Raw genomic sequence first — 144,179 nt, forward strand, 5'->3', positions numbered from 1 at the left:
AGTAACACTAACCTGGACTATGGGAATGAACCAGTCCAGACTCTCAGAGACAGTAACACTAACCTGGACTATGGGAATGAACCAGTCCAGTCTCTCAGAGACAGTAACACTAACCTGGACTATGGGAATGAACCAGTCCAGACTCTCAGAGACAGTAACACTAACCTGGACTATGGGAATGAACCAGTCCAGACTCTCAGAGACAGTAACACTAACCTGGACTATGGGAATGAACCAGTCCAGTCTCTCAGAGACAGTAACACTAACCTGGACTATGGGAATGAACCAATCCAGTCTCTCAGAGACAGTAACACTAACCTGGGCTATGGGAACGAACCAGTCCAGACTCTCACAGTAACACTAACCTGGATTATGAGAATGAACCAATCCAGACTCTCAGAGACAGTAACACTAACCTGGACAACAGGAATGAACCAGTCCAGACTCTCTGAGACAGTAACACTAACCTGGACTATGGGAATGAACCAGTCCAGTCTCTCAGAGACAGTAACACTAACCTGGACAACAGGAATGAACCAGTCCTGTCTCTCAGAGACAGTAACACTAACCTGGACTATGGCAATGAACCAGTCCAGTCTCTCAGAGACAGTAACACTGACCTGGACTATGGGAATGAACCAGTCCAGACTCTCACAGACAGTAACACTGACCTGGACTATGGGAATGAACCAGTCCAGACTCTCACAGACAGTAACACTGACCTGGGCTATGGCAATGAACCAGTCCAGTCTCTCACAGACAGTAACACTGACCTGGACTATGGGAATGAACCAGTCCAGACTCTCAGGGACAGTAACACTAACCTGGGCTATGGGAATGAACCAGTCCTGTCTCTCAGAGACAGTAACACTAACCTGGACTATGGCAATGAACCAGTCCAGTCTCTCACAGACAGTAACACTAACCTGGACTATGGGAATGAACCAGTCCAGACTCTCAGAGACAGTAACACTAACCTGGACTATGGGAATGAACCAGTCCAGTCTCTCAGAGACAGTAACACTAACCTAGTCTATGGCAATGAACCAGTCCAGACTCTCAGAGACAGTAACACGAACCTGGACTATGGGAATGAACCAGTCCAGTCTCTCAGAGAATGTAACACTAACCTGGACTATGGTAATGAACCAGTCCAGTCTCTCAGAGACAGTAACACTAACCTAGTCTATGGCAATGAACCAGTCCAGTCTCTCAGAGACAGTAACACTAACCTGGACTATGGGAATGAACCAGTCCAGTCTCTCAGAGACTGTAACACTAACCTGGACTATGGGAATGAACCAGTCCAGTCTCTGAGAGACAGTAACACTGACCTGGACTATGGGAATGAACCGGTCCAGTCTCTCAGAGACAGTAACACTAACCTGGACTATGGGAATGAACCTGTCCAGACTCTCAGAGACAGTAACACTAACCTGGGCTATGGGAACGAATTAGTCCAGACTCTCACAGTAACACTAACCTGGATTATGAGAATGAACCAATCCAGACTCTCTGAGACAGTAACACTAACCTGGACTACAGGAATGAACCAGTCCTGTCTCTCAGAGACTGTAACACTAACCTGGACTATGGGAATGAACCAGTCCAGACTCTCAGAGACAGTAACACTAACCTGGACTATGGGAATAAACCAGTCGAGACTCTCAGGGATAGTAACACTAACCTGGATTATGGCAATGAACCAGTCCAGTCTCTCAGAGACAGTAACACTAACCTGGACTACAGGAATGAACCAGTCCAGACTCTCAGGGACAGTAACACTGACCTTGACTATGGGAATGAACCAGTCCAGTCTCTCAGAGACAGTAACACTAACCTGGACTATGGGAATGAACCAGTCCAGTCTCTCAGAGACAGTAACACTAACCTGGACTATGGGAATGAACCAGTCCAGACTCTCAGAGACAGTAACACTAACCTGGACTATGGGAATGAACCAGTCCAATCTCTCAGAGACAGTACCACTAACCTGGGCTATGGGAACGAACCAGTCCAGTCTCTCAGAGACAGTAACACGAACCTGGACTATGGGAATGAACCAGTCCAATCTCTCAGAGACAGTACCACTAACCTGGGCTATGGGAACGAACCAGTCCAGTCTCTCAGAGACAGTAACACTAACCTGGACTTTGGCAATGAACCAGTCCAGTCTCTCAGAGACAGTAACACTAACCTGGATTATGGCAATGAACCAGTCCAGTCTCTCAGAGACAGTAACACTAACCTGGACTACAGGAATGAACCAGTCCAGACTCTCAGGGACAGTAACACTGACCTGGACTATGGGAATGAACCAGTCCAGTCTCTCAGAGACAGTAACACTAACCTGGACTATGGGAATGAACCAGTCCAGTCTCTCAGAGACAGTAACACTAACCTGGACTATGGGAATGAACCAGTCCAATCTCTCAGAGACAGTACCACTAACCTGGGCTATGGGAACGAACCAGTCCAGACTCTCACAGTAACACTAACCTGGATTATGAGAATGAACCAATCCAGACTCTCTGAGACAGTAACACTAACCTGGACTACAGGAATGAACCAGTCCAGTCTCTCTGAGACAGTAACACTAACCTGGACTACAGGAATGAACCAGTCCTGTCTCTCAGAGACTGTAACACTAACCTGGACTATGGGAATGAACCAGTCCAGTCTCTCAGAGACAGTAACACTAACCTGGACTATGGGAATAAACCAGTCCAGACTCTCAGAGACAGTTACACTAACCTGGACTATGGGAATAAACCAGTCCAGACTCTCAGGGACAGTAACACTAACCTGGATTATGGCAATGAACCAGTCCAGTCTCTCAGAGACAGTAACACTGACCTGGACTACAGGAATGAACCAGTCCAGACTCTCAGGGACAGTAACACGAACCTGGGCTATGGGAATGAACCAGTCCAGTCTCTCAGAGACTGTAACACTAACCTGGATTATGGCAATGAACCAGTCCAGACTCTCAGGGACAGTAACACTAACCTGGACTATGGGAATGAACCAGTCCAGTCTCTCAGAGACAGTAACACTAACCTGGACTATGGCAATTAAACCAGTCCAGTCTCTCAGAGACAGTAACACTAACCTGGACTACAGGAATGAACCAGTCCAGTCTCTCACAGACAGTAACACTAACCTGGATTATGGCAGTGAACCTGTCCAGATTCTCAGAGACAGTAACACTAACCTGGACTATGGGAATGAACCAGTCCAGTCTCTCAGAGACAGTAACACTAACCTGGACTATGGGAATGAAACAGTCCAGATTCTCAGAGACAGTTAAACTAACCTGGACGATGGGAATGAACAAGTCCAGACTCTCAGAGACAGTAACACTAACCTGGATTATGGCAATGAACCAGTCCAGTCTCTCAGAGACAGTAACACTAACCTGGACTTTGGCAATGAACCAGCCCAGTCTCTCAGAGACTGTAACACTAACCTGGACTATGGGAATGAACCAGTCCAGTCTCTCAGAGACAGTAACACTAACCTGGATTATGGCAATGAACCAGTCCAACCTCTCAGAGACAGTAACACTAACCTGGACTATAGGAACGAACCAGTCCAGACTCTCAGAGACAGTAACACTGACCTGGACTATGGCAATGAACCAGTCCAGACTCTCAGAGACAGTAACACTAACCTGGACTATGGGAATGAACCAGTCCAGATTCTCAGAGACAGTTACACTAACCTGGACTATGGGAATGAACAAGTCCAGACTCTCAGAGACAGTAACACTAACCTGGACTATGGGGTTGAACCAGTCCAGTCTCTCAGAGACAGTAACACTAACCTGGACTATGGGAATGAACCAGTCCAGTCTCTCAGAGACAGTAACACTAACCTGGACTTTGGCAATGAACCAGCCCAGTCTCTCAGAGACAGTAACACTAACCTGGACTATGGGAATGAACCAGTCCAGTCTCTCAGAGACAGTAACACTAACCTGGACTATGGGAATGAACCAGTCCAGTCTCTCAGAGACAGTAACACTAACCTGGACTTTGGCAATGAACCAGCCCAGTCTCTCAGAGACAGTAACACTAACCTGGACTATGGGAATGAACCAGTCCAGTCTCTCAGAGACAGTAACACTAACCTGGACTATGGGAACGAACCAGTCCAGTCTCTCAGAGACAGTAACACTAACCTGGACTACAGGAATGAACCAGTCCAGTCTCTCAGAGACAGTAACACTAACCTGGATTATGGCAATGAACCAGTCCAGTCTCTCAGAGACAGTAACACTAACCTGGATTATGGCAATGAATCAGTCCAGTCTCTCAGAGACAGTAACACTGACCTGGACTATGGGAATGAACCAGTGCAGACTCTCAGAGACACCGGGTGCCTGTTGGCCAGGTGCATGGGGCTGAACTGTAAACAACACTGTGACAAAAGGTTTTTCAAATAACTGAAAAATTAGTGCAGGCTAAAGCAAACTTTTTAAGCATGGGCCATGGACTCCACAAGGCCGTAAAAATGGCAGCCATCTTGGGAGTCCGTGAACCGATGCAGCCTATGGTTATATGGGACTGTGGCATGCAACACCCTCCATCTCAGGTCTCCGTTGTTAAGGGGGAAGATTCCTCCATAGAGGGACCTCGACTGGGAAACTCTGCCAAGGAGTTGAGGCGACGGGCGAGTCCAAGGAAATAAGCCAGTTCAGTACTCTCAAGAGGCAGTGGCACTAACTTGGACGATGGGGATAAACCAGACCAAACATTCAGGGGCAATAACACTAACCTGGACTGTGGGGATCAGCCAGACCAAACTCTGTGGGGCAATAACACTAATCTGGGCAATGGGGATCAACAAAACCAAACTCTCAGGGGTAATAACACTAACCTGACCTAACCTCGTCCTCGGTGGGGGTATATCCGGGAGCACAGTTGTCTGAGCCTTTGCACGTGTTGGAGCAGGGCGGGTATCTGGGGTGACTAGGGTGATTGGTGCCAGCGCCGGCTGGGGGGAAGGGGGTGCTATGGGGGGTGGGCGCTGTCGGAGTCGGCAGTCGGTGTGGGGAGGGGAGCGTCGGTAGAAGGGGGGGCGTCAGTGGGAGAACCAGCGGGTGCCAGGTCTCGCAGGGAAACGGTGTCTTGCCTGCAGTCGGGGTGGTTGACGTAGGCGTATTGAGGGTTTGCGTGCAGCAGTTGGACCCTCGACTAGTGGGTCTGTCTTATGGCTCCTCACGTGCCTCCGGAGCAGAACTGGTCCCGGAGTCGTCAACCAACGTGGAAGTGAGACCCCTGAGGTGGACTTCCTGGAGAAGACAAACAAACGGTTGTGAAGAGTCTCGTTCATGGCCGTACAGAGGAGCGACCTAATGGAGTGTAGGGCATTGGGTAGGACCTCAAAGACCTATTGACCGTAGGGCTAGAAGGACAGCCTTCCAAACTGTCGTGTTCTCCCTCTCCACCTGCCCATTTCCCCGCTGGTTATAGCTGGTCGTTCTGCTCGAGGCGATGCCCTTGTTGAGCAGATATCGACGCAGCTCATCGCTCATGAACGCTGTATCCCGGTCTCTGTGGATATAAGCGGGGAAACCAAACAGGGTGAAGATGCTGTGCAGTGCCTTGATTATGGAGGCCGAGGTCATATCGGGGCAGGGGACAGCGAATGGGAAGCGGGAGAATTCATCAATGACAGTGAGGAAATAAACGTTGCGGTTGGTGGACGGGAGGGGCCCTTTGAAGTCCACGCTTAGTCGCTCAAATGGCCAGAGGCCTTTACCAGGCGAGCCTTGTCTGGTCAGTAGACGTGCGGTTTGCACTCCGCACAGATCTGGCAAGCCTTGGTCATGGCCTTGACCTCCTCAGTGGAGTAAGGTAGGTTTTGGGACTTGATGAAGTGAGCAAGCCGGGTGACCCCCGGGTGACAGAGGTCATCGTGGATGGCCCTCAGGCGGTCTTTCTGCGCTTTGGCGCACGTGCCGCGGGACAGGGCATCTGGGGACTCGTTGAGCTTCCCCGGATGATATGTAATATCGTACGTATAGGTGGAGAGTTCTATCCTCCACCTCAGAATTTTATCATTCTTTATTTTGCCCCGTTGTGAGTCATCGAACATAAAGGCGACCGACCGTTGGTCGGTGACGAGGACGAACCTCCTACCAGCTAGATAGTGCCTCCAATGCTGCACGGCCTCCACTATGGCTTGTGCCTCCTTCTCGACTGCAGAGTGCCGGATTTCCGAGGCGGTGAGGGTTCGGGAGAAAATCGCTACAGGTCTGCCCGCCTGGTTGAGGGTAGCAGCCAGGGCGACGTCTGATGCATCGCTTTCTACTTGGAAGGGGATGGTTTCGTCCACCGCGTGCATGGTGGCCTTGATGATATCGGCCTTGATACGACTGAAGGCCGACTGAGCCTCAACCGTCAGGGGAAAAACCGTGGTTTAATGAGTGGTCGGGCTTTGTCCGCATATCTGGGGACCCACTGGGCGTAATAGGAAAAGAGCCCCAAGCTCCGTTTGACTGCCTTGAGGCTACGGGGACGGGGAAGTTACTTAAGGGGGCCCATGCAGTCGGGGTCTAGGCCTAGGACCCCATTTTCCACGACGTAGCCGAGGATGGCTAGTCGGGTTGTGTGGAACACGCATTTCTCTTTATTGTAGGTCAGATTAAGGGCCCGGGCGGCCTGGAGGAACTTCCTCAGATTTGCGTCATGGTCCTGCTGGTCATGGCCGCAGATGGGTACGTAGCCCGTAAGCCATACTGGTCCACCATTTGATCCATCGCCCTTTGAAAAATGGAGACTCCGTTTGTGACGCCAAAAGGGACCCTGAGAAAGTGAAAAGACTGACCGGCTGCTTCGAAGGCCGTGTAGGGGCGGTCCTCCGGGCGGATAGGGAGCTGATGATAGGCGGATTTTAGATCGACCGTGGAGAATACCCGACACTGGGCGATTTGGTTCACCATTTCTGCTATGCGGGGAAGTGGGTACGCATCGAGTTGCGTAAAACGGTTTATGGTCTGACTATAGTCCACCACCATTCGTTGCTTTTCCCCAGACCGGACTACCAATACTTGTGCTCTCCAAGGGCTGTTGCTAGCCTCTATGACCCCTTCTTTTAGTAGTCGCTGAACCTCTAACTTGATGAAAGTCATGTCTTGGGTACTGTACCGCCGACTCCGGGTGGCGACGGGCTTACAGTCGGGAGTGAGGTTCGCGAAGAAGGGGGGTGGTGCAACTTTAAGTGTTGCCAGGCTACATACCGTGAGTGGGGGCAGGAGTCCGCCGAACTTCAGTGTCAGGCTTCGGTGGCTGCACTGAAAGTCCAGACCGAGCAGCAGGGGGGCACAGAGGTGAGGGAGGATATAAAGTTTCAAACGTATTCGTATTCGGCGCCTTGAATAGTGACGTTCGCGCACAATACCCCGTGATTTGGATCGAATGAGACCCAGATGCAAGGGCGATAGTTTGGGAGGCGGGATAGGTGCGCAAGGAGCAGCGTCTTACCATGTCATGGTGAACAAAGCTCTCCGTACTCCCAGAGTCAAATAGGCAGGGGGTGTCACGACTGTTGATTTGGACCTGCATCATTGAGTCCGCAGGTGCTCCGGCCGTGATTGATCGAGAGTGACCGCTCCCAGTTGCGGGTAGTCAGAGTCCTCGGTTGAGTCGGACTCACAAAATGGCTGCCGGGAGTCACAAAATGGCCGCCACCGTCGGTCACACGTGTCTGATTTTGAAGATGGCCACCGCCAAGATGGCCGCCCCATGACTCGTACGAGACCGATGACGCGTCAGAAGTGGGCGTGTCCGGCCGGCGCGCAGCCGCGTTGCGGGGCCTGTGGGCCCGGGAGTTTGATTTTTGGGCCCGGTGAGACTTTTGTTTCTGGCCTTTGGGCCCAGCCAGGCAGACCTTTGCGAAGTGCCCCTTCTGTCCGCAGTCGTTGCAGATAGCGGAGCGGGCTGGGCAACGCAAGCGTGGGTGTTGGCCTTGCCCACAGAAATAGCACGGTGTGCCTCGGTGTGAGCGGGTCGCCGCGCGGCGCAGGCCTGTAGCGTGGCCGAGTTTGGAGGGGATCGAGAGGGATTCGCAAGGTCCGCGGAGTACATGCGGAGATTATGGTGGGCCACTTCCAGAGATCCTTGGAGATCCTTTGCCCCATCTTCTAGGAGCCGCTGCCTGATGTACGTCGATCGGATATCGGACACGAACGCATCACGAATATGTAAGTTCATATGGACTTCTGCCGTCACCTCTTTATGATCGCAGCTCCTGGCGAGCGCGGTGAGTCTCTCCAAGTATTCGTCCAACATTTCCCCGGAACGCTGGCGGCAGGTCGAGAGCAAATGTCGGGCGTGTACCTCGTTTATCGGCTTAACAAAGTGCTTCTGTAGGTTTTGACCGCTGTTCCGTATGTCGTAGCCTTCTTGATCACGGAGGAGAGTCTGTGGCTCACCTGAGCATATAGTAAGCTCAGCTTGTGAGGTCCGTCGACTGCAGTCTCTGAGGAGTTCAGATAGGCCTCAAAACACCGGAGCCAGTATTTAAAAATTTCAGTGGCCTCCAGCGACCGAGGGTCCAGATTGAGCTTCTCCAGCTTTAGTCCGCTGTCCATCTCAAAGTATTCTGCTAATTAAATTGAGATACCCTCAATTACGACTCGAGAGAGAGGATTGATAATTCAAAGGCTTTAATTAGCAGAGAACCAGACAGCTGCCAAGAAGTGTGCTCACTGCACGCTGCCCACTGAACATTACCTTATATACAGTTCCCTGGGGGGGCGGAGCCGGAGCCGGAGTCCCCCAGGGTTCCAAACCCGGTCTTAAAGGGATCATCACATTAAAGGTACAGTTATACAGTTATCATTCATCACACTAACCTAGAATATGGGAATCGCTTAGGGAGAAGGGATGGAATATGGTATTGTCACTGGACTAGTAATACACAGACCCATGGTAATGCTCTGGGGACCCGGGTTTGAATCCCACCATGACAGATGGTGAAATTTGAATTCAATAAAAATCTGGAATTAAAAGTCTAATGTTGATCATGAATCGATTGTTGTTAAAACCCATCTGGTTCACTAATGTCTTTTAGGGAAGGAAATCTGTCATCCTCACCTGGTCTAGCTTCTATGTGACTCCATATCCACAGCAATATTGTTGACTTTTAAATGTTTTCGGGTTTGGACAATAAATGCTGGCTCAGCCAGAGAAGTCCACATCCCACGAGTGATTAAAAAATAATAACAGTCCAGGCCCTCAGAGGCAGTGACACTAACCTGGACTATGAATATCAACCAGCACAGGGTCTCAAGGTCAATAATACTGACTTGGGATATGTGGATGAACATTTCAATAAATTTCAAATGGTCAAGATGAAGATAAGAATAAGTCTGTCAACCATGTAACCTCTTTATGTTGAATGAATCCCTATTTGTACAGCAGTTTCATGGACCATTGTGTGAGGACCATTGCCAAAATAAAGAGGAATACCGAACAGCAGATCAGCAACATTTCTGTATGAACACATTCTCTACTCAGATTGCACTTTAACTGTACTCTATTTTTTCTTCAAAGGATGGCCTACTACAAGCTGGCAAGCATTGTTGGGCACTTGCAATCCATTTTGTTTGGGTTGAGCTGGATCAGGATCGAGTTGGGTCCCGAAGGTTGGCCGGTTGGTAAAAATGGATCCCCGGAAAAAAAGTTTGAAAAACACTGCTCCAGACCACTAACTCTCCACGATACCGGTGCTCCTCTGATTCTGGTGTCTTGCAAAGCCTCAATTTTAATTGTTCCATTATAGGTGGTCGTGCCTTCAGCTTACGTGTAGGCCCTAAGCTCTCGAATAACCTCCTGAAACATCTCCACCTTTCTATCAATCTCCTCCTTCCAGACACTGGTTAAAGCTCACCTCTCCTAGGCCCATGAAGTCAAATTCTCATAACACTCCTGTGAAGGGTTTTGGGATCTTTTGTTATTGGCACAAGAGAAATTGAAGTGCTTGTAAACTAAAATGCGAGAAGTGCAGCTGACTATTAGTGTCCTCTACTGATGAGTGATCAGCATTGCAAATTTAAAACCAGGAAATAGATGGGATACGATTATACTGCACAGGAAAAAAATAACTCAAAATAAAAGGAATAGGATCAAGCTTTTATTTTGCAGGCAAGAAAATAATAAGCATGAATAATATTACAGATTCCATGGTTACTCTCGGTGTCTCTCTCAGCATTCTTTACTGGGCCTACTGTGGGGGCCATCAATGTTTCTTGACGAGCAGTAACCAAACTGCCAAATACTCTACTTCTAGTTCTCCTCACAAACTCTGCTCTCTGATTCCATTCCAATTCTCATACTTCTATTGCCTGTCCTCATCGACAAATCTTTTCCTACATCTTTCAAAACTCCTCCAACCCACTATTTTCTCCTGAATGCACCGTTCCTCTGATTCAGCCGTCTGAGCATCCCTCCTTCTTCTGTCCCACTGTAGGTGGCAGATCTTTCAGTTGCTTCTATTCTTTGCAACTTCATTCCTAAACCCAGTGCAACTGGATCTTGATGTGTTGGGTGTTCTGGATCACAAACAGGTCACCAACACTGGAAGTGGTGCAACTCTATTTTATTATAAGGTTAACTATATTAACATACTTGAACTGTGGGTAAATGCAATACCAGCTTTAACTGTTGACCCTTGCCTAGTCCTAACCAGGTGATGCACTCAGCACATGGTGAATGTCTGTGTTGCAGGCTGTGAGCTCTGTGCTCCTAGATGGCTGCTAATAGAATGAGCGGGAACTCTCCTGTCCCCTGTCTTTATAGTGCGTGTCCTCTCGCTGGTGATTGGCTGCGGTGTTGTGTATGCTGATTGGTCCCACTGCATGTCCATCAGTGTGTGTCTGCACCATAATATACTGGTGTATATTATGACAGATCTTTGCTGTTTTCTGGGTGATTATTCCAGCCCTGCCAGAGTTACAGTGGGAAAACAGCAGAAATACCAAGAACTCTTGGACCCCATTTGGAATGAGGCTCTGGCTGAATTCTCTTCCACAGTTCTTCCTTAAATTGGGCTCGCCGTCCACATCTGTTACATGTAAATTATGATGGGCCGGCATGGCCAGTTCCCTGGCTGATTGCCCTTCAGCCAATCTGTATTACCCGCTTCGCAAAGTATCCCTGGGGAAATTGGCAGCAGGCTCCTGGAAGTGGCATCCAATGGTAAGTGGGTTGACCACCCGGTGGAAGTGACCTCCTCTCTCTGTGCACCCAAGACCTTAAAATTATCTCATTCATTCCCAAGATCCATCCTGAAAACAGTAACCAAGATTCATTGGAGGACCTAGGCCATTATAATGATACACCCTAAAGTCAGAAAGAAAGAGAAAAAGAGTGTACATTTCTATATATATATATGCATATGAGTCTTTCACTATCTCTTGATATTTCCATTACAGTCAAAGAAGCACTATTGAAGAGTAGCTACTTCTGTAATATAAGAATGTTATTGATCAAAATAGGAGGACAATTTGGAGAAATTGAGTGCACCATTCATTATGCCGCACCATATTTTCCTGGATATTTTGCACTGGTTTATAGTTACCCTCAGTGAAACAGCAGATATTCTCATAGCTCCATCTTTGATTAAAATCAAAGGATATCATTATTTTACTGAATTTAAGCCAGTTTTCACACTGTTAGCATTGAGACTGAAAACTAACGCTAACATAGCATTAACATATCACGGCATTTTCTGGCTATATTTAGATAATGTATTGGCTGATGAGAATTATGGAAGGCATGTTATGAAGCCATCGTATTGTGTAAGTGAAGCTATTCTTTTCTTCATAGTGTTTTTAATTTTTTTAAGAAGTAGGAATTAATGTTGAAAACCTGCTGCTTCAGATATATCTTTTTAGCTAGAATATACTGCAAGAGTAAGGATGGCACTGGAGCACAGTAGTTAACACTGTTGCTTCATAGCGCCAGGATCCCAGGTTCGATTCCCGGCTTGGGTCACTGTCTGTGTGGAGTCTGCACGTTCTCCCTGTGTCGGCGTGGGTTTCCTCCTGATGCTCAAGTTTCTTCCCACAAGTCCCGAAAGACGTGCTGGTAGGTAAATTGAACATTCTGAATTCTCCCTCTGTGTACCCAAACAGGCGCCTGAGTGTGGTGACTAGGGGCTTTTCACAGTAACTTAATTGCAGTGTTACTGTAAGCCTACTTGTGACACGAATAAATATTATTATTATTAGATGCATTAGAAAAAATCCAGCGGTTGGTTATTTTTTAATTATTGATGGGATGTGGCCTTTGAGAAGGTAATGTTGAGTCGCCTTCTTGAATTGCTGCAGTTCATATGTTGTAGGCACTGTGGTGTTCTTTGTGTTGCTTAATTCAGGATGGCTGGCGTAGTGTTCACAAAGACCAAAAAATAGCTTGAACTTAAACAAAGCTATATGTTTATTAACATTACTAATTTGGATTCGACATGTGCTTCTAAATAATACACAGTTGGTTGTTAACATTTAAACTACACTCATCTCCAACTAATGTTAATACTGGTATAAACTATGATCTGCTCTAACTCACACTAATAATACTTCTGACTGTCTCTAGCTAACTCTTGGACTACTCTCATCCGATAAGGCTCAGCATCAACGCCTTATATACTTGTATCTGTAGCTCCCTTTAATGGCTACTCCAGACATTTCATTAACCCTTGCAATGCTTACAGTTATGCAGCACGGTAGCATTGTGGATAACACAAATGCTTCACAGCTCCAGGGTCCCAGGTTCGATTCCGGCTTGGGTCACTGTCTGTGCAGAGGCTGCACATCCTCCCCGTGTGTGCGTGGGTTTCCTCCGGGTGCTCCGGTTTCCTCCCACAGTCCAAAGATGTGCGGGTTAGGTGGATTGGCCATGCTAAATTGCCCATAGTGTCCAAAAATTGCCCTTAGTGTTGGGTGGGGTTACTGGGTTATGGAGATAGGGTGGAGGTGTGGACCTTGGGTAGGGTGCTCTTTCCAAGAGCCGGTGCAGACTCGATGGGCCGAATGGCCTCCTTCTGCACTGTAAATTATATGATTCTATGATAATACCACAGGTACGTCCACAGCATTGTGAAGGAGGAGTTCCATGACTTGTCCATGCAACAATGAAGGAATGAGGAGGTATTTCTAAGTCAGCATGGTGTGAAACTGGGGGAAGAATCTTGTGGAATCTTGTCCGTCAGCTGAGGCTGCGAGAGCCCCGAGTCGCCTCTCTTTGTGATGACCCACTGCGTCTTGCACCACTCAGGCACTTGACAGGCCAGCTGCGAGCCTTTCCCCAGAATCAATGACCCTGTGAGCAGGACTCTCAGCAGCCAATAGTTGCCACTCAATTTGAGGCTCTTCCATGCTCAGCAGCATCCTCAGGAAGCAGTGGCTGCTGCCGGTCGGCACGTAACCAAGGCCTATAATTGAGGAGGGACCCAGGCATAGGTAAGTGGGCCTCCCCATTCCTGGTGTCAGGTCCCTCAATCAAGCACTGAGTGCCTTTGAACAAGGGAGTTCGCAAGCAAAAATGCCAGAGCGAGCTATCCATAGGGAGCCAGAGAAGGCTGAGGGGGAGTCGTGAGGGGTCCTGATTGAAGCATACAAAATTCTGAGGCACATAGATAGGGTAGATATGAAGAAGCCTTTTTCCTTTAGTCGAGGGGTCAATAACGAGGGGACATAGATTGAAGGTAAGGGGAGGGGTTTTGAGGAAAAAGATTTTTAGCCAGAGGGTGATGGAAATCTGGAACTCACTGCTTCAAAGGTTGGTACAGGTGGGAACTCTTACAACATTCATTTAGATGAGCACTTTGATGCGACCATCAATTCACACAAAACAGAGAGTTGAAGTGAACAGTGGCTTTAATCGACTAGAACAGTGCCTGCCTGTGACTGCTCTGCACTGAGAGCCGCCTACAGGGCAGCTGCTCTTTATACCTCCCCTCAAGGGGGCGGAGCCAGGTGCAGAGCCCACAAGGGCACTAATATGATACATTCTGTTTAATATCGTACAATGGTCCACAGGTGGAGCCCACATGGGCAATAGCATGATACAGTGTAATACAGTGGTGAATGGTTAGTACAATACGTTCACCACATTCACTCCCTGTTAAAAAAATGAAGTCAGGCGGGGTTGAAGGGTTCACAGGTTCAGTCTGTCCGGCACCCTGATCGTGCGCTGCGATCGTCGGAGCTCTGGTATCGCAGCTGGCCCGGGTGTCGAACTCATCGATGCGGGCATGGGTGGTGAACACGCCGGTGCAGGCACAGACGTGGACTTCGGGAGCGTGTCTTCTGGAGCTTCATTCCTGTGGGTCGGTGAAGGGGGAAGGGAGTAGAGGAGGGTGTGTGGAGGCCATGTATGTGCGGGGGCGCTGGTCGGCGTAGGTTGGGGGGGTAGGTGGTGGTGGAACCTGCGGGTGCCAGGTCCCGGAGGGAAACCGTATCCTGTCGGCCGTCAGGGTGTTCTACGTATGCGTACTGGGGGTTGGTGTGAAGGAGCTGGACCCTCTCAACCAGGGGGTCGGACTTATGGCTCCTCACGTGTTTGCGGAGGAGGACGGGCTCCGGTGTCTTCAGCTCGGACGGAAGCGAGACCACGGAGGTGGATTTCCTAGGGAAAACAAACAGGCGGTCATGAGGGATCTCGTTCGTGGCCGTGCAAAGGAGGGACCTAATGGAGTGGAACGCGTTGGGGAGAATCTCCTGCCAGTGGGAAACTGGGAGATTCCTAGACAATAGGGTCAGGAGGACGTCCTTCCAGACCGTTGTGTTCTCCCTCTCCACCTGTCTGTTTCCCCGGGGGTTGTAACTGGTAGTCCTGCTCGATGCCCTTACCGAGCAGGTACTGACGCAGTTCGTCGCTCATAAACGAGGAGCCCCGGTCACTGTGGATGTAAGTGGAGAAACCAAACAAGGTGAAAACACTATGTAGGGCCTTAATGACAGTGGCCACGGTCATGTCGGGACATGGGATTGCAAAGGGGAAGCGGGAGAACTCGTCAACGACGTTTAGGAAATACGTGTTGCGGTTGGTACAGGGGAGGGGCTCTTTGAAGTCGATACTGAGACTTTCAAAGGGCCTGGATGCCTTCACCAGGTGGGCCTTATCCGGTCGATAGAAGTGCGGCTTAAACTCTGCGCAGATTTGGCAGTCCCTGGTCACGGCCCTGACCTCCTTGGTGGAGTAGGGCAGGTTGCGGGCCTTGATGTAGTGGAGAAGCCGGGTGACCCCCAGGTGGCTGAGGTCATCGTGGATGGCCCGGAGTCGGTCATCTTGCGCGCTGGAGCACGTGCCATGGGACAGGGCATCTGGGGGCTCGTTGAGCTTCCCAGGACGATACACAATATCGTAATTATAGGTGGAGAGTGTGGTAGTCACCACTGTTGTATAATACTTGTATTAGAGGTAATACGGTAAGGCTCCTGTACTACAGGTAAGGGGGTAGATCCCTGCCTGCTGGCTCCGCCCAGTAGGCGGAGTATGAATGTGTGTGCACACCGAGCTGCAGCCATTTCGGCAGCAGCTGCAGGAGGCAACACATCTCTGCTTAATAAAGCCCCGATAACTCTCTACTCTTGTCTCGTTGTAATTGATAGTTCATCAATTTATTAAGCAGAGATATTACAGCGATGGAACTACGCATCAAGCCTGCACCCGCAAGCAGCCAACGCGACGTCGGCCTTCGACCACTGGCTCACTTGTTTCGAGAGCTTCCTCCGATCCGCAACGGACAAACCCTCAGAAGAACAGAAACTCCAGGTCCTTTACTCACGGGTGAGCTCCGATATGTTTCCCCTTATCCGGGACGCGCCTACTTACAAGGAAGCAACGGAGCTCCTGAAGGGATATTATAATCGCCCAATCAACAAACTGTACATCAGGCACCTCCTGGTGAGTCTTTAGACGATTTCTGGCGTGCCCTGCACATCCTGGCGAGGAACTGTGATTGCCAGACCGTTTCGGCAGTCGAACATAATGAACCTTTAATCAGGGACGCTTTTGTTACGGGCATGGGGTCAGCGTACATCCGCCAGCGCCTATTAGAAGGGGGTACCCTCAACCTTGCGGCAACCAGGCAGCTCGCAAACTCACTGACTGTTGCCTCCCGTAATGTACAGTCGTACACCCCCGACCGCACGGCGCCCTCATGGACGTCGTGGGCCGCCTTTACCATTTCCTTAGGGTTCCCTTCAGCGTCACTAATGGGGTCACGGGCTTCCAACGTGAGATGGACCGAATGGTTGACCGGTACGGGCTGCGGGCCACCTTCCCGTACCTCGATAATGTCACAATCTGCAGCCACGACCAGCAGGACCACGACGCTAACCTTTTCAAATTTCTCCACACCGCCAAACTCCTGAACCTCACCTACAATAAGGAGAAATGCGTGTTCCGCACCAACCGCTTAGCCATCCTTGGCTATGTTGTGGAAAAAGGAGTTCTAGGGCCCGACCCCAAATGCATACGCCCCCTCATGGAACTCCCACTCCCCCACTGCCCCAAGGCCCTCAGACGATGCCTGGGGTTTTTCTCCTATTATGCCCAGTGGGTCCCTAACTATGCGGACAAGGCCCGCCCACTCATCCACTCCACAGTTTTCCCCCTGACAGCTGAGGCCAGCAAGGACTTTAACCGCATCAAGGCAGACGTCGCCAAGGCCGCGACGCACGCGGTCGACGAGACCCTCCCCTTTCAGGTCGAGTGCGATGCATCGGACGTCGCTCTGGCCGCCACCCTCAACCAGGCAGGCAGACCCGTGGCATTCTTTTCCCGCACCCTCCATGCCTCCGAAATTCGGCACTCCTCTGTCGAAAAGGCCATCGTAGAAGCTGTGCGGCATTGGAGGCATTACCTGGCCGGCAGGAGATTCACTCTCCTCACTGACCAACGGTCGGTTGCCTTCATGTTTAATAATACACAGCGGGGCAAGATCAAAAATGATAAAATCTTAAGGTGGAGGATCGAGCTCTCCACCTACAATTACGAGATTTTGTATCGCCCCGGTAAGCTCAACGAGCCCCCCAATGCCCTATCCTGAGGTACATGTGCCAGCGCATGTGGTAGTATGTATTGGGGGTCATGTGGGACTGGAAGCCCTAATGTCATTGGCTGACAGATCCCGGGTCCTGGTTGGCCGTTGACCTCAAGCTCCGCCCTGAAGGCGGAGTATAAGAAGCCGGAGTCTTCCCCCGCAGGCCAGTTTACTATCGAGCTGCGGGGGAACAGACACGCTTAATAAAGCCTCATCGACTTCACTCTATTCGTCTCACGGAGTCTTTGTGCGCTACAATTTATTAAGTGTGCCTAAAAAAAAGGACTATGGAGCTCAGGATCATTCCGGAATGCCTGAGGATCAGCCCCCACGCAGTGAACGCGGCAGCAGCCTTCAAGCACTGGCAGACTTGCTTCGAGGCCTACCTCAGAACGACCACCGGCCGAGTCTCAGAAGACCAAAAACTGCAGGTCCTGCACTCGAGGGTGAGCACGGAGATTTTCTCCCTCATCGAAGACTCGGACGATTTCCAGACGGCATTCGCAGCACTGAAAAGTCTCTACGTTCGCCCAGTTAACCAAATCTACGCTCGCTACCAGCTCGCGACGAGACGGCAAGCTCCCGGAGAATCGATGGACGAGTTCTACGCCGCGCTGCTGATTTTGGGACGAGCCTGCAGCTGCCCGTCGGTGAACGCAAACGAACACACGGACATGTTAATGCGCGATGCTTTTGTGGCAGGAATGCAATCCTCCCAAATCCGCCAAAGACTTCTAGAAAAAGAGTCGCTAGGACTCTCAGAGGCCCGGGCCCTAGCAGCCTCCCTAGACGTGCATGGGGTCAGCATACATCCGCCAGCGCCTATTAGAAGGGGGTACCCTCAACCTTACGGCAACCAGGCAGCTCGCAAACTCACTGACTGTTGCCTCCCGTAACGTACAGTCGTACACCCCCGACCGCACAGCCCCCTCATGGACGTCGTGGGCCCCACCAGCAGCTGCCCCCAGCCAACCACATGCCTGCGCCGCGCGGCAACCAGCCAACCCCGGGGAGCCCAAATGCTATTTCTGCGGGCAGACAAAGCACCCCCGGCAGCGCTGCCCGGCGCGGAGTGCAATCAGCAAGGCCTGCGGAAAGAAGGGACATCTTCCTCCCATCAGACCACGTGTGGCCCATGGGCGCTGCCTTCTTTAACGCCGCCCGCCACGTGCACCCCGTGGGTGCCGCCACCTTCGGCACCATTTTGGACGGCGCTTCAGGGCCCCGGCTTGTCGGGCACCTCATCTGGCCACTCATCGTCTGCCACCCCCGCCGACCAGCCTGGGGCCTACCAACACCAGCCGTAGCTCGCCTCCATCACGCTCGACCAGTCCCTGCCGCACAACCTCGCAACCGCGGCGACGACGGTTAATGTCGATGGACACAAGACATCCTGCCTTCTTGACTCCAGGTGCACGGAAAGCTTCATCCACCCCTCTACGGCAAGGCGCTGCTCCCTCGTGGTACACCCCGTTACCCAAAGAATCTCCCTGGCCTCCGGATCCCACTCCCTGGAAATCCAGGGGTACTGTATCGCCACCCTCACCATCCAAGGCGTAGTGTTCAGCGGCTTCCGGCTCTATGTCCTCCCCCACCTCTGCGCTGCCCTGTTACTCGGCCTGGACTTCCAGTGCAACCTCCAAAACCTAACTCTAAAATTCGGCGGACCCCTACCACCCATCACCGTATGCAGCCTCACGACCCTTAAGGCCGACCCACCTTCCCTGTTTGCAAACCTCACCCCAGATTGCAAACCCGTCGCCTCCAGGAGCAGACGGTACAGCGTCCAGGACAGGACCTTCATTAGGTCTGAGGTCCAGCGGCTGCTGCGGGAAGATATCATTGAGGCCAGCAACAGCCCCTGGAGAGCCCAAGTGGTAGTAGTAAAGATTGGGGAGAAACACAGGATGGTCATTGACTACAGTCAGGCCATCAATCGGTACACGCAGCTCGACACGTACCCCCTCCCACGCATATCTGATATGGTCAATCAGATTGCACAGTACCGGGTCTTTTCTACAGTGGACCTGAAATCTGCCTACCACCAGCTCCCCATCCGCAAGGCGAACCGCCCATACACTGCATTCGAAGCAGACGGCCGCCTTTACCATTTCCTTAGGGTTCCCTTCAGCGTCACTAACGGGGTCTCGGGCTTCCAGCGAGAGATGGACCGAATGGTTGACCGGTACGGGCTGCGGGCCACCTTCCCGTACCTCGATAATGTCACCATCTGCAGCCACGACCAGCAGGACCACGACGCTAACCTTTTCAAATTTCTCCACACCGCCAAACTCCTGAACCTCACCTACAATAAGGAGAAATGCGTGTTCCGCACCAACCGCTTAGCCATCCTTGGCTATGTTGTGGAAAAAGGAGTTCTAGGGCCCGACCCCAAATGCAGACGCCCCCTCATGGAACTCCCACTCCCCCACTGCCTGGGGTTTTTCTCCTATTATGCCCAGTGGGTCCCTAACTATGCAGACAAGGCCCGCCCACTCATCCACTCCACAGTTTTCCCCCTGACAGCTGAGGCCAGCAAGGACTTTAACCGCATCAAGGCAGACGTCGCCAAGGCCGCGACGCACGCGGTCGACGAGACCCTCCCCTTTCAGGTCGAGTGCGATGCATCGGACGTCGCTCTGGCCGCCACCCTCAACCAGGCAGGCAGACCCGTGGCATTCTTTTCCCGCACCCTCCATGCCTCTGCAATTCGGCACTCCTCTGTCGAAAAGGCCATCGTAGAAGCTGTGCGGCATTGGAGGCATTACCTGGCCGGCAAGAGATTCACTCTCCTCACTGACCAACGGTCGGTTGCCTTCATGTTTAATAATACACAGCGGGGCAAGATCAAAAATGATAAAATCTTAAGGTGGAGGATCGAGCTCTCCACCTATAATTACGAGATTTTGTATCGCCCCGGTAAGCTCAACGAGCCCCCCAATGCCCTATCCTGAGGTACATGTGCCAGCACATGTGGTAGTATGTATTGGGGGTCATGTGGGACTGGAAGCCCTAATGTCATTGGCTGACAGATCCTGGGTCCTGGTTGGCCGTTGACCTCAAGCTCCACCCTGAAGGCGGAGTATAAGAAGCCGGAGTCTTCCCCCGCAGGCCAGTTTACTATCGAGCTGCGGGGGAACAGACACGCTTAATAAAGCCTCATCGACTTCACTCTATTCGTCTCACGGAGTCTATGCGCTACAATTTATTAAGCGTGCCTAAAAAAAAGGACTATGGAGCTCAGGATCATTCCGGAATGCCTGAGGATCAGCCCCCACGCAGTGAACGCGGCAGCAGCCTTCAAGCACTGGCAGACTTGCTTCGAGGCCTACCTCAGAACGACCACCGGCCGAGTCTCAGAAGACCAAAAACTGCAGGTCCTGCACTCGAGGGTGAGCACGGAGATTTTTTCCCTCATCGAAGACTCGGACGATTTCCAGACGGCGTTCGCAGCACTGAAAAGTCTCTACGTTCGCCCAGTTAACCAAATCTACGCTCGCTACCAGCTCGCGACGAGACGGCAAGCACCCGGAGAATCGATGGACGAGTTCTACGCCGCGCTGCTGATTTTGGACGAGCCTGCAGCTGCCAGTCGGTGAACGCAAACGAACACACGGACATGTTAATGCGCGATGCTTTTGTGGCAGGTATGCAATCCTCCCAAATCCGCCAAAGACTTCTAGAAAAAGAGTCGCTAGGACTCTCAGAGGCCCGGGCCCTAGCAGCCTCCCTAGACGTGGCCGCGCGTAATACCCGCGCCTACGGCCCCGACCGCGCGGCAACCCATTGGGCCCCGTACGTACCCGTCGCGGCAAACCCCCTACCCCCCCCCCCACAGGCTTGCGCGGTCCAAACGCCGAGTCGCACCGGGGGCGCCCGCTGTTATTTCTGCGGCCAGGCGAAACACCCCCGGCTGCGCTGCCCGGCCCGCGCAGCTATCTGCAAAAGCTGCGGGAAAAAGGGCCATTATGCGGTTGTGTGCCGGTCCCGCGAGGTCGCCACTGTCCTGGGAGAACAGGGAGCCCTGCAAGCTGTTTACGCGCCCCAACCCCCCCAGCACGCCATGTACGACCCGCAGGCGCAGCCGCTCTGGGTCCCGACCATCGCGGTCCCGGGAGAACTGGGAGCCCTGCACGCCACCTACGCTCCCCAACCCCCCTCCCCGCAGCCCATGTATGACCCGCCGCCGGCGCTACCGCTTTGGGTCCCGGCCAACACTCTCCACGGAGAGGAGGGAGTTTTCCGCGTCCCTATCGCAACCCTAACCCCCACCCCGCGCCCCACGCCTGACCCGCCGGCGCCACCTAGTTGGGCCCCGACCACCGCTGTCCCCGGTGAGGGAGCTCCGCGCGGTCCTAGCGCTCGCGGTCCTAGCGCTCGCGGTGAGGGAGCTCCGCGTGGTCCTAGCGCTCGCGGTCCTAGCGCTCGCGGTCCTAGCGCTCCCCAGCCCCCCCAGCACACCATGTGCGACCCGCAGACGCCGCCATTTTGGGTCCCGGCCACCACGAGGGGAGGAGGGGCGCCGATGTGCGACCCGCAGACGCCGCCATTTTGGGTTCCGGCCACCACGAGGGGAGGAGGGGCGCCGCCATCTTGGACCGCCCCAGACCTGTACGACGCGTGGGGGTGGCCATTTTGTCCACCCCCGCCGCCATCTTGTGACCCCCCAGCCACGTGCGATGTATGGGGGCGGCCATTTTTTTCATCCCCAACGCCATTTTGGACGGCAACAACGGACCCCACTCCACTACTACAACCACGGCTCGCTTCGATTACGCTCGATCAAGCTCGGCCCCGGACACTCCAGACGACGACGACAACGGTACTAATAAACGGCCACGAGACGCCATGCCTAGTCGACTCCGGGAGCACGGAAAGCTTTATACACCCCGACACGGTAAGACGCAGTTCCTTAACCACCTATCCCAGCGCACAAAAGATTTGCCTAGTTGCAGGATCCCACTCCGTACAGATCCAGGGATTCTGCATAGTTACCCTAACGGTGCAGGGGAGGGAGTTCAAAAACTACAAACTAAACGTACTTCCCCAACTCTGTGCCCCCACCTTGCTGGGATTAGATTTCCAATGCAATTTACAGAGCCTTACGTTCAAATTCGGCGGCCCCATACCCCCACTCTCTATCTGCGGCCTCGCAACCCTCAAGGTGCAACCCCCGTCCTTGTTTGCGAACCTCACCCCGGATTGCAAACCCGTCGCCACTAGGAGCAGACGGTACAGCGCCCAGGACCGGACCTTCATTCGGTCCGAAGTCCAGCGGCTACTAAAGGAGGGCATAATCCAGGCCAGCAATTGTCCCTGGAGAGCGCAGGTGGTAGTAGTGAAGACAGGGGAGAAACAAAGGATTGTCATTGACTATAGCCAGACCATCAACAGGTACACACAACTCGACGCGTACCCTCTCCCCCGCATATCCGACATGGTCAATCGGATTGCCCAATATAAAGTCTTCTCCACCGTGGACCACAAGTCCGCCTACCATCAGCTCCCCATCCGCCCAAGTGACCGCAAGTACACAGCCTTCGAGGCAGACGGGCGATTATACCATTTCCTACGGGTCCTTTTTGGCGTCACAAACGGGGTCTCGGTCTTCCAACTGGAGATGGACCGAATGGTTGATCAACATGGGTTGCGGGCCACGTTCCCGTATCTCGACAATGTAACCATCTGCGGCCACGATCAGCAGGACCACGACGCCAACCTCCAAAAATTCCTCCAGACCGCCAAATCCTTGAACCTCACGTACAACGAGGACAAGTGCGTTTTTAGCACCGACCGGCTAGCCATTCTGTGCTACGTAGTGCGCAATGGGATAATAGGCCCCGACCCCGAACGTATGCGCACACTCATGGAATTTCCCCTCCCGCACTGCCCAAAAGCCCTGAAACGCTGCTTGGGGTTCTTTTCATATTATGCCCAGTGGGGCCCCCAGTACGCAGACAAGGCCCGCCCCCTAATGGTGGAGGTGGAGGAGCAGTCTCTGTCAGCGAGAGAACCTGAGAACATCTCAGACACTCAGAAGGTAAGAAGGTAAGTAAGTGATTTTTACTTTTATACCTTTTTTCAAATTGTGTGTGTCGGGGGGAAACTGAAGTGACATCACAGAAAAGCTGTGGCCAAAGTGGCTGGTTGGGATTCTAACCTAAATTTTTAAAAAATTTGAGTATTTGGGAACTAATTAAACATAATAACTTAATTATAATTTAGAGGATATCTAAGCCAGAGATCGGAGAGTATTATAGTTAGCTATCGCATTTCTATTAGAAATCTAGTGCTAGGAAACAGATAGTTGACAGTAACTTTGCAATTTAAAAAAAAAGTATTTAAAAAAAAACAGACAAATTTTAATTTTAATTAATTGACGCAATGTCAGTTAGAGGGGTGCTGTGCTCTGATTGTGAGATGTGGCAGGTCCGGGAGGCTTCCAGCGTCCCGGATGGCTTCATCTGCAGAAAGTGCACCCAACTGCAGCTCCTCACAGACCGCATGGTTCGGTTGGAGCAGCAATTGGATGCACTTAGGAGCATGCAGGTGGCGGAAAGCGTCATAGATCGCAGTTATGTAAATGTGGTCACACCCAAGGTGCAGGCAGAGAAATGGGTGACCACCAGAAAGGGCAGGCAGTCAGTGCAGGAATCCCCTGTGGCTGTCCCCCTCTCGAACAGATATACCCCTTTGGATACTGTCGGGGGGGATAGCCTATCAGGGGAAAACAGCAGCAGCCAGAGCAGTGGCACCACGGCTGGCTCTGATGTTCAGAAGGGAGGGTCAAAGCGCAGAAGAGTAATAGTAATAGGGGACTCTATAGTCAGGGGCACAGATAGGCGCTTCTGTGGACGTGAAAGAGACTCCAGGATGGTATGTTGCCTCCCTGGTGCCAGGGTCCAGGATGTCTCCGAACGGGTAGAGGGAATCCTGAAGGGGGAGGGCAAACAGGCAGAGGTCGTTGTACATATTGGTACTAACGACATAGGCAGGAAGGGGCATGAGGTCCTGCAGCAGGAGTTCAGGGAGCTAGGCAGAAAGTTAAAAGACAGGACCTCGAGGGTTGTAATCTCGGGATTACTCCCTGTGCCACGTGCCAGTGAGGCTAGAAATAGGAAGATAGAGCAGACAAACACGTGGCTAAACAGCTGGTGTAGGAGGGAGGGTTTCCGTTATCTGGACCACTGGGAGCTCTTCTGGGGCAGGTGTGACCTGTATAAGATGGACGGGTTGCATCTAAACCGGAGAGGCATAAATATCCTGGCCGCGAGGTTTGCTAGTGTCACACGGGAGGGTTTAAACTAGTATGGCAGGGGGGTGGGCACGGGAGCAATAGGTCAGAAGGTGAGAGCATTGAGGGAGAACTAGGGAATAGGGACAGTGTGGCTCTGAGGCAGAGCAGACGGGGAGAAGTTGCTGAACACAGCGGGTCTGGTGGCCTGAAGTGCATATGTTTTAATGCAAGGAGCATTACGGGTAAGGCAGATGAACTTAGAGCTTGGATTACTACTTGGAACTATGATGTTGTTGCCATTACAGAGACCTGGTTGAGGGAAGGGCAGGATTGGCAGCTAAACGTTCCAGGATTTAGATGTTTCAGGCGGGATAGAGGGGGATGTAAAAGGGGAGGCGGAGTTGCGCTACTTGTTCGGGAGAATATCACAGCTATACTGCGAGAGGACACCTCAGAGGGCAGTGAGGCTATATGGGTAGAGATCAGAAATAAGAAGGGTGCAGTCACAATGTTGGGGGTATACTACAGGCCTCCCAACAGCCAGCGGGAGATAGAGGAGCAGATAGGTAGACAGATTTTGGAAAAGAGTAAAAACAACAGGGTTGTGGTGATGGGAGACTTCAACTTCCCCAATATTGACTGGGACTCACTTAGTGCCAGGGGCTTAGACGGGGCGGAGTTTGTAAGGAGCATCCAGGAGGGCTTCTTAAAACAATATGCAAACAGTCCAACTAGGGAAGGGGTGGTACTGGACCTGGTATTGGGGAATGAGCCCGGCCAGGTGGTAGATGTTTCAGTAGGGGAGCATTTCGGTAACAGTGACCACAATTCAGTAAGTTTTAAAGTACTGGTGGACAAGGATAAGAGTGGTCCAAGGATGAATGTGCTAAATTTGGGGAAGGCTAATTATAACAATATTAGGCGGGAACTGAAGAACATAGATTGGGGGCGGATGTTTGAGGGCAAATCAACATCTGACATGTGGGAGGCTTTCAAGTGTCAGTTGAAAGGAATACAGGACAGGCATGTTCCTGTGAGGAAGAAAGATAAATACGGCAATTTTCGGGAACCTTGGATGACGAGTGATATTGTAGGCCTCGTCAAAAAGAAAAAGGAGGCATTTGTCAGGGCTAAAAGGTTGGGTACAGACGAAGCCTGTGTGGCATATAAGGAAAGTAGGAAGGAACTTAAGCAAGGAGTCAGGAGGGCTAGAAGGGGTCATGAAAAGTCATTGACAAATAGGGTTAAGGAAAATCCCAAGGCTTTTTACACGTACATAAAAAGCAAGAGGGTAGCCAGGGAAAGGGTTGGCCCACTGAAGGATAGGCAAGGGAATCTATGTGTGGAGCCAGAGGAAATGGGCGAGGTACTAAATGAATACTTTGCATCAGTATTCACCAAAGAGAAGGAATTGGTAGATGTTGAGTCTGGAGAAGGGGGTGTAGATAGCCTGGGTCACATTGTGATCCAAAAAGACGAGGTGTTGGGTGTCTTAAAAAATATTAAGGTAGATAAGTCCCCAGGGCCTGATGGGATCTACCCCAGAATACTGAAGGAGGCTGGAGAGGAAATTGCTGAGGCCTTGACAGAAATCTTTGGATCCTCGCTGTCTTCAGGGGATGTCCCGGAGGACTGGAGAATAGCCAATGTTGTTCCTCTGTTTAAGAAGGGTAGCAAGGATAATCCCGGGAACTACAGGCCGGTGAGCCTTACTTCAGTGGTAGGGAAATTACTGGAGAGAATTCTTCGAGACAGGATCTACTCCCATTTGGAAGCAAATGGACGTATTAGTGAGAGGCAGCACGGTTTTGTGAAGGGGAGGTCGTGTCTCACTAACTTGATCGAGTTTTTCGAGGAGGTCACTAAGATGATTGATGCAGGTAGGGCAGTAGATGTTGTCTATATGGACTTCAGTAAGGCCTTTGACAAGGTCCCTCATGGTAGACTAGTACAAAAGGTGAAGTCACACGGGATCAGGGGTGAACTGGCAAGGTGGATACAGAACTGGCTAGGCCATAGAAGGCAGAGGGTAGCAACGGAGGGATGCTTTTCTAATTGGAGGGCTGTGACCAGTGGTGTTCCACAGGGATCAGTGCTGGGACCTTTGCTCTTTGTAGTATATATAAATGATTTGGAGGAAAATGTAACTGGTCTGATTAGTAAGTTTGCAGACGACACAAAGGTTGGTGGAATTGCGGATAGCGATGAGGACTGTCTGACTGTCTAAATCAGCAGGATTTAGATTGTCTGGAGACTTGGGCGGAGAGATGGCAGATGGAGTTTAATCCGGACAAATGTGAGGTAATGCATTTTGGAAGGGCTAATGCAGGTAGGGAATATACAGTGAATGGTAGAACCCTCAAGAGTATTGAAAGTCAAAGAGATCTAGGAGTACAGGTCCACAGGTCATTGAAAGGGGCAACACAGGTGGAGAAGGTAGTCAAGAAGGCATACGGCATGCTTGCCTTCATTGGCCGGGGCATTGAGTATAAGAATTGGCAAGTCATGTTGCAGCTGTATAGAACCTTAGTTAGGCCACACTTGGAGTATAGTGTTCAATTCTGGTCGCCACACTACCAGAAGGATGTGGAGGCTTTAGAGAGGGTGCAGAAGAGATTTACCAGAATGTTGCCTGGCATAAGCTATGAGGAGCGATTGAATAAACTCGGTTTGTTCTCACTGGAACGAAGGAGGTTGAGGGGCGACCTGATAGAGGTATACAAAATTATGAGGGGCATAGACAGAGTGGATAGTCAGAGGCTTTTCCCCAGGGTAGAGGGGTCAATTACTAGGGGGCATAGGTTTAAGGTGAGAGGGGCAAGGTTTAGAGTAGATGTACGAGGCAAGTTTTTTACGCAGAGGGTAGTGGGTGCCTGGAACTCACTACCGGAGGAGGTAGTGGAAGCAGGGACGATAGGGACATTCAAGGGGCATCTTGACAAATATATGAATAGGATGGGAATAGAAGGATACGGACCCAGGAAGTGTAGATGATTGTAGTTTAGTCGGGCAGTATGGTCGGCACGGGCTTGGAGGGCCGAAGGGCCTGTTCCTGTGCTGTACATTTCTTTGTTCTTTGTTCTTTGTTCTAATACAGACCACGACATTCCCTCTGTCGACAGAGGCTTGCCAGGCCTTCAGCCGCATCAAAGCGGATATCGCAAAGGCCACGATGCGCGCCATCGACGAGTCCCTCCCCTTCCAGGTCGAGAGCGACGCCTCCGACGTAGCTCTAGCGGCCACCCTTAACCAAGCGGGCAGACCCGTGGTCTTTTTCTCCCGGACCCTCCACGCCTCAGAAATCCGCCACTCTTCAGTAGAAAAGGAAGCCCAAGCCATAGTGGAAGCTGTGCGACATTGGAGGCATTACCTGGCCGGCAGGAGATTCACTCTCCTCACGGACCAATGGTCGGTAGCCTTCATGTTCGATAATGCACAGCGGGGCAAAATCAAAAACGACAAAATCTTAAGGTGGAGGATCGAGCTCTCCACCTTCAACTATGAGATTTTGTATCGTCCCGGAAAGCTGAACGAGCCGTCCGATGCCCTATCCCGCGGCACATGTGCCAACGCACAAATTAACCGCCTCCAAACCCTCCACGAGGACCTCTGCCACCCGGGGGTCACTCGGTTTTACCACTTCATCAAGACCCGCAATCTCCCATACTCTTTAGAGGAGGTCCGTACAGTCACAAGTGACTGCCACATCTGCGCGGAATGCAAGCATTTTTTCAGGCCAGATGGAGCGCACCTGATTAAGGCTTCCCGCCCCTTTGAACGCCTCAGTCTCGATTTCAAAGGGCCCCTCCCCTCCACCGACCGCAACGCATATTTTCTTAATGTAGTGGACGAATACTCCCGCTTCCCTTTTGCCATTCCCTGTTCTGACATGACCGCGGCCACAGTCATTAAAGCCCTGAACAGCATCTTCACACTGTTCGGTTACCCCGCATACGTCCACAGCGACAGGGGGTCCTCTTTCATGAGTGACGAGCTGCGCCAGTTCCTGCTCAGCAAGGGCATAGCCTCAAGCAGGACGACCAGCTACAACCCCCGGGGGAACGGGCAAGTAGAAAGGGAGAACGGCACGGTCTGGAAGGCCGTCCTACTGGCCCTACGGTCCAGGGACCTCCCAGTTTCACGGTGGCAGGAGGTCCTCCCGGACGCTCTCCATTCCATCCGGTCGTTATTATGTACGAGCACTAATCAAACGCCACATGAGCGTCTCCTTGTCTTCCCTAGGAGGTCCTCCTCTGGAACGTCGCTGCCGACCTGGCTGGCGGCCCCAGGACCCATCCTGCTCCGAAAGCATGTGCGGGCACATAAGGCGGACCCGTTGGTCGAAAGGGTTCACCTCCTCCACGCGAACCCCCAGTACGCCTACGTGGAGTACCCCGACGGCCGACAGGACACGGTCTCCCTGCGGGATCTGGCGCCCGCCGGCAACACGCACACCCCCCCGACACCATCAACCCAACCCCCCCCCCTTCCTGCCACCGCCGCACCCCGCGACCGCCCCCTTCCCAGGAGGATCGGTTCCCCTCCCCTCAGCTCCGACCAAGAATCAAGCCCAAGCTGAAACCGTACGGCTCCTGGAGGCGACAACACTGGTACAAGCACCACCACCACCGCCGGGGCCGAGGCGATCGACACGGACGACCAGACCGCCCGACCGACTCGTGGCGTCAATGTAAAACAAATATGGACTGTTCACAAGAACATTTTGCTTTTCTTCCTATACCCTCTGTAAATAGTTGCAACAGGACAAAATTGTCCAATACTGTATTGCCATGTGAATGTTTTATCCTCCCAGGACCAGCCCTGTAAACCCTTACCACCATACGAAGCATCACCCCGCCGGGTTCATTTTTGACAAGGGGTGAATGTGGTAGTATGTATTGCGGGTCATGTGGGACTGGAAGCCCTAATGTCATTGGCTGACAGATCCCGGGTCCTGGTTGGCCGTTGACCTCAAGCTCCGCCCTGAAGGTGGAGTATAAGAAGCCGGAGTCTTCCCCCGCAGGCCAGTTTACTATCGAGCTGCGGGGGAACAGACAAGCTTAATAAAGCCTCATCGACTTCACTCTATTCGTCTCACGGAGTCTTTGTGCGCTACAATTTATTAAGCGTGCCTAAAAAAAAGGACTATGGAGCTCAGGATCATTCCGGAATGCCTGAGGATCAGCCCCCATGCAGTGAACGCGGCAGCAGCCTTCAAGCACTGGCAGACTTGCTTCGAGGCCTACCTCAGAACGACCACCGGCCGAGTCTCAGAAGACCAAAAACTGCAGGTCCTGCACTCGAGGGTGAGCACGGAGATTTTCTCCCTCATCGAAGACTCGGACGATTTCCAGACGGCGTTCGCAGCACTGAAAAGTCTCTACGTTCGCCCAGTTAACCAAATCTACGCTCGCTACCAGCTCGCGATGAGACGGCAAGCTCCCGGAGAATCGATGGACGAGTTCTACGCCGCGCTGCTGATTTTGGGACGAGCCTGCAGCTGCCCGTCGGTGAACGCAAACGAACACACGGACATGTTAATGCGCGATGCTTTTGTGGCAGGTATGCAATCCTCCCAAATCCGCCAAAGACTTCTAGAAAAAGAGTCGCTAGGACTCTCAGAGGCCCGGGCCCTAGCAGCTTCCCTAGACGTGGCCGCGCGTAATACCCGCGCCTACGGCCCCGACCGCGCGGCAACCCATTGGGCCCCGTACGTACCCGTCGCGGCAAACCCCCTACCCCCCCCACAGGCTTGCGCGGTCCAAACGCCGAGTCGCACCGGGGGCGCCCGCTGTTATTTCTGCGGCCAGGCGAAACACCCCGGGCCCTACACGATGGCCTCTGTCACCCAGGGGTCACCCGGTTCCTTCACTTCATAAAGGCCCGCAACCTGCCCTACTCCATTGCGGAGGTCAGGGCTGTCGCCAGAGACTGCCAGGTCTGCGCGGAGTGTAAACCGCACTTCTACCGGCCAGATCGAGCGCACCTGGTGAAGGCCTCCCGCCCTTTTGAACTCCTCAGCATGGACTTCAAAGGTCCCCTCCCCTCCACCGACTGAAACACGTACTTCCTGAACGTGGTCGATGAATATTCCAGTTTCCCCTTCGCCATCCCATGCCCCGATATGACGTCTACCATGGTCATTAAAGCACTCAACAGCATCTTCGCCCTGTCCGGTTTCCCTGCTTATGTCCACAGCGACCTGGGATCCTCCTTTATGAGCGATGAGCTGCGTCAGTTCCTGCTCAGCAAGGGCATTGCCTCAAGCAGGACGACCAGCTACAACCCCCAGGGAAACGGGCAGGTGGAAAGGGAGAATGGGACGGTCTGGAAGGCCGTCCTGCTTTCCCTGCGGTCTAAAAATCTCCCGGTCTCCTGCTGGCAGGAGGTCCTCCCCGACACGCTCCACACCATTCGATTATTACTCTGTACTGCAACTAACGAAACCCCCCATGAACGTATCGTTGCCTTCCCCAGGAAGACCACCTCCGGGGTTTCGCTCCCAACGTGGCTGACAGCTCTAGGACCCGTCCTCCTCCGCAAACACGTGCGGCTCCACAAGGCGGACCCGTTGGTCGAAAGGGTACATCTGCTGCATGCGAACCAGCAGTACTGCTACATGGCGTACCCCGACGGCCGCCAAGACACAGTCTCCCTCAGGGGCTTGGCACCAGCTGGAACCCCATCCACGGCTCCACACCACCTGACACCCGCCCCCCTCTGATTGCCCCGGCGCCACCCACCCTCCCCCCATCGCACCTCACTACAGCCCCCGCCCCAGGACGATCCATCCTCCCACTGGTTCCACCGGGGATAAAGATGAGGACGACACGCTCCCGCAGTCACAGGTGACCAAGCCGGCGCCTGCATCACTACTGGGACCAAGGCGCTCACAGCGGACGATCAAGGCACCCGACCGGCTAAATTTGTAAATTTTCACCAGACTGTAAACTTTAAATGCTCACATACCTGTAAATAGTTTTCCACCACCCCTGCTGGACTCTTTTTTAACAGGGGGTGAATGTGGTAGTCACCACTTTTTGTTTAATACTTGTATTAGAGGTAATATGGTAAGGCTCCTGTACTACAGGTACGGGGGTAGATCCCTGCCTGCTGGTTCCGCCCAGTGGGCGGAGTATAAATGTGTGTGCACATCGAGCTGCAGCCATTTCGGCAGCAGCTGCAGGAGGCCACACATCTCTGCTTAATAAAGCCTCGATTACTCTCTACTCTCGTCTCGTCGTAATTGATAGTGCATCAGAGTTCGATCCTCCACCTGAAGATCTTATCGTTCTTGATCTTGCCCCGCTGTGTATTATCAAACATGAAGGCTACCGACCATTGGTCGGTGACGAGGGTAAACCTCCTACCAGCGAGGTAGTGCCTCCAGTGCCGCACAGCTTCCACAATGGCTTGAGCTTCTTTTTCGACTGAGGAGTGCCGAATTTCGGAGGCGTTGAGGGTACGGGAAGAAAATGCTACTGGCCTGCCCGCCTGGTTAAGGGTGGTGGCGAGGGCGACCTCTGACACGTCGCTCTCCATCTGGAAGGGGACGGACTCGTCCACCGCGCGCATCGTGGCTGTGGCAATATCTGCCTTGATGCGGCTGAAGGCATGGCGGGCCTCAGCCGCCAGTGGGAAGATGGTAGCTTTGATCAGTGGGCGGGCTTTGTCCGCATTGTTGGGGACCCACTGGGCGTAATAGGAAAAGAACCCGAGGCACCTTTCCAGGACCTTGGGGCAGTGGGGGAGGGAGAGTTGCAGGAGGGGGCGCATACGGTCGGGGTCGGGCCCTAGATCTCCGTTTTCCACGACGTAGCCAAGGATGGCTCGTCTGGTTGTGCGGAAAACGCATTTCTCCTTGTTATAAGTGAGGTTGAGGGCTTGGGCAGTTTGGAGAAATTTCTGGAGTTTGACGTCGTGGTCCTGCTGGTCGTGGCCGCAGATGGTGATGGTCCAAGTACAGAAATGTGGCCTGCAGCCCATACTGGTCCACCATTCGGTCCATCGTTCTTCGGGAGACTGAGACCCCGTTTGTGACGCCGAAGGGAACCTGGAGGACGTGGAAAAGGCGGCCGACTGCCTCAAAGGCTGTGTAGTGGCGGTCCTCCGGGCAGATAGGGAGCTGGTGGTACGCAGACTTCAAATCCACCGTGGAGAACACCCAGGAGTGTGCGATCTGATTGACCATGTCTGCTATCCGGGGAAGGGGGTACGCATCGAGGTGCGTGTACCCATTTATGGTTTGGCTGTAGTTTACAACCATCCGGTTCTTTTCCCCGCTCCTGACGACCACCACCTAAGCTCTCCAGGGGCTATTGCTGGCCTCGATGAGCCCTTCCCGCAAGAGTCGCTGGATCTCGGACCTGATAAAAGTCCTGTCCTGGATGCTGTACCGCCTGCTTCTGGTGGCGACTGGCTTACAGTCGGCGGTGAGATTTGCGAAGACCGGGGGAGGGTCGACCTGCAGGGTCGCGAGGCTACATACGGTGAGAGGGGTAGGGGCCCGCTGAACTTCAGGGTCATGCTCCTGAGGTTGCACTGGAAATCCAGTCCCAACCAACATGATACATTCTGTGTAATATCGTACAATGGTCCATAGGTGGAGCCCGCATGGGCAACAGCATGATACAGTGTAATACAGTGGTGAATGGTTAGTACAATACGTTCACCACACATTTGAAACGCCAGCGCACACAAGTGCATGGACCAAATGCTGGAAATGCAATTAGAATAGATAGGTGCTTGATGACTGGTGCAGCCACAATGGGCTGAGGGGCCTCTTTCTATGCTGTTCCCCGCAGTGTGTTTCCTGGCAGCGGGAGGCATCCCACCATTGGCTGGCGGCAAGATACTCTGGTCCTGCCACTGTCAATGGGATTTCCCATTGACTCTACCTCGTGTCGCCGGAAAACCCATGGAGGAAGTGCACTGTTGGCAGGACCGGGAGATTCCACTGACATGACTAGCCGGAAGAATTCGCCCAATGATGCTTTGACACCCACCTCTGGATTAATACAAGCAGTGTTGGCTGATACCCTAAAGTGGGTCTTCTCAGCAGTGACTGAATCAAGTTGAAGGTGGGAAGGTGACAGGGACCCCTCCCACCTCTCTATTAATTACCCTGGGACCAAACTCGTCACAGGGGAGGGCACAAGATTCTGCCCTTGGAGGGGACTTGTACCATGTTCCCATGTACCTTCAGTGGTTGTATTTTGTGTGGTAGGAGTTGTAGGTTTGGAAGGTGCTGTCGAAGGCACCTTGCACAATGGCAAGTTGCTACATCTTGTAGATAGTACATACAGCTGCCGCAGTAGTGGTGGGTGTGAATATTTAAGTTGACGGATGAGATACTGGTCAAGTGATCTGCTTTGTCTTGGAGGATGTCCAGCCTGAGTGTTGTTGAAGCTACACTCATCCAGGCAAGTGGAGAGGATTCCATCACACTACTCACTTCCACCAGTCTTGTTGCATATGGACACAAACTGTTTCATTATTTCAGGAGTTGCTAATGAAGCTGAACAGTGTGCAATCTTCAGCAAACATCCGTTCTTCTATCCTTACGATGGAGGGTAGGAGGCAGATGAAGAAGATGTTTGGACCTCGGAGACTACCCTGAGGTAGTGATGTCCTGGAGCTGAGATGAATGATCTTCAACAACTGCAATCATCTTACTTTGTGCCAGGTATTATTCCAATCAGTGGAGAGTTTTCGCCTGATTCCCGGTGACTCCAGTTTTGCTGGGGCTCCTTGATGCTATACTCTGTCAAATGCTGTTGTGATGTCAAGGGCAGTCACTCACCTCACCTCTGGAGTTGTCTATATTCAGATCAAGGCTGTAATGAGGTCAGGAGCTGAGAGGCCCTGATGGAAACTAAACATCAATGAGCAGGCGATTGGTGGATAAGACACTTTCCATCACTTTGCTGATGTTTGAGAGTAGATGATAGGGCAATAATTAGCCAGATTAGATTTGTCCTTCTTTTTGTGGACTTGACGGTCCAGACATACGTGGGCAATTTTCCACATTGTCGGTTAGATGCCAGTTTGGTAGCTTTAATGCAGCAACTTGTCTAGCGGCATGGCTAGTTTGGGAGCCCAAGTCTACAGCAGTACATCTATGATGTTGCTCGGGCCCACAGCCTTTGCAGTATCCAATGCTTTTGACTGTTCTTTGATCTCACATGTAGTGATATATAGAGTGAGTTGAATTTACTGAAGGCTGGCATTTATGATGATGCGGACTTCAGGAGGAGGCCACGATCGATTACCTACTTCCGCCTCAGCATTGCCTTTTGCATTGACATGCTGGCTTCTCCCATCATTGAGGATGTGCCTTTGTGAAGTTCCTCCCCCTTTTAGGTTATTTAATTTCACATCACCATTTATAACTGGATGTGGCAGGATTACAGAGCCTTGATCTGATCTACTGATTACATCGATTGGTATGGAATTATTCCTATGGCTTTATGACTCCACCACAGTGTTTCTCCTACCAGCAGAAGCGACAGGCCATTTTAAATTGCCGTTTACTTCGACAGGACCATAATAACATGGTAGCACAGTGGTTGGCACTGTTGCTTTACACGCCAGGATATCAGGTTCGATTCCCGGCTTGGGTCACTGTCTGTGCGGAGTCAGCACGTTCTCCCTGTGTCTGCGTGGGTTTCCTCCGGGTGCTCCAGTTTCCTCCCACAAGTCCCGAAAGACGTGCTGTCAGATAATTTGGACATTCTGAATCCTCCCCCCACCATCATTTACCACTTCCACCCCGGGACCCTCGAGTCCCCCAAGCCTCCCCCACCTTTACATTCCCAGGCTTCTCTCAGGGTGCCATGTGATGTGTCATGATAGGGAGATATTAGGAACTTGGGTCCAAAAATGAGCAGGCAATTTAGGGGTTAAATAGACTGGGGAAAAATGGCCGCTAGCAGCAGAGTGAGAGGAATACACCCCCAACTGGAGTTACCTTGTCCCATTCATACTTAACCAAGCATTTGGTCACCTGCCCTAACAATTCAGTCTGTGACTGGGTAGCAACGTTTGATAATGTTGCTGTGAATCACCTTGGGACATTTTAATTTTTGTTGAATATATCGCCTAATGTTATATTATTGTTGCCAGTCATTCATTTTCATTTTCTTCAGTTTGAAACAAAATGCTTGGATCTGCCCCGTGGGATAGAGATTTAGCAGGTGGTCCATACACAGTTTTCTGGCACAGGGCTCATCACTGATTCCTGGCATCAGAACAGAGGTGAGGATGCAACTGCAGTGTCGGAAGAAGCAACAGGGGTCCTCATTGGGACGAAAGCGACCTAACACTGAAAAGCTGGCAGCCTCCTGGCTGCGAGCTCATCTTCAACAAGGCTAATCTTTGACGGACTAGGCCCTGACGCTCATTCGGGGAAAGCTGGGCATGGATTGCTGCTTCCCAGGATTTATATCCACCATCTACAGAGCGACCCTGGAATGAGCAGCAAACGGGTCAAGAATCAAGAAAATCAACCAGGAGTCCGACATTCACACCCCACTATCATTGGCTCGCATTGGGCAGGGAAGGAGCAGGCTATACTCCACCATTGTTGGCTCTCGCATTGGGCAGGGAAGGAGCAGGCTACACCCCACCATCATTGGCTCGCATTGGGCAGGGAAGGAGCAAGCCACACCCCACCATCATTGGCTCGCATTGGCCAGGGAAGGAGCAAGCTATACCCCACTATCATTGGCTCTCGCATTGGGCAGGGAAGGAGCAGGCTACACCCCACCATCATTGGCTCGCATTGGGCAGGGAAGGAGCAAGCCACACCCCACCATCATTGGCTCGCATTGGCCAGGGAAGGAGCAAGCTATACCCCACTATCATTGGCTCTCGCATTGGGCAGGGAAGGAGCAGGCTATACCCCACCATCATTGGCTCTCGGATTGGGCAGGGAAGGAGCAGGCTACACCCCACCATCATTGGCTCGCATTGGCCAGGGAAGGAGCAAGCCACACCTCACTATCACTGGCTCGCATTGGGCAGGGAAGGAGCAGGCTACACCCCACCATCATTGGCTCACATTGGGCAGGGAAGGAGCAAGCTACACCCCACCATCATTGGCTCGCATTGGGCAGGGAAGGAGCAGGCTACACCCCACCATCAATGGCTCACATTGGGCAGGGAAGGAGCAGGCTATACCCCACCATCAATGGCTCACATTGGGCAGGGAAGGAGCAGGCTATACCCCACTATCATTGGCTCTCGGTTTGGGCAGGGAAGGAGCAGGCTATACCCCACTATCATTGGCTCACATTGGACAGGGAAGGAGCAGGCTACACCCCACTATCATTGGCTCGCATTGGGCAGGGAAGGAGCAGGCTACACCCCACCATCATTGGCTCGCATTGGGCAGGGAAGGAGCAGGCTACACCCCACCATCATTGGCTCACATTGGACAGGGAAGGAGCAGGCTACACCCCACTATCATTGGCTCGCATTGGGCAGGGAAGGAGCAGGCTACACCCCACCATCATTGGCTCGCATTGGGCAGGGAAGGAGCAGGCTATACCCCACTATCATTGGCTCTCGCATTGGACAGGGAAGGAGCAGGCTACACCCCACCATCATTGGCTCACATTGGGCAGGGAAGGAGCAGGCTATACCCCACTATCATTGGCTCGCATTGGACAGGGAAGGAGCAGGCTATACCCCACCATCATTGGCTCACATTGGGCAGGGAAGGAGCAGGCTACACCCCACCATCATTGGATCGCATTGGGCAGGGAAGGAGCAGGCTATACCCCACTATCATTGGCTCTCGCATTGGGCAGGGAAGGAGCAGGCTACACCCCACCATCATTGGCTCTCGCATTGGGCAGGGAAGGAGCAGGCTATACCCCACCATCATTGGCTCTCGCATTGGGCAGGGAAGGAGCAAGCTATACCCCACCATCAATGGCTCACATTGGGCCGGGAAGGAGCAGGCTACACCCCATCATCATTGGCTCACATTGGGCAGGGGAGGAGCAGGCTATACCCCACTATCATTGGCTCTCGGTTTGGGCAGGGAAGGAGCAGGCTACACCCCACCATCATTGGCTCACATTGGGCAGGGAAGGAGCAGGCTACACCCCACCATCATTGGCTCGCATTGGGCAGGGAAGGAGCAGGCTAAAACCCACTATCATTGGCTCACATTGGGCAGGGAAGGAGCAGGCTACACCCCACTATCATTGGCTCTCGCATTGGGCAGGGAAGGAGCAAGCCACACCCCACCATCATTGGCTCGCATTGAGCAGGGAAGGAGCAGGCTAAAACCCACTATCATTGGCTCACATTGGGCAGGGAAGGAGCAGGCTATACCCCACCATCATTGGCTCGCATTGGGCAGGGAAGGAGCAGGCTATACCCCACCATCATTGGCTCACATTGGGCAGGGAAGGAGCAAGCCACACCCCACCATCATTGGCTCGCATTGGGCAGGGAAGGAGCAAGCTACACCCCACCATCATTGGCTCGCATTGGGCAGGGAAGGAGCAGGCTAAAACCCACTATCATTGGCTCACATTGGGCAGGGAAGGAGCAGGCTATACCCCACCATCATTGGCTCACATTGGGCAGGGAAGGAGCAAGCCACACCCCAACATCATTGGCTCGCATTGGGCAGGGAAGGAGCAGGCTAAAACCCACTATCATTGGCTCACATTGGGCAGGGAAGGAGCAGGCTATACCCCACTATCATTGGCTCTCGCATTGGGCAGGGGAGGAGCAGGCTACACCCCACCATCATTGGCTCACATTGGGCAGGGAAGGAGCAGGCTAAACCCCACCATCATTGGCTCGCATTGGGCAGGGAAGGAGCAGGCTATACCCCACTATCATTGGCTCTCGGATTGGACAGATAAGGAGCAGGCTATACCCCACTATCATTGGCTCTCGGATTGGGCAGGGAAGGAGCAAGCTACACCCCACCATCATTGGCTCACATTGGGCAGGGAAGGAGCAGGCTATACCCCACCATCATTGGCTCACATTGGGCAGGGAAGGAGCAGGCTACACCCAACCATCATTGGCTCGAATTGGGCAGGGAAGGAGCAGGCTAAACCCCACCATCATTGGCTCGCATTGGGCAGGGAAGGAGCAGGCTAAAACCCACTATCATTGGCTCACATTGGGCAGGGAAGGAGCAGGCTACACCCAACCATCATTGGCTCACATTGGGCAGGGAAGGAGCAGGCTACACCCAACCATCATTGGCTCACATTGGGCAGGGAAGGAGCAGGCTACACCCAACCATCATTGGCTCGAATTGGGCAGGGAAGGAGCAGGCTATACCCCACCATCATTGGCTCACATTGGGCAGGGAAGGAGCAGGCTACACCCAACCATCATTGGCTCGCATTGGGCAGGGAAGGAGCAGGCTATACCCCACCATCATTGGCTCACATTGGGCAGGGAAGGAGCAGGCTACACCCAACCATCATTGGCTCGAATTGGGCAGGGAAGGAGCAGGCTACACCCCACCATCATTGGCTCGCATTGGGCAGGGAAGGAGCAGGCTAAACCCCACCATCATTGGCTCGCATTGGGCAGGGAAGGAGCAGGCTATACCCCACCATCATTGGCTCACATTGGGCAGGGAAGGAGCAGGCTACACCCAACCATCATTGGCTCGAATTGGGCAGGGAAGGAGCAGGCTACACCCCACCATCATTGGCTCACATTGGGCAGGGAAGGAGCAGGCCACACCCCACCATCAGTGGCTCACATTGGGCAGGGAAGGAGCAGGCCACACCCCACCATCATTGGCTCTCGGATTGGGCAGGGAAGGAGCAGGCTACACCCCACTATCATTGGCTCGCATTGGGCAGGGAAGGAGCAGGCTACACCCCACCATCATTGGCTCGCATTGGCCAGGGAAGGAGCAAGCCACACCCCACCATCATTGGCTCGAATTGGCCAGGGAAGGAGCAGGCTACACCCCACTATCATTGGCTCACATTGGGCAGTGAAGGAGCAGGCCACACCCCACTATCATTGGCTCGCATTGGGCAGGGAAGGAGCAGGCTACACCCCACCATCATTGGCTCGCATTGGGCAGGGAAGGAGCAGGCTACACCCCACCATCATTGGCTCGCATTGGGCAGGGAAGGAGCAGGCTATACCCCACCATCATTGGCTCGCATTGGGCAGGGAAGGAGCAGGCTACACCCCACTATCATTGGCTCGCATTGGGCAGGGAAGGAGCAAGCTATACCCCACTATCATTGGCTCGCATTGGGCAGGGAAGGAGCAGGCTACACCCCACTATCATTGGCTCGCATTGGGCAGGGAAGGAGCAAGCTACACCCCACCATCATTGGCTCTCGGATTGGGCAGGGAAGGAGCAGGCTACACCCCACTATCATTGGCTCGCATTGGGCAGGGAAGGAGCAGGCTATACCCCACCATCATTGGCTCGCATTGGGCAGGGAAGGAGCAGGCTATACCCCACTATCATTGACTCACATTGGGCAGGGAAGGAGCAAGCTATACCCCACTATCATTGGCTCGCATTGGGCAGGGAAGGAGCAAGCTATACCCCACTATCATTGGCTCGCATTGGGCAGGGAAGGAGCAGGCTATACCCCACTATCATTGGCTCTCGGATTGGGCAGGGCAGGAGCAAGCTACACCCCACCATCATTGGCTCGCATTGGGCAGGGAAGGAGCAGGCTACACCCCACTATCATTGGCTCACATTGGGCAGCGACGGAGTAGGCTACACCCCACCATCATTGGCTCTCGGATTGGGCAGGGAAGGAGCAGGCTACACCCCACCATCATTGGCTCGCATTGGACAGGGAAGGAGCAGGCTACACCCCACCATCATTGGCTCGCATTGGACAGGGAAGGAGCAGGCTACACCCCACCATCATTGGCTCGCATTGGACAGGGAAGGAGCAGGCTACACCCCACCATCATTGGCTCGCATTGGACAGGGAAGGAGCAGGCTACACCCCACCATCATTGGCTCGCATTGGACAGGGAAGGAGCAGGCTACACCCCACCATCATTGGCTCGCATTGGGCAGGGAAGGAGCAGGCTAAACCCCACCATCATTGGCTCGCATTGGCCAGGGAAGGAGCAGGCTACACCCCTCTATCATTGGCTCTCGGATTGGGCAGGGAAGGAGCAGGCTATACTCCACCATCATTGGCTCTCGGATTGGACCGGGAAGGAGCAGGCTACACCCCACCATCATTGGCTCGCATTGGGCAGGGAAGGAGCAGGCTACACCCCACCATCATTGGCTCACATTGGGCAGGGAAGGAGCAGGCTACACCCCACCATCATTGGCTCGCATTGGGCAGGGAAGGAGCAGGCTACACCCCACTATCATTGTCTCGCATTGGCCAGGGAAGGAGCAGGCTATACTCATCGCAGAAGGCAGGGGGCGGCGAGGGTAATGCAGTTGTAGTGGTGAATTTTCCATCAGAACCATCAGAAACCACTTTGGGCGGTTTCATGAAGGAGAATATTTCTCTGAAAAGTTGTTTTTGTTTTGCTATGTTCCTGCATTGCTATGAATTGCCAACAGATGGAGATGTTGCACTAATGATTCAGAGAACTCCTTTGTACACAGCAAAAACATTAAAGGTGTTGGAAATTTGAAAAGCAAAATACTGGAAACAACCAGCAGGCAGGTCATTCAGCTTCGACAGTTCTAATTCATGTCTACAAGTTTCCAGTTTTCAGGCCCTAATTGTCTTTCCTTCAACATGCACCACCACACCCTCTATACCTTCATTCCCCACCAACACAATGTAAGGGCTTGAATGGAGGTCCAACCAATCCCGATCCACCACCACCCTCCTCCTCCTATCTAAACATCTTCTGTCATTGAACAACTTCTCCTTCAACTCCACAGACATCCTGCAAATAAAAGATGTTCCTGTGACTACACACTTGGGCCCTGCTTTTTGTGGGGTATGTGGAACATTCCTCATTTCCAGGGGCCCACATCCTCATCTCCTTTTCTGGTATATTGATGACGGTACTGGTGCCGCCACCTGGTTGCTCAATGAAATGGAAAATGTGCATGACTTTGATTCCAGATTCCATCCTCCCTCGCTTTCACTGGGCCCACCATCTCTCACTCTCCCCTTCCTTGACCCTCTGTCTGTAGGGGTAGTATCAATGAATGTTCACTTTATGCCCTTGGACTTCCACAGTTATCTTGACTGCACTTCCTCACATCCCATTTCTTGTTTGTATTCTATCCCATTCTCCCAGTGTCTCTACCTCTGTCACATCTGTTCAGACAATGCAACCCCCCAACCAGCACTTCCAGTATATTTTCCTCTTCCCTCAATCAAAGATCCTCCCCACGGTGATTGACAGGGCTCTCCACCATGTCCAATCTATTTCCCATACTTTCGCTCCTTCACCCAATCATGGCAGGGTTCCCCTTTTCTTCACCTTCCACCCCTATATCCAGCCTCTATATTCAACAGTCCATCCTGTCTTTTCCACCAGCTCCAGCATTATACCACCACCAAGCACATCATCCCCTGCCCTCCCCCTCAGCATCCTGAAGGGTCTAATCGCCTCTGCGGACACCCTGGTCCATTCCTCAGTCATCCCCCAACACCCATTCCCTTTCCTACAGCACCTTTCCAGGCAAACTTCAGTTACAAAGCCAGATTGGAGAGGCTAAGAGGAGATTTGATAGAGATGTTCAAAATCATGGTGGGGCTGGACAAAGTAGATAGGGAGAAATGACCCCCATCTGCCCCCCCCCCCCCCCCCCCCCCCCACACACACACACGTAAAAGGGTCAAGACAAAGAGGGCATGGATTTAAAGTGCTTTGCAAAACAAGCTAATGAGAGGTGAGAAATACACTTTTACCACACGAGTGGTTTGGATCTGGAATACACTGCCTGGAAGTGTGGTGGACGAACGTTCAATTAATTGAACAGAAACAATGTGTGACCAGTTTGCAGAGTATCTCCTATCAACCTGCAAGCATGACCCCAAGCTTTCTGTTACTTGTAATTTTCAATTTCCACCTTGCTTCCACTCTGACCTTTCTGCCCTGGGAGCCACAGTATTAATATGGCTCGTCCAGTTCAGTTTCTGATCAATGGTAATCCTCAGGATGTTGATTGTGGGGGATTCAGCGATGGTAATGCCATTGAATGTCAAGGGGCAGTGGTTAGATCTTCTCTTGTATGAAATGGTCATTGCCTGGCACTTGTGTGGCGCAAATGTAATTTGCCACTTGTCAGCCCAAGCCTGGATATTGTCCAGGTCTTGCTGCATTTGGACACAGACATCATCTGTTTTGTTATGTTCTTGTCGTAGCATAAGCTGCTTCCTTGATGTGCACTCTGACAAAGGAAGTTCCAGACTTGGAGATAGCTTTAACACGTTTATTAAACTATTAACAATTCTCCTACTTGGATTCGACGCTACTGTTAATCCTGCTATAGCTACTCAGACTGACGAACCAGTCTGCTACAATCCACGTGGTGGGAGTGATGTTTAATCAACCCTGTGTCTGTACTCACTGAGTGTCTCCACTGGAAAGAGACTGAGCATGTGTGATGTGTCCTTTTATGTGGGTTGGTGTAATGCCCTCCTGTGGTAGTGTCACCTCTGTGTGTATCGTGACTGCCCATTGGTCGTGTCCTATCTTACTGACCTATTGATTGACTGCCTGTGTGTCATGTCTCTGGTGTTCCCTCTAGTGTCTAGCTAGGTGTAGTGTATGCACATTAACCCTTTGTGTACTTACAGTGATGTATATCACCACATCATCAACCTAAAATGTTAGCTCTCTCGATCTCCACAGACATTGTAAGAGATGCTGGCTATTTCCAGCATTTTCTGTCTTTATTTCAGATTTCCAACATCAAGTAACGTTTTGCTTCTGTATTGCCAGAACAGCTGAGCTCGCTTTGAAATGTTGTGTTGGATTTTACGGGGTGCCACAGTCCACTCCCCTCCTCCTGGCTAAAATGTTAAAGAGGGAGGGGTCAGCCCACGATCCTGATGGATGCCCTGCATGGAGCAGCATTCATTGCTCTAAAGCAAGACTTCTGTCCCTTTCTCAGCAGGAGATCCCGCCTCAGAGAGATATGCTAGCCAATCGGATGGCCAGCAGCTCTATAGTCCGAACAGCGCCAATCATTGGAGTGGTGGTCTTTCCTGGGATTACAAGCACTGTCACCACATCGAGGAGCCCATGGATGTCTAGGACACTGGTTCCCAATCTTTTATACATCATGGCACAGCTGTATACAATAAAACATTTTGAAGCCTATTTTCTCCAACTGACCTCTCGCAAAACACTTATCTCTCGAAACTCCTAAAAACATGTCAAGCCACCATTTAATACAATTTTCATTAGTTTAAGTTCGCAATGAAAACTTTGGGCGGGATTCTCTGAAAATGGGGCTATGTCCCCATGCCAGCGGGAAAACCGGCGCCAACCACTCGGTGGTTGTGAAAGTGAGGAATTCTCCACTTTCCTCCACTTTCTCGGGGGTTAGGTTGACACTGGAGTCTTTGGCACTGCTCCAGCCGACGCAAGTCCACGCATGCGCAGAACGGCCGGCGTGATCTCGCGCATGCGCGGACTGGCCGGCGTATTTCCGCGCATGCGTGGGGTTCCCTTCTTTGCGCCGGCCCCCGGGCAATATGGCGGAGCCCTACAGGGGCCCGGCATGGAGGAAAGAAGGCTCCCCATGGAACAAGCCTGCCCGCCAATCGGTAGGCCCTAATCGCAGACCATGCCACCGTGGGGACCCCCCGCCCCGGGGTCGGACCCCCCCCCCCCCACAGGACGGCCCCCGAACACTTACCTGCCAGGTCCTGCCGGTGTGTGAGGTGAGTAATTCACGCCAGCGGGACTGGCCAAAAGTTGATGACCACTCGGCCAATCGGGGCCCGGAGAATTGCCGGGGGGGCCGCTGTCAACGGCCCCCGACCGGCGTGGTGGGAATCTCGCCAACCCACGGCAAACTGTGCCAGAGAATAGGGAAGCCGGCGGCGGGGCGGCGGGACGTGATTCGCGCCGACCCTGGGGGATTCTCCAACCCAGCGGGATGTCGGAGAATCCCGGCTCTTATCACCATTTGCATGTCAAATATAATATTGGAGCCTTTTTCTCCTTTTCTTAACTTTATTGGTTCTTGTTTCTTATCTCTGTCTTCTTCCCTTACTGGGAACTTTGCTTTTTCATTACTTTTCCCTGTCTTCTCCTGTTTTTCGTTCAATGTCTCCCTGTTTCCTCACTTTGGCACGGGGCCTCTGTCTTCAACTCATTGGTCGACATCTCCAATTCCCAAAGAACCCTGGATCTCCTGTGCATGCGTCAGCCAGGAAAGGGCTGCACATGTGCAGTTCAGAGTGTTTTATGTTGGTAATCCGAACCGTGCATGCAGTGGCCGGGAAAGGTCCACTTATGTGCATTGGTTAGGCCCTTGCACACGTGCCTGACCAATGTTAAAAAATTTGAACTACTCTGTGCAGCCAACGCATGCGGTGAAGGCTGAGGTTCAGGAGACTTGAAGATGTCGACCATGGAGCGAAAAATGAAGATCTGATTGAGTTTATTTACATTCATGTTAAATCATTTTTAAGTTTATTCTGCAGCACACTTGTAGGGCCATTATGGCATGTACCATTAGGAACCTCTGGTATGGGGCTTTCTGTGAGTATGTGGCAGACTTGCATCAAGAGGCTGGGAGGAAGGTTAAGGGGGAAGGAATGACCTTTGGGTGGTCAGAATTCACAGAATTCCTACAGTGGAGAAGGAGGCCATTTGGCCCATCGAGTCACCACCTCTGAAAGAGCACTCTGCCCATGTCCATTCCCCCGCTCACCCCACGCTATCCCTGTAACCTAACCTGCACATCCCTGGACATGAAGGGGCAATTTAACAGGACCCATCCACCTAACCTGCACATCTTTGAACTGTGGGAGGAAACCAGAGCACCCGGAGGAACCCACGCAGACACTGGGAGAGCGTGCAAACTCCGCAAATGCAGTGACCCAAGGCTGGAATCGAACTCAGGTCCCTGGCGCCGTAAGGCAGTAGTGCTAACCACTGTGCCACTATGCCAGGGAAGGAGGTTCCTTGCCCTTTGCCTGACACCAGCCCACAAAGCTAAAGTTCCTAGTCTACCTGTTTGGCCACACCCTGCTGTGGGTAAAATATCAGGGAGGAAATGATGAGTCCTTTAAGTGATCATTAATCGGCTATATTGAAGGGCCTCGGTAGGCCCAAGGGCGGACAGATCACCTTTGACACCTGCCCCATCTTCCTGCAAGTTTTCAGATAGTTCGGGGATGGGCAGGTAGGCGGTAGAAATTTATGTTCCTCCCCCTGCCTTCAAGGCCACCAGCAGGGGAATCACAAATCCAGCCTGTAAACTTTCATCAATTCTGACGAAGGAATTCATCTGTCCTTCAGTGCTGCCTGACCTGTTTATTAGTTCAGCACTTTTGCCAGAGAGTTATCTCTAAAGAAGAGAATTTGTTTTGACTTATCAACTCAGTGAAAATGATGGTTGTTTTGAATAACAAAGCATCTGACAGTGTGTTTATCTCACCCCTTACTCCAGGTATCACATTACCAAAGTTAAACAGTTTACTGAATAGTTTGCTCTACCCTGCTGGCAACCTTCCATCTATGAATGGTGATGGGCATGCAGCAAGCAATCCATTTAGATGGCGTGTCCTCCTTTGGCGCAGCTCTGCTGATGGCCGTGAAGGTCAATCCTTGAGAGGCAGGTTTTGCCACAAGTGCCACACACTAAGCTGCCAAGTGATGTTGCAAGTTGTTGTTTTTGACTTGGGTGCCTGTGCCAAGCTGTTGTAGCCACTGGTCGTCCTGGTACTACACAGGAGGTGTCGCCATTTCCCTCTTTCACCACCCAGAGACTCCCAGTTTAAGCCACAGTGGAAAATTTGTGTGCATCTGAGTTAGGGAGAAAGCATATCCAGGAACGGTCAACCTCCCTTTGTGTTGGGCCAACAGAGAAAAATGCCAGCAGTCCTCCCACCTCAACAGAAAATCTGTCGCTAAATCTGGGTACAGCAAGGCCTTTTCTGGATCTGGTACTTAATTGTTTTCATGCTTTCCCTTGAATGAATGAATGAACTTCCATTTGCTTAGCACTTTTCATGACATCAGTATGTCCCAAATGGTTTACAACCCAAAGTACTTTTTGAAGTGTCGTCTCTGTTGTAATCTAGGAAACAGAGCAAACAATTAGGGCACAGCAAGTTCTCAAAAACAGGAACGTGATTATGACCATGCAATCAGTTTTTCTTTTAATACTGCTGATTAAAGAAATAAGTATTGGGCTATTTGATCCAGATTTGGGTGGTTATAAGAAAGTGGTACATAACCCATGAGAAAGTGAATGTGTAATGTTCAGTTGGAGTATGAGGATAATATGCAACAGTTAAAAGCACTGGGCAAGCAAGAAAAAAAGTTAAGGAGGGGGAGAGAAGAGATGGCGTGAAACAGCAACACACAGATAATTATATTCCCTGCCTAATTGTTTGCAATGTCATGGAAGGTTGACTAACACTGAGAAAATAGAAAAAGTGAGCCTTTGGAACCGCATTCTCACTGTGGAGGGATGGAGATCGCCTGCTTGAGCCACAGTCTCGGCTGAAAGATGTATACTGTCGCCAACTTGGTAACACAAACCACTAATTCAGAAAGGTATCTCAACCCTTCATTAAAGACACCAGTTGCTCTGTGTACCACCTTTAAGTGGACTGCAGCAGCGCACCTGTAGAGTAAATACACAAAAGAACCAAATTCATTATTTGTATGGTTTTATTTTATTTTTGCATTTTATATTCCGTGAGGCAGCAGCTTGCTAAGGTACAGCTGTCAGCTTGCCAAGCCTCAACGCTGATCAACAGAATTGTTCTGACAGGCTGGATATGCGAGTTAAAAAATTAATTTCATATCAGTCTGTCAAAATCCAAACCTCGGTCGTCTATGGGTCTCTGAGTTTATCAAAGGTGAAAAATGAAAATGATTAGTTGCTTGATCAATGCTGAAGGCTGGACAGCTGACAGCTGCACTATGAGACAGTGCCTAATCACACAAGGCCGTGGTCGTGTGATGTTCTCGTCTGTTTAGATCAGTTGTTTCATTCTTTTACAAATACTTTGTACAACATGCTCTGGGATGAACATTGTTAATATTTAAATATTTGCGTTTGTTTATAAATGCGGAAACATAGAAATCAGACTATCTCTGAGCTGTCGGCTGTAATTTCATTTCTCCACATTTCCCCGCATTTTGTATTCCTCCTTACATCAACACAGAGGAAGAAAAGTACGGCGATCATTCAACTCATCTGTCTGGTGCTATAGTTCCACAGCATTCAACTGCATTTTGTCGGAATGCCATGCTTATACTTTGAGATCCAGTTGGGGGCATAACGTTGCTCTTTAAGTGACTGTTGATGACGCTGATGACCTTATCTGAAAGATAGGGTGTGATAGCACAATCTGGCACTCCCAGCATGGAGTAGCACTCACAGGAGCACATCTCAGGAAATTGCAGCCACACATACTACAAATTCTGTCAGGGCAGAAAATCACAGGCTGCAAACTCACCATTTCCTGACATGTACCCCCTGTGAGCACTGGATCACTGAATCACCTCCAAAGTTTCAATACATTTCTCACTTTGCATTACATTTCCTCCAAAGCTATCTCTTCTGTGTTCCTTTTAACTGATCCGGTTCGTATCGAAAGGCCAATATTTGAAAGTTGATGCATTTTCAAGTATTTCTGCAGATTCTATCTATTGTCTATATATCTGTGCACCACATCGAAGGCAATGCACTCCAGGCACTACTTTTCAAAAATGTCAGAACCATAAAAACAGAAAGCCATTCATTCCCTGCTAGCTTTTCCGAGGTTGATATCCTGGTCCCCCCCCCCCCCCCCGAGGTTGATATCCTGGTCTCCCCGCGCCCCCCCCCCCCCCCCCCCCCCCAGGGCATGAGCAGGATATTTATGAGCAGCTGTCATTCTGTAGCTGTTCAGTGCCTGGACATGGCCGCAGCTGGATGTTATTTCCAATCTGTTGCTGCAAATTAAGGGGACCATCCAGGCACTGGAGCCATTGCTAGAAAAGTAACAAGACCAACCCTGGAGGGAAGAGATATAAGGCATGACTTGATAAGCCTGGAAAGAAACAGCGCAGAGTGGCATTTTACATGGTGAAATATCCACTTCCTCTAGCACCAGCACATTGTGGCTGGAGTACGTATGAAACATGTTGGACTGCAGTGACTCAGTATTGCTACTCCAAATGGGCTTCCTGTCCTTGCAACCTGTACTGGGAGCAGCAATGTTGTGGAAACACCACCACCTTCAATTCCCCCTCCAAGCCTCACAACACCATGACTTGGATGTGTATTGCCTTCCTCATTGCTGGCACAGTATCCTGAAATTCCCCAACTAAAACAATTGTGGGAGTACCAGTATCATAGCAGTTCAAGAAGACCCATCACACTTTCTCAGAGGAACTAGGGATCAGCAATAAACATACCCATGCACACGCTGCCCACAAAAATAAGTGGGGCAGGAGATCTGCAGGTTCAACATTGTAAGGAACAAATGTGTCTGGATATATCTCTCTACCGAAGGAGAGATTAAGGTGGCAGTTACTTGCCAGGAAAGTTTGTGGTTAACTTCAAAGTGCTGGACATATTTTTTTTTGTTTTCTTTTTTAAAATTTAGAGTGCCCAGTTCATTTTTTCCAAATAAGGGGCAATTGAGCGTGGCCAATCCACCTACCCGGCACATCTTTGGGTTGTGGGGGCGAAACCCACGCAAACTCGGGGAGAATGTGCAAACTCCACACGGACAGTGTCCCAAAGCCGGGATCGAACCTGGGACCTCGGCGCCGTGAGGCAGCAGTGCTGACCACAGCGCCACCGTGCTGCCCAGTGCTGGTCATATTTAAGAAATAGCTAAATACGATAATGGTAAATTGAGACTCTGAGGGGGTAAGAACTAGTGGGCTGCAGAACCCTTTTCACTGGATAGGGGGAGCATATTTTGTGAACTGAACTCAGGAAAAAACACATCCACAACATCCAAGGCCACAGAGTACACGGCGATCCAGTTCGCAGGACATCCACATGGTCCAGCTCCCCCCACCATCCATTACTTACTAGTGGCACTCAATACTCAGACAAAGAACAAAAGAACAAGAACAAAGAAAATGATGGGACAGGAACAGGCCCTTCGGCCCTCCAAGCCTGCATCGACCATGCTGCCCGTCTGAACTAAAAACCCCTACCTTCCGGGGACCATATCCTTCTATTCCCATCCTATTCATGTATTTGTCAAGAAGCCCCTTAAAGGTCACTATCGTATCTGCCTACACTACCTCCCCCGGCAGCGGGTTCCAGGCTCCCACCACCCTCTGTGCAAAATACTTGCCTCGTACATCTCTTTTAAACCTTGCCCCTCACACCATAAACCTATGCCCTCTAGTAATTGACTCTTGTAGGCTGGGATTTCATTCCCAGGTCCCAATCCTGCTGTCGGGAAGATATATGGATCAGGAACACAACAATTGTACTGCGACCAAGAGGATGATTTTCAGGGAGACAATCAATTTAGTTGCAGCCACAGAGAACCCCATCTTTGTTGTTTTCTTCATTCACTGGAGGTGGGCTTCGTTAGCCAGGTCAGCATTTATTGCCCATCCCTAATTGCCCCAGAGAAGGTAGTGATCTGCCTTCTTGAACTGTTGCAGTCCAAATGGTGTACACCCATAGTGCTTTGGGAAGGGAGTTCCAGGATGATGACCCAAAGACAGTGAAGGAACGGGTGTTATATTTCCAAGTCAGGATGATGAGTGAGATGGGAGGGACCCTCAAGCTCCCCTGCATCTGCTGCCCTTTTCGTTCTATGTGACAGAGGTCATGGGATTTGAAGGTGCTGTCAAAGAAGCCTTGGTGAGTGAGTTGCCTCTTTTAGATGGAGTACACACGGTGCATCGGAGGTGAATGTTTAAGGTGGTGGCTGGGGTTCCAATCAAATGGGCTGCTTTATCATGGATGGTGTCAAGTTTCTTGTGTGTTGTTAGAGCTGCACTCATCCAGGCAAGTAGAGAGTATTCCATTATACTCTTGACTTGTGCCTCGTAGATGGTGCACAGGACTTGGGGAGACAGGAGGTGCATTGTTTTCCACAGAATTCCCAGCCTCTGACCTGCTCTGGAAGTCACAGTATTTATATGGTTAGAACAGTTCAGTTTCTGGTCAATCGTAGCACCCAGGATACTGATAGTGGGAACTCAGTGCTGCTAATGCCATTGAAAGTCATGGGGTGATGGGTAGATTCTCTTTTGTTGGAGATGGTCATTGCCTGACACGTGTGTGGCATGAAGGTTGCTCATCACTTGGCAGCCCAAGGTGAATGTTGTCCAGGTCTTGCTGCATATGGATAGGGACTGCTTCAGTATCTGAGGAGTTGTGAATGGTATTGAACATTGTGCATCCCCACTTCTAATCTTATGATGGAAGGAAGGTCATTGATGAAGCAGCTGAAGATGGTTGGGCCTAGGACACTACCCTGAGGAACTCCTGCAGTGATGTCCTGGAGCTGAGATGACTGACCTCCAACAAGCTTAACCATCTTCCTTGGTGCTTGGTATGACTCCAACCAGTGGAGATTTTTCCCCCTGATTTCCACTGACACCAGTTTAGCTAGGGCTCCTTGATGCCATACTCGGTCAAATGCTACCTTGATGTCAATGGCAGTCACTCTCATCTCATCTCTGGAGTTCAGCTCTTTTGATCAAGCTGGCACCAAGGCTATAATGAGGTCAGGAGCTGGTAGAACCTAAACGTCATTGGGCAGGTTATTGCTGTGTAAGTGCTTGATATCATTGTCAACAACCCCTTCCATATTTTTGCAGATAATCGAGAGTAGATGGATGCAGAGGTAATTGGCCAGGTTGGATTTATCCTGCTTTTTGTGTACATACCAATATCAGGGAGGAAAGGTGGGCTAAGGCTAGAGGCCCGCAAATAGTAATATTTCAAAATTAAATGTAAAAATACCCTCCAGCTGCCAGATGTATCAGTATGGAAGGAGCTCCCTTCCACAGGATAACCTGTGCCACCAGCTATGACTCTCTGGAAGCACTAGCTGTTAGGGGAGTGGGGGGTGGCTTTAATTCAATGAAACATCCATGGTTTCTCAATCTGGATCAGGAAGCCACCTCAATTCATCTGCCTCGCTTCAACCTCATTGTTGTGAGGAAGGGGTGTCGTGCCTCTGAGCCATCTGGAATGTTCCAAATGGCTTCTGACAAGTGCCCTCACTGGAGAAATGTACTTGGCTTATGGGCTATCCACTGCTTGGGGGTGGGTAGGTTGTTGCCAAACCCAGTGCAGCCACAATGCAAATTTCCCAGAGGTGGGACCAGGGCAGCAGACTGGCATAGTGGTCAGCAGATGTGGGACCATGGCAGCAGGCTGGCATAGTGGTCAGCAGATGTGGGACCATGGCAGCAGGCTGGCACAGCGGTCAGCAGAGAGAAATTGCAGGATGCCTTAAATCGCTGTGTTTACAAACCATGGAAAATCCAATGTTTTCTCTCTGGGCACAATTCCCCTTTGACAAAATTCCCTGGGAAAACGGTGCAAAAATCAGGAAATTGTCCACAGAGCATCAGGGTGGGATTTATGTATTGGTAGGGGAGAGGGTAGAAACATAATATCAATAATCTTTATTGTCACAAGTAGGCTTACATTAACACTGAAATGAAGTTACTGTGAAAAGCCCCCAGTCGCCACATTACGGCGCCTGTTCGGGTACACAGAGGGAGAATTCAGAATGTCCAAATTACCCAACAGCACGTCGTTCGGGGCTTGTGGGCAGAAACCGGAGCACCTGGAGGAATCCCACACAGACACAGGGAGAACGTGCAGACTCCGCACAGACAGTGACCCAAGCCGGGAATCGAACCTGGAGGTACTGTACATCATCCTGGGATTCACCCTGGAAAATCGGGATATACTGACAATGTTGGAATCCATCTTGTGATTTGTTGAGTGTTGAAAATGACCCAAAATCAGGTGTATGAGTCAAACTGTCCAGCAGGGGTCTCTGTAAAATTAGAAATGCTGCAGCACTGAGCCCAGTTGTCAGGAATATCCCAGGTTCCATCTAGGCCGTGAGTTTTTTCTTTCCTTACGATGAATATCCACTTGGGAGAGCTACCACAGGCCTGTCAGCATACCTTTGCACTATTTAAAAAAGATATTTTCTTTTGTGGGATGTGGACGTCGCTGCCAAAGCCAGCATTTGTTGCCCATCCCTAATTTCCCTTGAGAATGTTTCTTGAGCTGCCTTCTTGAACCGTTGCAATATTACTTGCCACTTGTCAGATCAAACCTGGATAATATCCAGGTCTTGCTGCATTTGGACATGGACCGTTGCAATATCTGAGGAGTTGTGAATGGTGCTGAACATTGAGCTGTCCAATCATTAGTGAACATCCCCACTTCTGACCTTATGACAAAAGAAATGTCATTGGTGAAGCAGCTGAAGATGGTTGGGTCTAGGCCACTCCCCTGAGGAACACCTGCAGTGATGTCCCAGGACTGAGCTAGTTGACCTCCGACAACCACAACTATCTTCCCTTGCACTAGATACGACTCTAACCAGTTCTCCCTTCGATTCTGAACACTTCAACTTAGAACTGATGATAGGAAACAGAAATGGCAGAGAAAGTAATTCACAAAACTTGAAAGCAAAAGAAAAATGACCTGGAATCAAATGTTACGTTTATCCTGTCCAGTAGAGGTCAGTGTAGCACCAGCATGTTTCTTCCTCAGCTGATTTAGAATTAAGAAAATACCTTGCTTTCACAGCACCTTTCAAATTCTCAAGAGGTTTAAATTGCTTCAGAACTAGAGATATATTTGCACCAGGCACGGTCATGCAAACTATCATGTCACAAGTGTTCAGTTAATCAATGTTCAGTGGGAACACCCAGCCCTGCTTTGAATTGTGCCATGGGATCTTTTCTATCCACCAGCAGTTAGAAGGGTCCTCGGTTTAACATCACAGCCAAAAGACAGAACCTCTGACAGTGCAGCACTCCATCACTTCAACACTGAAATGACAGCTAGATTATTTACTCAACTCCAGGACTGGAACTTGAACCCTATAACCGTCTAACTAAGAGGTAAAAACTTTACACCCAAGCCAAATCTGAATTTGTTAGAATGTTAGCACACTCAAGAACTTTACTATTCATTTTCTTTATATCTTCAACCAATGACACATGGTCAATTGGGGAAAACAACTAACTTGTTTCCAATACCCGAGCCGGCAAATGAATGTGCCCGGTTAGTTAATATTAGCTGGGACTGCAATTTCTCAACTCTCGTGATGGTTATCCAATGATACCTTGCATTTATATATCACCTTTAATGTAAGAAAACATCAAGGTCGTTCACAGAAGCATCATCGGACTGACGTTGACACCGAGCCAAAGGGTTAGGTGGCTGTAAGCTCGCTTAAACCTTGATCAACAATCTATGTTCGGAGGAGGCCTGAAAAGGACAAGGGTGTGAGGTGAAGGGACAAAGAGTTTTAAGGAATGAATCCGGAGTTTAGGCATTCATACATCTCTAGGCATAATCACCAAAAGTGGAGCAATAGGACTGGGAGTCGTACCGGATGGTAGAACTGGAGGAATGCCACAGTCTTAACAGGTTGTGGGGCTGAAAGAAGTCATGAAATAGGAAGGGGTGAGGCCATCGAGGGATTTCAATCGGAGAATGAGAATTTTCAAAGCAACGTATTGGTGGGTCAGTGAGCATGGACAGTGGGTGACCCACCCTGTGAATATATACGTCAGCACATGCGCAAAAGCAGAATCAAGTTCAGCAGTGAAGCCTTCCCTGGTCAAGCAGCTTGCTAATAGTCACTGTCAAAGGCTGGCATGTGAATAATGGACACCTGGGTTCAACATAGGAAGGAAAGGCAACCATGGTGGAACTGTATCTGAGCAGGGAGTTAAACAAAGGGAGAAAACTGGAAGGAAAACAAATTGGTGGAAGAAAAAGGATTACCTAGGTGGCAGTGACAGACTTTTTGCTTTAGTACAGTAATTGGCAATTTTCTTTTCAAATTATTTCATGCCTGTGTGTTTCAGTGAAAATAACTGGTGCTGACATTTTGAAGATTATGTGTGATTGCTTCAGGCTGCCCAGTAGAGAGGAACCCAAACTGCTACTGAGGGACTATGGTCAAATTCTACATCAAATCTTTTGTTGAGACTGCAAAACCTATATATTCATAGGGGCTGGTGAAACTTTCACTCAGATAAATCATTTCACTTGAACACCTTTGCAAGAACTCATCAGAGTCAAGAGTGAACTTAAATAGTTTGGCATTAAATGCTGCTCCCAGGCTATAGAACCCCAATTTTAACCCTTTGCACCAGATGGGAGCATGCAGTGCGTGGCGTGGTTAAAACACATGCCGTGAACTGCTCACCGGATTGCTCTAGCCAAACAACAAGGCCTTCATGCCAAGAGGTGAGGACCTGATCAACATTCAAATGTCAGGGTATGGTGATGGCATTCAGACCCCAACTGTGTTACAGCCTTGCCAAGAACTCAGGGTGTCCGCTTCGAGATTATTAACCCAGACAGGGCGTCCCTGCTAGGTGCGCACACCTGCAAGCAACTGAACCTCATTCAAAGGGTCTACACCACGACACTGTCCCATTCGGATCTGCAGGCCAGCATCGATGTCATCTTAACCCAGTACCCAGATGTATTTAGCGGGATGGGCACGCTGCCGTACGAGTACAAGGTTCTACTGCGGTCTGATGCCAAGCCAGTGGTCCATGCACCACGACGAGTCCCTGCTCCACTGAGAGAGCGCCTGAAGGCAGAGCTCACGAGTCTACAACAAAAAGGCATCATCTCCAAGGTCACTGAACCAACCGACTGGGTCAGCTCGATGGTGTGCATAAAGAAGCCTTCGGGAACCTACGCATTTGCATTGACCCCAAGGATCTAAACAAAAACATTATGCGGGAACATTACCCCATCCCTAGGAGCGAAGAAATCACGAGTAAGATGGCACACACGCGCTTCTTCACAAAATTGGACGCATCCCAAGGATTTTAGCAAATCCAACTTGAAGAATCCAGCAGAAGGCTCTGCACCTTCAACATGCCTTTTGGCAGGTTTTTCTACAACCGAATGCCTTTTGGCATCATCTCGGCATCAGAGATTTTCCATCGCATCATGGAACAGATGATGGAGGGAATAGAAGGGGTTCGTGTCTACGATGACGATATCATAATCTGGTCCACAACCCCAGAGGAACATGTGTCGCGACTCAAGAAAGTATTCCGACGCATACATGAACATGGCCTCAAGCTAAACAGGCCTAAGTATTGTTTTGGGACATCCACGCTGAAGTTCCTGGGCGATCAGATTTTGTGACACGGTGTGCGCCCGGACACAGACAAAATTAAAGCCATTGAGGCAATGAAAGTCCCCGAGGACAAGAAGGCAGTACTGCGCTTCCTGGGAAAGGTCAATTTCCTTGGCAAGTTCATCCCGAATTTGGCCACACACACCACGGCCCTACGCAACCTGGTGAAAAAACCAACCGCCTTTGAGTGGAAGGCGGAGCATCGAACTGGAGCTGAAAGCAAAGCTAACCATTACATTCGTCCTTGCATTCTTTGACCCAGACCGAGAGACCAAGATATCCACAGATGCGAGTCAGGATGGCATTGGGGCGGTGTTGCTTCAAAGAGACGCCACGTCATCCTGGGTACCAGTAGCATACGCGTCACAGGCAATGACACCCACTGAGACCAGATATGTGCAGATTGAGAAGGAGTGTTTAGGTCTTCTCACCGGAATCCTCAAATTTCATGATTATGTCTATAGCTTGCCAACATTTACTGTTGAGTCGGATCATAGGCCTCTGGTCCACATCATCCAAAAGGACCTGAACGACATGACGCCTCGTTTGCAGAGAATTCTGCTCAAACTCCGGAGGTATGATTTCAATTTGGTGTACACACCTGGCAAGGAGCTTATCATCGCGATGCATTGTCCCGCTCCATCAATTCACCCAGTGAACCACTGGAGGTCATCCAGCACATCGAATTGCAGGTACAACTGTGTGCAAGCACTCTCGCGGCAACAGATGAGAAGATCGTTCGCATCCGAGAAGAGACGGCCAAAGACCCCCTGTTGCAGCGAGTCATCCACAACCTCAGCAATGGCTGGCAGAAAGGGCAATGCCCTCAATTCTACAATGTCAAGGACGACCTGACGCTGATCGATGGCATCCTGCTCAAGCTGGACAGGATAGTCATCCCGCTATATCTCCAGAGCATAGTGCTGCGGCAGATTCAAGAGGGACACCTGGGCGCAGAAAAGTACTGACGCAGGGCACGGCAAGCGGTCTACTGGCCCGGCATCAACCAGGACATCACGGACATGGACTGAACTGCGAAACCTGTCAGAGGTTCCAACCAGCGCAGAGCAAGGAGACGCTCCAACCACATGACCTAGAAACCTCTCCGTGGTCCAAGGTTGGCATTGACTTATTCCACACGAGTGGTCGCGACTATATCTTAATCATCGATTACTTTTCAAACTATCCTGAGGTGCTGAAGCTGACAGACCTCACCTCACGGACCGTCATCAAAGTCTGTAAAGAGAAATTCTCACGGCATGGCATCCCAAACACCGTCATGAGCGACAATGGCCCGTGCTTCCACAGTCGAGGATGGTCCACATTTGCCAAGAGCTACAATTTCAGGCATGTCACCTCCAGTCCGCACTATCCGCAGTCCAATGGCAAAGTCGAAAAAGGGGTGCACATCGTTAAGCAGCTCGTCCACAAGGCCTCGGACTCCGCTTCCGACATACACCTTGCACTACTTGCGGACCGGGCGACTCCCTTGTCCACTGGTATGTCGCCAGCTCAACTCCTGAAGAACAGGGACCTGCGGACGATGCTTCCAGCCATACACCTGCCCAACCTGGATCACCTCCCGGTGCTGCAGATGATGCAGCAGCTTCACGACAGCCAGGAGCAGGGCTATGACGCACATGCCACCGATCTGGACGTGCTATCCCCGGCAGACATGGTCAGGATCAAGATACCGGATGGTGGGTGGTCTGCTCTGGCTGTCGTTGTTCGACAGGCCGCGCCCAGATCCTATGTCATACATTTGGCTGATGGCTCCATTGTGCGAAGGAATCGAAGGGCACTGCGAAAAGTTGCTTGCCCACAACCACTTTCCCCTCCATTTCCACATGTCGAATTGCCACCTCCAGATACCTAACCACAAGGTGACTAGTCGTGCCTCCCACTCGCCTGTCAACGAGGGTCAGACGCAAGCGTCAGCGACTGGACTTATGAGCATTTGTTTTGTTTGTTCTGTTCTGCATTCCTCAGTCAGTCACATTAGACACATTCACATGTATATACATCTAAAAACAAAAAAAAGGGTAGATGTCATGATATGTAAACATGCAACCAATGAACATTCAGAATAGGACACAACCAATGGGCAGTCAGGACACTCAGAGGTGGCATCACCACAAGGGGGCATGATATAAACACTATAAAAGGGATGAGGCACTCACACCCTGCCTCTTTCCACAGACAGCCATCTAGAGAGTTAGACAGGTTTGATCAGCAGCATCACACCCCAGCACATGGCTTAGAGCATGCTGGTACAGTTAGACTGAGTTACTACAGTTAGATTAGCAGAGAGTCAAACTCATTTGAGAACTGTGTTAATAGTTCAATAAACACGGCTTCCGGTTGCGGCTATGCGGAGCTAAGCCGCACGATTCGGCAGCACCCGCTACTACGGACTTTCGGGCTCATTGGAGGAGCCCCAACGGAATTTATTTGACGACAACCCGTGGGGAAGTGAAGAGATAGGTCCCCCTCCAACTTTTATGGACCGGACCAGAAGTGCAACGGCCAAAAAAGCCGCATTGGAGCAGCGGGAGAAGCGAGGGAAAAAAATCAAAATGGCGGCGGCCGGGGACAAAGCGGAGAGCGGGCCGGAGCTGCAGGAGTTCATCAAGCGCTGCTTCGAGGAGCTGCGCAAGGAGATGCTGCCGCCTATGCTGGCGGTAATTGAAGGACTAGGGATGACCCAGAAGGCCCACGAGGTAAAGATCCAGGAGGTACAGAAAAGAGTCAGTGAGAATGAGGACGAGCTCTTAGGCCTGGCGGTGAGAGTGGAGCAGAACGAGGCGCTACACAAGAGGTGGGCGGGAAGACTCGAAGACCTGGAGAACAGGTCGAGGAGAAAGAATCTGCGGATCCTGGGTCTCCCAGAAGGAGTGGAGGGGGCCGATGCCGCGGCATACGCAGGCACGATGATCGGGGCGATGATGGGCGCGGAGGCCCCTTCGAGGCCGCTGGAGCTGGACGGGGCACACTGGGTGCTGGCGAGGAGGCCCAAGGCAAATGAGCTGCCAAGGGCGATGGTGGTGAGATTTCACCGGTTCACGGACAGAGAGAGGGTCCTGAAATGGGCCAAGAAGGAGCGGAGCAGCAAGTGGGACAATGCAGAGATCCGAGTATACCCGGACTGGAGCACGGAGGTTGCTAAGCGGAGAGCGGGTTTCAACCAGGCCAAAGCGGTGCTGCATCGGAAAGGAGTGAAATTTGGAATGCTGCAGCCAGCGCGACTGTGGGTTACATACAAGGCCCAACACTATTACTTTGAAACGCCTGAAGAGGCGTGGACCTTTGTACAAACTGAAAAGTTGGACTCTAACTGAGGGTTTGTGAGGGTGGGGGGTGTTTGAGGGTTTATGTGTGATGGCTGTTGTATATAGGGGGTCAATCACGTGCAGGAAATGTTATATGGGCTGGGGGAGAGAGACAAGGCCGCGACAGGAGCTGCGCCAGAGGGGGCGGGGCAGGCTTTGGAAAGCGCGGGGGGGTTTCCCGCACGCGGGAAGAAAGGCGGGAAGGGGAACGAAGGAACGTATATTGATTGGGAGACTCCCTCACGGGAGGGGTCAAAGGGACGGCGGTGGAAGCCGGGGTCAGCAGGTGTCAGCTGACTTATGGGAGTGATATGGGGAGCATAAAAGCTAGACAGGGGTCTAACGGGGGGAGGGGAGGGGGGGGAGGGGGGGAAGGGGGGAGAGGGGGAAGGGGGTAAAAGGGTTGCTGCTGCACTGGCCGAACGGGAATGGGACACAGAAGAGGTGGTCGGGGCGGGGGTCCCCCGGTTGGGGGACTGGAGGGTGAGGGAGACGCGGACACGGGACAGGCCCAGAAAAGGAGATGGCTAGTCGGCAGGGGGGGGGGGGCGGTGTGAGAGCCCCTCCAATCCGGCTGATAACGCGGAACGTGAGGGGCCTGAATGGGCCGGGAAAGAGGGCTCGAGTGTTCGCGCACTTGAAGGGACTGAAGGTAGACGTGGCTATGCTCCAAGAGACACACCTGAAGATGGCGGACCAGGTCAGGTTAAGAAGGGGATGGGTAGGACAGGTATTTCACTCGGGACTGCATGCGAAAAATAGAGGGGTGGCAATTTTGGTGGGAAAGCATGTGTCATTTGAGGCCAAGACTATCGTAGTGGATAATGGAGGGAGATATATGATGGTGAGCGGTAGGTTGCAAGGGACGTGGGTGGTGTTGGTAAATGTATACGCCCCGAACTGGGATGATGCTGGATTCATGAAGCGCATGTTGGGGCGCATTCCGGACCTGGAGGTAGGATGCCTGATAATGGGAGGGGACTTCAATACAGTGCTGGACCCAGCACTAGACCGCTCCAGATCAAGGACGGCAAAGAGGCCGGCGGCGGCCAAGGTGCTTAGGGGGTTTATGGATCAGATGGGGGGAGTGGACCCATGGCGGTTTGCAAGACCGCAGGCCAGGGAATTTTCTTTCTTCTCCCACGTGGACAAAGCCTACTCCCGGATAGATTTATTTGCAGGGCGCTCATCCCGAGAGTGGAGGGGACGGAGTATTCGGCCATAGCCGTTTCGGACCACGCCCTGCACTGGGTGGAACTGGGGCTGGGAGAGGAGAGGGACCAACGCCTGCTGTGGCGGCTGGATGTGGGACTGCTGGCAAATGAGGTGGTGTGTGGGAAGGTGAGGGGGTGTATCGAAAGGTACTTGGAGGCCAACGACAATGGGGAGGTGCGAGTGGGGGTGGTATGGGAGGCGTTGAAGGCAGTGATCAGGGGAGAGCTAATCTCCATCAGGGCTCATAGGGAGAAGACAGAGGGCATAGAAAGGGAGAGGTTAGTGGGGGAGATTTTGAGAGTGGGCAGGAGATACGCAGAGGCCCCAGAGGAAAGATTACTTGCGGAAAGACGACGGCACCAGACGGAGTTTGACCTGTTGACCACGGGGAAGGCGGAGGCACAGTGGAGGAAGGCGCAGGGGGCGACCTACGAGTACGGGGAAAAAGTTAGTCGGATACTGGCACACCAGCTCCGGAAGAGGACGGCAGCGAGGGAAATAGGGGGAGTCAAGGATGGAAGGGGAGCCACGGTTCGGAGTGTAACAAAAATAAACAAGGTATTCAAGGCCGTCTATGAAGAGCTGTACAGATCCCAGCCCCCAGTAGGGGAAGAGGGGATGAGACGATTCCTAGACCAACTGAGGTGCCCGAGGGTGGAGGAGCAAGAGGTGGCTGGTTTGGGGGCACCAATCGGGTTGGAGGAGCTGAGCAAGGGTTTGGGGAGTATGCAGGCGGGGAAGGCCCCGGGGTCGGACGGATTCCCGGTGAAGTTCTACAGAATGTACGTAGACCTGTTGGCCCCGCTACTAGTGAGGACCTTTAACGAGGCAAGAGAAGAGGGGACCCTGCCCCCGACAATGTCGGAGGCGACAATTTCCTTGATTCTAAAGCGGGTCCAGGACCCACTGCAATGTGGATCGTACAGGCCGATTTCGCTCCTCAATGTGGACGCTAAGTTATTGGCAAAAGTGCTGGCCACGAGGATTGAGGACTGTGTCCCGGGGGTGATCCATGAGGACCAGACGGGATTCGTAAAGGGCAGGCAATTAAACATTAATATGCGGCGGCTCTTAAACGTGATAATGATGCCATCGGAGGAGGGAGAGGCGGAGATAGTGGCAGCTATGGACGTGGAAAAGGCCTTTGGCCGAGTAGAGTGGGAATACCTCTGGGAGGTGCTGCGTAGGTTTGGGTTCGGGGGAGGGTTTATCAGCTGGGTTAAGCTCCTTTACAGAGCCCCGGTGGCGAGTGTAGTGATGAACCGGCGGAGGTCGGAGTACTTTCGGCTGTACCGAGGAATGAGGCAGAGGTGCCCCCTGTCCCCCCTGTTGTTTGCATTGGCGATCAAACCCTTGGCCATGTCACTGAGGGAGTCTAATAAATGGAGGGGGGTGATCCGAGGGGGAGAAGAGCATCGGGTGTCACTATACGCGGATACGTGGCGGACCCAATGGAGGGGATGGTGGAGGTCATGCAGACTCTAAGGGAGTTTGGGGCGTTTTCGGGCTATAAGCTCAATGTAGGGAAGAGTGAGCTCTTTGTATTACAGGCAGGGGACCAAGAAAGAGGGATAGGGGACCTACCGCTGAGGAGGGCGGCGGGGAGTTTTCGGTATCTGGGGATCCAGATAGCCAGGAGCTGGGGGGGCCCTACATAAACTGAATCTGACGAGGTTGGTGGACCAACTGGAGGAGGACTTCAAAAGATGGGACATGTTACCTCTGTCGCTGGCGGGTAGAGTGCAGTCGGTCAAAATGGTGGTCCTTCCGAGGTTTCTGTTTGTGTTTCAGTGCCTTCCCATCGTGATCACCAAGGGCTTTTTTAAGAGAGTAGGTAGGAGTATTATGGGGTTTGTGTGGGCGAATAAGACCCCGAGGGTAAGGAGAGGGTTCCTGGAACACAGTAGGGACCGAGGAGGTTTGGCGCTGCCAAACCTAGGGAGCTACTACTGGGCAGCAAATGTGGCGATGATCCGCAAGTGGGTCATGGAGGGAGAGGGGGTGGCATGGAAGAGGATGGAGATGGCGTCCTGTAAAGGAACGAGCTTGGGGGCGTTGGTGACTGCACCGCTGCCGTTCTCGCCGTCAAAGTATACCACGAGCCCGGTGGTGGCGGCAACGTTAAGGATCTGGGGCCAGTGGAGATGGCACAGGAGTGCAGTGGGAGCCTCGGTGTGGTCCCCGATCAGGGGTAACCACCGGTTTGTCCCGGGGAAGATGGACGGGGGGTTCCAGGGCTAGCATCGGGCGGGGATTAGAAGAATGGGGGACCTGTTCATTGACGGGACATTTGGGAGCCTAGGGGCACTGGAGGAGAAGTTTGAGTTACCCCCGGGAAATGCTTTTAGATATATGCAGGGAAGGGCTTTTGTGAGGCGACAGGTCAGGGAATTCCCGTTGCTCCCGTCACAAGAAATTCAAGACAGGGTGATCTCGGGTGTATGGGTCGGGGACGGCAAGGTGTCGGCAATACACCAAGAGATGAAAGAAGAGGGGGAAGTGCTAGTAGAAGAGTTGAAGGGTAAATGGGAGGAGGACCTGGGGGAGGAGATCGAGGGAGGTCTGTGGGCTGATGCCCTGGGTAGGGTGAATTCCTCCTCCTCGTGTGCCAGGCTCAGCCTGATACAATTTAAGGTGGTTCACAGAGCGCACTTGACGGGGGCGAGGTTGAGTAGGTTCTTTGGGGTAGAGGACAGTGTGGAAGGTGCTCAGGGAGCCCGGCGAACCATGTCCATATGTTTTGGTCATGCCCGGCACTGGAGGGGTTCTGGAGAGGAGTGGTGGGAGCAATATCTCAGGTGGTGAAAGTCCGGGTCAAGCCAAACTGGGGCTAGCAATATTTGGAGTAGTGGACGAGCCAGGAGTGCAGGAGGCGAAAGAGGCCGGCATTCTGGCCTTTGCGTCCCTAGTAGCCTGGCGAAGGATCTTGCTAATGTGGAAGGAGGCGAAGCCCCCTAGAATGGAGGTCTCGATAAACGACATGGCTGGGTTCATAAAGCTGGAGAGGATTAAGTTTGCCTTGAGATGGTCTGTGCAGGGGTTCTACAGGCAGTGGCAACCGTTCCTAGACTATCTCGCAGAGCATTAGAGGAAGATTGGTCAGCAGCAGCAGCAACCCTGGGAAGGGGAGGGGGGGGGGCGTCTTGGGAAGGGGGGGGGGAATGGGGGATTGCTTGGGGGGGATGGATGAGCAGGAGATAACATGAAGGGTGGGGGAAACTGGCACGTGCGGGAGAGAGCCAGTGTATAAAGCTATGTAAATATGCCATTTTGCCATGTATATATCTTGCTCAGTGCGATTTTGTGTTATTTTGTTACGGGGGGTGGGGGTGGGGGGTTATTGTTTGTAAGGGGAAAAAACTGTGTTGTTGAAAAACTTTAATAAATATATATATTTTTTTTTTAAATAGTTCAATAAACACGTTGAACTAATTTCAGAGTCTGGAGCATCCTTTAGTTCAGACTGCATCAAGTAGCAGCCTGTGTTATCCGAAGCAGCATAGCACAACAGGAACATGCTGTCATCATGATGTTTTTGGTGATGCCTGAGCAACAAGCCTTGTTACAAGTCCCCATGATGTGCCATCCTACACCTTCTCCTTCGACATGCCTACCCCTCTGTTTATGGGCAGTACAGTGGCACAGTGGTTAGTACTTCTGCCTTAGTGCCAGAGACCCGGGTTCAATTCCCTTTGGTGACTGTCTGTGGGGAGTCTGCACGTTCTCCCTGTGTCTGTGTGGATTTCCTCCGGGTGCCCTGGTTCCCCCCACAGTCCAAAGATGTGCCGGTTAGGTGGTTTGGCCATTCTAAAATTGACCTTTAGTGTCCAGGGATGCGCAGGTTAGGTGGGGTTGTGGGGAGGTGGACCTAGGTGGAGTGCTCTTTCAGAGGGCCGGTGCAGACTCGATGGGCCAAATGGGTTCGGCACTGTAGAGATTCCATGTCTTCTGCCTCCTGTTATGGACCACCTTGTCTTACAGGGGAGGAAGAAGAATGTCAGTGATTATATCTGGGTGATATGCCTACCAAGAATAACCAGTTAGAGGAATTTGGAATCAGCAAGAGCTGGGTGCGTGGTTGTGATGGAGTATCTAATTGCCAGAGTCCTGATTGCTAGAGGTTGCTGATGGGTGAGTGATAGGGCTTTGGCACAGTGAACAGCATGAGATGTTTGTGGGAAATGTATTTTGAAGATGCAATCATTGACCTTGACTATACATATACAGTCATTCAACTTCTAGTGGTACTGCAGTCAGGTCTTCAGGGCAATACCCTTGGAATTGACCTCCATGGCCACCTGAACCCTTCCCTTCTCGTGGTTTGCCTTGTGGGCCACTAGTGGAAACATTGCACATCTCCATGCACCTCTTCTCCTTTCCACCATGTGGACAAATGTCTCCAGTGCTGCATTGGAAAACCTGGACAACCTCTTTCTTGGTTTTTGCTCCATTTGAATGCTTCTCATTGCAGCCGATTCCTGTATAGAAAGTCAGCAGCTACTTCCTTCTAATGAGTGCCGCCTCCCTTTAAGAGGGGCAGTCTGCCTTCAAGAGGTGCAAACTAGCTTGTCGTGTAGACAAACGAACCAACACGGTTGTAGATGGTACAACTCTGTTTTATTATTCTGTATAATAACAACTGTTAACTTCTGGCTGTGGTTCGTACTTCACCAGTTAACCTGTGGACCCAGCCCTAGCACTATCTTAGAGAGGCACTCAGCACATGGTGTATGTCTGAGTGGCACGCTGTGAGCTCTGTGCTCGGAGCTATCTCCTGGTAGAATAAGTGGGAACTGTGGTGTTCCCTGTTTTATAGTGCGTGTGCTCTCACTGGTGATTGGCTGTGATGTTGCGTGTGTGTTGATTGGTCCGTCTACCTGTCCATCAGTGTGTGTGTGTGATTGCACCATGATATGTTAATATGGAGTTCATGACATGCTCCATTTTCACAAGGATATGTGCCTACATGGTAATAAATATTTGTGTGTACTGAGTGCGGTTGAGTATGTGTGTGCAATATTTACAACATGTACATGAGTCTAAACTATATACATAGGAAGGTGTCAGGTGCAACAGAGCAACGAGGTTGTACCACAAACAAAACAAGTGCAATCATCAAATATCGAAAGAGAACACCTGGAACGACAAAAAGAGAAACACGTTAACATTGTTGCACAACAATTCAGTGAGTCCAATGTGCAAACAGGCTCATAAGTCCAGCCTAGTAGGTGAGCGACAAATTCGGGTTGACCGCCTCAAGGGTGGGTCAGGATCCACCGACTGAGGAATGGGCCTGGCCACGGGCAACAGGAAGCTCCACGAAGTCGACATCAGGGACAACAGGAGGGCGTGGCACCAGTGCATGATCACGTAGCGAGCGCGGAAGCAGCCGAAGGGCCCGCCGATTACGCCGGCGAATGGAGCCATCAGGCATGCGAACCAGGAACGAACGGGGAGCCACGCAGCGGAGAACCTCAGCAGTTGCCGACCAGCCACCCCCGGTAGGTGTATGCGGACATTGTCTCCAGGCGCCAGGGCAGGAAGATCAGTTGCCCGAGTGTCATGTGCCACCTTCTGCTGAGCACACTGCTGTCGCATCCTTTGCAGTACTGGAGCATGGTCGGGTTTAGGAACATGAATGGACGGCACAGTGGTCCTGAGGGCGCGACCCATCAACAGATGGGCTGGTGAGAGGCCCGTGGACAGTGGGGCCGAGCGATAGGCCAGCAGGGCTAAACAGAAGTCAGATCCGGCATAAGCAGCCTTGCATAGGAGCCGCTTCGTGATATGGACCCCCTTTTCCGCCTTTCCATTTGACTGGGATGCAGAGGGCTGGACGTCACGTGTGTGAAGCCATATGAAGCGGCAAAAGAAGACCATTCTTGGCTCGCAAAACAGGGCCCATTGTCCGACATGACGGTGAGCGGAATACCATGGTGAGCGAAGGTTTCTTTACATGCTCTGATTACAGCTGCTGATGTCAAGTCGTGCAGGCGTATGACCTCTGGATAATTGGAAAAATAGTCAATTATGATGACGTAGTCCCTGCCGAGCGCATGAAAAAGGTCCACACCCACCTTTGCCCAGGGGACATTACCAACTCATGGGGCTGAAGCGTCTCAGGGGGTAGCGCCGGCTGAAACCTTTGGCAGGTGGGGCAGTTGAGCACCATGTTGGCGATGTCGTCACTGATGCCCGGCCAGTACACATCTTCTCGGGCCCTCCGCCTGCACTTTTCAACTCCGAGATGGCCTTCGTGCAATTGTTCGAGGACAAGCCGGTGCATGCTGTGTGGCATCACAATCCGGTCCAACTTTAGGAGGACACCATCAATGACGGCCAAGTCGTCCCAGACATTGTAGAATTGTGGGCACTGTCCCTTGAGCCATCCTTCCGTCATGTGGCGCATCACACATTGTAGAAGGGGGTCAGCCGCAGCCTCCCGGCGAATGTGGGCCAGACTTGCATCAGTAGCTGGCAGATTGGCCGATGTGAAGGCTACATGTGCGTCGACCTGACAGACGAACTCCCCCGACTCGGGCGGTGTGTTCACTGCCCTGGACAGGGCATCCGCGATGATGAGGTCCTTTCCCGGGGTGTAGACCAGTTGGAAGTCGTACCTCCGGAGCTTGAGCAGAATGCGCTGGAGGCGAGGGGTCATCTCATTCAGGTCCTTTTGTATGATGCTGACCAGGGTGCGATGGTTGGTCTCCACGGTGAACCGAGGAAGACCATACACATAGTCGTGGAATTTATGTATGCCGGTTAACAAACCCAGGCACTCCTTTTCAATCTGCGCATAGCACTGTTCAGTGGGGGTCATGGCCCGCGAGGCATAGGCGACCGGGGCCCATGATGCAGTGTCGTCCCATTGCAGGAGTACCGCCCCAATGCCGGACTGGCTGGCATCAGTCGTGATCTTGAGCTCCTCCCATTCCTTCTGGTGTGTGGGCAGCCACTGGAACTCCGTGGTCTTCTTCACTAGGTGGCGAAGAGCCGTTGTGTGGGAGGCAAGGTTGGGAATAAACTTCCCCAGGAAGTTGACCATCCCAAGAAAGCGTAGCACTGTTTTCTTGTCTGCCAGCTGCGGCATGGCTGCAATAGCTGTCACTTTGTCTGCATCCGGCCGTACCCCTGACCGGGATATGTGGTCCCCCAGAAACTTTAGCTCAGTCTGGCCGAAAAAACACTTGGCTCAGTTGAGGCGCAGGCCGTGTTCTCGTATCCGAGCAAAGACGCGCTGGAGACGACTGATGTGCTCCTGTAGTGTGGTGGACCAGATGATGACGTCGTCAACATAGACGCGCACCCCTTCGATGCCCTCCATCATCTTTTCCATGATTCGATGAAACACCTCGGATGCCGAGGTGATGCCAAACGGCATCCTATTGTAGCAGTACCTGCCAAAGGGAGTGTTGAAGGTGCACAGCTTCCTGCTGGACTGATCCAGTTGAATCTGCCAAAAGCCGTTTGAGGCATCAAGCTATGTAAAAATTTTGGCCCGGGCCATTTTGCTCGTGATTTCTTCCCGTTTGGGTATGGGGTAGTGTTCCCTCATGATGTTATTGTTCAGGTCTGTCGGGTCGATGCAGATCCGGAGTTCGCCAGAGGGCTTTTTTACGCACACCTGGAGCTGTGCCCTAAAGTCTGCATCCGGGAAGTCTGACGTGCCTTCTGGAGACAGAGTGTGTACCCGCTGAACGAGGTGGAGAATCTTGCACGCCTGTACGCCTAGCAGAGAGTCCTTCGAGGATCCAACTATCTCAAAAGACAGTGTGGCTGTGTATGAATTGTGTGCAACGTCGAGCTGGCAAGACCCCATGGCCGGGATAACATTACCGTTGTAATCGACCAGCTGACAGCGGGATGGCCGAATCGGTGGTTTGACCTTCAAGGCGTAGAAGGCTGACCATGGAATGAGATTGGCGGAGGCACCAGTGTCTAAGCGGAATGTGATTGGTGATCGGTTGACCGTTAGGGTGGCACACCATTCATCGCCCGGATTAACACTGTGCACTGGCATCGGCTGGTGAGTCCTACTTGGGGACATCTGATTTCTGTCTATTACCGCAACGCGGAAGACTTCCCGGTCGTCCGTATCACTGGTCTGTACGTCATCAGGGTATGACTCGGTGTATGGAGGCTGAATGGCCCGCACGTCCCTGCGAGGCTGGCGGAATTGTTGGGAGTTGGCAGGTTGAGCTGCTCGACAGCAGGCAGCGTAGTGGCCCATCTTGCCACAGCGGAGGCATTGTCGAGTTTTGGCTGGACATTGCCGCTTTAAATGTGCGGATCCACAGTTGCCGCACGTCGTGACGTCATGGCGTTCGTTGCGCCACCGCGCATGCGCAGTTCGGTCCTGCGCAGAGCAGGCCTGCGCGTCACGTCCCTCTGCGTCGACCACCCCTCTTTTGGCGCGTACAAGCGCGGGAGGCCTCGAAAAGCGCGCACAATGGCAGCCCTCGTCCGGGCCGCGGGCGGGGAGGAACTCGATCGACTGGACCCGCTCGGCCTCGTAGGACCCCTGCCGTGCCGATTCGGCCGCCTGGAATTGGGAGTACCGGCTGGTCGCGTTTCCATGGAGGACGGAGGTTTCGATGGCAGTGGCTAGGGGGAGGCACTTAATTTTGAGGAGCTGCTGGCGTAGGGTGTCCGAGGTGACCCCAAAAACTATCTGGTCCCGAATCATGGAATCGGAGGTGGCCCGATAGCCGCAGGACTGCGCGCGGATACGGAGGTGTGTCAAAAAGGATTGCAAAGGCTCATTCTACCCTGCAGGCGATGCTGGAAGAGGTACCTCTCGAAGCTCTCATTCACTTCGACGCTGAAGTGTTGCTCAAGTTTTAGAAGGACCGTCTTGTACTTTGTCTTGTCCTCGCCTTCCGTGAATGCCAGGGAGTTGTAGATGTGGATGGCGTGTTGCCCTGCCGTGGAGAGGAGGAGGGCGATCTTCCTGGTGTCCGATGCATTCTCCCTGTCTGTGGCTTCTAGGAAGAGCTGGAAGCGCTGTTTACACAGCTTCCAGTTGACGCCGAGATTTCCAGCGATTTGGAGCGGCTGCGGCGGGCTGATGGTGTCCTTGGCGAAAGATGGCGGATCTCTGAAGATGTGCAGGTAGGTCTCACAGTTGCTGGCGAGTTTCCAATCCTGGTATCATGTCGATATACAAACAAACCAACACAGTTGTAGATGGTACAACTCTGTTTTATTATTCTGTATAATAACAACTGTTAACTTCTGGCTGTGGTTCGTACTTCAACAGTCAACCTGTGGATTCAGCCCTAGCACTATCTTAGAGAGGCACTCAGCACATGGTGTATGTCTGAGTGGCACGCTGTGAGCTCTGAGCTATCTCCTGGTGGCATGAGCGGGAACTGTGTTGTTCCCTGTTTTATAGTGCGTGTGCTCTCACTGGTGATTGGCTGTGATGTTGCGTGTGTGTTGATTGGTCCGTCGACCTGTCCATCAGTGTGTGTGTGTGATTGCACCATGATATGTTAATATGGATATCATGACATAGCTGAAGCAGTCTGCTGTGCCTCCTGTTGTAGATTCAGTAAACCAGAAACACAGGCCATGTTTGGCTGAGCTCTGAAATCAATCAATCAGATAAGGAGACAACGCAATGTTTCCAATCTGCCTCCTCTCTCAACAGGACTGAGCAAGGACAGATTGTGAATTATCACCCCCGCAGGCAAACATTGGAGCAATCAAGTTTCTTTCCGCAAGTTCAACAGCAATTGTGGACTGTATTGGATCTCTAGCCAGGGAGCTACCAATGTTGAGGTTTGTGGAGGAGTCAAATTGCTAATTTGTGTGAAGTTTTGGCACATGTGATGACATACATCAGCACAGCATAGAATGGACTGTCAACTCAATGAATGCTACAATAGGATTTCCTTGCGGGAGTCTCTGGCATTGATAACAACATCTCTCAGGGATGTTCATGGTGGGATAATGTAGGCTTTGGATTCCACCATTTCCTCTGCCTTAGAGATGCTGGGAGATCAAATAGATAGGGGCTTACAGTCATATCAGAGATATCCTACAGCCTGTTATCCTGCTGATTAGCCAAATAGCTGCAGAATTAGCGGCATCATGCAGAAGCAAGCAAGGATATTTCCCTCTTTAGGAATGACAGCACATCTGTATCCTCACCACACTTTCAACCACCGCCTGTGCCAGCTGGACAAGGCTGCCCTGATAGCCCAAGGCAATACATGTGTTTTGAAGTCTTGGTTTGCAGAGAGAATTATTTTAATCGTTGTTGACACTGCAATGGTAAGTGACATTACTGTCAATATTGATACTTGGGCGTATGTAGTTTACTGGAAAGCAAAAGGATTGGGAAAGATGTCAGACGTGACTGTTCGGGAAAGGGAGCAAGGATTCTTCAGCTGAAGCACTCTTCAATGAGCTACTCCTGAAGAGCCATGGCTACAGCTAGTGTGATAGCCCCTCCTACTTTGTTGTCATCCTCAATGGCATTAGTGCCGGCTTTCTCACAATGTGGAGGTCCTCATCCACTCGTGGCTCCGTTGTTGTTGAAGAGAAAGGTATGCAAGATGCAGTTAACCAGTATTATATAGACACTCTCCATAGGTTATATTGCAGGAAGCTATGAGACCTGTCCCAGCAGTAGAATGGTTACTTGAAGAGTGTTCTAACCTGCACGGGTCTGACAGGGTAGGGATGATTAACTACCCCACGGATCATGCAGAATACGAGCTCCCCCGATAAGTGGACGGGAGATCTTTAACAATATCTGGCTATATAAATAGAGTCAGCCAGTAAGGCACCGACTAGAGAAGACCTAGTAGGAGCTGTATATAATAGTAGTTGTAAATAAAGCAAGTTTGTCTGTTTCAACAAACACGGTGAGGATTCTTCATGGCCCTTACAAAAAGGACTCTAACACTTTGCTCTAGTCAAGTCATGGATCTGAATATAGTGATGTTCAGTGACTGAGTGTGGAATCCTAAGAGGATTCATGGGCTAAGTGTGAAAGGCATAGCCCCTTGTCTATAAGCAGTCAGCTTCTTCAACATGTGTGGGATGGTGCCAGAACTGTTAGAACAGTTCACAGCACCAAGGTTCCAGGTTCAATTCCCACTTGGGTCACTGTCTGTGCAGAGTCTGAACGTTCGCCCCGTGTCTGCGTGGATTTCCTCCGGGTGCCCCGGTTTCCTCCCGCAAGTCCCGAAAGATGTGTTTGTTAGGTGAATGGGACATTCGGAATTCTCTCTCAGTGTAACCGAAAAGGCGCCAGAGTGTGGCGACTAGGGGATTTTCAAAGTCACTTCATTGCAGTATTAATGTAAGCCTACTTGTGATAATAATAAAGATTATATTATTAAGAATTCAAAAGTCATACAGTCCCCACAAGCACTTTAAAATTTTCTCAGTAGCTTCTACTACTTGATGCAGGGAGAATGTCTCCTGTACTTTTGCAGCATTTTGTTGCGAATCAGTAACTTGGTTCTTTGAATACTGCTTTCTGACATCTACACCCAATGGTTTGTGATTGGAATGCACAAGTGGCAGTAGCCATGTAGGTGGAGGGGAAATGGAATTGAGATCTTAACTGGGTCACTCGTTCCCTATTCACAGACATTAAAGACCTTGCTTTTGCAAACATTGGCCACCTAAATCAAGGCCTTTCCAAAGTCAGAATGGGTAAACTTCCTGCGATAGAACCATAGGAACTTACAGCACAGAAGAAGAATTTTGGCCAATTGTGTCTATGTTAGATCTTTGTAAGAGCTTTTGTGCTTAATCCCACATCCCTCCTTTCCGATTGGTTAATTAATATGACTTTAATTTTCTGATATTCGTCTCAATGTCGTCTCAATGCCCCATTATTTGAAGGTCTGGTGGCAAGGGGAAAACTGGTCACACTTTTCCTTTCCTTTGGTCTGGAGATAATGGTGATCTGGAGATAGTGGTGTAGTGGTAAGTCACTGGACTAATCCAAAGGCCCAGTACTCTAGGGGCAGAAGTTCAAATTCCACCATGGCAATTGGTGGAACTTGATGTTAATTGACATAAAGCTAGCCTCAGTAATGGTGATATGGAAATATTGGTTATTGCAAAAACCCATCTGGTTCACTAATGGCCAGGCCTATCTGTTGCTCGAAACCCACAGTAATGTCGTTAACTCTTACTTGCCCTCTGAAATACCCTAGCAAGCCACTCAGTTCAAGGGCAATTAGGGATGGACAACAAATGCTGGCCCACATCCTTTGAAAGAATACATTTTTAAAAGTCTCTAAACATCTCATGCTAAAGTTGGAAAGTTGGTTTTATTTGATATCCTTAAATCCCAGGCGAAACTGGTTCTGCCAAACTCCAAACAAATGATATTGCCTCTTTGGTCTCCAAAACAAAATTGTTCTTTGACAGTGATTGACACTAAATTGAGAGGTTAACTGATAAATGCCATTCAGATGGTGTTTGTAGGAAATAGAATAGCAATATTAGCAGTATCATATTGCACTGCTCTTTCTTGATGTACAGGAACAGATCCCCGGTAGAACCAGAAATATTAGGTACAGTAAAGGGAGCTTTGTCTTTCTCTTAACCAATGCAATTCCTAACCTGACAATGCTGACACTGCGTCTCACTGTTGCAAAAGTTTAACGTTTCTCCCAAACCTAAGCTCCTCAGCTTGAACAAAGCCAAAAACAGAAAGAAAATACTTGTTTGGGGTTTGCTATGTGTAACAATTGGCTTTGCGTTATCAGTAATTAAGCATTAAATCAGGTTAAGTATGGGTAGTGTAATAGAGGGGCGTACTTCATTTGCAAAAGCTAAGCCAGCTGAGCCACTTGCGAGAAAACAGGTTATTTTGATAAAGCAATAGGAAATATAACCAAAAGCAATTCTTGTCCATTCTGTTTCAAATCCACCAACATTGTTTACGGCAACGTGTGACTGTACAAAGCAGGGAGCAACAGATCTCAACAGAGTTACTCCTCCAAAAATAATGATTTTTCTCTCCTTACTGCTCTTGGATTATTTCCAAAATCAGTCTGCAATATTTTTCAGCTACATTTTGTAAATTTAGCCAGAATGACGCCCTGCATCCTTTTTGGGATTGAATTGTGGCATCAGAATTGGCAGAAGGGAACCATTTTATTTCAAAAGTCAGCACCATATAAGCCTTCAGTCTACTAATCTATGGGGCCTGTTTTGGCGAAAGGGTGAAAATAGAGTGCTAAATGGATGCTGTGCTAATAATACATGCTTGTTTGAAATTCTGGTTTTAGTCTGCAATTTTGGGTCTAATTGCTGATAATTATAATTTAAACTTGCCTGAAAACACTACATCAGATCCCTACAGGATCACATTCAAATGCTAACTAGGCACAATTTTTGCAGAGCAGTATATGTGGGTTCCTATTAATCACATTCACTGAACGGCTGGCTGACGCTCAGCGGCAGGTTTCACCTCAGGGGCCAAGTGTGAGGGTACACAAGTTCTGAGGCACAGCAGGTCCTTCTGGAGGGGGATGGGAGACGTTCCCAGGGGAATTTTATAGGGGAGGGCAGATTACCCTCTCACCCCCCTTATCTAAAAGTTAATTGGCTGCCTCATGCCAATAATAGACTGGGCATGGCCTTGATTATTGCAGAGTGGGACTTCGGCCCTCAGGGAGAGGAAGTTCTGCCTGTAGTCCCAGCAGTGCCAGATGAAGTAGTGGCCATTGCTGGGACTACAGCCATTCCCTTTGAGGAAGTAGAGTACGAAGTCTTACAACACCAGGTTAAAGTCCAACAGGCTTGTTTCGATGTCACTAGCTTTCGGAGCGCTGCTCCTTCCTCAGGTGAATGAAGAGGTCTGTTCCAGAAACACATATATAGACAAATTCAAAGATGCCAAACAATGCATGGAATGCGAGCATTAGCAGGTGATTAAATCTTTACAGATCCAGAGATGGGGTAACCCCAGGTTAAAGAGGTGTGAATTGTACCAAGCCAGGACAGTTGGTAGGATTTCGCAGGCCAGATATTATGGTCCTCCAGACCACTTTGAAGAAGTAAACACATTAAGAAGAGAGAGAGAGAAACGTGATCACATTTCAATCACATTTTTCCCTCTCTTTAACTCTGAATATGTGTCACTCAGGCCTAAAACATTAACTCTGTGTTTCTCCCTCCACAGATGCGGAGTTCATCCAACATTTTCTGGGGGGTTTTCCGATTACGAGCATCCGCAGTATTTTGCTTTTATTTAAGCAAATATGTCTGTTGAATTTCGGGTGATTTTGGGCCGGCATATCTGGGAGGCCCCGGTTAAAAGGGGACTATTACAGTCTGGAGCAGGCCCCAGCAGTTGCTGGGATACCAGACAGAAACCCCAATATTTTATCTAATTTGTAAGACTGTGAGGAAAGGATACTTCGCTCCAGGAGTGATTCCACATGCAAAAAGGGATAGGGTATATTAAAACAAACTTTACTATTAACACAGTATGAAACTAACTTTAATATCAGAGAAGAAATAGCTTACAATTACTAATTAAACAATGCTGAACAATAAAATGAAACACTTTAACTCCTAACTGCTATCTTATTTTTATCTCCAATCAATTAAACCCATCTCAGGTCAAACCCTACTTTTAAATACAGTTAGCAAACACAGAAATACTTGCTGGCGAGAGATGTCTTGGATAAACTGTTTTGAGAAAGAGAGATCCTTCGGGAAACAGCCTACAGATTCTTGCTTGTGTCAAGCTTCTGTTTAACTTCCCAGCATTTGGGACAAGCTCCTGTTCTGTTCACAGCAAGATCTAACCTGAAACCTACACACCTGACTGTTTCAGTAAACAATATATATGGTTGGAATGAATTATGATCTTACTTTTATGATGCTTTAATTATCCTTTCTGGAGCCAGAGTATCTAACGGTCTTATAAACCAGGAATTTTTTAAAACATGACTGCAGCAGTCACATACACACACTAACCCAGGATATTTAACCATTACTGCACCAGATACATATAATATAATATATCTGAGATTCCTACACGTCCAAAGATATGCAGGTTAGGTAGATTGGCATGCTAAATTGTCCCTTCGTGTCCAAAGGTTAGGTGGGGCTATGGGGTTACAGGGATAGGACGGGGAGGGTGTCTAGGTAGGATGCTCTTTCAGAAAGTTGGTGTAGACTTGATGGGCTGAATGGCCTCAATCAGCACTGTAGGAATTCTATGATTCATCACAGGACTGTTAGTGAGAGTGGGAATGGGCATCAAAAGGGGGTATATGATCTTGAAGGGGATGCTCCCAGTAGTCACAGCAGGCCCCTATTTCTTGCCCACCGGCAGCCCACACTGTCAAAGCTGTCGGGTTGCTTGCATTCCTTCCACTTTCCCCTGCAGATCAAAAAATTGTGGTGGAGGTGAAATGGGCTCTTAAGTGGCATCCTTACAAGGCCTAAGGCTGGGTGCCTGATGCCTTACCCACTACCTGTAATAAGGAGGACAGGTTGGCGATGGGCAGGAAGATGGCAAGCTGGCAACTCACTTGATTTTACATGCCCGATACCTTCAAATACACCAGAGATGCCCCCCCCCCCCCCCCATCTCACCCTCCTGTACCACAGCAGCCTATACTGCTTTGCTTGCCTCATGCTTTCATCCCATTCCTCCTCCAGACCAAGAGGACCCCTACCAAGATGCCCATGATTAAGTATTCCTTTACTCCCGGTAACTCCTATAAGATGTCCCATAAAGTGAAGATGTACAACACTTACTGTAGGTGAATATCTCAAAGAATTCCCAGAATAAATGTTGCTTGACAAAGTGTCCGAGAAAGTTCCCCAAAAGATTTCAAAACTTTTGTCACACCTCCAACAGCACAGGAACAGGAAAAGGTGATATACCTTTATGTAGCATCTATAGCTTTTATTGCCAATCAGCCAATTTCTGTTTGGCGAGAGTGTTAGGTCAAGTGTTGGCCACCAAAATGCTGTGCAGCCTCTTTAATTTCAAGTTTTTTGAACTTTTCTTTCCTAGGACCCACTTTTGCAAACCGACTGACCTTCATGACCCATGCCAGCTGACTTTCGCATCCCACCAGCCTACCTACACGGCCCGCACCGGCCAACCTTCATGAAACATGCCACGTTCGCTTACCTTTAATGTGAAAGGGGAGCCTGTTTGGTCCTCACAATCTCACTCCATTCAGGTTCACAGGAGGAGAGGGCAATGCGCATATCAGGTGCAGACTTCAGTCAGTTCCTTTGTTCCATCTTCATCTTTGTGAGAATGGAAAATCTAACCTCTCACATGTAGGTTGTCATGAAGGACAATAACAACAAAATGCTTGTTTTACTCATCACTTGACACTCCTGGGAGATGTTACTCCAAATGCTGACAGCCTCATGGGCTTCTGGCATGGTTTTAATGTGTATCACAGTTCAGGTATAACAGCTTAATCTTTTCATTTGGAGTCAGCTGTAAGTTAATAACGGACTCTGGCATCTCAACCTCAAAATGAATTTTTCACCCACCACTTCTCTTTGAAAATCTGACACTGCTCTCATTTGCCAATATTTCCCTGCATATAACACATATGGGCTTTGCATCCTTATTTACACTGGCACAACTGATAAAACTATTACACAAGAAGTCACCTTGAAACTTATTTGTTTGAGTTAAGTTTCTTCTTTGACTTCTGTAAGGCTATTTAATTGGTAATCAGCTGCTTAACATTTCTGTGAGAAGCCAACCGTAACATAGCTTCAACTTGCAATAATTGCCAGCTAAATCGACCTTTCAGCTATAGGTCGTACGTTGACCACCTCAGAGGCTCTTTAGCACCGAAAAGAATTTTAGAAAGTCAACCTCTAGCCTCTTTCCCTCAACCTCGCTCTTCCTCTCCTTCAGCACCGCTCCACAACTCCCAACTGGTTTTCTGATTAAGTGTCCCCCATGTGCTGCCTCTAATATTTATATGACTGTTCCTTGAATTTAGGGCAGGCATATCATGGAGTCAGCACCCTGACTGAAATTTCCACCCTGTCATATTCCTGGTGCCACATTCAGATGCCATGATTTTTACTCTTTTCCTTCCCCAAGAGAAAAGCATATTGATGCTCCCAGCTCAGAAACCTTTCCGTTGGCATTTTAACATGGGGATAGCATAAAATTGTAAGCATGAATATATCTGAAGTGTCATTCCCTCATTTATTTCAGTGAAGTCTTGGACTAGACAACGAATGATATTTCTACTCTAGTGCAATTTATAAATGTAATATTGAACTAAATCAATCATAAAGTTCTTGGGTACAATTCCCTCTTTTTGCTGACTTCAGGAGTGTTCCTTAGGTGGAGAAAGAAAAAACAGAGTTTTCAATCGCAGTAGTGTGCTTTTGTTCCGTTGCTCTTGGGATGTGGTGGAAAGGCCAGTGGTTACAACACCCTGGGTTAGTGCACGGTCAATTCCAGTCCCACAGACCCTAGAGTCCCAACACAACTGAATTAACCAATAATCTGTTTGACATTTCTGTGATCTTTGGCCCTTGACTGCTCCAATGACTTACAGGCACCAGCTTTGCAAGTGAAACACAACAACAGTTTATTTATAACAGAAATAGCGATAAGACATGCAATAATTATACTAGAATAACGGGCAGCTAATCGACCACTGCTCCCCTTTTACCGCCCCATCCTCTACCGAAATACACATAAGACATACACACACACACACACACAGAGGGAGGATGGGTAACAATAATAGGAATAAGATATGAAATGGAAGATAATTCCTTGCTCGGATGTTGAAGTTGTTATTTCAGCAGACTGTCCTTTCAAATGCAGAGAGGTGTACCAAGGATCTTCTGGCTGCAGCATTCAGACAGTACTCTCAGGCTGTGGGATTCCCTCTGGTGAGTCACTTTAGCTTTCATTAACCTAGGCCTTCACTCCAAAACAACAGCCTCAGGCCCGTGTAATTATTATTTGTGTCCAACTCCCCCAGAATGTCTAACAGCCTTTCTGAGTAGAGAACAGAGTTCGCTACACAAGATTTTTAAACAACTGACCCTGTCTGCGGCTGGTGTTGGACTGGATTTCCCTGCAGTTCAAACTGGCTGTGCAGAGAGAAAGGTCTTTACTCTGGACTGTCAGAAAGATCCATCAGGTAAGAGAAAAATGAGAGCCCTGACCCTCCAGCTTGTGTTCAAGTCAAAACTAAAAGCAAAAAACACAGACCCACAGAGTAAGGAACATTTCAGAAATAAATCTTGACCAATCAGCATGATTCATTGATAAGGCCCTGCTGAAACAGTCTGTTGACCGACAGCCAAGTCCATCAAGATGTGTCATCATTAATTTCACAGGCTGCTGGAGGTTTATTTTTGTTAAATTACAGGTGGAGTCCATCTTAAAAGCATAGGTGAATTGTTGTCCATAGAATTGTTGTCCAGAAACAAAAATTCTAAAAGCCAAAACAAAAGAAAATAAATGGAATAAACAAGGCACAAACAGGGATTGACACGAGGATCCTTACACCAGCATTTACTGTTGATGCCTAATTGCCCTTGAGAAGGTGGTGTACCACAAGAATACTACCCTGGCATCTGGGAAACTATGTCTAAATGGAATCAATGCCCTCAAAATAAGAGGGGTAAAGCAGAGGTGCAGTCAAAATATGACAGCATCTGTCCTTTTGGCTGTAGGTCAGAACTGAAGAGAGAAAACAAAGAGCCAAAGTGACTCAACATTAACTCAACTTTCTCTCCTTATAGATCCAGACCTGCTGAGTTTTTTTTCCCAATGCCCTCTGTACTTGTTTCAGATTCTAGCATCCACAATATTTTGCTTATTACAGTCAAAATATGTTAGGGATATATGCTGGACAGCGAACTTGCAATGTGGTTTGCTAGCCCAGTCGAGAACCTGCCAATATTAGGAATCAATGAGAATGAATATTGGATGAGTTCTATGATGAGTTGGTCATTTGCTCCACTATTTAACCACCCAATTAGTGAAATTGAAAAATAGACCTATTTTCCCAAAATGAGCAGAGAGCACTTTTAAGGGGCTTATAGTTTTTTTTGGAATTTAGAAGGAGTAGTGGAGGTGTGATATTGTGCTGGATGTTGCAACATATTTAAGGAATGCATCAGGTATTTAGGTTTGACTGCATTGAATATTTTTCTCTCGTGTCCAGCTCAAAGAGATATCCAAGGGGTCCAGTCTCCTGACTGAACTTTCTCAGGATATTTGTGCGTGGCATAAAAACACTTCAAACAGGGGAGAAAGCCTTCAGGTAAATCCCAATGCAGGGAAAATTATGAAAGCTGGTTTGATGGTGTAGAAATCCTCTGTGGCAGGTTGAACCTTCTGTAATAGATTAATTACAAAGAACAAACGTCGATGAGGCGTTTAACAATTTGGGAGGGCAATTCTGCATTCCAGGCTGCCCTGATTAAAAGAATGACATGTTCCTTATGACCTTGCACTCGATTATGTTGACATTTTCGAACAACCTAAAAGGCCACTGTCAACATAGATATTTGGCTTCTTAAGCAGAAATGTTTGAATGTAAATATGGGTGATGGGAATAATGGTGGCACCGGGATGAGGGTGGGCAGCTGGTGTCACCATGTGAATCAGTTGTCATTTTTAAAATCCATAATCATTGCCCTTTGAATGGTTTCGTCTGTGATCCTTTGGAAACTCTGGCCAGCCATGGATACCAGCGATGAACTTAGAAACTAAGTTTTGCTTTACATCATGTTAATGTTATATTTGTTTTGACACTAAAGTGAGATTTTCAGTGCGCCAGTGCGTCAGCATAAAACGACCAGTATAATTCAGAGTCAGAGCCAGAAAGATTTAAAAAATAAATTTAGAGTATCCAATTATTTATCTTCCAATTAAGGGGCAATTTAGCGTGTGCAATCCACCTACCCTGCCCATCTTTGGGTTGTGGGGGTGAGACCCATGCAAACACGGGGAGAATGTGCAAACCCCACACGAACAGTGACCTGCGGTCGGGTTTGAACCGGGTTCTCAGCACCGTAGGCAGCAGTGTACCCACTGCATCACCGTGCTGCCCCCGAGAGCCAGAAAGATAACTTGCAGCAGTTTTCACTTCACATCAGCAGCAAGCTCACTTTCAAAGTTTTGCACTTTCCTCTCTCTGGAAGATTCTGACTCCCACTGAACTGCAGCTCCATAGTCAATGACAGGACTCTGCCACCTCACCCATTTCTTAATGCAACAGATTTGACTTTGAGCTAGGGCTAATAGGTTATTTGCTTGACAGGGAAGGGTGGGGGCTGGAGGGGTGCTGGCAGATGGAAACAGTGCAACTGACTTAAACTCTGCCATTTGCACTGACATTCTAGCAGTAATCACTGAACAATGATCAAGATTCGATACTCAAGCTGATTTGCTCCTTCTCCTAGTTCAGGTACACTGAGGCCAAAAATGTAACATCCCACCTCTCCAGTTGATGTTAACTAACAAGGATTGGGGATTCATTATTGGATGTTTTGTCATTCTGGTTCAGTTGCACACTGTCTAACTGAAAGCTAAAGTTAAGCCAATGGGGACCTTGAGCCTTTAATCTATATTTGAAGTTTGGTAAATTGGTAATTGAACAACAGGTCCATTTCTACTCATTACCTTTATAAATAGTTGGCACCAACATCAGTCAGGTGTCAGTAATAGGGTTCCTATGCACATCATCTATGGCACAGACTATGCCAATTGCACTCTGTCTCCAACTAAGAGGTGTGAGCAAGTGATTAAAATTATTTTCTTCCAACTTGTTGCGCCTCCTTCTTGGCGAAGGAGGTATTAGTGCCAGTTGCCAATAGAATAATATTGGACTGGATTTAGAGTCAAAGGTAGAGATCTTACACACCAATTGGAGAACGGATGGAATATCTGTATTGCTGTCATCGGGCCTGCGTGACCTTAACTGGCCAGCATCGGGCCTTTCCTGGGATTTGGAAACCAGAGGCACAATTCTCACCCCCAAGAACTGCCAGCCAACCTGAGGGCAGCAGTTATCCATTGCTGCAGTGCCACCAGGAATGCTGCTGGTAAGGTTCCAGGAATCATCGCTGGATCCATGGATACAAGTTAGTGAGAGCAGGAGAGGGCAGTTTAGTGGTTTTCAGTGCCCTCAACCTCTCCCAACGTCGGGTCCCTTGCCCGAAAGATGAGGAAACCCCACGCCTCCTAGTCTGTGGGCAGACTCGACAGTGTTTGCAGGAAATCTGTGCAAACCCCATTTAATCCCTGATCCACCACTGATTCTAGTGGGCTCAGGGATAAATGGTACTAACCTAATCATTATTGATCCTAATTGACATCCCGCTTGCAAGCAAATGAGTTTTTCACATCAGCCCCTTCCTTCCTCCGACCTAATTACTGCAGGTTTTCTTGCCGCCAGCAGCCTGATGCTCAGCCTCTCCAGTGATTAAGTGGGCCCAGCTGCAATGTTTCCTCCTGTGAGAAATTAAATTTTGTGAGGCATAAAAGTGACTTTCCACTGAATCTTGTCCATTCCCTGCCCAGTGAGGCACGATCAATTTGACTGGAGACAAACTTGAATCCAAACTGAGGCTTTATTAGTATCAGATGTGTGGCCTCCCACAGCAGCTGACAAAATGGCTGCGAGCTGGAGGCCACGCATATTTATAACCCGGCTCGTGGGCGGAACTAGCATGCAGGGGCCCAGGTGAACCTGTAGTGCAGGTTCTATCGTACAACCCTTAATATAAGAACACAGTGGTTTACCACATTCACCCCCTGTTAAAATTGAGTCCGGCAGGGGTGGTGGAGAACTATATACAATTAGCAATCTCTAATATTTACAGAGCAGTAATAAAATGTCTCTGGTCATCCGGCGGACTGGTCAGAGGTTCAGCCGGTCCGGTGCCTTGATGGTCCTTTGAGATCGACGAAGTGGAACCGGCGATATTGGTGCTGTCGTGGTCGATATTGACTCCGGGAGCGTGTCGAAATCCTCTTCATCAACGGGGGTGGGCAGGGGGAGGACGGATGGTCCTAGGGGGGGGTGATGGGGGCGGCGGGGGAGGGGAGGGTGGCGCCGGGGGTGGTGTGGGGGTGGAACCTGCTGGTGCCAGGTCCCTGAGGGAGACGGTATCCTGCCGGCTGTCGGGGAACGCCACGTAGGCGTACTCTGGGTTTGCGTGGAGCAGGTTCACCCTTTCCACCAACGGATCCACCTTGTGGAGCCACACATGTTTACAGAGAAGCACGGTTCCCGGAGCTGTGAGCCAAGTTGGGAGCGATACCCCGGATGTGGACTTCCTGGGGAAGGCAAAAAGACATTCATGTGGTGTACTGTTAGTAGCAGTGCAAAGTAATGAGCGAATGGAATGTAGTGCATCAGGGAGGACCTCTTGCCAGCGGGATGGCGGGAGATTTCTGGACTGTAGGGTCAGCTGGACAGCCCTCCATACCGTCCCATTCTCCCTTTCTACCTGTCCGTTTCCCGAGGGTTGTAGCTCGTCGTTCTGCTGGAGGCAATACCCCTGCTGAGCAGGAACTGACACAGCTCATCACTCATGAATGAGGATCCCCTGTCACTGTGGATGTAGGCGGGGAAACCGAACAGATTGAAGATAGAATTAAGGGCTTTAATGACGGTGGCAGACGTCATGTCGGGGCATGGGATGGCGAAGGGAAACCGGGAGTATTCATTGATCACACTGAGGAAATACGGTGTCGGTCGGAGGAGGGAAGGGGGCCTTTTGAAATCCACGCTGAGGCATTCAAAGGGGCGGGAGGCCTTCACCAGGTGCACGCAGTCCAGCCGGTAAAAGTGCAGCTTGCACTCCGCACAGACCTGGCAGTCCTTGGTGAGCGTCCTTACTTCCTCGACAGAGTAGGGCAAATTCCGTGCCTTAATTAAGAGGTACAACCGAGTGGCCCCTGGGTGACAAAGGCTGTCGTGCAGGGTCCGGAGTCGGTCAACTTGTGCGCTGGCACATGTACCTCGGGATAGGGCGTCTGGGGGCTCGTTGAGTTTGCCAGGGAGATACTTAATCTCGTAATTATAGGTGGAGAGCTTGATTCTCCACCGCAAGATTTTATCATTTTTGATCTTGCCCCGCTGTGTGTTGTTGAACATGAAGGCTACCGACTGTTGGTCAGTGAGGAGAGTGAATCTCATGCCGGCCAGGTAATGCCTCCAATGTCGCACAGCCTCAACAATAGCCTGGGCCTCCTTTTCGACGGATGAATGCCGAATTTCGGAAGCATGGAGGGTGCAGGAAAAGAATGCCACGGGCCTGCCTGCCTGATTGAGGGTGGCGGCAAGGGCAATGTCCGATGCGTCACTTTCTACTTGGAAAGGAAGTGTTTTGTCTACAGCGTGCATTCCAGCTTTGGCAATATCAGCTCTGATCCGGGCAAAAGCCTGTTGGGCTTCGGCCGTCAGGGGGAAATTAGTGGACTGTGTGAGTGGGCGGGTCTTGTCCGCATAGTTTGGGACCCACTGTCCGTAATACGAGAAGAACCCCAGGGAGCGTTTGAGGGCCTTGGGTCAGTGGGGGAGGGGGAGCTCCATGAGGGGGCACATGCGATTGGGGTCGGGCCCCAGAACTCCGTTCTGGACTACGTAGCCGAGGATGGCTAAGCGGTTTGTACGGAACACACACTTCTCCTTGTTATACGTGAGGTTGAGGAGAGTGGTGATGCGGAGAAATTTAGCGAGGTTGGCGTCATGGTCCTGCTGATCATGGCCGCAGATCATTGTCTAGATACGGAAACGTGGCCCGCAAGCCGTACCGGTCGACCATTCGGTCCATCTCCCTTTGGAAGACCGAAACCCCATTGGTGACGCCGAAGGGGACCCTAAGGAAGTGATATAGCCGGCTGTCTGCCTCGAAGGCGGTGTATGGCCGGTCCGATTTATGGATGGGGAGCTGGTGGTCAGCAGATTTCAGGTCCACCGTTGAGAAGACCCGGCACTGTGCAATCTGGTTAACCATGTCAGATATGCGTGGGAGGGGGTACGCGTCGAGCTGCGTGTATCTGTTGACGGTCTGGCTGTAGTCCATGGCCATTCGGATTTTCTCCCCAGACTTAACGACTGCCACTTGAGCTCTCCAGGGGCTGTTGCTGGCCTCGATGACTCCCTCCCGAAGCAATCACTGGACCTCGTATCTGATGAAGAGCTTATCCTGGGTGCTGTACCTGGTGGCGACGGGTTTGCAATCTGGAGTTAGATTGGCAAAGAGGGAAGGAGGATCGACCTTTGGGGTCGCAAGTCCGCACACAGTGAGGGGTGGTAAGGGTCCGGCGAATTTAAGGGTCAGGCTCTGGAGGTTGCACTGAAAATACAGGCCGAGCATAAATGCAGCACAGAGGTTAGGGAGGAACGGTGAAAACCGTGGAACTATATGCCTTGGACTGTGAGCGTGACCATGCAGTACCCCCGAATCGCTAAGCGATGGGATCCGGAGGCCAGGGAGATACTTTGATTGGTAGGGTGTACCTTAAGGGAGCAGCGCCTTACCGTATTCGGGTCTACAAAGCTCTCGGTGCTCCCGGAGTCCAGTAGACAGGAGGTCACATTGCCGTTGACTTTCACGCTGGTGGATGCGTTAGTCAGCGTATGTGGTCGGGACTGGTCGATTGCCATGGATGCGAGCCGTGGTTGATCGTCGGGTAGTGAGGCGGCCGTTGAGTTGGGGTCCTGAAACGCCGTTGGTATCCATGTTCTGCGGGGTGGACAAGATGGCGGCGCCCGGAGGTCCTGGAGATTACAAAATGGCAGCACCCATGGAACGCACATTGTGGGGGTGGAGCAAGATGGCGGCGCCCATGAAACGCATGTGTTGTGCGGGGGAGAAGATGGCGGCGCCCATTGCTCGCACATGGCCTGGGGAGGAGAAGAGGATTGCGGCGCCCATTGTCCGTGATCGGGGGGGGGGGGGGGGGGGGCGACCGTGGCCGCTGAGCGGGCCTGGCACACCGCTGTGTAGTTGCCCTTCTTCCCGCAGGCCTTAGAAAGGGCAGCGCGGGCCAGGTAGCGTTGGTGGGGATGTCTTTACTGGCCGCAAAAATAGCATCATGGCCCCCCAGAGATCACCGGCTGGTGCATAGCGCAGGCGTATTGGGTGGGTAGCGCCCCCGCTGGGGCGGCTGCCTGTGGGGCCCATGAAGCGTAGGAGGAGTGGGCCGCGCGGTTGGGGGCGTACGACTGGACATTGCGCAGGGCGACCGTCATGGAAAGCGCTAGTGTTTTAGTCTCTGCGAGGTCGTGCGTGGCCCCTTCTAGGAGCCGCTGCCTGATAACATCAGACCCAATCCCAGTTAAAAAAGCGTCCCTCATAAGGAGATCTGAGTGCTCCTTAGCTATAACGTCCTGGCAGTCACAGTCCCAAACTAGTGGGATCAGGGCCCTCCAGAAGTCCTCAATTGACTCACCAGGTAGTTGAGTACGCGTTGCGAGCGCGTGTCTGGCGACGAGCGTGTTTGTCTTCTGCTCATAATTTTCTTTGAGTCGAGTCATGGCATCAGCATAATTGGGCACATCCTGGATCAGTGGGAAGACTTTGGAGCGGAGTCTGGAGTACAATATTTGAATCTTCTGAGCCTCTGGAACAGGGGTCGGCGCCGCGTTGATATACGCTTCAAAACAAGCTAGCCAGTGCTGAAAGTCCTTTCTGGCGTCGCTTGCGTGTGGATCCAGCTGCAGGCGATCTGGTTTAATCCAGAGGTCCATCTTCTGAATCTGATACTAATAAATTGAGGCACGATCAATTTGACTGGAGACGAAGTTGAATCCAAACTGAGGCTTTATTAGTATCAGATGTGTGGCCTCCCACAGCAACTGGCGAAATGGCTGCAAGCTGGACGCCACGCATATTTATAACCCGGCTCCTGGGCGGAGCTAGCATGCAGGGGCCCAGGTGAACCTGTGGTGCAGGTTCTACGGTAAAACCCTTAATATAAGAAGACAGTGGTTTACCACACCCAGTAAACTCAATTAAAATTACCCCTCATTCCAGAATGTTGCTTTTAACTGATAAATCTAAATAATCTTATTTTAATTATGTCAGAAACATTTCCTTGATGCACCTCATTCATTAAATTGTCCTCTAGCTGTGACAACTGGTATTGTTTTGATATCTCTGCGTTCCTTCAATTTGGGATCTTAGATATCCCCAACCTTCACCGTTCTACCATTAGCGGCCATATCTTCAGCTGTCAAGGCCTTTATCTCTGGAATTCACTCCCTCCACCTCTCTTTCCTTCTTGAAGACTTGCCTTAATTCCTGCACCTTTAAACAAGCTTCTGGCCACCTGTTCTAGTGCGTCCTCATGTGACTCTGTGTCAATTTCGGTTTGATAGCATTCTTGTGAAGCACTTTAATATTAAAGATGCTTCATAAATACAAGTTGTTGCCATTGCTATAATTTAAGGTGGCAGCTCAAATTGCTGCGTAAGTTAATACTGTCTATGGTGCAATCCGGCAATGCTTTAAAATAGGTTAATGTTTCTGAAAGAGTGAAAGCTACTCCCCGTATTTCAAACTATTGAAGCTTTTTTAATGTCTCCGAGATGTCGGAAGATGCAGTGGCAGATATCCACCCATCTCTGCCCCGAGTACAGGCATCAAGCTTTGCTTCGCGTCCATGGCAACCAGGGGAAGTGACAAACAAGAACACAAGTTGACATGGAAGAAAATTGCACGGCTGGGTCAGCTCGTGCAACTCTGGTGGCTAGCTGAACACCGGCAGTGGTGGGGACCAGCGAACAGCTAGCCTGGCAGTCCTCTTCTGCAAACATATTGCATGACATGCAACAAACCTACGAAAAACTTAGTGGGGATCGCTAAATGAAGGCAAGTTAAAAATGATTATAGTATACTGCCATTGGATAACAAGACATGCTGCGAATACTCAGGTCAGGCAACATCGGTAGAGAGAGAAACATGAATGTTTTGGATCAATTTGTCAGAACTATCTTCCACCATCACCACTGGCCTTATTTTAGATGGGTGAAGAGGCCACCCCATATGAAATTCATAGAATTTCTGATGGGTGGAGGCCAGGCTTATGCAAGTTCTTGCCTAATTTTCAGCCTTTCCAGTGCACGGCTTGATCAATATGTCTGAACTCCATTTCTGAAGAAAGATTGTGGTGATATCCCTATGGGTCATATCATAATTGGATGGTGTGAGACCTCCAACCAGCAGGTGGTGGTACAGACACGCCATGCAGTCTCAAGACCAAGGTCATGTGACCTGGGACCTGTATATAAAGAGAGGCTCATCCGGCCATCTGGAGCCGAACATGAGCTAGAGGGTAATAAGATGCACATGTAACAGGTCAGCAGAGGTTGTAAGTTCCAGAGGAGTAGCAAGACTCCATGATTACATGCACTGTATCAGATTACCATCCTACCGCGTGAGACACAATAAAAGGATCTTGGTTTGGACAGATCAAAGTGTTTGTTGAGTTACTTCTGAAAAGTACAAGAGACCAAACACAACAAAGATCATCGATCTGAAACATTGGGCAAAATGTAATACTATCCCCCGAGGTGGGTTTTGTGCTAGATGTGCATTTAATCAGGTGGGAGGGTGATGGATGGGGACCCTGCCACTTTCCTGCCTTCATGCTGGTTAAGTCCATGAGGTGAGGCACTTTCTGTTCCACCACTAGTTGTGAGCAACCCGTGTGGGGTTGCTTATGGTGGGGGTGGACCCTTTTTCAAAGACACCCAGTACTCAGCTGAGGGGCCCAACATTAGAAAGAGAGCCGTGTTGAGAGCCACCCCCCTGCCTTTGTTGCTAACTTCCCCTTCTCCACAACTCCTTTACTTGCCATTACTTACCTGTGACATGGGTCCCTGATGATCCTGGGCCTTGGGTGCGTGTCGTACTGCAGCAGCCACCAACCCCCTGGTGGTGTTGCCATCCAATAGATCTGCCAGCCTCTGATTGGCTAGCAGCTCTTGATCAGTGTGACTTCTGTTCTCAGGGTTCTTGATGTTGAGGAAGAATCACCACTCACCTGACGAAGGAGCTGTGCTCCGAAAGCTAGTGATTCAAAACAAACCTGTTGGACTTTAACCTGGTGTTGTAAGACTTCTACTGTGCCCACCCCACTCCAACGCTGGCATCTCCACATCTTGAGGAAGAATGAGTCTGAAGCTGGCCTGTAATCAATAGAGTAACAAACTACTGAGTTTGTAATTCAAAACAGGTTTATTTCCATGACAACACAGCAAAGTCGCAGACTCTCCCAAACGTGAACTGGTTTGTATTCTCTTGCAATGATTCCCTAATTGGAGACAGCTGTGCTTGATTACCAAATTAAGACACGCAATTCATTGCAACACAAATTCAACATTAGCAGTTCAATCCAGGTAAAGCTCTTTGTTGTTCAGTTAAGTGGTTGAATGGCACTTAATATGACTGGCCTTGCCTTAAATAAACAACATGAGTCTCTCACTTTCATTAAAAATCATCACATAACTCAATAGTTTGTTACTCTATTGATTAAGATTATTGGGAAGGCTAACAAGATACTTAGTCAAGGCATAGAATATAAGAGCAGAAATGCTATGCTAAAGCTCCATGAAACACTAGCTAGATTGCTGCTAGAGTATTGCATACAGTTCTGGTGGCCATATTAGAGGCGATGGTGAATTTTGTAATTTATGTCTGCCTTCATCGAGAGGAAACACCTAACATATGGAAAATAGTGAAGATTTTCTCGGAACCCATCTTTGACCTTAATCCACAAGGGAGGCATTGTGCTGTGGGGGCTTGTTGAAAGTAAATCTTAGTTTTCAGGGTATTTAGTGAAAGGCCCATTTCTCATAGGCTTTGGAGAAGGAGTCAACAATGACCTGGAGTTCATTTTCAAATAAGTGAGTGCACACATAAGTGTCATTTACATACTGAAGCTCCGTGACTGAGGTTGGAGTAGTTTTATTTTTTGATTGGAGGTGCAGTAGGTTGAACAGATTTCCCCTCTGTTCTGTAGATTATCTTCAAGCCTGTGGGAAATTTGCCAACTCGGCCTTCGGCCAACTAAGGAAGAGAGTATTGGATCTCAAACCCAAGACAACAGTGATCCCTGCACTCGGAGTCTTGGTCAACCTATAGCAGGTACCTCAAAGCACCTGCAGTGCCTTCATAAAATCCTTCAAATCCAATGGCAGATAACCAGTCCAACAGCAGAATTCACTCCCAAGCCAACTTGTCCAGCATTGAGGCATTAATTATACAAAACTAGGTGCTCCAACTAGGTGGAACATGTCCTTCATATGCCTGACACCAGACGTCCAAAGCAACTGCTCTACTCCAAAAATGGTCATGGCGGGTGATGCCCAGGAGAACAGCAACATTTTAGGATTGTCCACAAAGCCTTCCTGAAGAGATCAGTGGGAATCTTTGATTCCTGATTGACCAAAATGGCGAAGGGAAGGCAGTGAAGACATCAACAGGATCTGTTAGGGTGATGCAGAGGTGACGTTGTGGTGTTGGAGGGATTGTATAAACCTTCAAACAAACCCAACCATCCAACCCTTCAAACACCACCTGTCCCACATGTGACAGAGTCTTCAGGTCATGCATTGGACTCATCAGCCACCTCGGAACCCATCGAACTGGAGTGGAAGCAAATTACCTCAATCCCAAGGCATTGCCTAAGGGAGAGACATGAGAGAAAATGTGATCACACTCCAGAGAATACAAACAAGATTTACCAGGATGTTGCCAAGACTGGGGAATTGTGGCTATTGGGAAAGACTAGATAACCTGTTTTTTTTATGGAACAGAAGAGGCTAATGTGAGATTGAATTGAGGAGTATAAAACTATGAGGGGTCTATTTCCCTCAGCAAAGAGGTTACTGACCCTGGGTAATTAGTAGATTTAAAGTAATTGGTAGAAGGATTATTTGAAATTTTGAAGTTTTCTTTATCGCCCAGAGAATGGTTGGGGTCTGGTGGAGGCAGAAACCTGCACTGTATTTTTAAAAAATCTTTGGAAATGCACATGAAATGCTGCAGCCCACAGGGCTACAAGCCAAGAGCTGGAAAGTGGGATATGGGCTAGTAGCTCATTTTCAGCAGCCATGGAAATGATGGTCCGAATGGTCATCTCTGTTTCTCTGCTACCTGAACTGCTGAGTATCTCGAACAGTTTCTGGTTTTATTGCAGATTTGCAGCATCTGCAGTATTTTGCTTTTCCGCCCCTTGGAAGTTGCTTCAGATAGTTTTTGTTGACGTGTTAAAAGTTCAAGCATGTTGACTGCACAAACATTGTGTTGCATGGTTGTGCATGGCTTCTAATCTTTCCTTCAGTGTTGTATTCAGCCCTACCCAGTGTTGACATAGTTCTGCAATTATCCCTGTATCAATGAGAATTGACTTTTGCTTTGTCCATTGTTTACATTCTGATTAAATGCAAAGATTTGTTCTCCGAAATCATGTCAGATTCCGAGTGACCCTCTCACTCTCTTTCAATGTCATCTGAAAGGCTTCTTCGCTATTTATGTTTGACTAACATTTAATCTTGTTTCTGAAGAGCCTTCAGTAGAAAAATATAATTTACCTCAAATACAAAGTCAGTCCTGCTGTGTTCAATCTGAGGAAACCTCTTTTTATCAGATAATCAATTGTTATTAACAAATCAATAATTGTTTGCCTTCGAGAGGTATGAAAGATATGGGGCCGGATTCTCCGAACCCCCCGCCAGGTCGGAGAATCGCCAGGGGGCGGCGTGAATCTCGCCCCTGCCGGCTTTCGAATTCTCCGGCGCCGGGGATTTGGCGAGAGCGGGAATCGTACCGCGCCGGTCGGCGGCCGCTGGCAGTGCCCCCCCCCGGCCATTCTCTGGCCCGCGATGGGCCGAGTGGCCGCCCGTTTTTGGCCGGTCCCACCGGCGTAAGTTACGACAGGTATTTACCGGCAGGACCTGGATCTGAGGACGGCTTCCGGGTTCTCAGGGGAGGCGGGGGGAGGGGGGATCTGGCCCTGGGGTGGGGTGCCCCCATGGTGGCCTGGCCCGCAATCGGGGCCCACCGATCCGCGGGCGGGCCTGTGCCATGGGGGCACTCTATTCCTCCGCACCAGCAGCTGTAACAGTCCGCGATGGCCGGCGTGGAGATGAACCCCCCTGTCCATGCGCTGGGATGATGCCAGCACACGCTGGTGCTCCTGTGCATGCGCCAACTCACGCCGGCCGGCGCAAGCTCTTTGGTGCCGGTTGGCGTGGCGCCAAGCCCCTTCTGAGCCAGCCGGCTGTTGCTCTTATTAGCCTTAGTTTTATTAGCTCTAATTCTGTCACCTTTGCTCACAAGTCGCCAGGTATCTTCCTGATACCGCCACGTGGTTCAAGCTCAAGTAATGATTAATAATGCAGCACACCGCTTAGTAAAAGTTAAATCAACGATCATTTATTATATACAGCAATAAATACTTATACAATAATCCTACTTCTAGACTATTACCTACCACTAAAGGCCAATACTTAACTTTGGTGATGGCCCACTAGGTCAGGGAAACAAATGGTCTATCGAATTGGGTCTGGTCTGCGGGATTCAAAAAGGCTGGTACGAGTCGATAGTCTGGAGCACCTATCTGGTAGCGATTGCTGGAGTAACACTTACTTGTTTCTTCGTCGAAGGGTCTCGAAGGTTGCGAGTAGGAGAAGAAGGGTCGATCTGAACTTGGCCCCTATTTTTATAGTTCCCAGGGGCTTCCCGCCTCTCGGGGCGGACCTTGACCCTGGTTCCAAGTGATTGCTCCAATAATGGGCTGATTCCTTGATCGGGGGGGTGGTCGTCCACCCTTCTTTGTCTCAGCCACTGCTGGCGCCGAAAAGTCTGGATCGGCTTTTGTTGCTAATGTGTAGCAATTGTTCCCGGGGATGGCTGCTTAGTATGCGGGTGGCTGGGTTGATGTGGTGTTAATGGTTGCAGGTATCGGTCTGGGCCGACTTCCCCAGAGCTGAATACACTGTTTTGCCTGCAGCTGTCCGTTTGAGTCCTGTTGGCTGATTTTCCCATCAGCCTCTTTCGTTCGCCATTTTAAATCTGGGTTTGACCATTTTACTCGGGAATCAGCCATTTTAGGTGGCTACACGGCGCAGCGCAAACTACTCCGGTACTGGCCTAGCCCCTGAAGGTGCGGAGTGGTTCACGCCACACCTTCGCATCGGAGTTGACCGCCCACCAGTTTTCGAAGAATCCCACCTATGGGCTGGGATTCTTCAAAACGGCAGCTAAGTGTTGACGCTGGCATAAACACCGGAGTGTTTCACGCCGGCGTCAATGGACCTCTTGGCCCAGCGATTCCGTGGTCCACAGGGGGCCAGCACGGCGCCGAAGTGCTCCACGCAGCTCCTGCTGCCGATATACGGCCTGCACTTCCGGTCGCGGGTCCGCGCATGCACGGACGCTTCCACGCCGGCCCCGCGCGACATGGCAGACCCACAGAGCGGGCCGGCGCAGAAGTAGATAGGCCCCCCCTAGATCGTACGAGCCTGCCGACCCGTGGCCCCCAATCGCGGCCCTGGAATTCCTGGAGGCCTCCCCCTGGAGAAGGATCCCCCCGCCCCCCACCAGGACGGCCACTGCAGCCGCGGTACCGAACTCCTGGCGGGTGGAGCCATACGTGAACCACACCGGCAGGAACTCAGCCAGTCGACCGTGGAGAATCACCACAGGGGCCTCTTTCAACGCCCCCCCCACCTGCGCCGCGTCGACTGCGCGCGCGCGACTGGGGCCGATTCTCCGGTCGCCGGAGGTTCACGTCCAGGCGTCGGATCCGATCGCGGGTCTGACGTCCCACTCTCCGCCCCCGCGCCGAGCGCGATTTCGGCACGGAGGCTCGGAGAATCCCGGACATGGGAACTGAAAATTGGCAATTGCTATACCTCAACGTAAGTGTGGCAGCACACTTGCTGAGACTATCCCTCACTGATCCTGATGTGCTTTCTGGGAGCAGAGGGTGGTTCTCTCATCTAATTCCCAATGGTAGACTCTCACGCCACAATAAGTGTGTCAGAGATACCTGCCACTCACTGAGTGACCCAACAGGCTACAGAAGGGATGGAATATGGAGTGTACCAGTCACCAGCTTTCCTCCTCTAATATCTCAGGCCTTTGGGGTGGGCGGAGACTCCACCTCGTACCAATCGCCACTGAAATCCTGACGTAGGCCGAAACCACGCTTATCGAGTTCCAGTCTCATTTGCTGCCCTTTCAGCACACTCCCAGGCCACTGTGACATGCGTGCTGCATCACATGGACAGACAAGTTTAAAAAACAAAATCACAATCTCAAATCTTTCAATAATAGGCTTTAAAAAAAAGATGAAAACACATTCATAGAATCCGGATGAAACTGCCACAAACTGGACGATGAGAAAAGATTTTGGTTCATCCAGACAGAAACTGCACGATTGCAAGTGTGTGGTGACAGGCAGGTCAAATCCCCGGAGATGGTGGTTTTAGTTCCACCTCGTGTGGCTTTCCTTGAACCGTTTCTGCAAAAATTACTTTCTCCTTTGGAACTAAAAACTCTCGCTTTCCTATAACTACATATCAAGAAGCCCATAGTGCTGATTACCTTTGACAGCGTGGAAATATTAATAATTCTAAGTCAGTACACACAGGGGGCTGGTTAACTCAATTGGCTAGGTGGCTAGTGAACGGCTTAGAATACTGACAGTGTGGTTTCAATCCCTGTTGGACCTGACTCCTCACCCTGGCCCTGAGGAGCAATTGCAAACCACCGCTGATTTAAAAACTGCCAAGGAAAAGCAGCTGAGGATGTAGCAACAGTGGACAAGGAGCTGGGGAAACACCTTCGGGCAGGCCCCTGATGAAGTGAAAGCGGCATGTGGGTAGTTACTCAAATATAATGTTCATAATTGTTATTTTGGTGAATGACATTTCATCAGTGACGGGAGATGGGTGCCTACAAGTCAATAATATTGCATAATAATATTGCAATAATAGTGCAGAGGAGATTTACCAGGATGTTGCCTGGTATGGAGGGAAAATCTTATGAGGAAAGGCTGATGGACTTGAGGTTGTTTTCGTTGGAGAGAAGAAGGTTAAGAGGAGACTTAATAGAGGCATACAAAATGATCAGGGGGTTAGATAGGGTGGACAGTGAGAGCCTTCTCCCGCGGATGGAAATGGCTAGCACGAGGGGACATAGCCTTAAACTGAGGGGTAATAGATATAGGACAGAGGTCAGAGTTAGGTTCTTTACGCAAAGAGTGGTGAGGCCATGGAATGCCCTACCTGCAACAGTAGTGAACTCGCCAACATTGAGGGCATTTAAAAGTATATTGGATAAGCATATGGATGATAATGGCATAGTGTAGGTTAGATGGCTTTTGATTTTTGACTTCCCATGTCGGTGCAACATCGTGGGCCGAAGGGCCTGTACTGCGCTGTATCGTTCTATGTTCTATGTTCTAATATGAAAAACACTCAACCTCCTTGGAACTAAAATAAAATGATGCTCACTTACTTTTACCCTGATACAAGGGAAATTATGTGGTGAGTTGATGTTCATGACCTCAAAAGCTTAGTTGGTGGGATTCCCTTGTAATGAGCACGCTGCTCAAATCCCATTTATCAAATCCTCATTTCTTGGTCCTTATGATCACATGGTTCTGGTTAGATTATGCTAGGCTCCAATGATGTTCAGTAGGGCTGCTCAGCTCTGAGTCGCAGTACATGTGGGGAACATCTATAGTGATCAGGTAGTTATTACCGTCATTTAGGCTAGTCTACATTGTCTCATATATAAACTACTTACATTCCATTTACTTTACCAGCTTGCCCATATATCACAGCATAATGATTCTGAGGTACTTGCTTGTTGGATGGCAGAGTTGTGGTTGTTATGGGAAGGGAAGAAGTTGGATATATTAGGAAAATTCCAAAGGAGGAATTGGAGAGAGAAAGAGAGAGAGAAAGACGAAAGGCAAGCTGGTCTGTATCATTTTTACTGATTAATACATTGGATACAATGGGGGTCATTTTCAAGAATGCCACTTGGACAGTAATGTAACAAAACAAATCCCCTCTCCTTCCTCCAGCTGCCTGATGGCAATCACCTTGAATTCACAGTAAATGTCCTGTAGTAGTTCCATAGGAAACAGTGCAACATTCCTCAGGATATCGTTTCACTCAGTGCTGTTAGAGGCAAAGGCCAGCAGCACAGAATTCTGTTGGGCAGCACCAATCTTTGGCATGCTACAAGTGGTCTTATTGATCCACTGTGTCCATGGTATGCACTTCTCATGCGAGTTGCACCAGGCACTATATTGGTGAGGACGTTACTGTGCACATAAGGAGTATCTGTTCTAAATATGCAGAGTAGGCAGATCATGACATCAACCAGTGCGTAAAGCTAATTTGGCATCAACATTGCTATTTAGGAGCTCATTGCTCCACCTAACTTCCTCTCTAAATCATGCACAGTTTAACATGTGTTCAGTAGAAATGTGATGAATGTAGGAATTTCAGACATAATGTATTATATGTTGCTATGTAATAAAGGTTAAAAACCTGGCTTAGTATGTGGCTACTTGAAATTAAATGAAAATGAAAATTGCTTATTGTCACAAGTAGGCCTCAAATTAAGTTACTGTGAAAAGCCCCTAGTCGCCACATTCCGGTGCCTGTTCGGGGAGGCTGGTACGGGGAGGCTGGTATCTCAGCCATGTTTTGAATCCTAGTTTGAAAAGCAGCAGGCTTTTTGGATACAAAGGCGCAATTAAAGTATCATAAAAGTTGGGGTAATGGCATTTTGTTTATTCAAATGAAGTTCCCTGGGGAGTAGATAATTAGAGACATTGGATGCGATTTAACCAAATGGGAACTATGTCCCATAGCGAGCCTGTTTAGCCGTGTGTTTCCCGGCACTTACAGATTAGATCTCACGAGGCATGGTGAGCTGGGTAGATCCCGGGAAGAGGGTCTCCCGTCATTTACCGGCCACATTGCGCTGCGATGCGCTGCTTTTTGGGTGCAGCGTGGCTGGTAGATCACGCCCATTGTGTTTAGTTTGGTAAGATTATGTAGTTAATGGGAGGAACAGGGGCTGAAGCAATCAGGTATTGAGTTTTAAGTTTTAAAGTTAAGTTAAAGGTTTGACTGTGGACAGGACAGGAGCAGTTCTCAAAAGTTCACAGGTTAATCAGTACTCTGAGACAGACAAGAATCTGCAGGCTGTTTCCTCACCAGACTTCTCTCTCTCCAATCAGTCTTTTAAAGGATCTCTATTAAGCAAGTACTCCTGGGTCTGCCAACTGTATTTAAAAATGGGTTTTGACCTGAGATACATTTTGCATGAGTGGAGATAAAATATAGCAATTAGGATTTATTGTTTCATTGTATTGTTAAACATTGTTTAATGGGGCAGCACGGTAGCGCAGTGGTAGCACTGCAGTCTCACGGCGCCGAGGTCCCAGGTTCGATCCCGGCTCAGGGTCACTGTCCATGTGGAGTTTGCACATTCTCCCCGTGTTTGCGTGGGTTTCGCCCCCACAACCCAAAGATGTGCAAGGTAGGTGGATTGAACATGCTAAATTGCCCCTTAATTGGAAAAAATGAATTGGGTACTCTAAAATTTAAAAGAAAAACATTGTTTAATTAGTAATTGTAACCTCCTGTATGAGGTTAAAGTTATTTTAGAACCATAGAGTTCCTACAGTGCAGAAGGAGGCCATTCGGCCCATCGAATCTGCACCGACCTTCTGAAAGAGCAGTCTACCTAGGCTCACTACTCTACCCTATCCCCATAACCCTACCTAACCTGCACATCTTTGGACATGAAGGGGCAATTTAGCATGGCCAATTCACCTAACCTGCACACCTTTGGACTGTGGGAGGAAACCGGAGCACCCAGAGGTAACCCACGCATGCACGGGGAGAAAATAGAAACTTCACACATTCACCCAAGGCCGGAATTGAACCTATGTCCCTGGCGCTGTGAGGCATCAGTGCTAACCACTGTGCCACCGTGCCACCCTATTTTAATCCTGTGTTAATAATAAAGTTTGTTTTAATATACCATATCCTTATTTATGCATGGAATTACTGCTGGAGCAAGATATCCTTTCCTTACAATCTTACAAATTAAATAGAATATTCGGGTTTCTGTCCAGTATCCTCGTAACTGTTGGGGCCTGGTCCGGGATCGTCATAAAATTGGGGTCTTTTTACCAGGATTTAGAAGTATAATTCATTGTTTGGGTTGGGATTATTGAATTTAAGACAGTGAGTGTGTATGGAAGTGGTGCTTTATTTCAGGTGATGAAGTTTAAGTAGAGAGTGACTGGAACGATGGATCTTTCAGTTGCAAAGATGTTCCTGGATGTGGAAAAGGTCACTCGGGCTCGTTTACAAAGGGTGGTTAAAACAAAACTTCTGTGTTTGGCGGATAAGCTACAGTTGACTTTACCTGAAGGGGTGATGAAGTTAGAGATAATACAAACAATAACTCAGCATTTAAACTTGCTGGAAGCGCAGCCTGAAGCATTAGAATTAGTTAGAATTCAATTAGAAATGAAACAGTTGGAAATGCAAGAAAAGTAGAGAGTGGCTATGGCAGAGGAAAAGGAAAGAGAGAGAAAGGCAATTGCAGAAGAAAAGGAAAAAGAAAGGGCTTTTCAAAAGAAAATTGAAAAGAGGAAACTTGATGTAGAAACAGAAAGAGGGGCAAGAGAGAGAATTTGAACTTTGAAAACTGGAACTGCAAAAAGAACATCAATGGAAAATATGGGAGTTAAAGGCAGAAAGTGTAGAGGAAGGAGAAACACTTCCTGGTTGTTGTACCATCAATTCACTGCAAGACGATGAGAACGAGTGAACAGAGGCTTTATTAACCGAGAACTTGCCTGCCTGTGAGTTCAGTAACAATGACTGCCGCCCACTGGCGGCCAGGCCTATATACAGCCGTGGTGGAGGGGGGGGGCGCAGAGCCAGAGGTGGAGCCCACCGGGGCTCCTGTACAATACATGGTGGTAGATCGTAATACTATTTCCTGGTCATAGGCCACAGTACTATACAGACAGGGTAGATCGTATTACCATTTTCTGGGCACAGGCCACAGTACTAAGCAGACAGTTTATACTATGGTGAATACATTCACCACACTGGTCAAAAATCGAGTGAGGATATGTTTAAATACATTCCAGCATTGCCAAGGTTTGATAAGAAAGATGTGACGTGGAAGCTTTTTTTTATCCCATTTGCGAAAGTAGCTAAACATTTGAATTGGCCAAAGATTATATGCGTATTGTCGAATGGAGGTACTTGATGGCAGTCCTGGAGCAGTTTGGGGTTGGACCAAGATTTGTGGACTGGGTAAAGCTACTATATAAGGAGCTGAGGGCGAGTGCCCGCACAAATAACATCAACTCGGAATACTTTCCTCTCCACCGTGGGACTAGGCAGGGATGTCTTATGTCCCCCAGGTTGTTTGCACTCGCGCTTGAGCCATTGGCCACAGCGTTAAGAAGTTTGGGGTATGGAAAGGGATAGTGCGGGTGGGGGGGGGGGGGGGGACCTTCAAACTTCTCACAAACTCTCACAAACGTGTACAGATGACCATAGAGAGTATCCTATCCGACTGCATTACAGCTTGGTATGGCAACTGCTCGGCCCAAGATCGCAAAAAACTGCAGAGTGTGGTGAACTCAGCCCAATGCATCACACAAAGTTGCCATCTTCCCATTTTCTTTCCTGCTGCCTCAGAAAGGCAGACAGCATTGCCAGAGACCCCTCACACCCAGGCTTTGTCCTCTTCTAGATCCTTCCATCAGGCAGAAGATACAGAAGTCTGAAGACCCGCACATCCACACATAGGAACAGCTTCTTCCCCACAGTTACTAGACTTCTCAATGACTCTCCCTCGGACTGATCTGCTCCCTGTAAGAACACTATTCATGATGCCCTATGCTGCTCTTGTTTGGCCTTGTTCCGCACTGTAACCAATCACTATTTGTTGATGCACAACTGTCAATGTACTCTGTCGATTATTCTTTTGTCTACTATGTACGCACTGTGTACGTTCCCTTGGCTGCAGAAAACTATTTTTCACTGTACTTCGGTACATGTGACAATGAATATCAATCAATCAATTAATCAATCGTTAGAGCATAGGGTGTCCTTATATGCCGATGACTTGTTATTATACGTGTCGGAACCGAGTGTGTCAATAGGGAGAATATTGGAACTGCTTCGGGTGTTTGGGTATTTCTCGGGGTACAAATTAAATCTAGTCAAGTGTGAATATTTTGTGGTGTCTCGGCCGAGGGTGGGGGCAGTGGTGGGGGGACTGCCATTCCGTAGGGCAGGGTCTCACTTTCGATACCTGGGGTGCAGGTTGCTCAGGAATGGTACAATGCTCCGGAGGTACAACAGTTCTAGTTTGGTGGGGAGGGTGAAAGCTGATCTGGCAAGGTAGGATGGTCTCCCTCTCTCACTGGCGGGTTGGGTACAGGCGGTTAAAATGAATGTGTTGCCGCGATTCCTGTTTATTTTCCAATGCCTGCCGATTTTCCTGTCGAAAGCTGTTGCTCTCTTTTCATGGCTATAAATATGGCTGTTAATAAAGTCGCCTTTCTTAATCTTAATTATGAATATGTTTTCAGAGTCGCCAGGTATCTCCTGATACCGCCACAAGTTTCAACCGAATACCGATCAAAGAGCCAATACACCAGTTAGTTAGTTCAAAGTCAATGATACTTTATTTACACGTAGTATGATTTACTCATGCACAATAACGCTACAGGCTAAACTATGTCTTCTTATACTCAGGGGGGGGGGGGCTTCACGTGCTTTTAGGCGGGCTTTAACCACGCCGAATGTGGAGAAGGTACGTAGCTAGGTCAGAGGGGTTGACTCCCAATGGGTCAGAATGGAGGAGAGTTTGTGGAGGGGGTTGGGATTGAAGGCGCTAGCGACAGCGCCGCTCCCGACGGCCCCGGGGAGATACTCAGGGAATCCGGTAGTAATAGCTTTGTTGAGAATTTGGAGGCCAGTACTTCGGGTTGGGGGCAGGGTCAAGGGAGATGCCGATTCGGGGGAACCATAGATTTGAGACAGGGAAATGGGATGGAAATTTTCGGAAATGGGAGGAGAAAGGAATTAGGACACTAAAAGATTTGTTTCTTCAGGGTCGGTTTGCAGGATTGAAGGAGCTGGGAGCGAATTATGGGCTGGAGCAGGGGGAAATATTTAGATACATGCAGGTTCGAGATTTTGCCAAAAAGGATATACAGACTTTCCCAGTAGACCCGGCTTCCACATTGCTGGAGGAGGTGCTGACGACAGGGGGATTGGAGAAGGGGTTAGTGTCAGCAGTTTACGGGGCTATTTTGGAAGAGGAGAAGGCGCCGCTGGAAGTGATCAAGACAAAGTGGGAGGAAGAGTTGGGAGAGGGTATGGAGGAGGGGTTCTGGTGTGAGGCGCTCAGGAAGGTGAACGCCTCACCTCGTGTGCGAGGTTGGGGCTGATATAGCTGAAGGTGGTATATAGAGCACACCTTACAAGGGCGAGGATGAGCCGGCTGTTTGAGGGGATAGAAGACAGCATGGTAGCACAAGTGGCTAGCACTGTGGCTTCACAGCACCAGGGTCCCAGGTTCGATTCGGGCTTGGGTCACTGTCTGCGGAGTCTGCATGTTCTCCCCGTGTCTGTGTGGGTTTCCTCCAGGTGCTCTGGTTTCCTCCCACAGTCCAAAGATGTGCAGGTTAGGTGAATTGGCCATGCTAAATTGCCCTTAGTATCCAAAAAGGTTAGGAGGGGTTATTGGGTTATGGTGATAGGGTGGAATTGGGGGCTTAAGTGGGTCGGTGCAGACTCGATCGGCCAAATGGCCTCCTTCTGCACTGTATGTTCTATGTGCTTTGTTCTATGTGTGTGAACGTTGCGGGGGTTGTGGGGAGGGTTTGAGCTGAGGGGAAGGATGATGGGGTTCTACAACTCATGGGCTTTATTCATTTTGCACTTTCGAGAATTGGATTATATCGAACATTAGGGGGCTGGGAGGGTTGGGGGGAGGGGGACTGTATGTGTTAATGGTGACTATGGGTGATTCCTGATTCTTTTTTGTCATTTGTTTATGTTAACATGCGGGCTAATGTTTGGGGGTTTGGTGTTATTGATATGGGGATTGATTTGCATTGATTACTGATTATTGTTTATTGGTGTAAATTTGGGAGAAAATGTGAAAAAGGAGGAGAATAAAAATATTATTTTAAAAGATTAAATGCGTATTGTTAGTTCAAGCAAAGTTGGTAGGTAGAGCGAGTGAAGTGTTTGCATCACCATCAGAGGAGGTATCTAGGGATTGTGATGAGGTGAGAAAAGCCATATTAAGTGCATATAATAATAATAATATGAACTCGTGTCAGAAGCCTACAGGCAAAAGTTTAGAAATCTAGGTCAGGGATATATAGAATTTGAAAGAATTGAATGAAATAATTTTGATTGATGGATTAGAAAAGTAAAAATAGACCAAACATTGATTGCCTTTGGCAAACGATTATTTTGGAGGAATAACTGTTGGGGTCCGGTCCAGGTTCATAATAGAAAGTACAACCATCCCTATAGATTGGTTGCTAATTGATTTCTTCTGGTTGTGGTAATTGTACTAATGATTTGTTCTTTCTAGAGTTCTTTAAAGTTACAAGGAGTGATTTGGCAGGTACTAAGAGACTTGATTCAGACATCAAGGTTACTGCATAAATCTAGTGCCCACAAAATGGGGTGCTGGCATCTTCTTGGAATACAACATAACTGGCAGAATGAGCAGAGAGCACCAGAGCAAGCTTCCAAAAGAGAGAGAAGACCATGGGCGTGATTTAAAGGCAATGAAACAGAGTCCTGGTGTCGGGCACATTTAGCCTTGTGTTTCCCGGCGCTGGCAACGCCATGAACGACGCCGCTAATAAAACAGGATTCTCCTTCATTTCTGGGCCTCGGCGAGGATGCCCCATCGAGGCCACACTTCGAGTCCCATTTCCTGCACTAATGTGTTCCGCTTGCCAACGCAGGAAGAGATCGGGTGCCATTTTAAATGGTGCCCCAACCTCTGAACCCCCCCATCACAGCCTTCGGACCCTCATCACCACAAATTACCAACGGGGGGGGGGGGTTCCTCGAGCCCCCCGCACCCCACCTGATAAGTGCACTCCTGGGCATGATCCTGGTGTGGGCAAGATGCTACCTGGGCACCATGACACTGCCAGCCTGGCAGCCTGACAAAGCCCCAGCCAACCTGGTAGTGCCACCTGGGCACCCTGGAAGTTCCAGAGTGGCACCCAGGGTGTCATACTGGCAGTGCCAAAGTGTCCAGGTGGCAACAGGGATGCCAGGGTACCACGCTGCCCAGAGCTGAAAGCTACTACTTGCTGCAGTCACAATGGCAACCTCAGAGCTTAGGAAGGATCAGAAAGCCAGTGGTTGAGTCAAGTTTTATGCCTCAGGTTACAGGTGTGGTCAAAATCTCACAGTTAGTCATGCACTCCTGAGGCCCAGGAAAGTCATGCAGCCAGGGCTAAATCTGGAAAATTGGTGAAGCGTGGACACATAGGCCGGGGGGGGGGGGGGGGGGGGGGGGGGGGGGGAGATTTGCCACGCACTCCCGCGGCACGTTTCTCGGTGGTGGGAGGCAGCCTGCCATTGGCTGGCAGTGGCATATTTTGGTCATGCCGCAGTTAATGGTATTTTCCATTGAATCCACCCCATGCCGCCAGGAAACCCGTGGGACCAGAATATCTCGCTGACGAGAATGGACAGAAAATCCCCTCCAAAATCACATTCTAATACTTAGGTTTAAAGATTTTTTTAAGGTTCTTCACACCTCTGGTACCTTTTCCAATCCATTCGTGTGTGAGGATTAAAACTCCCCCTGTCTCCTCCACCGCAGGTATGGTTCGCAATTAGGTGCTGGCAGCTCTGTCTCTGTCCCTTAACCTATCTAATTCTTTCATACCTCCCAGTGTATGCAGACAGAGGTGAACAGACTGTACTTTGGCAGAAACTTAATAATGACAGAGATTTCTATTTCGAGTGAAGGTTGTGACCTGACTGTGCCAGTAACAACATGTACCCCAAGCACGGTAAATGATGCTTTGAGCAACACTGCATGAACAAAAACATGACTTCAATCAAATTTGCCGACATTGGCATGTTGACCTGGTAACGTTTGCAGGTTCCTTTATCCTCAGGTCAGCAGAGAACCAAATGCAGACCTGTGCCATCTGCCACTGACACAGGGGCTCCACAATCAGTGACAGTAATTTGGGTCCATTTGCTTATAGGCATACTGATTTGTTATGTTGTAGGTGTAACATAAGCGGCTTCCTTGTGGTGCACTTGACAAAGGAAGGTTCAGACGTGGAGATAACTTCAACACGTTTATTAAACTATTTACACTTCTATTACTCGGGTTCGACACTACTGCTAATCCTACTATAGCTACCCACACTGACTAACCAGTTGCTGCAATCCACGTGGTGGGTATAATATTGAATCAACCCTGTGTCTCTACTCACTAACTGTCTCCACTGGAAAGAGGGAGATCACGTGTCCTTTATATATGGGTTGGTGTAATGCCCTCTTGTGGTCGTGTCACCTCTGTGTGTATCGTGAATGTCCATTGGTCGTGTTCTATCTAACTGATTTATTGGTTGAGTGTGTGTGTGTGTGATGTCTCTTGTGCTCCCTCTAGTGTCTAGCTAGCCTACATTCATTTACATTGATGCACATCACCACACATACTGCAGTGCTGACAATGGAGTTGGCACTACAGAGTGGCTCTGAGGAAACCATCCTCCCGACCACTTCACCAAACAACACATCAATTTCAGGAGTCAACAGACTGAACGTCGGAGGCCAAGTTCCTTTTTCAGTTGTCAGCTGACTCAGACCTGCAGCCTGGGTTTCTTTTCCATGGTTCAGTTTATTCCTATACCTCTTCAGCTTTCAGAAAGACAAATAGGCTGAACAAGGCCGAGCTGCCATTTGTGGCTCTCCTGAAATAGTGGAATATTTTACCCTTCTTTTTATCGATGCTTTCGTGGGATGTGGGTGTTGCTGGTTAGGCCAACTGTAGTGATCTCTATATGTGCATGTACATAAGGGGTTAATGTGTAATCAGTAGCACCAGATAATCACTAGAGGGCCGGACCAACAGCGATATAAAAGCAACCGCATTGTGCCTCTCTCTAACTTTCATAGAATCATAGAATCATAGAATTTACAGTGCAGAAGGAGGCCATTCGGCCCATCGAGTCTGCACCGGCTCTTGGAAAGAGCACCCTACCCATGGTCAACACCTCCACCCTATCCCCATAACCCAGTAACCCCACCCAACACTAAGGGCAATTTTGGACACTAAGGGCAAATTTATCATGGCCAATCCACCTAACCTGCACATCTTTGGACTGTGGGAGGAAACCAGAGCACCCGGAGGAAACCCACGCACACACGGGGAGGATGTGCAGACTCCGCACAGACAGTGACCCAAGCCGGAATCGAACCTGGGACCCTGGAGCTGTGAAGCAATTGTGCTATCCACAATGCTACCGTGCTACATATATGTGTGTGGGAGTTTGTGATTGTATTTATGCATGTGGGAGTCAGTGTTTGTACATATGTGTGTGGGAGTGTGTGTTTGTATATATGTGTGTGGTAGTTTGTGTTTGTATATATGTATGTGGGAGTGTGTGCTTGTATAAATGTGTGTGGGAGTGTGTGTTTGTATATATGTGTGTGGAAGTTTGTGTTTGTATATATTTGTGTGGGAGTGTGTGTTTGTATGTATGCATGTGGGAGTGTGTGTTTGTATATATTTGTGTGGGAGAGTGTGTTTGTATATATGTGTGTGGGAGTGTGTGTTTGTATATATGTGTGTGAAAGTTTGTGTTTGTATATATTTGTGTGGGAGTGTGTGTTTGTATATATTTGTGTGGGAGTGTGTGTTTGTATATATTTATGTGGGAGTATGTGTTTTCGGGTGGACTGTGACCAGAACAGGAGCATAAGATTAGCTCAGATGGTTAGTGTAGTTATGCATAGTTACTGTAGTTAGATCTTGTTGACCTTATCACTAGTATTAATATTAAAGTAAAGAACTCACGCAATTATTGTTATAGTTACTCAATAAGCCTTTTGTTACTACTGGACGAGTTTGAGTCTTCTTCATCGAGATTCAGAGAACTTCATCAGCAACCAAGGTTTGAGTAACACATATGACACTCCGTAGTATATTAAAACATACAAAGAAGTGTAAAAAAAATGGTACCAGGACTGTTGGCTTTGAAAGAACTAGTTAGATTAGGTTAGACAAAAAGAAAGAAAATTAAGTACTGTCGGTTCGACCATGGAAGACTTCACAGCATAAGGATCCTCGACGACCGACCGACCGATTCTCTAGAACTTGGTCGACCTCCATGGCAGTTGAAAACAACCGGTAACTTACATGATAACTGGCAAATTTTTTAACAAATGTTCCAAATATATATGGTAGCTAATGATATGAGCACAGCCTCTGAAGAAAAGTAAATAACACTGCTACTAGCAATAGCAGGTCATGAAGCTAGAGAAATCTATAACTCCTTTAATTACTTGGAAGGTGAAGACAAAACTAAATTGAAAGTGATACACAAAATATTTGAAGATCACTGAAAAAGGCAGTCTGGTGAGGTCCTGAAAAGATTTAACTTTTGTAATAGGTGCCAGAGAAACGGAGAGCCAATCAGTAATGTTATTACAGACCTCAAGTTAATAGCACAAGGTCGTAATTTTGCTGATTTCAGAGCCTCAATGATAATGGATCAATTAATTTATGGACTATCAGATGAAAGTTTAAGGAAGCACTTTCACAAAAAAATGATCTAACTCTATAAATAGCGATTACAAAGTGCATAGTGCGTGAACAAAAAGAAAATCAGTACCCTCAATTAACCCAAAGAAAAAACAGTGCGAAAACTTACCACGAGGTGAAGGCAGTATCTCACTCGATGCAAAAGCACATTTTAAATGGTAGCCACCTTGAGCGAGAGCGTTCCAGCCAGTACGCATATGCGCACTTCAGAAAAAGACGCTTACCGGCAAAATTCCGTTCTGCGCATGCAACATGACATCAGAAGACCCAGACCACGCCCACTTAAAGCAACATTGCCCGAAAATTAAAAATAATAGTTTTAAAGCTACAAAACCCACAACTCTTTACCTCGAAAGGCACAACAATGCCTCAACTTCAACAAACAGTTAAAAACAACTTTTGCAGCACCCTGGAACAAGCAGTTTGCACCACCCAAAGTGAAGAGCACAGTGACAAATCCGAAGCCAAAGAAGATGATTTGTTCATTGAACATGAAGAGCACAATAACAAATCCGAAACAAATGAAGATGATTTGTATATTGAACAATGGGCAGCACGGTAGCATAGTGGTTAGCACAGTTGCTTCACAGCTCCAGGGTCCCAGGTTCGATTCCCGGCTTGGGTCACTGTCTGTGCGGAGTCTGCACGTTCTCCCCGTGTGTGCGTGGGTTTCCTCTGGGTGCTCCGGTTTCATAGAATCATAGAATTTACAGTGCAGAAGGAGGCCATTCGGCCCATCGAGTCTGCACCGGCTCTTGGGAAGAGCACCCTACCCAAACCCACACCTCCACCCTATTCCCATAACCCAGTAACCCCACCCAACACTAAGGGCAATTTTGGACACTAAGGGCAATTTAGCATGGGCAATCCACCTAACCTGCACATCTTTGGATTGTGGGAGGAAACCGGAGCACCTGGAGGAAACCCACGCAGACACGGGGAGAACGTGCAGACTCCGCACAGACAGTGACCCAAGCCGGGAATCGAACCTGGGACCCTGGAGCTGTGAAGCAATTGTGCTAACCACAATGCTACCGTGCTGCCCCACAGTCCACAGTTTCCTCCCACAGTCCAAAGATTGCAGGTTAGGTGGATTGGCCATGCTAAAATTGCCCTTCGTGTTCAAAAAGGTTGGGTGGGGTTACTGGGTTACGAGGATAGGGTGGAGGTGTGGGTTTGGGTAGGGTACTCTTCACAAGGGCCGGTGCAGACTCGAAGGGCTGAATGGCCCCCTTCTGCACTGTAAATTCTATTAATACCACTCCGACATGGCTGGGTTATTCGGATATGATGATCATAGCATCAGAAACACAGTTGAAAAGCAGGCCAACATTTATTGTCCATCCCAATTGCCCTCGAGAAGGTGGTGGTGAACCGCCTTCTTGGACCGCTGCAGGCCATGTGATGTATATACACACATATGCCTATTGTGACACTCTCTTTAATTGTCCCTGTCCCTTTAAATTTTACTGTGTCATTTTCTGTTTTCACCAATTGCTGTGCTCAATGAGCCCAATCAAAGACAAATAAGTTATCATGGAAAATTGGAGGCAGCCAACACAACCCAAAATCCACACATAGGCACTTGAGTTTAATCTGCCAATAACCATAAAGTTAGACCTATACACCCATACTTAAATAAATACACAGAACAATACAATGCATTAGCACATAGACCATACAGTGCAGAAGGAGGCCATTCGGCCCATCGAGTCTGCACCGACCCACTTAAGCCCTCACTTCCACCCTATCCCCGTAACCCAATAACCCCTCCGAACATCTTTTGGTTACTAAGGGCAATTTATCATGGCCAATCCACCTAACGTGCACGTCTTTGGATTGTGGGAGGAAACTAGAGCACTCAAGGAAACCCACGCAGACACAGGGGGAACGTGCAGACTCCGCAAGAAAGTGACCCAGCAGTGAATCGAACCTGGGACCCTGGCGCTGTGAAGCCACAGTGCTAATCACTTGTGCTACCGTGCTGCCCACTTAGTCCCTTCTGTGATAACTGGAAAAATAAACAGTAAATCAAAGAAGCAGCATTAACCATAACAGGACAACAAACTCAGATTAAACACAGGCTGTCCCAGAAACTTGTGCAATCAAGAGGACGGTCCAATTTCAATTCTTTTTAGGTTTAGTTGCAAAGCGAGACTTCAGGTATGTGGCTGAAAGCTTCATACCCAGGATTTGCCTCTGCCTGCAGCTTAAAACAGTTTAAAACACAATTTTAAAACATAATTCCGTGTCTGCGTGGGTTTACTCCGTGTGCTCCGGTTTCCTCCCACGGTCCAAAGATGTGTAGGTTAGGTGGACATGCTAAATTGCACCTTAGTGTCCAACGGTTAGGTGGCATTACAGGGATAGGGCGGGGATTGGGCCTGTGTAGTGGTCTTTTGAATGGTCGGTGCAGACGCAATGGCCTCCTTCTGCATTGTAGGGATTTTATGAAACAATTATAAACTTTGCTTTTGCCCTATCTGATTGATTAGGGCTCCAAATAGGCTCACCAGAAATTTCGGAGAGATAAACCTGATCATAACATTTTATTTCATTTGAATGTCAGTTTTGTTTTCACTTGAATCTGTGCCTCATGTTATGGGGCAGTAATTTTTGACACCATAAACATCACAACTCAAGACACAATCCTCCCACCACCCTCTGTATAGCAATGAATCTTGGTGATAAATCTCCTTCAGGGTAACCGTTGATAACTTCTTATTTTATATTTGAGTTTCTTTCAGTCCTGCTCTTGAGAGGGAGGGAACCTGAATTGGTTCTTCCTAGAGAATGTTGAGGAAGAAGTCCTTGTAGCACTGAGTGAGTTCTTAAAGGTAAAGGTTTAGGTCTTAGAGAATGATTCATTGTTCTTGTTGATAGATACACCTTATGAAATCTCTGGCCTCTTGGACCCATAGAGGCAGATGTGTGTGCTATGTGAAGGATATGCAGCTGCTAGTCCCCACGGCTACTTTGGCATCTCCCTCATGACCTGCGAGCTCTAGAGCTGGAAAGACAAGGGCAGCAGAGGCATGACATCAGCAACATCTTCAAGTTGCCCCTACTTCAAACCCTTTCCTGCACCGCCACACCTGCCCCCCACAATGGCTGTGCCTTTGGTGTGGGTCAGCAACCCACAGATGCCACCCTACCCGCAGTGGGGCAAGAAGGCAGCATCTCAGACCCTCTTAAGGGCATTTAGGGATGGATAGCACAGATACTTGCCATTGATGCCCATGGCCCTTGCCAAATTCGAAAAAATGGTGCGGTGAGTTTAGAGAGTAGAAGGTTCATTTAGCATGGCGCTGCAGATTAAATCACTCAACCATTTCCTGCACTGCAGGCTGGTCTTCCTCCACACCCCCCTAACACTGACCATCCTGGAACATCCTCCCAGGTCCATGTGATGAGTCATGTGGGCCCCCTCTCTCATCCCTGGGAAAGATCCCACAGTCTGGAGAAGAGACCCGAGGGAGGCATTGCTGAAGCATGAGGCTGAGGCTCGCTGCCTTTTGAAGGCCATCTTGGTGCTCTGAAGTTCTGGTGTGCTAAATCACTGGTTGTCTGGGTGCCTTTTACATATGGCACCCAGACATGATGGGGGTGCTTGAAATCCTGCACGCCCCACAATGAGATGCATCATGAACCTCATGCATGCATAATTAATTTGCAGGGAGCACGTTTGTGTGTAACCGCCCATCAGCAGGGAACAGTCCAGATTCCCACTCCCATGACAGAGCTTATGGTGAGAGGGGAAAATGCCAGCCATAGTTTCATCTTGTTGTTAAAAAGTAGTTCAACATACTTAAGAGGAGGTGTAGTGTAATGGATTAACAGCTAGGACATGCTAATGACATGCTATAATAGCATAGATGATGATGTATCACTGACACTGGTCAGCCATGCGTTCGACATGCGAGAGAGAGTTTGGAATCATGCTTAGGAGCAGCATGCCTACTCTGTAACCTGTTGAGATATAGTACTAATAAACAAGTGTAGCATAGCTGCCAGAGTATAACTGCAGTCTGCCTAAGAACCAAATTGCTTGCCGGGAGTCTGAGATAGAAGGACCCAAACCCTTCCGCAATTGGCAAGGGAGAAACATCAGCAAAGCAAAGTGTTAAGTGATTCGCTGGAACGGGGCATGTGTGTATGCATTGTGATTCTCCCCCATGAAGAATGTCTGGCAATATCAAGAGGCTGTTGAAACTGCAGCTCAGCACAAATCAGTATCTTAAGAAAAAGAAAATTGTGGGATGAAAGAACCAATGTAATATGCTAGTTTTTAAAGTGATGTTAAAGATCTGTATCTGTTCTGTAAATGTATGTTATTTTCATAATTAACTTCTCTGTCTGCATACACCCTGTAAGTAGACATAGTAGACACGAGTCCATCCAAGTTTTAGTTATCTGCAGATCTGAATATTCCAATAGTCCCCTGGCTGGCCTCCCATTTTCCATTCTCCATGAACATGAGCTCACCTAAAGCTCTGCTGCCTATATTCTGATTTGCGTCAAGCCCTCTTCACCAGTCAGCACCGATGCTTGCTGACCGACATTCATTCTTGGTCCACCAATGCCTCAAATTTAAATTTCTCATCCTTGTATTCAAATCCATCTCAGTAACTTCATTCAGCCTAACAGCCAAGGGGCGGGATTCTCCGAGCCTCCGCGCCAGAATCGTGATCGGCGCGGGGGTAGAGAATTGGCGTTGATGCCGAAATCCGGCACAACGCTGCTCCCCGGAGAATCACCGTGAATCGCGCACACGCGGTCTTAGGGGGCCATTGACAGAGGCCCCCACAGCGATTCTGCGAGGACAACTGGCCGAGTTCCCGACGACATGGTTCTAATCACGTTTTGCCTGTTGGGAACGGTCGGCGGCAGCTGCGAACTCAGTCACGGCCGCCTTGGTGGGGCACGGTGGGACCGGAGGGGGCCTCGCAGACGGCCAGGAGGTTGATTGGGCAGCACCTATCCGTGGGCACGTGTGATCTCGGGGGGACCTACATTTTTGGTGCCGCTCCGCGTGCTGAGTCCGCCATGTCGCACGGGGCGGCCGACGCAGGCCGCCTCTGTGCGCATCTGAGGACTCCCAACGTGAAGTGTAGGGCCCCGTATCCGCAGCCAGAGAAGCAATCTGGAGCCATGCTAGCCCCCTGCTAATTGGAGAATCACCCTGGACTTTCTTAAGGAAAGTTCAGAGTGAAATGCCCGCGTTTTGACGCTGGCATGGGGACATTGGCCATGCTAAATTGCACCTTAGATTGGTCATGCTAAATTGCACCTTAGTGTCCAGGGATGTGTAGGTTAAGTTAAGAGGCTATTGGGATAGGGCAGGGAAGTGCGCTTGGGTGGAGTGCTCTTTCAAAGGGTTGGTGCAGACTCGAGAGTGGAATGGCCTCTTTCTGTACTGTAGGGATTCTTGCAGGGATTCTATGATTCTACAATATTCCCATTCAGATAAGCAGAAAGGATGGCAAGGGTCAAAGATGATGTATTGTACTGCATGTAAATTGGTTCCAGGATTAAACCCAGCAGAGAGGCAAGGTTTACTTGAAGGTAGGATCAATCCACAGTTCAGAACTAACAGTTTGGATTTGCTTATTCTCTCCTTCCCCCACACACAACTTTTTCATCTTCTACCTGGAAGGTATTAACTCTGGCTGACGGGTGTAAATCCGAACAACATCATTTTGCAATGGCTCTTCCAAGTGACGTTCTATGCTTTGACAGTGCATGTTGGAGGATTACAACAACAAATTATTTTTTAATATTTGATGTCTTTTAAAGTAGCAAAAAATTCAAAGCTTCATCGGGAGCATTATCAAAAAAAAGTGAGAATAATTCACATAAAGAGCTGGTAGACCAGAAATAAACACCCATAGTTTCAGCCCAGCCGGAGTCTTCGACAGCATGTCCGATCTGGCAGGTCCTCGAATGACAGGCTTTGCCAGCACACGCAAGGCCTCATGTTGTGCCTCCTTTGCACCTCCTCCTCGGCCTGTTGGGCGGCCGCTCTCCATCCTCACCATTTGCCTCCTGTTCCTCTGGGTCAGGCTCCACTTCCTCCCCCTCGAGCAGCTCCAGCTCATACAACCTTAGGGCATCCCCCAGGGCCACGGCAACCAGGAGGAAAACCACCATTGCTGGTTGTATTCCAATATCCATTGTCTACAGGGGTTGAAAGGCTGACATGTTAGCCTAGGTAGGCAGCAAGGCAGCACGGTGGTTAGCACAGTTGCTTCATAGCTCCAAAGTCCCAGGTTCGATTCCCGGGTTGGGTTACTGTCTGTGCGGAGTCTGCACGTTCTCCCCGTGTATGCGTGGGTTTCCTCTGAGTGCTCTGGTTTCCTCCCACAGTCCAAAGATCTGCAGGTTAGGTGGATTGGTCATGATAAATTGCCCTTAGTGTCCAAAAAAAAGGTTAGGTGGGGTTACTGGGTAATGGGGATAGAGTGGAGGCCTGGGTTTAAGTAGCGCGCTCTTTCCAAGGGCTGGTTCAGACTCAATGGGCCGAATGTCCTCCTTCTGTACTGTAAATTCTATGATTCTATGATTCAGATATATTCATGCTTACAATTTTATGTTTTCCCCATGTTAAAATCCAGTCCCGGGCGGGTCACCCCGGCTCCCAGGCTCGTTCCCCCCATCACCCGTCCCCAGCCCCCAGCCAGCCTGGCCAGTTTCAGGACTGGCAGCCCACGCTGGTGCCTCTCCTCCCTCCTCTCTCTCCCCCATCAGCCAGGGCTCCCGTATCTCGATTTTTAAAAGCACAAGTGAACCTCACCATCGGGAATTCCCACGAGTGGAGGCGGAGAATGGCAGAGGCCCCTGAGAATACCGGGTCAGGCCCACTAATGACATGCAAACGGCGTTTACTGTACACGCGGAGTGGAACGCATTGATGCCGCTATCGTGGCACCGGAGAATTACGATTTGGCGTGAACCCGGTGCCCCCCATGATTCCGCCACCCAGACTGATTCACCGCCCAAACGCCTTTCCCGATTTCGACATCAGCCGATGGAGAATCCCACCCTTCCTTTCTGAAACGGAGAATTCCATCGCAGATAATTGAGCACTAATTGGATCAGAGCCTGTCCTTTCCTGGACTGTGATGCTTGGTTCCAGCAATACGTTGAACAAATACTTCTTTATTTTATATATATTCAGTTATTTATCACATTATTCACTATGCAGAACAAGTGGCAATGTCCAAGATGATCTGAATCCTTATAACCAATCAGGAAAAACTGATCATACTTCTTATTTGTTCTGGCAGCACCTTTCTTGCTGAAGTATTCAAATCTCCACATGGCCATGCACCTCCTAGACAGGTTTTCATGTATGTTTAAGCCTGTAGATGTCTGGGAATGAAAAGACTTTCAATCTCTACAGATCTTGTGAAGAATCTTTGGAGCAAAAAAACAGTCTAGTCCAGGAAAAAAAACAACCTCAAACGAAACCTCCCACCAGTCAGCGCTCAGCGGTATCACATCAGCTTTTTGATGAGAACAATGGATTGCTGACGGGGTTTCTAAAATAAATAGGACATGGCAAGCCAACACAGCTTCCTACCAAGAGTCACAGCACTCATTCCTGTGAAGTCAGTCTTTTAGCTTCAGCGCTGACAGATAAATACAATCATTACAGCAAACTCCTCTCATTATACCTCCCAAGGCTTTGTGATTTTCCCCACTATGAAGTAACACTACTGCCTGTTTCTCAGCAGATCTATTTGTAGTCTGCCAGTTAACTCTATTTGCAACGTAAGGTAGAGCTGCCTGTGATAACTTCCTGCCTACGTAGCAGGATTATGTTGATTGAAGATATCGTGGAATCACAATACACTCCCAATGTTATTTTCTTATAAACATCTGCACTGATAAGAAGCCATGTTAAAATACATTTTTATAAAATGTCCTTGTTCATTTTCTCATCTCCTTCTCTTCTGTAAGCAGTGTGTTCTCCTTAGAACAATGGGAGCCAGCAGCTTTGAAATAGGCCATTCGGTCCATCATGTCAGTACTGACTCTTCGCTCAAATAATGCAACATGAATCTCACTTGTCCTGCTTTCTCCTTGTGCCATTTGTATCTTCCTTTGCTTCAAATGTTTATCTGCCTTACAAGGGCCTCTGTCTCGGTGGTTCCTGCAGGATCAGAAAGCTAAATTTTGTAACCGAGTCATGGTGACAAGAGCTACCAGAAAATGGTTACAGTTTAGGTCAATGTTGTCAACGAAGTATGTTGTGAGATCCACAAAAATAAGTATTACGTATGTGTGCCAGTATAAATTGAGCATTGCACAGGGAAAACAGTTACTGGAGGCTGGACTATTAACATAGCTGAAAATTTAAAGGATTTCTGTCTTTAAAAGGAACCCACCAGTCAATAACTAGTCAAACAATTGACTTGCCAAACATGAAGAAGTGACATAACTGAAGGAAGTGCAAGAACCCTCCTTTACAATAAGGAAAGCCTTAAGCAACTCAATGCAGGGCCACTAAAGGGGAATAGGGCAGCACGGTGGTGGCGTGGGTAGCGCTGCTGCCTCATGATGCTGAGGACCTGGGTTCAATCCTGGCCTAGGGTCACTGTCCGTGTGTAGTTTGCACATTCTCCCCGTGTCTGCGTGGGTCTCACCCCAACAACCCAAAGATGTACAGGGTAGGTGGATTGGCCACACTAAATTGCCCCTTAATAGGAAAAAAAAATTTTAAAGACTAAAGAGGAGGATGGTTAATTAGAGACAAATAGTTTTCTGTACCTCAAGATCTTTCCATCCAGCATTTGTGGCCTATTTACAACAATTCACTTCAAACTGTTATACCTTGGCCTTCCTTGCACCCATATGAATCAACAACAGCTTTCATTTAAAAAGCAGTTCAAAACAGTCTAAGATATAGAAAAATCTGGAAGCTGAAACAAAAAAGAATATATTGAGTGGTGAATACATGGATTTTGAGGAGGGCCTTCAAGGAGCAATGGCTAAGGCACCGGAGTTTAACTTAGAAATTCTAAATGTGAAGCTTCGGTGACAGCTGACTGACTGCCGGTGGTGAGGTGAAGGGCAGGGAAATACATAAAATGCCAGACTTGGAGGAACGGAGGGAGGCCTTGATGTGGAGTTGGATGTTGGCTGTGTTTTTGATGGAGAGGATATATTGTCAGAAGCTCAGCTCAGGGTTAAATCGGATACTGAGATTGCGAACATAATGGATCTTTTCTGAACCGTTTCCTTATTCTTGAAGCCGGTCATAATGTTAGACACCCAGGGCTGCACACAATAGAATAGAAATTGGATTTTGTGCTGTTTTACAAGCCACAATTTCAGAGATTATTGCCCTAAGGACACTTAAAAACAACTTCTGCAGACAGACAAAGATTATTTTTTCCATATTATTCTAATTGTGACCTAATATTGTTTTTGTAGCTTTATCCATCGAATCCCTACAGTGCAGAAGGAGGCCATTCAGCCCATCATGTCTACACCAACCCTCTGAAATGCACCCTCCCTAACTCCACTCCGCCTTCCTATCCCCATAACCCCACCTAACCTGTGTAATGATATGTATATAGTCAGATTAGTGAAGGGTTAATTATTACACCTCTGTGCAATTCAAACATTGGAGGGCACCACCACTTCTCTGTATATAAATAAGACGCTGAGGGAATTCTGGATACAGTGTAAGGAGTAGCTGAAGGAGAGAGCATGGTGACAGCAATTAGGAGAAGGTTAGATTAGACAGAGTTAACATGAGGTTAGATCATAGTGGATTGGTCATGCCTAATGACTATTTAGATTATTGAGTACAGCTAGACAGATTCAATATTACTTAATTATTAACTGTAGCTCAGTAGAGTGTGCAAACTTCATTTAATCAATAGTTTTATAATAAATTAGTTTTGTTTCAATCTTTTGATTGGTGGATTTTTTGTCAACATTGGATCGTTCTGGAAGAAAAGACAAAGAACACAACATATTACCACAAAGGGTAATATAACAACCTGCACATTTTTTGACACTAAGCGGCAATTTTAGCATGACCAATCCACCTAATCTGCACATAATGTGCAAACACCACACAGACATCACCCAAGGATGGAATGAAACCCGGGACCCTGGCGCTGTGAAGCAGCAGTGCTAATCACTGTGCCATATTAGCTTTACCTCATCATAAAGCCTGGAAACCCTTACAGTTTCTTGTCCAGCTTCTATCAAACTATCCTTCCATTTTTTTTAAATTAACATATTTCAACCTCTAAATATCAATGCTCCTTTAAAACTATTTCTTACGTATGTCGTCTCATTATTCATTACTACCGGTTTAGCTCAGTTGGCTGGACAGCTGGTTCATGATGCAGTGAGGCCAACAGCGCGCATTCAACCCCTGTATCAGTCAAGGTTATTCATGAAGGCCCCACCTTCTCAATCTTGCCCCTCACCTGAGGTGTGGTGACCCTCAGGTTAAATCACCACCAGTCAGCCCTCCCCCTCAAAGGGATAAGCAGCCTATGCTCATCTGGGACTATGGTGACTTCACTTTCACTTGCATGTAAACACCATTTGTGTATTGCGTTGCTCACCTTCCTGACCTTACCATTACTAATACAAGCACACTCCAAACATGGCACACCAGATAGTGGTCAGGAAGAAGAATGCACTTCCGGGTGCGGCGATGACCAGCTGAGTCGCACGTTTCGGCAGATCCCGGTGGAACGGACTTTTGGTCTCTTGATAGGAGCCCCAACGGCAATTTTAACGGCTAAAAACACCGTGCGGTAAACCAGAAGGGTGTTCCCCCTGGACACGGATGGAAAAAGGAGAGGAAAGTGGCCGGATTGCAGCGGATCCTTTGGAACAACGGCAAGGAAGGCAAGCAGAAACCAAGATGGCGTCGGAAGGTGGCAGTTTCATATGGGGCCCTGAACAACAAGAGTTCTTGAAACGCTGCGTGGAGGAGATAAAAAAGGAAATGAAGAAAGAGTTGTTGGCCCCGATATTACAGGCGATTGAAGGGCTGAAAGAGGAACAAAAGACCCAGGAGCAGGAGCTTCGGGTCGTGAAGGCGAAAGCAGCAGAGAATGAGAACGATATACAGGGCCTGGTGGTGAAGTCGGAGATACAGGAGGCACACCAGAAACGATCTGTGGAGAGGTTGGAGGCACTGGAAAACAACGCAAGGAGGAACAACTTGAGGATTCTTGGCCTTCCTGAAGGTGTGGAGGGGGCGGACGTCGGGGCATATGTGAGCACGATGCTGCACTCGTTAATGGGAGCGGAGGCCCCGACGGGTCCGTTGGAGGTGGAGGGAGCATACCGAGTTATGGTGCGAGGATCGAGAGCAGGAGAAACTCCCAGAGCCATAGTGGTGAGATTCCTCCGTTTTAAGGATAGAGAAATGGTCCTTAGATGGGCGAAGAAAACTCGGTGTAGTAAATGGGAGAACGCGGTGATCCGCGTTTATCAAGATTGGAGTGCGGACGTGGCGAGAAGGAGGGTGAGCTTTAATCGGGCCCAAGCGGTACTTCACAAAAAGAAGATAAAATTTGGAATGCTGCAACCGGCAAGACTGTGGGTCACATATCAAGGGAGGCACCACTACTTTGAAACGGCGGATGAAGCGTGGACTTTTATTGTAGAAGAAAAATTGGAATGATTGGATTATGAAAATGAACGTTTGGACAAAGTGGTGGGGCGAATGGGGGGGGCGAAGAGGGGTTTTATGTTTTAATCCTGCGGTATGGTAACTTTTCTTTCTCCCACAGGTGGTGATGGGGGAGGTGGGGAGGGAGAGGAGATGGGGCGTTGGCCATGGGAGGCGGGGCCGAGGGAGAGGCGCGGGCTTGGTTCCCGCGCTATGATAATTATGGCGGGAATAGAGAAGCAGGAAGGAGGAGGCGTCGCACGGTGCGAGCCGTGATCACGGGGGGAAGCCGAGGTCAGCCAGAGTTTGCTGACTTCTGGGAGCAACATGGGGGGAGTAATTACGCTAGCGGGGGGTCTAGCAGGGGGGGGGGGGAGGGGGGAATTACTGGGTTGCTGCTGCTGGGGAAAGGGGGGAGTGGGTACGGGAAAGGATGGGCGGGGGGGCACCGTCTGGGAGAGATACAGCTGCGTGGGAACTGGGTGAGAAGCTGGAAAAAGATGATGGCTAACTGGCAAGGGGGGGGGGGGTGGTGGGAAGCCCCCCAACTCGGCTGATCACGTGGAACGTGAGGGGGCTTAACGGGCCGATAAAGAGGGCACGAGTACTCGCACACCTTAAGAAACTTAAAGCAGATGTGGTTATGCTACAGGAAACGCACCTGAAACTGATAGACCAGGTTAGGTTGCGCAAAGGATGGGTGGGGCAGGTGTTCCATTCGGGGCTGGATGCGAAAAACAGGGGGGTGGCTATATTAGTGGGGAAGCGGGTAATGTTCGAGGCGAAGACTATAGTGGCGGATAACGGGGGCAGATACGTGATGGTGAGTGGCAAATTACAGGGAGAGATGGTGGTTTTGGTAAACGTGTATGCCCCGAACTGGGACGATGCCAACTTTATGAGGCGAATGCTAGGACGCATCCCAGACCTAGAGACCGGAAAGCTGATAATGGGGGGAGACTTTAACACGGTGTTGGAACCAAGGCTGGATAGGTCGAAGTCCAGGACTGGTAGGAGGCTGGCAGCAGCCAAGGTGCTTAAGGATTTTATGGAGCAGATGGGAGGGGTGGACCCGTGGAGATTCAGTAGACCTAGGAGTAAGGAGTTCTCGTTTTTCTCCTATGTCCATAAAGTCTATTCACGCATAGACTTTTTTGTGTTGGGTAGGGCATTGATCCCGAGGGTGAGGGGAACGGAATATACGGCTATAGCCATTTCGGATCATGCCCCACACTGGGTAGACTTGGAGATAGGGGAGGAAACAAGAGGGCGCCCACCCTGGAGAATGGACATGGGACTAATGGCGGATGAGGGGGTGTGCCTAAGGGTGAGGGGATGCATTGAAAAGTACTTGGAACTCAATGACAATGGGGAGGTTCAGGTGGGAGTGGTCTGGGAGGCGTTGAAGGCGGTGGTTAGGGGGGAGCTGATATCAATAAGGACACATAAAGGGAAGCAGGAGAGTAAGGAACGGGAGCAGTTGCTGCAAGAACTTTTGAGGGTGGATAGACAATATGCGGAAGCACCGGAGGAGGGACTGTACAGGGAAAGGCAAAGGCTGCATGTGGAATTTGACTTGCTGACTACAGGCACTGCAGAGGCACAATGGAGGAAGGCGCAGGGTGTACAGTATGAATATGGAGAGAAGGCGAGCAGATTGCTGGCACACCAATTGAGGAAAAGGGGAGCAGCGAGGGAAATAGGGGGGGTGAGGGACGAGGAAGGAGAGACGGAGCGGGGAGCGGAGAGAGTGAACGAAGTGTTCAAGACATTTTATAAAAAATTGTATGAAGCTCAACCCCCGGATGGGAGGGAGAGAATGATGGATTTTCTGGATCGGCTGGAAATTCCCAAGGTGGAAGAGCAGGAAAGGGTGGGACTGGGAGCACAGATCACGGTAGAAGAAGTGGTGAAAGGAATTAGGAACATGCAGACGGGAAAGGCCCCGGGACCGGACGGATTCCCAGTTGAATTTTACAGAAAATATTTGGACTTGCTCGCCCCGCTACTGACGAGGACCTTTAACGAGGCAAAGGAAAGGGGACAACTGCCCCCGACTATGTCAGAAGCAACGATATCGCTTCTCTTAAAGAAGGAAAAGGATCCGCTACAATGCGGGTCCTACAGACCAATTTCCCTCCTCAATGTGGATGCCAAGGTCCTGGCCAAGGTAATGGCAATGAGAATAGAGGAATGTGTCCCGGGGGTGGTTCATGAGGACCAAACTGGGTTTGTGAAGGGGAGACAGCTGAACACGAATATACGGAGGCTGTTAGGGGTAATGATGATGGCCCCACCAGAGGGTGAAACGGAGATAGTAGTGGCGATGGATGCCGAGAAAGCATTTGATAGAGTGGAATGGGATTATCTGTGGGAGGTGTTGAGGAGATTTGGGTTTGGAGAGGGGTATGTTAGATGGGTGCAGCTGTTGTATAGGGCCCCAGTGGCGAGTGTGGTCACGAATGGACGGGGATCGGCATATTTTCGGCTCCATAAAGGGACAAGGCAGGGATGTCCTCTGTCCCCATTACTGTTTGCACTGGCGATTGAGCCCCTGGCGATAGCGCTGAGAGGTTCCAAGAGATGGAGGGGAATACTTAGGGGAGGAGAAGAACACCGGGTATCTTTATATGCGGATGATCTGCTACTATATGTGGCGGATCCAGCGGAGGGGATGCCAGAAATAATGCGGATACTTGGGGAGTTTGGGGATTTTTCAGGGTATAAATTGAACATGGGGAAGAGTGAGCTGTTTGTGGTGCATCCAGGGGAGCAGAGTAGAGAAATAGAAGACCTACCGTTGAGGAAGGTAACAAGAGACTTTCGTTACCTGGGGATCCAGATAGCTAAGAATTGGGGCACATTGCACAGGCTAAATTTGACGCGGTTGGTGGAACAGATGGAGGAAGATTTCAAGAGATGGGATATGGTAGCATTGTCAATGGCAGGGAGGGTGCAGGCGGTTAAGATGGTGGTCCTCCCGAGATTCCTCTTTGTGTTTCAGTGCCTCCCGGTGGTGATCACGAAGGCTTTTTTCAAAAGGATAGAAAAGAGTATCATGGGTTTTGTTTGGGCCGGGAAGACTCCGAGAGTGAGGAAGGGATTCTTACAGCGTAGTAGGGATAGGGGGGGGCTGGCACTACCGAGCCTAAGTGAGTATTATTGGGCCGCTAATATTTCAATGGTGAGTAAGTGGATGGGAGAGGAGGAAGGAGCGGCGTGGAAGAGATTAGAGAGGGCGTCCTGTAGGGGGACCAGCCTGCAGGCTATGGTGACAGCCCCATTGCCGTTCTCACCAAGGAACTATACCACGAGTCCGGTGGTGGTAGCTACACTGAAGATTTGGGGACAGTGGAGACGACATAGGGGAAAGACCGGAGCATTGGGGGGGTCCCCGATAAGAAACAACCATAGGTTTGCCCCGGGGGGAATGGATGGGGGATATGGAATGTGGCAAAGAGCAGGTATAACGCAATTGAAAGATCTATTTGTGGATGGGAAGTTCGCGAGTCTGGGAGCGCTGACTGAGAAATATGGGTTGCCCCAAGGGAATGCATTCAGGTACATGCAATTGAGGGCTTTTGCGAGGCAACAGGTGAGGGAATTCCCGCAGCTCCCGACACAAGAGGTGCAGGACAGAGTCATCTCGAAGAAATGGGTGGGGGACGGTAAGGTGTCGGATATATATAGGGAAATGAGGGATGAAGGGGAGACTATGGTGGACGAACTAAAAGGGAAATGGGAAGATTAGCTAGGGGAGGAGATCGAGGAGGGGCTGTGGGCAGATGCCCTAAACAGGGTAAACTCGTCGTCCTCGTGTGCCAGGCTAAGCCTGATTCAGTTTAAGGTATTACACAGGGCACATATGACTGGAACACGGCTCAGTAAATTTTTTGGGGTGGAGGATAGGTGTGCGAGGTGCTCGAGAAGCCCAGCGAATCATACCCATATGTTTTGGTCATGCCCGGCACTACAGGGGTTTTGGATGGGGGTGACATAGGTGCTTTCGAAAGTAGTAGGAGTCCGGGTTGAACCAAGCTGGGGGTTGGCTATATTTGGGGTTGCACAAGAGCCGGGAGTGCAGGAGGCGAGAGAGGCCGATGTTTTGGCCTTTGCGTCCCTAGTAGCCCGGCGCAGGATATTGCTAATGTGGAAAGAAGCCAAGCCCCCGGGGGTGGAGACCTGGATAAATGATATGGCGGGGTTCATAAAGTTAGAGCGGATTAAGTTCGTCCTAAGGGGGTCGGCTCAAGGGCTTACCAGGCGGTGGCAACCGTTCGTCGAATATCTTGCGGAAAGATAGATGGGGGAAAAAAGAAGACAGCAGCAGCAGCCCAGAACTTGGGGGTGGGGGGGGGGGGGGGGGGGGGTGTGGCCTGAGACAAGGCAGTTGCCAATTAGGGCTAGTTTTTATTTTTGTTATTTAATATTTATTTATTTGTTGTTGTTTTCTTTTGTTCTTGTTTAAATAAAAAAGGTAATTATTATCTGTATTGTTATAATGTTGTGTAAAGGATGCACAATGTACTGTGTTGGTTGACCAAAAATTTTCAATAAAATATTATTTTTTTAAAAAAAGGAAGAAGAATGCAGAACTATTTATCCCTACTTTCTCCAAATGTGCTGAAGCCGCCTGTAGTGCCCCGACCGCAATGCTGTCTCAAGTCAGCTATCTCGCCACCGGCTGGCCTTCCTTCTTTATTACAGCTTCAAGAAAATTATTGATCATTAGCATTGCAACCACTGACAATTTTTTTATCCTCATTTGTTCAATCTGTTTTTTCTTTCTACTTCATCTTCCGCTTTTATTGTTGTTCCATCATTTTTAAAAATTCTCTCACAGAATGTGGGCGTCGCTGGCAAGGCCAGTACTTGCTGCCCATCCCAAATTGCCCTTGAACTGATTGGCTTGCTAGGTCATTTCAGAGGGCAGTTAAGAATCAACCACATTGGGCAGCATGGTGGCGCATTGGGATAGCCCTGCTGCCTCATGGCGCCGAGGTCCCAGGTTCGATCCCAGCTCTGGGTCACTATCCATGTGGAGTTTGCCATTCTCCCCGTGTTTGCGTGGGTTTTGCCTCCACAACCCAAAAGGTGCAGGGTAGGTGGATTGGCCATGCTAAATTGCCCCTTAATTGGATAAAATGAATTGGGTACTCTAAATTTAAAAAAAAAGAAAAGAATCAACCACACTACTGTGGATCTGGAGTCACATGTGGGCCAGACTGGGCAAGGGCAGCAGATTTCCTCCCCTAAAGGACATTAGAGAACCAAATGGGTCTTTACAACAATTGATGATAGCTTCCCGGTCACCATTACTGTTAAGACGATGGAAACAAAACTCTGCAATTGTGCATGGAAATATTGCACATTAAAAAATACCTACGTTTTCTCTTTTTTTAAATGCACACAGACAGGGATAGCTGCAAGGGGTTTCTCTAAGGAACAATGGAACCCCTGCCTGTGGCTTCAAACAAGGTTATTCAAAAATAATCCAAAGAGTGCACATTCTCCCCGTGTTTGCGTGGGTTGCGCCCCCACAACACAAAGATGTACAAGGTAGGTGGATTGGACGCGCTAAATTGCCCCTTAATTGGAAAAAAGAATAGGGTACTCTAAAAAAAATTTTTTTTTAATAATCCAAAGACTAATGACTATCTCTGATAAAGGGACATAATGGCCATCTCATCCAAAGACCCGGGGTATAATTGCCTAGACTGACTAATGGTGAATACACAAAGACAAGGGTTAAAAGCTAGCTGAGAGAGCTGCCTGTCTGTCAGCCTGTGGGTGTGTGCTTTAAGAAAAACAATGAGAATTTTGCCACATTGAAGATGATACTGAAGCCAAGGCAGGGCCCCTGCAAAAATAACCAGATTTTGCAGGACTATCTAAAACTCTCTCTCTGACTGAGAAAGCTGATCAGCCAGCAGAAGGATCACAGCTGAAAAATAAACTACAATCTCCATTCAAAACTACAGAACACCTGAACTGAAGATTTAACTGCTGAAATCAACCTACAGAGGCCACAACACATTACCATCTACTCCTTGCAACTCAAGGATTGTTCCATATAACTTTTTATTTATATATACTCACTATTGGACTCAATTCTTACTTCTAATGCTTATGAATGTAGGTGCATGTGTCTTGCCATTTCGCCTTACCTTTTTAGTAATTAATAAATTAATAAAGGCCTTTTCTCATTAGAACGGAGAAGGATGAGGGGCGACTTGATAGAGGTTTATAAGATGATCAGGGAAATAGATAGAGTAGACAGTCAGAGACTTTTTCCCCAGGTGGAACAAACCATTACAAGGGGACATAAATTTAAGGTGAAAGGTGGAAGATATAGGAGGGATATCAGAGGTAGGTTCTTTACCCAGAGAGTAGTGGGGGCATGGAATGCACTGCCTGTGGAAGTAGTTGAGTCGGACACATTAGGGACCTTCAAGCAGCTATTGGATAGGTACATGGATTACGGTAAAATGATATAGTGTAGATTTATTTGTTCTTAAGGGCAGCACGGTAGCATTGTGGATAGCACAATTGCTTCACAGCTCCAGGGTCCCAGGTTCGATTCCGGCTTGTGTCACTGTCTGTGCGGAGCCTGCACGTCCTCCCCGTGTCTGCGTGGGTTTCCTCCGGGTGCTCCGGTTTCCTCCCACAGTCCAAAGATGTGCAGGTTAGGTGGATTGGCCATGATAAATTGCCTTTAGTGTCCAAAATTGCCCTTGGTGTTGGGTGGAGGTGTTGAGTTTGGGTCGGGTGCTCTTTCCAAGAGCCGGTGCAGACTCAGGGGGCCGAATGGCCTCCTTCTGCACTGTAAATTCAATGATAATCTATGATTAATCTAGGACAAAGGTTCGGCACAACATCGTGGGCCGAAGGGCCTGTTCTGTGTTGTATTTTCTATGTTCTATGTTAAACATATTCTATCCTTAACTCAAGAGAGCCTGATTAAATTGGCTCCTTTTTAAACATAACTATTGGGTCAGGAAAAGGTAACATTGTTAGATTAAGGGCACGATCTAACAAAATTTGTTCTAAGTATGGTAGTGAGTGGGAAATGCCGTGAGTTTCCCGACGGCCGATCTGCGAGGAATCTCATGTTAATTAGGCCACATAATGAGGCCCCATGGTTTCACGTTGCAAATGACCATCTCATCAGCTAATCTGCCGGGTCTGCGCTCAGCAGCTCCACGTTAGCAAAGAGGAGCAGCACATAAACTGGTCCCACAGAGCAAACCCCAGGCGGCACACTGCCATGCCACCAAGCAGACCAGCATTGCTATTTGGGGATATCGACCTGGCCGGGTTCATGGACGCAGTGGAGTCGAGACGGGACACCCTGTTTCCCCGAGGGGGTTGGGTCAGCAACAGGGCAGCCAGTGCGGTCTGGAAGGCAGTGGCAGAGGCCATCAGCATGGGGAGTATGTCCAGGAGGACCACCACACAGTGCCACAAGAAGCTCAACAACCTCCATCAGGCTGCACGGGTGAGTTGGCATTAGCATCACAGCACCGGTCCCTTGCCCAGCAGTGGTGCACCTGTCTATCTCCCCCCATGCACCGCCACCCCCCCCCCCCCCCCCCCCCCGCCCACACCTGTGATGCATGAAGCATGTGGTTTATGTTGCCCGCTCTCTGTCCCCGCAGGAGAATTTGGTCTACAACACACTGGCGGCAGGCTTTCGGACCTTAGTGTCCTCATCCCTTTCAAGGAACGGGCCCTGGAGGTAGCAGGGGTGGCTGAGGACAGATTGTTCATTGACGTTGAGATTGGCCTGAGCTGCAGAGATGGGGATCCACTGGCCCCCACCCTGATGAACTGATACACATGAGTTGTTCATGCCAGGATGATGATCCTTCCCTCCCACTGACCACATGTTCATTCTCCTGCAGTTTCCCAAGAAAACACCTCGGAAGAGAGCTCCGAGGATGCCACCATGATAGCATCATGGCTGCCAACCCCACCCTCCACCAGCGCAGAGACACACACCTCGGTGGGCAAGGTAGTGTTCAGGCTTCTGGGGCACATTCTGGTGAGCACCACACTAGATGTAGATCAGATGGAGGCAGGAACACCCAGCGGAGGCAGCAGGCAGAGGTCTGCTGGATCCCAGGACCCAGCTGAGACCCAGTCAGATGCTGAGCCTCTGGACCATGTTATCCTGCAGCTGATGCAGTCGATAGGGTGCGGCCATGAGATTCAGAGGGGGATCTCAGCGACACACCAGTTAGTCCATAGACGATTAGAAGCGTCTCAAAGGCTATGGGCGCAGAAGATGGGGCTGGCAATTCATGGCACCGAGGCCAACACTGCTAGGGTGGCGACCGCAGTGGACAGCTTGGAGCACAACATCAGCACCATGAGTGGTGGTATCCAAGGCATTGTTCAGTCAGTGACGGCCATGGCTGGACACCTCTACAGCATGTCCCAGTTTCTGGGGGGCATATCCTTGACGCAGGTGAACCAGAGCACGTCCCTGTCTCAGGTGGGTATTGCCGAGGTGCGCCTGAGCATGTCCTAGTCACTGAGAACCATGTCCTAGATGCAGCTGGACATTGGCGAGGCACTGCAGAACATGGCCCACTCACAGAGGAGCATCACTGAAGGCATCAACAACATGGTGCGGACATTGGGGAGCCACTAGGGCTGGCAAAACCAGATGTCACAGGGCAGCTGGGCTCAATCCAGCTATCCCTCCATCCTAAGATGACTTCCAGGGCCCTCTGGGTACATATTGGGCGGAGGGAATGCTGGAGGACAACCCGGAGCCCCCCTTACAAGGAAACGGCGTCGGTCAGCAGCTCTCCCATGTCCATCCCCCTGATAAGGGCACATCTCAGGGTCAACATGTGGAACAGGCATGTGCCACTGCCACATTTGCAGGGGCCTCCAGCCCCAAGATCTCCAGAGGACGCCTGCCAGGGGTATCAAAGTCTACAGGGCGTGGTAAGTAGCAGGCTGCTTCCACCTCTGATGTGTATCCTTGGGACACACCTAGACGTAGCGGTAGGGCATGTAGGGCTAAGAAGATCGATAATCACTGGGAGAGCACGGGATGATTGGGGTCACTATTGTACTTCTTCAACATTAAACAGACGTTACACCTGAGACATGTCGAGTCTCTGTTACGTTTTCCACACTGTGGGACAGTCTAACCCCCATTTACCCTCCGCCCTCCCATGGCCCCAGCCCCTGGATCCTCTTCAACGGGGCCTGCCCCCCCCCCCCCCCCCCCCCCCCAACCACCAAGGCAAACCATGTACAGGTGATGGGTTTCAGCGCACACTCAGAAGACAGACAGAAGTCAGATTTTGGTATAGATGGAGGAGCAACAGAGGTTAGTGTCGTGTTCTGTAGACTGGCCGATATGAATGATGCACTGCAGAACATCTAGTTCAAATAATTTATTGTGAAACAACTGCATTGTAAAGATAACTGCAATAAACATATAAGAAACTACTAACACTAACTAATTATTCTAGAGCTACTGCAAAATACGTCTATCCACCAATATGACTTACTCACAGCTACCCTTGGCACGGAGTCACGTGATAGATTTACACTGCCACCTGCTGGTCGGAGGTCGTGCATATTATTAACACAAGATTGCCGAATGAATATCATCACATTCAGCTCACAGCGGGTTGTTATCATCCTCCTGCCTTGTGTATCAACCCACTGACAATGCCGACACAGGCCCATCACCCTGGAGTGAAGGAGCACAGACTCTGGGAGGGTGGGACAGGGCAATGGAGGGGGAAGGTGGGGCAGACCGGTTTGGGGAGTGGAAGGGGAAAGGGGGAGGAATGATGGGCGAAGCCACGTCCTATGTGAGGCAGGCGAAGTTGAGGGGCTCCCTGGCCCTCCGGGCATGCAGGACCCTCGCAACCGCAAGCTGTCCTCTGTCCTCTGGCTAGTCCCGCGGGTCCACCCCGGGCTCATCCTCCAGCCCTTAGTGGCCTGGTTTCTCCTCATCCTCCTCCCCGGAGGTGGCAGCATGTTCTTCCACCTCCATCTCCCCTGCTGTACCAGGTTGTGGAAGGCACAAAAGGCCACCACAAAATGGCCGGCCCGGCAGGGAAAGTATTGCAGTGCACCACCGGAGCAGTCGAGGCAGCAGAACCGCATTTTCAGCAGTCCGATGCACTATTCAATAATGCCCAGGTGGCCACATGGGCCTCATAATAACGGGTTTCCGCATCAATCACCAGCTTCCGCACTGGCGCATCAGCCAGACCACTTACCCCCACGAGCCATCCGATCATCATGAGGTGTCCTTCGACGATTCCGGGGATCTCCGACTGTCCCAGGGTGTGGCTGTCGAGCACACTCCCGGGGAAGCGAGCACACACGTGCATGATCTTCATATGGTGGTCACACACAAGTTGGAATTTGAGTGAGTAGAACCCCTTTCTGTTGATGAAGGGCACTACCGGACCACCCGGTGCATACACGGTGATGTGTGCCATCTATTACCCCCTGGACTTGGGGCATCACGGTGATTGTGGAGAATCCTGCTGCCTGGGCCCTGATCCAGGATGAACAGTGCATCCATGACTTCACGGCTACACTTGTGGGCTGTTGGTTGGGATATGCCACACAAGTTCCCACTTGGCCCTGGGATGATCCGAAGCATAGAAGCTCAGGGCTGCAGTGATCTTGCTGGCCACTGGGAGCCACTCCTCCATGTGTTGCCAAGTCCACAAGGACATGGCACAGGTGCCTCATGTCCCCTTGTTGAGGCGGAACCTCCTGCGGCACACGCTGTCTGTCATCTCTTCAAAAGGACTTGGGCTGTCACCAGTCTCCCCCTCTAGGTCCCTCACTGATTTGATGGGTGGCCGGGTCCTCAGGGTTTGGGGCAGGTCCATGCACATGAGCCACCAGCTCAAGCCTCTGCCGATGCTGCTGCCGCTGTTTTCCCTGGCATCTGGCCACCTGACCTGCCAGCAGCACCGTGGTGGCAGCCTCCGCGGGGTCCCCAATATCATTCATAATGTGATATCTGTAAGGAATTTGGGGAGGGTGAGGGACAAACAATCAGCTTTGGCTTCCATCCCTGGACGCCGCGGGTCCCCCAGAATTCCTGCACCCTCCCATCCGCTGCACCCCTGGCCACAGCAGGGTCCCCTGGGCACTGGACCCCTGACCCTGGACCCCAGGCACTCTCTGGGAATGTGATCTGGACCTGGCGCTTGTTCCCGTCCTGGTCCACACACCTACCCTCTGGTCATGGGGATGTCCCCATTGCTGTGGCCCAGCCCCTGGGTGTTCGAACGTTGGTTGCTACCTCTGTGGTGTTGATGCCTCCGTGGTTCAGGCAGAATGTCCAGGCCTCGCGAGCTGCGTGGAATGCTAGCCTTTAACAATTGCCTGCTTCATGGCACGCCTGCCCATGGGAATTCACTTGGGAGCTGTGAAGCGCTCACATTGCTAGAATTGCCGATTCCCCATTAGCAATAGCCTGCAGCCACATGGTCAGCGACAGCCATGGTCAGTGGGAGATAAAGTGACCATCACTGTCTTACCACGGATGGGCTCTTTCATGGGTTGTTCATTGGGACCACAGGCAGCAGCTGGAGCTGCCCCCGTTATGGGTGTGCACGATCCAGGAGGTGACATGCCGGGCCCACGGGCGCAGACCCGCTGCCCGGGGGCAAACAACTTTAATGGTGCGGCTCCCCTCCACCCCGTGCACGAGGGTGTGGCCCCGATGCCCCCAGGCTGACTGCCCTATTCCAAAGATGGCTACTGACCGCCTCAGATCCCCACAGCAACTATTTCACCAGCTTCACGTTTTTAAAAAGGTGTACCAAGCGGCACCTGTGCTAAACCTCACCCGGGTTGGTAACAATTTTGAGCAACCCAGTGGTCATAATGCGAGGGGTCTCACCTGGGTCAGCAGATTTTGGGGAACCTCACCTGGCTGGTCATAACATTACAGAGGCTAGATTTATATCCCAAATTCATTTAATTGAATTTAAATTCTACCAGCTGCTGTGGTGGGATTTGAACCCACGTCCCCAGAGCACTCCCCTGGATTACCAGTCCAGTGACGCTGCCATTTATTCACCATATCTCCTGTTGTATTATGAAAAACCTTTCTCCTGAATTTCAATTAGTCCCGAAATTCCGTTCAACGCTTCTGGGGAGGCGGTTAGATGACTGGTGGCCATTCGATACGGGGTCCTTCCCGTTAATTGGATGGAGATTGATGTTAACTGTTGATTATTGGTTTAACGCCATTCCAAAGCGGGATCCTGATCTCGCCAATGGGAGTGGGCTGGTTAGATCGGAAACCCATCCCCATCCGGCGTGGTTACCGATTTCCCATTATCTAACCGGCCCGCCCGCTCTCTTGCCCGGCCCGACGTGGCCAGTAGATCATGCCCTAAATCTTTGTTGCTTCCAGCAGAGGGTGGGTTGAATAAAAAACATGGAGCCAGTCGTCCCTCCTCACCCGGGTTGGTAACAAATTTGAGCATCCCAGTGGTCATAATGGTGCCTCACGGGATTATAATGGTTTGATAAGGTGCCTCATGGGAGACTTCTGAGTAAAATAAGGGCCCATGGTATTCGAGGCAAGGTGCTAACATGGATTGACGATTGGCTGTCAGGCAGAAGGCGGAGAGTTGGGATAAAAGGTCATTTTTCGGAATGGCAACCGGTGACGAGCGGTGTCCCGCAGGGTTCAGTGTTGGGGCTACAGCTGTTCTCTTTATATATTAATGATCTAGATGACGGGACTGGGGGCATTCTGGCTAAGTTTGCCGATGATACAAAGATAGGTGGAGGGGCAGGTAGTATTGAGGAGGTGGGGAGGCTACAGAAAGATTTAGACAGTTTAGGAGAGTGGTCCAAGAAATGGCTGATGAAATTCAACGTGGGCAAGTGCGAGGTCTTGCACTTTGGAAAAAAGATTCGAGGCATGGACTATTTTCTAAACGGTGACAAAATTCATAATGCTGAAGTGCAAAGGGACTTGGGAGTCCTAGTCCAGGATTCTCTAAAGGTAAACTTGCAGGCTGAGTCCGTAATTAAGAAAGCATATGCAATGTTGTCATTTATCTCAAGAGGCTTGGAATATAAAAGTAGGGATGTACTTCTGAAGCTTTATAAAGCACTAGTTAGGCCCCATTTAGAATACTGTGAGCAATTTTGGGCCCCACACCTCAGGAAGGACATACTGGCACTGGAGCGGGTCCAGCGGAGATTCACACGGATGATCCCAGGAATGGTAGGCCTAACATACGATGAACGTCTGAGGATCCTGGGATTATATTCATTGGAGTTTAGGAGGTTGAGGGGAGATCTAATAGAAACTTACAAGATAATGAATGGCTTAGATAGGGTGGATGTAGGGAAGTTGTTTCCATTAGCAGGGGAGACTAGGACCCGGGGGCACAGGCTTAGAATAAAAGGGAGTCACTTTAGAACAGAGATGAGGAGAAATGTCTTCAGCCAGAGAGTGGTGGGTCTGTGGAATTCATTGCCACAGAGGGCGGTGGAGGCCGGGACGTTGAGTGTCTTTAAGACAGAAGTTGATAAATTCTTGATTTCTCAAGGAATTAAGGGCTATGGAGAGAGAGCGGGTAAATGGAGTTGAAATCAGCCATGATTAAATGATGGAGTGGACTCGATGGGCCGAATGGCCTTACTTCCACTCCTATGTCTTATGGTCTTATAATGCGAGGGGTCTCACCTGGGTCAGCAGATTTTGGGGAACCTCACCTGGCTGGTCATAACATTACAGAGGCTAGATTTATATCCCAAATTTATTTAATTGAATTTAAATTCTACCAGCTGCTGTGGTGGGATTTGAACCCACGTCCCCAGAGCACTCCCCTGGATTACCAGTCCAGTGACGCTGCCATTTATTCACCATATCTCCTGTTATATTACGAAAAACCTTTCTCCTGAATGTCAATTAGTCCCCAAATTCTGTTCAACATAAAGAACTGTAAACTCAATTACAATACGAGAAAAATAATTTGTCAGGCTACACCTGCCAGCCACATACACTCAGGAAAACAGTTGCAAAACTTTGTTCAGTAATTACAACAGTTAATTCTGAGGTGTGAAGACCAATGTTAAAGATTACATGCACAAACCAGCACCTTCAATGATGGCATGCCGATATAGAAATACTCAGGCTTTCACAAATCTCAGACTTGATATTTAATAGCCAGCAGCACTGTAGCTCTGCACTATTCCTGGACTCTTAACTCTTTCATTGTTTGCATTAGGTGCATTATGAAACCGATATTCAAATGGACCCCACCTGCACAGCAGAATACTTGAAACTTCCTTTCCCAATTTCTCTCAGCCATTTAAATTTTTTTATTTCTATTGTGTTCTAGGTGTAATGATATGTAAACAGACATGTAACTAAAGGGTTAATCACAACACCCAGCTGTGGCACTACCACTAGAGGGCATTACAAGACCCACTATATAACTGAGCTTCCAGAAGCACTAGCTCTTTTTCCACGCAGGAGTAATCAGATAGGAGCAGTGTAGTAAAGTAAGATCACAGCCTAGACACCACATGTAGCTTAGATTGTACAGTTATTTATCTTTACTTTATTGCTAGAGTTAGTTCAGTGGAGTGTCAAACTCATTTATTAGCTTTATCGTTACTTAATAAATTCTTTCGGTTTACTCTGAAGACTCGAGTGTTCTTTTTTTTTAATAATAATATTTTTATTGAGGTATTTGAAAATTTTTATAACATTAACAAAAACAATAACATCCACATGGCAAAATGAACATTTCCCCCCCCCCCAGCCCAATCTTCACACCTCAACCAAACAACAACCATCCACCACCCCACCCCCCCATCTGTCCGTCCGTCCTTGGAATACTGCATCTGCTGACATTTTAATTTTCCCCGAGAAAGTCGACGAACGGCTGCCACCTCCGGGAGAACCCTAACATTGACCCTCTTAAGACAAACTTTATTTCCTCGAGGCTGAGAAACCCAGCCATGTCACTAACCCAGGTTTCTACACTCAGGGACTTCGAGTCCCTCCACATTAAAAGGATCCGTCTCCGGGCTACCAGGGAGGCAAAGGCAAGAACGTCGAACTCCCGGATCTTCCAACACTCCAAAAATCCGGACTCGGCACCACCCGTGTTTTTAGCAAGTGGACATTGCCTTAGCAAAACCCTACCAAAACCCTCTAAGCTTCGGGCAGGCCCAAAACATGTGGACATGATTTGCTGGGCTTCCCGCGCACCTTGCACACCTATCCTCTACCCCGAATAACTTGCTCATCCTAGCCACTGTCATGTGTGCCTGGTGGACTACCTTAAATTGTATCAGGTTAAGCCTGGCGCATGATGAGGAGGTATTAACCCTGCTTAGGGCATCCGCCCATAGACCCGCCTCTATCTCTCCTTCTAGCTCGTCCTCCCACTTGCCCTTAAGCTCCTCCACCGGAGTTTCCTCCGCCTCCGAAAGCGCCTGGTAAATATCCGATACCTCCCCCTCCCCCACCCAGGTACTGGAAACTACTCTATCCTGTATCCCCCGTGGCGGCAGCAGCGGAAAGGCCGGCACCTGTTTTCTCAGGAAGTCTCGCATCTGCAAATACCTAAAACTATTCCCGGTGGCAATTTAAATTTATCCTCCAAAGCATTCAAGCTGGGAAAGCTCCCGTCTATAAATAGATCCCCCATCCTTCTGATTCCTGCCCCCTGCCACCTCTGGAACCCGCCGTCTAGCCTACCCGGTACAAACCTGTGGTTGTTATAAATCGGAGTACAAATTGATGCTCCCTCCACTCTCTTATATCTCCTCTATTGTCCCCAGATCCTCAGAGCTGCCACTACCACCGGACTTATGGAGTATCGGGCCGACGAGAATGGCAGAGGTGTCGTTACCAATGCTCCCAGACTGGTGTCTTTACATGACGCCGCCTCCATCCGCTCCCATGCCGACCCCTCCCCCATTACCCACTTCCTAATCATGGCTATATTAGCCGCCCAGTAGTAATTGCAGAAGTTCGGCAGCGCCAACCCACCCTCCCCCCAACTGCGCTCTAACAACACTTTCTTCACTCGTGGGGTTTTACTCGCCCACACAAAGCCCAAAATAATCTTATTCACCCGCTTGAAAAAAGCCTGAGGGATAAAGATGGGGAGGCACTGAAAGACAAATAGAAATCTGGGAAGGACCATCATCTTCACAGTCTGTACCCTCCCTGCCAGTTATAGCAGGAGCATGTCCCATCTCTTAAAGTCCCCTTCCATTTGATCTACCAAGCGGGATAGGTTTAACTTGTGCAGTACCTCCCATTTCCGGGCCACCTGGATTCCCAGATATCGAAAACTCTTCCCTACCATTCTAAGCGGCAGCTCTCCCAGCCTCTTTTCCTGCCCTCTTGCCTGGGTCCCAAACATCTCGCTCTTCCCCATGTTCAATTTATACCCCGAAAAACTGCCAAATTCCCCCAAGATTCGCATTGCTTCCCTCATCCCCTCCAACGGGTCCGAAATGTACAAGAGCAGGTCATCTGCGTAGAGCGAAACCCGGCGCTCCAACGCCCGCACCCCGCCCCCCCGAACCAGCCCTTTCCAGTTCCTAGAGGCTCTTAACACCATGGCCAAAGGCTCTATGGCCAGAGCAAACAGTAACGGGGAGAGGGGACACCCTTGCCTCGTCCCTCGGTGTAGTTTCAAATACCCCGACCTCAGCCAGTCCGTACGCACACTCTCTACTGGTGCCTGATAGAGCAACCGCAGCCAGTCGATAAAGCCCTCACCAAACCCAAACCTTCCCAGCGCCTCCCACAGGTAATTCCACTCCACCCGATCAAAAGCCTTCTCCGCATCCATCGCTACCACCACCTCCACCTCCCCTCCTTCCGAGGGCATCATAATAACATTTAGAAGCCTTCGAACATTGGCCTTAAGTTGCCTGCCCTTAACAAATCCCGTCTGGTCGTCCCCTATCACCCCCGGGGCACAGTCCTCTATCCTTGTGGCCAGTATCTTAGCCAGCAGTTTGGCATCCACATTCAGTCGGGAAATCGGCCTGTATGACCCACATTGCTCCGGATCCTTCTCCCATTTTAGGATCAGTTAAATCAAGGCCTGCGACATTGTTGGGGGGAGGACTCCCTTCTCTCATGCTTCGTTAAATGTCCTCAACAGCAGTGAACTCAATATCTCTGAAAATGTCTTATAGAATTCCACCGGGTAGCCGTCAGGCCCTGGGGCCTTGCCCGACTGCATGTCCTCCAGCCCCTTGATTATTTCCTCAATCTCAATTGGGGCCCCCAGCCCCTCCACCAGGTCCTCGTCCACCCTCGGGAACCTCAACTGATCCAGAAATTGCCTCATCCCCTCCACTCCAGCCGGGGGTTCTGACTCATACAATTTACTATAAAACCACCTTGTTCACTCCCGCTGTGTCCTGGACCGTATTACCGTCTCTACTCTTTACTCTACCTATCTCCCTGGCCGCCTCTCTTTTCCTGAGCTGGTGCGCCAACATTCTGCTTGCCTTTTCCCCGTTCTCATAGATTGCCCCCCTTGCCTTCCTCAACTGTTCCACTGCTTTCCCTGTGGTCAACAGCCCAATCTCCACCTGCAACCTCTGCCGCTCCCTCAGGAGCCCCGCGTTCGGGGCCTCCGAGTATCTCCTGTCCACCTGGAGTATCTCCTCCACTAATCTATTCCTCTCAGCCCGTTCCGCCTTTTCTCTGTGGGCCCTTATCAAGATTAATTCCCCTCTGACCACTGCCTTCAGAGCTTCCCAAACCGTCGCTGCAGAGCCTCCCAGTATCATTTGTTTCCAGGTAGTTTTGGATGGACTTGTTAACCCGCCCACAGACCGCCTCATCCGCTAGCAACCCCACATCCAGCCTCCACAGCGGGCGTTGCCCTCTCTCCACACTAATCCGTAGATCCACCCAGTGCGGGGCATGATTCGACACTGCAATAGCCGAATACTCAGTATCCACCACTTCGGTATTAGCGCCCTGCTCAGAACAAAAAAGTTGATGCGAGAGTATACCTCATGGACATGTGGAAAAAAGGAAAACTCCTTCGTCCTCGGCCGCGCAAACCTCCATGGGTCTACACCCCCCATCTGTTCCATAAAACCCTTCAATTCCTTTGCCGCCACCGGCCTCCTCCCTGTCCTGGATATTGACCGGTCCAATTCCGGATCAATGACTGTGTTGAAGTCCCCTCCAATGATCAGGCTATGTGACTCTAAGTCTGGGATCTTACCTAACACCCGCCTCATAAATTCCACGTTGCCCCAATTTGGAGCATATATGTTCAGAAGTACCACTCACACCCCCTCCAGCTTCCCACTCACCATTATGTACCTACCCCCCTTGTCTGACATGATTCTCCCTGCCTCAATTGCCACTCGTTTGCTGATCAAGATCGCTACCCCCCTGGTCTTTGAGTCCAGTCCTGAGTGGAACACTTGGCTAACCCACCCCTTCCTCAATCTTGTCTGGTCTGTAACCTTTAGGTGTGTCTCTTGTAGCATTGCCATGTCCGCCTTCAGTTCCCTCAAATGCGCGAACACGCGAGCCCTCTTGACCGGCCCATTCAGTCCTCTCACGTTCCATATGATCAGCCTGGACAGGGGGCTTCCACCCTCCTCACCCCTGCCGACTAGCCATCACCATTTTTAGGTCAGCCTCGAGCCCGCGCCCCCAGCTTCTTCGAGTCCCCCCTTGGGCTGTCGCCATTCCCGACCTCCCATTTGTCCCCTAATAACAGTTCCTCCCCTGTCAGCAAAGCAGCTTCCCCCCTCCCTCCCCCCTAGCAACAACATTAAAAACCAAATCTCCCAAGTCAAGCTCCAGCTTAACACCTGTCCACCCACCACTGTGCGTCCGAAAGTCAGCTGACCCATGCTGACTCGATAGCTCCCACCCCTGGCACCAAGCAGTATGTCTCCCTATTGTTCACTCCTCTCTCCCCCCCCCCCCACATGAATAAACATTTTAACAGCATCACATTCCCCAGTAAACAAACAACAGAGAAACAAAACAGTGAAGAAACAAACACTTAGTCACCCAAAAAGCAGAACTAAATTCAAAGCCCACCCCCCCCCCTCAAACAAGGTCTCTGCAAGACAAAACAACGTTTAAACATCCACCCAGCCGGGACTTCCGGTGACGGCGGGCGGGAGGCAGCCACGTGTTGGAGGACTCCCGTTCGGGAATGGCATTGTCGGGGAGTAACGCCTGGTCCTAGGGCCAGCGACGGCAGTGAAAGTAGGGAGACAGCGCACAGAGAAGAAGGATGTCAAAAAACAGCCAAAAAAAAGCGGCCGTGAAAAAAGCGGCTGAAAGTCCGTTGGGGAGTGGAAAGGTCACCGCGGCGTCAGCAAAGAAAATGGAGGCTGGAGCACCAGGGGAGGCCGCAGTGCTTACGGCTGAAGAAATAACTAAGGTGATGGTTGCGGAATTCAAAAAGCAGTTGGCGCAGATTGCGAAATGCATGGAGACAGTGAGGAAGGAGATGAGGGAGGTTTTGAGTGTGCTGGTGGAGGAGGCGGTTTCCCCGGTGACGAAGGCGGAGGCGAGCGCAGTGGCGGAGGTGCGAGAGCAAGGGGAGGCGCTGAAGGAAGTGGAGGAGACGTTATTGCAGCACGGTGATCAACTTGCCTCGATGGGGAAGGAGATGCGGAAGGTGATGGACACTAACAAGGATCTGCGAGGAAAAATGGAAGACCTGGAAAACAGATCCAGGCGACAGAATTTGAGGATTGTGGGGCTGCCCGAAGGAGTTGAAGGACCGAAGCCGACTGAGTATTTTGCCGCGATGCTGGCAAAACTATTGGGGGTGGGGGAGGATCCCTCCCGATATGAACTGGATCGGGCTCATCGGTCGTGGAGACCTGTACCAAAGGCGAGTGAGCCTCCAAGGGCAGTGACTCTGCGCTTCCGCAGGTACAGGGTGAAGGAGAAGGTCCTGAGCTGGGCCAAGCAGAAGCGGGTGGTGCAGTGGGCTGGAGCTGGTATATGTGTATACCAGGACTTTACGGTGGAGCTGGCGAGGAGGCGGGCTGCCTTCAACCGGGTGAAGAGGACACTGTACATTAGCAAGGTGCAGTGTGGCATTGTATATCCAGCGAAGCTGAGGGTGACTTTTATTTTGGAACGGCGGAAGCAGCAGAGGAGTTTGCGAAGGCAGAAGGACTGTGGCGGAACTGACAAATTGAGGAATGGCCATGTGCCGATGTAACCTCATGACTGTATTTTCTTCTTTTTTGTATCACTGCGCTTGGGTGTAGAGGCTAAAGGAGCCAATGTGGTATATAGTTGGACAAGGGAAGGGACGGGACTTTCACTCAAAATGAGAGTTCTTTGGGGCGTAGGTGGATATGCGGGATTTGTGTGCTAAAAGGGGATCTTTGGGCTTTCCTGGGGCCGGGCAAGTGGGAAAGGGACCCGGGCGGGGGCCTCCACGCTGGCCGGTTTAAGCCGGCCAGTGAACGGGAGTGAGGTGGGGGGAGGGGCTGCGGCCATCGGAGCCTGGTAGAACAGGGTCCGAGTGGTCTAGCCGGGGTGGAAAGTTGGGGGGAAGGAACCGAGGTTGGGAGGAGGAGTTTTACAGGAGGCAGTGGACAGGAGGAGCTGGAGACTTGGGGGGGGGGGGGGGGGGTACAACTCTGGGGTATCATGTACGCTACTCTCTCAGAGGCTGGACGGCATTGGTTGGGGGGGTGGGTGGGGGGTGGGGAGCTGTGTAGATTAAGAGTGACTACGGGCAATCCCTGATTCCTTTTTGCCATTTGTTTATGTAAACATGCGGGTTGAGGTTTGGGGGTCGGTGGGTAGATGGGATCGTTGTTATTATGGGGACTGACATATCTTGCTGATTATTGTTTATTGTTGATGGGTGTAAATGTGGGAGAAAATGTGAAAAAGGAGGAGAATTTAAAAAAATAAAATTTTAAACCATCCACCCAGCCCATTATTTCACACAGAAGTACTTAAATGTTTGCAATCCAACACCACAAATCGCCGCCACAGAACTTCTCCGAGGCTTAAATGTCTTTTAATTCGCCTCCAGCTTCTTTTCTTTAATAAAGGTCCATACTTCGTCTGGTGTTTTGAAGTAAAAGTCCCTTTCATCATGTGTGACCCACAGATTGGCTGGGTACAGCATCCCGAACTTCGCCCCCTTCTTAAAGAGGGTCGTTTTTGCCCGATTGAACCCAGCTCGCCTCCTGGCCAAATCCGCTCCCAGGTCCTGATAAATAAGCAACTCACAGTTCTCCCACTTGATGCTCCGTTGTTTCTTGGCCCACCGCAAAACGTGTTCCTTGTCCATGAAACGGTGAAAACGTACCACCATGGCCCTCGGCGGTTCGTTTGCTCTGGGCTTCCTCGCGAGGGCTCTGTGCACTCTGTCCACTTCCAGGGGCCGAGGGAATGCCCCAGCCCCCATCAACTTCTCCAACATGTCCGTCACATAGGCCCTTGCATCCGATCCCTCACTGCCTTCAGGGAGGCCAACAATTCTGCGATTCTGCCTCCTGGACCTATTCTCCAGGTCCTCCAGCTTCTCCTGCATTCTTTTCTGGCAGTCGTTCATCATCCCCACCTTGCTTTCCATCACGGTTATAAAGTCCTCATGCTCGGACAACTTTTGTTCGAACTCCTGGATCGCTCTTCCGTGGTTATCCTGATTCTGAACCACTTGATCAATCGAAGCCTTAATCGGGTCCAGCGTGTCCTTCTTCTGCTTGGCGAAGCAATCCTCGAAAAACTTCACCAGCTGCTCCGTCGACCACTGCGCCGTCACCCCACGGCCCTTGCCCTCTGCCATGCTGTCCCGTGTTACCAGCTCTGCTTGCTTCTCCCTTATAGGACTTTGACGTCTCACCCGGCCACTTCTGGTCCAATTCTCCATACACCGGAGGGGAATTTCTCCTTACTGTCTCACTCTTCACTGATTTATCCCATAAACTCCGAACAAAACCGGGGGAAAAAAGTCCAAAAGTCCGTCACAGGCGGGAGCTACCAAATGTGTGACCTACCACTCCATGGCCGCCACCGGAACTTAAACCAAGTAATATAACACTAGGAATGCCCTTTAAACTGAAAAAAGTACTGACCAGCTTTTATCCCTTAACAAAATCAGATTAAATGGTTTCTTGTCTCATTGCAGGTCATCACAGATAAAGCAACCTTTGGCTTGCTATTCACTATGACATTTCTACCCAACATCCTCCACCACTTTTGATGTTTCTATTAAAACCAGTTGTCTCTTTCACCCTGGCTGTTCTCCTATCACCCTCATCTCTGCTCCCTTAAGTCCAAGGCTTGCATGGATATGGCCGACACATTTTTAGTCATTCACCACTAGATCTAGCTGAAATAATTTTGGTCTTGTTCTTTCCGAAAAATGTTCACAATTCCAGGGCCATCATGAGATCAAATATAAACCTCAACTTATTTTCTCTGCTGCAAACCATCTCCTTAAACTTAATTGTTTCCCTGTCTCCTCCTCTCTGATCTCTAACAACACGTGTGAGGAGTTCATGGACTTCTTTGTCACTAAGATTGAAACCATCTGATCAGCTGCCTCTACCACTTCCCACTCTTTTCCAAGCCCACCGAGATAAACTTCCTCTGAGATTCCCCAGCCCTGAAATCTCGATTTTTCTAGGTTCTCTCCTAACTGTCCACATGCCCTCTTTGAGCTCATCGTGTTCAAGACAGCCATCTCCTTTACCCTTGACCCTATTCACCATGAACTGGTTGAGCACCCAGCTTCCCTTCCTTGTTCCCATTTTAGCTGATTTTGCCAATAGTTCCCTTTCTTCCGGAACTGTTCCCATCTATTTCATTTCTGCCATCATCACTCCTCTCCTCAAAAAAAATCAGTTGATGCCCCCCTCCATTCTTGGAAAACTACTGTCCCATTTCAAACATCCCTTTCCTCTCTAAAGTCCTTGAACATGTTGTTGCCTCCAAAGTGTGTATCCATCATTCCTGGAACTCCAATTTTGAAACCCTCCAATCAAGTTTGCACCCCAGCCACTGTCCAGTAGCTGCTCTCATCAAAGTCACAAATAACATTCTGAGTGAAGTGACAAAGGTAAACTACTTCTCCTTCCCTTCATAGGGGAGGCAGTGGCGGAGTGGTATTGTCACTGGACTAGTAATCCAGAGATCCAAGGTATCACTCTGGTGACCTGGGTTTGAATCCCACCAGGGCACATGGTGAAATGTGAATTTAATAAAAATCTGCAGCTAGATTCTCCATTCCTGATGCAGGGGCAAGCTTCATGGACTTCCACGACAGCAAAACTGGCGCCGCAAGTGGACCGATTCAACGACTGTCAAGGGACAAGCACCAGTGCCACATGGCACCAATGAGAAATGGTGCCGGATTCACCAGATTCACAATTGATACTCAGGTGGCTGACAAGTTGCAGCCACATATACACACTTCACTCTCCACACACACCATCCCAGCCAACAAGATGGCACTGGTTGTGCTGGAGTGTGCCCATATGGCTGATGGGTCGGCTGGAGTCAGAGGGCACCTAGACGGGTGGCCGGGGGGGCACCCATACAACCCATGATCCTAAGTTCACAGTAAGCAGTCAGCGGTGTGTGCAGCTGCATGGCCTTGCAGGCTGCAGCAATGGTGTTCCATGCCCGTCCACCCCGACCCCACAGTCCACCTCCTGGCCACCCCCTGCTACTCCTCCCAGTCCTGGCAGAAGCCTCCCGGCCAGCGGCAGAACTGTCAGCAAACTATGGCAATGTTGGACACTTTCTGTACCCCCTCTCTCTCCCTCAGCAGCCACGGCACCTGTTTCACGATTTTTAAAAGCACAAGTGAACCTCACCATCGGGAGTTCGGCCCATTGGAGGCAGAGAATCGCGAAAGCCCCGGAGAATATGAGGCCAGGCCTGCTGATGATATGCCAACGGTGTTTAGTGTACCTTCTGGAACCCATTGACGCCGCTGTTGAGGCGATGTAGAATTGCGATTTTTAGTGAAATTGGCACCTGCTGCGATTCCGATGTCAGAGCAATTCTCCGCCCAATCACGTTTCCCGATTCCGGCATCGGCCAATGGAGAATCCCATCCTTGCAATTTAAAAAAAATCTAACGATGACCATGAAACCATTGTCACTTGTTGTAAAAAAACATCTGGTTCACTGATGCCCTTTAGGGAAGGAAATCTGCTATCCTTACCTGGTCTGGCCTATATGTGTCTTGAGATCCACAGCAATGTGGTTAACACTTAAATACTCCTGGGGATGGGCAATAAATGCTGGCCCAGCTAGCAACACCCACGTCCCATGAATGAATTTCTAAAAATGTCCTCCTGCAGCCTTTGACACAGTGGTCAATCCTTCTTCAGCATCTTTCCACTGTTGGCCGACTTAGGTAGGCCTGCATTCACATGGCCTATTTCTTATCTATCCTGTTCTAGCCAGAGAATCACTAAAGGGGCTCTCCCTGCTCCCACACGACTGGTACTCCCAACATTCTTGGTTTACTCTATTTCTTATCTACATGCTGCCCCTTGGTGATATCATCAAAAAATAAGGATCAGCTTCCACCACTCTTGATCCTGTCGCTGTTTCTAAATTGCCAGGCGGCTTGTTCAGCCTCTTGTACTAGATCAGAAAAAATTTCATTCACCTATGTGTTGGGAAGACCAGTCACAGTCTTTTGTCTCCACCATAAACTCCATTCCCTCACCACCAACTCCATCCACCTCCATGAGAACTGTTGAGGCTGAACTAGACTATTTACAATCTTGGTGCCATACTTGTCTCTGAGATGAGCTTCCATCCACATAGCTGTCACATTACTAAGATGCTTATTTCATTTGGATGCTGGGACAGTGAGTGAATTTAAGCAGGAGTTAGACCGATTTTTAATTAGTAATGGGTTGAAGGGTTATGTAGAACGGACAGGACGGTGGAGTTGAGGCCATGATTGTATTGAACAGTGGATCAGACTCGAAATGCTAAATTGCCTACTCATGCTCCTAGTTCTTAAATTCTAGGAAAGAACTATTCTGTCTAATTCCCCTTACAGCTCTTGGTCTGTAGTCCTGCAGCCCTGGAGGTGACAGCATCTCAAGCACAAATCTAGTGCTCTTGATTAATAAGGGGAATTCTTGTTTAATAAGGGGATCAGGGGTTATGGGGACAAGGCAGGGGAATGGAGATGAGGAACATATCAGCCATGATCCAATGGCGGAGCAGACGCGTGGGCTGAATAGCCTAATTCTGCTCCTATATCTTATGGTCTTATGGTCTATCTCTGCAACATTGTCCAACTCTGTCTCAGCTGATATATTGCTGAAACCCTCATTCATGGCTTTGTTACTTCTGGACTTGCTATTCTTCTGCATTCTGGACCGGCATTCCATGCTTTATCCTCTAGTAAGCATGAATCACTCAAAGCTCAGCTGTCTGTTTCTTAACCCTACCCTTGTTCCCACAACGTTTGCTAGCTCTTGGTTAAGCAGCTTTTAAAATGTCAACATTTTAAATTTTAACATTTTAAAATTTCAACGTTGTTTGCTTGTCCTTATCTCTGTCATCACTCCAGCCCTACAACCCACTGATAATTGTGCACCTCTAAATCTGGCCTCTTTAGTATCCCCAATCTCAATCACCCTGCCGTTGGTGATGTTGCCTTAAGCATCCAAGGTCCAAATTTGAATTTCCTTCCTAAGCCTCTCCATCTCTTTGCCACTCTTCCCTTAAGATACCCCTTAAAACCAAGCTCCACGTCCAAGCTTTTGGTCATCTGCCATCTCTCCCATAATATCTTCTTATGCGACTCAGTGTCAACTGTTGTTTGATAACGCTCCAGTAAAGATCCTCAGGATGTTTTACTCCATTAAAAATAAGTACAAGTTACTCCTGTTTATGGAACCTTCCTGTGTGAAAATGAACTGCTGCGTTTGTCTTTGAAACAACGTGACTACATTCCAAAAGTTATTCATTGGCTTTGAAGTGTTTTGAAACATCCTGAGGATGTAAATGGCGTGAAACAAATGTAAATGATTTCTTCCTTTAATGAGTGCGTGAGAAAGTAAAGGGCAAAGGAAGATGGAAAAACCTGGGCAACAATTATATATTTCACTGGTGTTCTGATGATGAAAAGGAGACATGGACAATCCTGCAGTTCAAGATCTAGATAGTAATATTATGGCACTTACATTTTGTTTGCAAATTGACAAAAATAATTTCTATCAGCATTTTTGCAATTCTTTCATCAAAGAAAATCAATAAAAGCTACCTGGTAACTGTGAACCTCCTT

This window comes from Scyliorhinus torazame, chromosome 8, assembly GCF_047496885.1.
Source record: "Scyliorhinus torazame isolate Kashiwa2021f chromosome 8, sScyTor2.1, whole genome shotgun sequence".
NCBI lineage: Eukaryota > Metazoa > Chordata > Chondrichthyes > Carcharhiniformes > Scyliorhinidae > Scyliorhinus > Scyliorhinus torazame.